This window comes from Eptesicus fuscus, chromosome 4 (assembly GCF_027574615.1).
Source record: "Eptesicus fuscus isolate TK198812 chromosome 4, DD_ASM_mEF_20220401, whole genome shotgun sequence".
NCBI classification, from domain to species: Eukaryota; Metazoa; Chordata; class Mammalia; order Chiroptera; family Vespertilionidae; genus Eptesicus; species Eptesicus fuscus.
Genome location: NC_072476.1, coordinates 86,768,899 through 86,913,077, shown reverse-complemented (window position 1 = coordinate 86,913,077; position 144,179 = coordinate 86,768,899). Strand labels below are relative to the sequence as shown.

General features: G+C 42.1%; 1 protein-coding gene across 2 annotated transcripts; it reads right to left on the bottom strand.

Moving 5' to 3' along the window:
• Positions 1 to 74,246: 74,246 nt before the first annotated feature.
• Positions 74,247 to 135,469, bottom strand: ICE1 (interactor of little elongation complex ELL subunit 1). Of its 2 annotated transcripts, XM_028139444.2 has the most exons (20): positions 135,166 to 135,469; positions 121,512 to 121,570; positions 120,913 to 120,947; positions 118,201 to 118,219; positions 117,106 to 117,217; positions 114,591 to 114,667; positions 113,601 to 113,638; positions 111,212 to 111,294; positions 110,963 to 111,002; positions 110,820 to 110,876; positions 100,299 to 100,385; positions 95,920 to 96,314; positions 88,867 to 93,588; positions 87,605 to 87,773; positions 84,884 to 85,044; positions 81,235 to 81,425; positions 78,800 to 78,906; positions 77,000 to 77,098; positions 75,072 to 75,297; positions 74,247 to 74,553 (listed from the first exon to the last, which is right to left on the bottom strand). In XM_028139444.2, the coding sequence occupies exons 1-19, from the start codon at positions 135,244 to 135,246 to the stop codon at positions 75,116 to 75,118; spliced, it is 6,714 nt and encodes a 2,237-aa protein (XP_027995245.2). In that variant the 5' UTR covers positions 135,247 to 135,469; the 3' UTR covers positions 74,247 to 74,553; positions 75,072 to 75,115. The 2 variants fall into 2 exon arrangements, with proteins under 2 accessions (XP_027995245.2, XP_008160268.2); XM_008162046.3 differs by having other exon boundaries at positions 74,247 to 75,297.
• Positions 135,470 to 144,179: the final 8,710 nt, after the last annotated feature.

Sequence of the window (144,179 nt, the reverse complement as noted above, 5' to 3'; positions counted from 1 at the left end):
AACAGTTGAATGTAGAAATGCATACAGAGTTTGGGTGTCTTAATTCAAACACACACTCTTCCATTGGTATCTATATTAATAATAGAGGAATATACAAATTGTCTAGGATGCCATCACGTAACAACCAATCAGGATGGGGGCGGGGCCATGGCAGAGAGCTCTCAGCACACTTGCACCGGGGGTCCAAAGGGCACGGAGAGGGAGGGAGAGCAGATGGGCAGTTAGGGGAATCAGACCAGGAGGGAAGAGAAGATAGGCAGTTAGGAGGATCAGGCCAGGAGGGGAGCACTGATAGGCAGTTAGAGGGATCAGGCCAGGAGGGGAGAACAGTTAGGAGGATCAGGCCTGCAGGGGAGAGCAATTAGGACCATCAGGCTGGCGGGGGAGCAGTTAGGGGCATCAGGCAGGTAGGCAGGTGAGCGGTTAGGAGCCAGTGGTTCTGGATTGCGAGAGGGATCACAAATTGGAGAGGGTGCAGGCCGGGCTGAAGGACCTCCTCCTCTCCCCCCGCTTGGTGCACGAATTTCATGTACTGGGTCTCTAGTAGTTACATAAAGCTCCCTCTCTTTTTTTGCTGGGGAAGGCTTTGGTGTAGCTTATGATCTTGTGCGTCTCTTCTGTATCTGTTAGTTCTTGCTTCACCTCTTGCTAACTCTTCTCCTTCATCACTAGATTGCCATTCCCAGTCACCCCACTCCTCTTCAGGAATGGTTTCCATCATTTCCCCACCTGATGGGCTTTCCTCTTCACTTTTCTGCACACTTCTACTTGGTTGCTTCAGCATGGGCTTAGGGGTTCATGTTCTAAACCTGGCTATTTATTTGAAGTTTATAGCATTTCTACCTCCTCATTATACTATAGGGGTGCATTATAAATAGCATTATTCACTTTTCTTGCGCAGTTGTGTGTTTTTTATTTGAATGTGTGTTAAGAGCTGTGGATTTTGCTCTTACTGGTTTGGCTCAGTGGATAGAGTGTCGGCCTGCAGACTGAAGGGTCCAGGGTTCGATTCCAGTCAAGGGCATGTACCTTGGTTGTGGGCACATCCCCAGTGGGGGGGGGGTGCAGGAGGCAGCTGATCGATGTTTCCCTCACATTGATGTTTCTGACTCTCTATCACTCTCCCTTCCTCTCTGTAAAAAATCAATAAAAATATACATTTTTTTTAAAAAAAGAGCTGTGGATTTCAATGGCACCAACATTCTATGGGCTCTCTTCTACCATATACTCAAGGTGACTATTGGGAGTTATCTCAAATAGAAGGATCCACACTTATTTCTGTGCAAATATTTTGTCCATAATGTATTGCCATTTTCATTGTTCTGATTAATATTATGTCTTTGATCACAAGAGAACATTTATTTTATTCCCTCAAGACTCTGTGGTCAAGGGCAAGTCAATGTCCACAACACCTCTTTCTTGTGTATCCTTTTCTCAGATGCAACTTTCTTTATATAATCCATGGCTCATGCTCTGATATGCATTCTAATCCCAATGTGCTGAACAGCTTGTGTAAATACTAAATTTTGGACTGTATCTCCAGAGATTCTGATTCAGGGCGGCTCTTGAAGGGTGAGAATGTCTAAATTTTGAATTGGTATCCCACATGATTCTGATGAAGGCAGCCCTGGGACCACTCATGCAAAAACACTGACATTGACCTACCTCATGGGCCCATCATCAGTAAATGAAGATGCCATCTCTATGAGATTTGTGCCAGCACTGTCTGGATAATCTTATGGCATCAGGAAGTAGGCAGGAAGGTTGAGAGCACCAAACAGGATCTAGTGTTTAGTAGCAGAACTTTGCGGACTCCCAAGTTCTTGAAGAACACAGACAGGTGCTTTATAAATACCATCTCTTTTTCAAAGATCAGAATCCATGGTTCAGAGTCACTCAACCAGAACTCAGGTATAATGATGATTACATAGGAGTCAAATTTCCAGATCAGAGACTGGGGATTAGAACAGAATCAGTACCTCATAAAACTCTCCTGATTAGAAGAATTGGTCCTGAAGTCAAGGACATCCTTTAACCCCTGGTCAGAAGAGACCCACTCTGTAGCTACAGACAAAGGGATGCAGCCAGAAGGGAACAATAAAAAGCACTGTTATCTTCAAAAGGAGCAACGGCAAAACTAAAATGAATGTTTTCTCTTCATTTTAACCCATTTTCTTTGCAAAATGCAGACCCCTTTCATAACCTCGAGATTGCTATTAAGTTCCAAAAAAAGTAATGTCTAAAATTGTTCACATGGATGTAGGAAGTTCCAGAAGAAAGAAAATAGACCTGTGGTCCTGAAAGGAACCCTTGTGAGTAAAAAACATTTTTCTTTGGAGAATGTGCCTTCCTTTCTTATTCCACAAAAATAAGATCTGTGTTGGTTAAGCAAGTATTTCAGCCTCCCAAGCTCCTTGTTCTTGAACATGAGCCCATGATTACCAAAGCTGTACACTCCCCACATTCCCACTAGTGAGCACATTAATTTAACTCATCCATTGGAGATTACAAAGCTTCGTATGAGATCAGGGTCTTTACAACCAGGCATGGGAAGGATTGGCTTAGTAATTCTGGGATGGTTAATAAAACCAGGAACCTTAAAAGGCAAAGCTAGAACAACATAGACTGACAAACAAGAACAGACCCAGAAACAAGGAGGAATGGATCAGACTGTCGGGCCTCAGAGGGAGGGTCGGGGAGGGTGGGGATATAGGGGAGAGATCAACCAAAGGACTTGTGTGCATGCATATGAGCCTAACCAGTGGTTAAGGACAACAGGGGGTTGGGGGCATGCATGGGGAGGGGTGTGGGATGGGAATGGGGGATGAGGACAAATATGTGATACCTTAATTAATAAAGAATTTTTTTTAAAAAAGGCAAAGCTATTATCAGGAAAAAAATTACAAACAGTATCTTCATTAGCAATTGATGAAAACCTCTCAAGCATTTTCCGTTAATGTTTAATGTAAAGTGTGCTTGTCAAGTATGCTTTTAGAAGGAGATCAAGGAACTATGTCCACATTATTTAAACAAGCTTGTGAAACAGCACATGAAACTCTGTTTATTCATTCATTTTACCAAGAAATTAAATTTTACATACCTCTTAGATTATAGGAACAGTTTTCTTATTAGAAATGAAGTTTCTTCAGATCCAGGGGCAATTCTGATTTAACTCAAATGAACTTTTATTACCTTACAATGTCACCTTTGGTCTTTCCTTTGCCTCTGCAAGAAATCATTATTTCTTTCAGGGATTTAATTCACTTTCTTTACAAAAGAATTTTTCTTGAGAAAAACAGGTCAGAAGCCTTGATCACTGGGAAAATCTAAACTTTACTTAATTGCACCACAGCTATTGTTGCAGCTTGATGATAGAATCAAGAGAAGCAGTTAGTTATTTATAATGTAAAAATCTCAACACACTCTGAATACTTTAATGACTTGCTCCTCCCAGCGGCATTCTAAAGCTGTATTTTCTTTTGGATCCTTCATATACAGATAAGGACAATGTAACCAGAGAGGATGAGAAACTTGACCTCCCATCCAATGACCTGCATTTATAGTCCTTGCTCTTTACATTAACCTCCTCACATCACTAGTTCTTGGAGGATATACTGTAGCAGCTCTGAACATTGTCACTGTTCAAGATCAATTGGGCCCAAATTAGTCCCAATTTCAACTCTAAAGATCTGACAGCAAGCACTATTTGTATGTGGTTAACTAGTAATTTTTGTGATGCAGCTTTTGTTACTATTCAGGGTGCTATAATTAATACCATTCTGGTATATCAGTTTTAACGCGTATTTCACTACAAGCAAAAGTTGGCAGCCGTGTTAGGGGTATAAAAATAAGCAAAGGGATACACTATTTTTAGACTTTCAAGAAATTTTGAATTAAAGGTGATTATGCAAAATGTATGGCAGCAGTCAGGACCACCAGATCATAATATGCTCAAGGAGATGCAATCCACATACTTGAACCCACTGGGAGGCCAAAACAAGGGGAAATAACCCAGAAAAACAGCCCCTAGAGTAGATTCATCTACCAAGGACACACTTTCAGAGACCCTCAGGATAAGCCTGGTGGAGGTCCCTGTGAGACCATTATTACCCAAAGATGTAGGGTACATAGTGGAAGCGAGCTTGTGCATTATTAATGAATAATTGTCCATGTTATTTGTGGGGGTTTTTTAGATTGGAACACAGAAGAGTTAAATGCATTATCAAGGTCACATAGGATGTGATAGGTTGTGGTGGAAAAACTTAAACAATACCTGACACAGGGTAGACGCTTGATGAATATTGATGGAATGACTGAACAGAAAAGTCTCAGGGGTCCTCAAACTTTTTAGACAGGGGGCCAGTTCACTGTCCCTCAGACCATTGGGGGGCTGGACTATAGTTTAAAAAAAAACTATGAACAAATTCCTATGCACACTGCACATATCTTATTTTGAAGTAAAAAAACAAAACAGCTAAAACACCCGCATGTGGCCCGCGGGCCATAGTTTGAGGATGCCTGCAAAAGTCTAGAAAGACTGACTGGGTCTTTGATATTCTCTGGAATGAGGAAAAGGTCAGCTTCTGATGGATTACTCTGAGATTAAGGTAAATTCTAAGGACAGTCAAGGTTAGTCCAGATACTCTTTTGGAGGGGACCCAAATGTAGGCACAACACAAAGTCAGTATCTGCCTCCTTGGATTTTATCCAGCATCTATTCCTATTCCTACAAATGAGACAAAACTAAATCCAAGTGAGGAGAGAGAGAGAGAGAGAGAGAGAGAGAGAGAGAGAGAGAGAGAGAGAGAGAGAGAATAGACATTCATCTTGTCCTTAGCATCACTCTGACCAGTAGCCTGCATGCAATATTGCTCATATGGCTGCCTGTCATTCTTAGCTGGCCTCTATGCCATAAAAACGCAGTAAAAATGAGAGACTAGGGCATTTTCATTTATTAAACCTAAGCATTATTAAGAAGAAAGCATTTCTTTGTATGAAAAAACAAACAAACAAAAATATGTCTAACCTAAAGAACAGCTAAGCTTCATGTTTCTCTTGGCCAGATGGATCATGTAGCATCTGTGGTTAATTCTGCCAGGAAACATCACCCTTCCATCTGGATAAAGCTTAATTATTACTAAATCTAGTTACACAATGACATAAAGACAAGGAAGGAAGAAAGGGAATAGATTATATCAAACATTTATTTTATTTTTTCAATAATGATATGGTGATGTGGGCAAATAAATCTAGATTAAACCCAGAAGGGTTAAGTGGAAAAGAGTCTTAAAATTAAATACAAAATTATTTCTTCTTTCAAAGAACAGCATGTTACCTTTGAAACAGGTGATACATTTGGTTGAAATTTAACATCTTCCATGCATCTTCAGATTTCATAAGGCTCTTTCCTAAAATGCATATTAAAATATATTTATTTAAAATACATGCAAAAGTGTTATCTTTTTGTCTTTCCCTTAATTCAAGAATAAGTTCCAAAACTTCTAAGACATGCCTATCCTTGGAATGAGTTTTCTTCACACACACACACACACACACACACACACACACACACACACACACACACACACCATTGACTACATCTAATAAGCCTTGGTAGTATTGCCATTTTGGGTTGGAAAATTCTCTGTTATGGAGGCCTTTCTAGGACATTTTTCAGCACTCATGTTCTCTACCCACTAGATGCCAGTAGCATCCTCCAGTTGTGTCCAGCAAAAATATCTCCAGACATTGCTAAATGTCTCCAGGTGGCAAGATCTACCTTGGTTGAGATCACTTGCTCTAAGTCAATGTCCATAATAACAAATTGTCATAAAACTCTCACTCTGCTCCTGAGAAAACTGAAGGCCCAGGGAGGCCTGGCTGTGTCCCATGTACCTAGCGGGTGGCAGAGGGAGGTCTCACTTAGCCCATTATTTAATCTTCTGGCCCATGGCATCTATATTATTATATTACCATATTATATTATATATGACATATTATATAATATTATCATACTACATTATATTATACTATATTGTTAGGAGAGTGATTTGGGTTAGGGTTCCTCACCTGTTTCTCTTCTTTCTAGTCTTAAAAATCAAGTTCCAAAAGTCAACATTTTAGGAGAATATTTTTTCTAGCATATTTGAATTAATATGATCTGCACCTACATTTACAAAGTGTCCAAAACTGTGACTCAGGCACCAGTATTAGGGCTGCATGTTTATTTATAACTAGTGGCCTGGTGCACGAATTCATGCACATTGAAAGGAAATTAATTAGAAGAAATAGTTTAATATCGCTATTTGTTCTTTCTCTATAATAGAAGTGTCAACCAAATTCATGATCAACAATGACAGATCGAAACACACGCGTGCGATTGGCACCAGTGAGAGCTTTATATGTATCATGCATGCGCAAGTCAACTTAGTCTTTTATAGATATAGAATAAATTTGCTTAATTAGACCTGCTTTCTGATTTAGCTAAACTTTTTCCAGCCCAGTGAAGCACCCCAACTTCTCTTTCAGGTAATTGTCAGCAACACATCAGTAAATATGAACACAGAGCAGATTACTATTGTAGATCATGCAGGGAGAACAAAGGGTAAAATATTTAACTGCAGCAGTGTTTGACTATATTCTGTGCAGTGAGGAAACCTGAAGTCATTTTCAAGGTCCACCACTTCTTACTTCTTTTCATTCGGGTCAAGTTTCTAAACTTTCTAAATCTCCATTTTCCAGCTAATGAAAAGAAAATAGGATTCCACTGAGTCTCCTATCTACCTACTCCAGGACTTCTGTGAGGATCAAATGAGATGAGGCATGGGAAAACACTTCACAGACATTTAGTTAAAGTGTGAAATGTTTCCACCTGGCTATAAAGCAAGTCATGTTCCTGAGCTGAAGAAACTGCAAGTAAGCTGGTTGCCAGGGAGAGGAAGCTGGGTGTTGCTATGTGACATCATTACCAGGACAGTCGGACACTTAGCATATTAGCCTTTTATATAAATAGATGTTGCGGTGTATCCCCACAACAATGTGTGCATGTTGTTATCCCAGATGGCAAACAAAATGAAGATCAGAAAGGGGGAAACTTACCCAAGTAGCACTAATCACAGCAGTCAGAGCAAGAATCTGAGGCCCTTCTCTGACTTCTGAACCAGCCTTTCCCTGAACATTATGACACTAAGTTCCATGAGCTCTTCCAGGCTCTTCACACATGATCACAGCTGGTGAATCTGAAACATGGGCACTTCAGCTTCAGAGTCCCATTGAGAGCTTAAATTTTCTGTGCATCAATCTCTATGCCTTGCTTTTAGCTCAAACTTCTATTGTCTCTGAAAAGGTGGATTTGATGTAGTCTGCCCTTTCCTCAATAATCACTCCTCATCAGAAGATTTTTAAATGGTCACTGAAGGAGGATTCCTCAAAGGCCTTGGACAGGAAAACCCAGTGGAAGCTGAAGCGCCCATGTTTCAGATTCACCAGTCAAAGCCAAGCTAGCAGAAGCACCACCCCATCCCTGTGGCTCTGCAGGGAGAGCAGGATAGAGGGGTCATGAACTCAGAGGCCCATATTTGCAGCTGAGACTCTAGGTCCCCAGGAAGACCCATGAAAGAAGGCCTTTTCCTTCTGCTTCTAGTCTACAGCCATCCCTCTCTCTAGGTTCATTTTGTCAGCAGCTTTAAACAATAAGAAAACAATGATGTTTTTCTACCTCTCTCACAAGAGGCACTGAGCAGGTTCCTCATGGTGGAAAATAAACTCCCACATAAAAGCATAACCTGTTTCCTAGGGTGGGTGCAGGACTCGTTTTAACGGTGTGTGCACACTGCAGAGAAAATTAAGAGCAAAGCAGCAGGGCTCCCAGAGCAAGGTCTCAAAGAGCTTGCCTCCCACCTCCCTGGAAGGTGGGAAGGCCCTGCTAATGCCAGTGGTGGTGGGAGGGGTATGTATATTCCTGACCATTGCAGGGCCTTTAAGCTCTACTTTAACTCTCTTAACTCTCTCTCTCTCTCTCTCTCTCTCTCTCTCTCTCTCTCTCTCTCTCACACACACACACACACACACACACACACACACACACACACACTTCTAGATACTATATTATATTACATTATACATGCCCTGCCCCTTGCCTTTCTATGCGGAACTTATGAGCAAAGAATAGAATATAGTTAGAGCTATCAGTACCAAGTCACAAGGGACTAATAATAATGAAGCCAAGGCCCAATGTAAGTGGCAGCCTTATGGATGTTCAGAAACAATAAGAAAGGCCCAGACCCACAACCTCTGCTGTGAGCGGGCTGAGAGGGGAGTGGTAACAAACCGATCATAAGCAGAGCTTCCCATGATGCCCACACTCCCTGAGGAATACCAGATACAAGCTGAAGCTCTGCGTCCCCAAAGACAGGGTGATCCAGGTGGCAGGAACTGCTGACAGGGACTTTATCTCCAGTGGATGCTTCTAATAGTCATTTCATTACCACTTTTAATTTCTGTGATGAGGAATAAAAGTTTCTCTTGTTAGATGTCTGCATAAACCAGAAGGGAGAGAGAAGTCAGGTCTAGAACCAAGTGCCCTGAATGTCCAAACAGGTGTCACTGTTCCAAAAATTCTGCACAGAACCTAAATCTAAGGTTCAAATGAGAAGGTTGGGGTGATTGCTTTATATTCTTTTAAGCCAGTCGCTGAAGTGTCAGGGTGTGCACCCTTCCTTCATTGATGGGTTTACTTGGGTATAATGACAAAGGCAGGTGGCAGAGATGGGCAGGAGGACCGCAGGATGGGAGTTTAAAAATGTAGCATGACAAAATCATGTCATAAAAAATATCTAGACTTAATTTAGGAAAAGAGTCCATTTATACACACATTTCCAAACTACCTTTATTTTTAGATTTTCTTCACTGTGAAGTGAAACAACTTGTGTCCCCTGAGCATTATTAAATACAGCCTGAGAAACTGAGGAAGTCATTGTGACCCAAACTTGGTGAGGAAAGAAACTCCCCTGGCAATGCCCCTCGAGGCATGCTCAGCACTCAATGGCACTTGCTGTGAGGACAGAGAAACTCAAAATGAGGATTACTTAGATAGCCATGAGAAAGCGCTGGGAGACCTTTGATGTGAGACAGGTTAAAGAAAAATATGTGTGACATTCCTGCTCTCCCTCTAAGTGGATTAGGGCTCTGTGTTATCCTTGTCATCTACACCTGGCACATCCTACTTTGAGCTCTAAAGCTTTTCTGTCACTCTTGTTTGTTCCATTGCACATCACAACCTCTGAAGTCCCAGCCCTCAGTGCTACTCAGCAACCTTTTATCTACCAGATCACAAGTTTCTAGAACATTTTCTCCATTGGCTGCTGTATACCTTACTTTCTTTATCAACCCAACCCCCATCCAATAGCCTCATTCTCAAACAGCCTTAATTTATCTTTCTCAGGAACGCGGGTAGGAATTCTCTTTATTGTCCTCACTTGTAAACTTATTTTTGTTCTCTCCTTCCTTCATATTCCCCCTTTTTTCTCTAAGTCGAGTTCATCTTTCTGGGACTTGATCCAACCAATTAGTCTCTCTCTCGGTATTTTCATCCTCTCTCTCCTAGTACAGAATTGGCTTCTTTACTTTGTAAAGATGCTCAAGTCTTCACATTTTTTAAATCAAAACATGTGCTCTCATCTTTGCCATAGATCTTGAGTTTTGTCAGAAGTAATATTATCACCAATTGAAAAACCTTCCCTCAACCAAATCCCCCAGTTGAGTCTCATCTTTATCTTTACATTTTTTACAAGAATGCTGGATCAGTCAGTCAGGGTCCAGTTGAGAAAACAGAAATGATGTCACCCATCATAACAGAGGTAACTAAACACAGAAAACTGATTAGGTTTTGGGGGGCTAAGAAGGCAAAAGGTGGACACAGAAGTGGGAACTGCAGGATCAGCCAACACCCCCAGCGCTGGATACGAAAGAAAGAGTTTGGCCTTGTTAGATCATACTCTTTCTGGCACTGTAGAACCTTGGGAGGGGACCCACAGAGCTCAGATAATGGAAAAACCTGGAGACTGGGACCAGCAGCATGTCAGAGTGTGGGTCATTGATGAGAAGATTAGATTAGGAAACAAGCAAAAAGGGAACAAGTCCCTTCTTCCCCTCCAGCCCTCTAATCTGCTTCTTGTCCTTTGAGCAGAGCCCAGGAGGGAGCATGTGACATAGGAGAAACATGGTTTGCAGATACTGGGGAGTTTGGAAGCTGAGGACAATGGCTTAATCACAATCCAATCATTGGCTACTACTCAGCATTTATACATACCCTTCTTCCTTTGTGTGAACTTGGGTACACAAATAACTTTATATCGTCACCTAACAAAATAGAATTGCCCATCATTCACACCACACATACATAACACACACACAGGTGCTTTGGTGGGGTGTCAGTCAATTTTAGTGGACGGAAGGCAGGGACTATGAATTCTCTCCCATGCACCCTGGGAACTCTGTGTGCACCTCTAGTGTGGACTTTGACACGGTATTTGTTTTGTCTCCCACAGACCTGCCTCCTGAGAAGTCCAAGGGTCCCTGGGGCAGGGTCTGCTGTTATCTCTGTACCCCAGCACCTTGTCCTGGCTGTGGCCAGCTGTTCCATGTGGCAGATCTCTTTCAGGTGGCATCACCAGCCATCCTGGGCACACCTTCCTTTCATAACAAAGCCAGTAAAAAGGATGCAGGGCCCAGCCAGTGTGGCTCAGTTGGTTGAGCGTTGTTCCATGCACCAGAAGGTCACTGGTTCCATTCCTGGTCAGGGCACATGCCTGGGTTATGGTCTCAATCCCCAGTGGTGGGCATGTAGGAGGCAGCTGATAGATGTTTCTCATCGATGTTTCTATCTCTCTCTCCCTCTCCCTTCCTCTCTCTGAAATCAATAAAAACATTTTTTTTTTAAATAAAGGAAGGGGTTTAGGCAGCACAGGACTCAGGGCTGCAATAACTAGACAAAACAAAGTTTCTAAGATTGTATGTTTAGGGCTCAGAGAGCTGATTTGGTGGAAGTGTCCAGAATCTTTGAGATCTGCGCATTAGTCTTTTTGACAGCTGGGAAAGTGCCCTTATCTACCACTGCTTCCTCTTTCCTTTTCTGCCTTACCATGGAGGTAGGGTAGATCTCCCTTAGCTAGTGCCCCTAGGCCACGGTGAAAACGTGAGGCAAGGCCACACTCCGGTACCGGGTTCCATATTCCAGAGCCCTACCTGCTGCTCCGGCAGCCTGGCTTTTTACTTCCTCTGGCCGCTCCCTGCCCTTGTGCCATGATCTATTCAGCTTCTCTAATCTCCCTGGGTGCTGAGGCTGAGAGATGCCTGATGGGGCCTCAGAGTTGAAATGACAATAAAATACATCATTGCCAACCCTGAAAAGACACAAACCGAAGGCCCAGCTTCACCCGTATCTGTAGCCGCATCAGACTGGATGATACAGGGGTTCACACCCCACACCCTCCTCCTCCACAGTGTGTGTGTGTGTGTGTGTGTGTGTGTGTGTGTGTGTGTGTGTGTGTGTGTTGGTGCATCTGGAACCTCAGGAAAGCCTGATAGGAGGTCTCTGATCTTTGTCATGGGTGCTCTAAGCAATGGTTCTTGGGGCACTGGCCTGTACTGCAGCACCGGGCCCATCAACAGTCCCTGTTTTGTCTCCCACAGACCTGCCTGCTTGTGTAGCCCATGGAATGTGTGGCTGAGCCCCATGCATTTCCTTTCAGAAAATGCTGACTTTCCACATTCTCCAGGGCCAGGAGTGTTTAATATTTCCAAACTCTCTGGCTACTTAGGAGAGGACAACAGAAGATGAGGAAATCCTACACAAAATGTATTCTCAGAGCCCAGGAGAGCTGGCATTTGTCTTGAAATAGAAAACACTGGAATGTCCGGTTTTCATTGTCATCACACAGATTTATATGTGCAAGATCCAGAATTAAATTTCCCCATAATCAGAAAACATAATTCAAAAGGACCACTTAGCCCCTAGGTGGCACTATGGAGCCATTTACATATCTGTTAAACACAGCAGCAAAAAGCAAAAAAGAATGAAAAAGTTCAATGAAAAATTATTTCTATTTTTCAAAAGTGTTGGATAAATATGTAACATGCACAAAATATCTGCCAGTATTGACCACCCACCATGCCCCTGAGGAACAAGGTGACATCACAGCTCCCAGAAAAATGAAAAATACAAGCCTGCTGGGGAAATAGCAACCATTTTGATGAGATTATGCCTGAAGGTGCCAGTTTAACACAAGCAGTTGCAGAAGGTGAAGTTACTTTTCACACTGAGTAGCTTGACTTTAAATCATATGGTTATTTTCTAAATTAATTTTGCCCATTTTCAATTTCTAGTGTTCTTATGTATAGACAAAAAGTGAAGTCTCCATTTATAGGTGGGCTTCCTAACAGAAAATCTTTGCAAACAGCTAAGTGATACAGGTTTATATCAATACTAGAGGCCTGGTACACAAAATTCGTGCATGGGGGGTTGTGTCCCCTGCACCCTCTTCAATCTGGGACCCCTCGAGGGATGTACGACTGCCCGTTTAGGCCCGATACTGCCTGATAGGGCCTAAACGGGCAGTCAGACATCCCTATCACAATCCAGGACTGCTGGTTCCCAACTGCTCGCCTGCCTGCCTTCCTGATTGCCCCTAACCGCTTCTGCCTGCCAGCCTGATCACCCCCTAACCACTCCCCTACCAGCCTGATTGATGCCTAACTGCTCCCCTGCCACACTGTTTGCCCTAACTACCCACCCCTGCAGGCCTGGTCACCCCTAACTGTCCTCCCCTGCAGGCTTGGTTCCCCCCAACTGCCCGTCCCTGCAGACTCGGTTGCCCCCAACTTCCCTCCTCTGCCGGCCTGGTCACCCCTAACTGCCCTCCCCTGCAGGCTTGATTGTCCCCAACTGCCCTCCCTTGCAGGCCTGGTCCCTCCCAACTACCCTCCCCTGCTGGCCATCTTGTGGTGGCCATCTTGTGTCCACATGGGGGCAGTCATCTTTGACCACATGGGGGCAGCCATCTTGTGTGTTGGAGTGATGGTCAATTTTCGTATTATTATTTTATTAGATAGCATTAGATAAGATAGAGGCCTGGTGCATGGGTGGGGCAGTCTGGTTTGCCCTGAAGGGTGTCCCGGATCAGTGTGGGGGTTCCCTTGGGGTGTGGGGCAGCCTTGGCGAAGGGCCTATGGTGGTTTGCAGGCTGGCCAGGCATCCCAGGCAAACCAAGAGGAGGCCCTGGTATCTGAGATTTATTTATCTTCTATAATCGAAACTTTGTAGCCTTGAGCGGAGCCAAGCCTCCTGCTTGCTCTGTGACCACAGCCATTTTTGTTGGGATTTATTTATCTTCTATAATTGAAACTTTGTAGCCATAAGTGGAGGCCAAGGCAGGCCAGGGTAGGCGGAAAGCTTGGCTTCCTCCATTGCTGGGGAAACCCAAGCATCCTGCTCTCTCTGTGGATGCAGCCATCTTGGTTGGGTTAATTTGCATACTCACTCCTGATTGGCTGGTGGGCATGAGCTTGTGGGTGTAGTGAAGGTACGGTCAATTTGCATATTACTCTTTTATTAGATAGGCTTGTCAAATGCTTAAAATGGAAAACAGATCATTATAATAATTGTTAAATATTTGACTGCAATTCATGAAGTCAACGAAAAGCTTTTGGAAGTTCATTTTGATGAAGGTGAAAATTATTGTTCATATTCTTGTATATACACTTAAAATTCAACACTGAACCTCAATTTATTTGTTTTGTGCAATGATTTAAACACAAATTTTGAGGGAGCAAAACATCATGGTGAAAGCAAACTTGAATTGAAATAATGATCTGTGAATCAGGAAGAGGGATCACACAAGACACAAAAATCTCCTGGCACCTTTATCTTAGACCCCCGCCTCCAGAACTGTGAGAAGTAAATGTCTACTGTTTATAAGCCCCCTAGTCTATGGTATTCTGTTTTAGCAGCCCAAATGAACTAAGACAAAGCATATTAATTTTCTATTATTCCTGCATTAAATTAGCACAAATTTAGTGACTTAACATGGATTTATTATCTTACAGTTCTGAGGGTCAGAAGTCTGAGATGGGTCTCCATGGGCTAATAATCAAATTGTCAGAACTTATGTCAGAGTTATGTTCCTTCCTGGAGGTTCTAGGGGAGATTGCATTTTTTTGCTTTAAGAAGCCACCTGCATTTCTTGGCTCCCAGGCCCCTTTTCTGTCTTCAAGCCAGTGATGCCCAGTAGAATCTTCCTCACATGACACCACTCCAATGCTGACCCTTCTTCCTGCATCACCAACATTTAAGGACCTTTGTGATAAACATTGGGCCCAGGGTAATCCAGAATAATCTCTCTTGTTAAGGTAAGCTAATTAGCAACCTTAATTCTAGCTGCACTTTAACTCCCCTTTGCCAAGTAACATAACATATTCACTAATTCCACAGATTAGGACATGAACATCTTTGGGGGCCATTCTTCTGCCCACCATATGGACATAGAAGTCAAATAAGGGCTAGCACTGTGAGAGTGTTGACTGGGAGGGGCATGGGCTGTGGGGGTGGTAGAAAAAATACTCTAAATCTTCATCTGTGGAAGTGTTTATACAGGCATGTTAATTTTTTAAAAATCATCAAGGTCAAACTGCACATATAAGATTTATGCACTTTATATATGACATATGTCTATAAACAGTTCTCAAAGAAAGAGATATGTGACTTTGAAGCACTGCAGTCATAAATCCCAGTGTCCTGGAGAAAGATGAATGTTTTGAATTCAACTGAACAAAATTGGAAAATTCTAAATCCAAGTATTCAGTAATATAAGGCAAGAAAACTTCAGCTTTTGAAGTTTTTTTTAAATGTAAAATTAAAAGTTAGGAAACAAAACTAGCAGAAAAAAAGACAATGAAATTTAGCCCCAAAGAGGCATTAAGCAATTAAACAAATTAAAACATGAGCATTTATATGGTGTTCAAAATATAATTTTGAAGTCTTATGTCTCAGCTTTTGTGAAGAATATTTGGTGAAAATTCAACTTTTAATTGCATAAAGATATATCTGGCACCAGAGTGGGATAAAATTGAGACATGATTTTTTGACATTAAAATTTGATGAAACATTTAAAAGATTCATAAATAGAGACAATTTATTTAATAAATTTTGTAAATGGGGTAGTTTGACAGAGGTTAGAGGGCTGGGGAGGGGGACTGTATAAAAGAAGGTGAAGAGAGTAGCCAAAGAATATAATACATAGCCCATGCATTCAGACAACAGAGTGGTGACGGCCAGGGGAAGGGTGGCGGGGGCTGGGTAGAGGAAGGCAAAGGGGGAGAAAATAGGGGACATCTGTAATAGTGTCGAGAAAAATATATATATATTGCCCGGCTGGTGTGGCTAAGTGGTTGAGCATCGACATATGAACCAGGAGATCACATTTCAATTCCCAGTCAGGGCATATGCTCAGGTTGCGGGCTCAATCTGCAGTGTGGAGTGTGCAGGAGGCAACCAATCAATAATTGTCTCTCATCATTGATGTTTCTCTCTCTCTCTTCCTCCTCCCTTCTTCTCTGAAATCAATGAAAATACATCTTAAAAAATAAAAAACTTATTTGCAGATAAAGTATATGATCTATTATAAGTTTAAGCACTTAAAATTTTGTGTTTATGAAAAAGTGGAAATAGAAGATTCATATCTTATTATGAATGTTTTAATTTCTTCTAAACTTATATTCAACTATAGTGAAGATAAGTTATTGCTGACATTCTGAATATAACTGCATCTATTCATCTTCTTGCCAGAATCCAAATCATTCATATTAAAAACTTTGAATTTATGTGATTTTAATCAGGAAATCCATTGGTAAGAGAGTGTTACACAAGGGACCATGTTGAAGGAGAGGTGAAAAGAGAAGTTTGCTTAGAGATCATTATAAATACTTCGCTTCATTTATTTCAATTTGAGTTTCAGCAAAATATTTGTTAAATCATTTTTCACACAAATATATATTTATGAATTTAATGAAAACTGACCTTTATTCTCTGAATTTTATTTGAAAATGTCTGAAGAAAAAAAACTGGCATTTGCATTGTGTTATATAATTTTTATCAAACTATAAACTGGCAATATAAACTATTTAGATTAAAAATGAGTAACCAGTTAGCTTTCTCAATTATGCTCCTATAAATATTCAAAATAAACATTGAAAGTGGTTTCAAAATATTTATCGAAGAATAGTGATGAAGCTATGAAGGTATTTGGCCTGAAACATTTATGTATTTCAAAATAAAAATTAGAATTGGGGATTCCCTTCTTTGTTGAGGAATTCGCTCTGAGTCTTCCAGGTATATGAGCATCTATAAGAAGAATGGTTTCTCAATTAAAAATGCTATAGTTGTAGAGAAGAGTCAATTAAAGACATCAATGACTCCAAATTTATTAACTATAAAATGCAACTATGTAGAATATACTATCCAATTCTTTAAAATTAAAAAAAAATCAACCATATTAAAATTACATTGCTAAGAAAAATATCAGTGACTTAATATTAGAGATAAAGATGCTAAATAACTGATAAAGTTCATGAATACGTGTCAAAAATAATTATTCTGCTAATATTATTTTATTGCTAAGATGATCAATATGAGGATTAAATGTTTCTTTAAGATATATTACTTTAATATTTGATAATGTTAAGTTTTTAATATAATTATTTTAGAGGCCCACCAATGTCGTAAAGTCAACTGTCATTCAGCAAATAAACATTTTAAAAATTACATAAATTAAAATATTCTTTGTTCTCTCTTGTACTCCCAAAACTATTCCAGTTTGGAAGGCAAATTTTATGCTCAAAGTACTTAAGGACCACATGAAGAAGGCTGTTGTGTGTCCCTAAGAACAAAGATAAACCAAGGAAAGATTCTAAGTAAGGGATGACATAATCAAACTAGCATTTTGAGAATATCATTAAGCTACATTTGGAAAAGAAATGAGGACCACATTTTCTGAGATGCAGACTCCAAGCTGGGAGCTGGGGAAATGTTTTGAGGCAAGTTCATCATTACAGGCTGGGTCCCAGGAAGCTGGCTCTGGGTAAAGATTAGCAAGCAAGTGGTTTATTAGCAAGCTGCCTTGCAATTACAGCCTACAGCAAGCATGTCAAACTCGTTTCCTGCGGGCCGAATGCGGCCAACAATGAATAATTTTGCGGCCCAGCCAGTATAACGGTATGTAATGGGTCAGTCAGAGAAAGATAAATATCACATGATTTCACTCATTTGTGAAATATAATGAACAACATAAACCGATGAACAAAAATAGATTCAGAGACAAAGAAGCATCGATCAGACCGTCAAAACTCAGAGGGAAGGTAGGGGAGGGTGGGGTAAGGGGGAGAGATCAACCAAAGGACTTGCATGCATGCATATAAGCATAACCAATGGATACAGACACCAGGGGTGTAAGGGCATGAGTAGGGGGTGGAGGGTAAAAGAGAGATAAGGACACATATGTAATACCTTAATCAATAAAGAAAATAAAAAATTGTAACTTAATTTTTACAATATCCTGTTATACATAACTATTAATAACAAACTACAATGTTCGCTAATGACCGATTACTATAATCGTGTTGCATTCATTTCCCTTACGCACCTTACGCGAAGGCACACCATTTCTCTCCACTAATACTAGCAGCGAATATTTTAGCAGCTGATTGCCACGTCATTAGTCTTGGACTGACTTGTTTGGTGTGCAAAACAGGAAATATTTTGCTTTCAGAGAAAAGAAAAATAGGTTTATTTGAGTTACGCTTATTAATGTGTGCGGTTATTCAGTGTCTGGTAAGTTAATGTTCAAGAAAAAAATATTAATTTTTATTAAAATGTTTTATTACTTTATGTTAACGATTACTCATTTATTTCAGCCCTTTGTATTCATCATGACTCTATCGAAATAAACCTACTTTTCTATGAAAATTGAAGCTTTTTTTTTTTCTTTTTTTTTGCGGCCCACATAAACTTAAACCTTGTTTATTTGGCCTGTGTTAGCCTTTGAGTTTGACATGCCTGACCTACAGGAAGGAATGGGCTGGGGAAGAAACTGAGATGTGATGCCATCTCTTGGTGAAAATCAAAAAATAACCATGAGTCCTGAGCTTGAGAACAACCTTCAGAGTTGCCCAAAGTTGAGACATCCCTTTGCTCTGGAATCCAGGTCACGACAGAATGGGTGTGACCTTGGGCAGGGCAGCTCTCCCTGGGGCCTGCCTTTTAGCAGCACATGCACCTTCCATTCCAGAAGGTGGCTCGGGCACTGTCACAGCATCCACCACGGTCATGCAGGGCTGCTGCCTACAGGTGCACCGGTTGTCTGCCCAGCACAGGACACAGTTCTGGTGCCAGAGAAGATTGTTTTTCTCATCCATATACAGGCATCTCAAAGTAACTAGTGGAAGCCCTATTTCCATTTACAAAGAAGCTAGCAGAAGCAACTGACTGCACTGTCCACCCAGGGGCAGTCAAGCTTCTTCCCTCCTTGAGCCTCCTAGAACCTCGGCTTTGTATGTGTCCTGATCGGCTGATAAAGAGCTTCAGGTAGCATGGTCCAGAATCTGGTTCCCCCCACAAAAAAAGATGGAAAGTCTTTAGCTTGTTTGTGTCTCTCTAAGCTCTACCTTCCTCAGCTCTGGGGACTTTACAGAGATGGTGAGTGAAATGCACAAACAATACATCCACCTCCCTGATGGACAGTGGCTAAGAGCCAGGGCAGGCCTGCAAATTAATGTGGGCCACAGTTCCTGGTCATAACAACTTCTGCATTTCCACCATTCACCTGCCTCTTGCACAATAACAGCATCCGGCCAGTTATAATACAGTTCCATCATGTTATAATCACATTTAAAGCCAGCAATTTACCAAAGTGCCATTTAACAAAATGCTGTGCACACAAAAATGAAGAAATGATGAATTATCGTCACAAAGGAAAACCACCAAATCCCCAGAATAGCCTGTGCTGTAAAAGCTGCTCTCTGCTGCATATGCTTCATCTGCTGATTCATTCTCCTTTCAAAACCTGTTCTTTCAGAACATTTTTGTGCAAAAGAAAAGAAAGTCCAATTTTCCAAAGCAAATATGGTAATTTGGTAAATATTGTTTTCCAAAACTCAGCACTATAAACCCCATTTATCGACCACAAGCAATCAAAACCTTTCCCTTTTTTGAGAGTTATGCTCCTGACGCTAAAACTCTGTCTAGCTTTTACTTACAGATCATTTCTTTTTAGGCCAAAGTTGCTAATCATCATGGATTATTTGGATCAGAATCTAAGGAAGAGTTTTACATCAGAGAGAGCAGCCAGGAAAGCATTTGGTAGGCTGCAAGCTACTTTAATATGAGGTATTGGTGTTACTCTCTTGTTAGCAGGAATAATGATGGTGAGACCACCACCAAAAAGGTGGAAGGGAAGATAAGAAAGTCTACAAGCATGGCACAGCATCTTTCACATCCACTGTACTGTATAAATGTTCAATTAAGTCCATTTAAGTTCATTGAAATAAACTGGATAGAAAAGGTTCAACACTCGGGTCCCCATATAAGATGCCCTGACCCAGTCAAGGGAGAGGATGGAACCCTGGGATGTCCTCCCTGCCCATGGGGCTCTCCAGCACCCAGGAACTAGAATTGTAGGGCTAAGGCTCCTGATTTAAAGTGAGAAGAGTCCCCCACTCCTGGACACAAAACAAGGCTGATGGCTGCCTTTCTATGCCCAGATGAAGACAGTGCTGTGGCCCTGGGGCGTGACCTCTGAAACAGGCAGAATGCATGGCATAAGGATCCAGAGTTGCAAGACCTCACCACACATGATGAATTTTTCTCTTCCACCATGGATAGCTCCTGCTTGACCCTGGACCCTGATCAAACTCTCCTGAACCTCAGATATAAAGCTTCTCCCACCTGCCTCCTTTGTCAAGGCTAAAAAACATACTTGATAAAAGGCACCCACCAACTCTTAGCAATAATAAATCTCAATAACTCTTTTTTAATTGAATTTATTGGCATGACATATATATACTAGAGGCCCATTGCATGAAGAGATTCATGTAATAGGCCCTCCTTCCCTTGGCTTCCAGCACCAGTTTTCCTCCGGCACCTGGGACCCAGGCCTTCGCTCCGGCCGGAGTCTTCCGCCTTTGCTGCAGACTCCGGCCAGAGTCTGCCTTCTTCATCATCGCTGCAGACTCCGGCTGAAATCTGCCATCTTCACTGCAGATTCAGGCCGGATCTTCCATCTTCATCTTTGTGGCAGACTCCAGCTGGAGTCTGCCATCTTCATCTTTGCTGCAGACTCCAGCTGGAGTCTGCCGTCTTCGTCTTTGCTGCAGACTCCGGAGTCTGCAGACTTTGTCTTCACTGTGGCCAGAGTGCCGCTCCTGTAGATCCCTTTGCCCCCAGCCCTCCCTTTCATAGCAAGCGTCCTGCCCCACCTAGCCACTCCGCGCCTGGAGCAGCTGGGCAGCCGCCATCTTTCTCCTTCTAATTGCATAATCTCTCCTGATTGGCTGGTGGGCATAGTGGAGTGGTGGTTAATTTGCATGTTTCTCTTTTATTAGTGTGTGTGTGTGTATATATATATAAAGCCTAATATGCAAAGTGTCCCCTCAGGAGTTCAACCGGGAGACTGGGAGTTCTATTGCTCTCTATGATGTGCACTGACCACCAGGGGGTGGCATGGAACAAAGGAAGGCCCTGGCCAGCAGCCAAAAGGCTCCAATTGGCCCTGATCGCTGGCCAGGCCTAGGGACCCTACCTGTGCATGAATTTCATGCACCGGGCCTCTAGTTGGTTAATAAAATTATATAGGTTTCAAGTGTGCAATTCTATAATAAATCATCTGTATATTATATTGTGTGTTCATCACCCAAATTCAAGTCTCTTTCTGTCACTATCCTCCCTTTACTCTTTCTAACTCCCCCTTCCCCCTTTCCCTCTGGTAATCACCATACTATTGTCTCTGTCTATAAGGTGTTTGTTTGTTTTTAATTCCTTTATCCTTTTCACCCAGCCCTCTAACAGCTGTCATTCTGTTCTCTGTATCAATGAGTCTGTTTCTATTTTATTTAGTTATTTATTTTGTTCATTAAATTCCATATATAAGTGAAACCATATGGTACTTGTCTTTCTCTGACTGGCTTATTTCACTTAGCACAATACTCTCCAAGTCCATCCATGCTATCTTGAAAAGTAAGACTTTGTTATTTTTTATGGCCCAGTATTTTTTCATTTTGTAAATGTACCACATCTTTTTTACCCACTCACCTACTGATGAACACATGGGCTGCTTCAAAATTTTGGCTAATGTAAGTGATGCTGTAAATGATTGTAAATTCAAATAAATAAGCAAACCAGAGGTGACTGCTCTCACAGAGGCCCTAAGCCATCATCCAGTCCACTGACTTTCCTTATCAAAGCTATTCCATGCCCCGAGTGGCAACTTTGGGACACTATGCATAAGCAGTGATTCACTCTCAGCCAGGAATTTAACTCGCTGTGCAGATTCTCTGAGGTGAATCTCTAAGAAATGTCCAAGAGGTGTGATGAGAAGAGATGTTGGTTCTTCATGACATCTGGGCCTTGGAAACCCCACATGGGTCCTGGAGTTCCTGAGGGAGCTGCCTGCCCAGGGAGCACAGAGAACCAGGTGCCCTTTCTGCACCCACCACAGCCCAGTCTGTGGCTACTTTCAGAGCCAGCCTGTGCACCCACGTCCACATGTGGAGGATGTTGAGGGAGACCATGCCTCAGGCCACCAGTCTTTGGATGTCTTACCAGTCAGGGCTGCGGCAGACGTGTCCACTGTGGTGCTCCAGCAGGAGAGGACTTGAGTCAAACATGAGGCCATGGGACCCAGAAATGAGCTCCCATTTGTTTTAAATGAGGACCACAGATAGGATGCCTTGCCTTCACCCTTCAGGCTAAAGGCAAATGTTTCCTTTATTTCTACAAAGCACTACATTTTGATCTTGTGATATATACATATATATAGGCTTGGCTAAACCACTAGTCTCATCACACCCTGAAATATCATACACCTGTGCGGCGGCACATCATACACGCCCAGGGAGACCTCTTCAAGCCTCCGGGACTGATGCCTTTTGGGAATGACTGCTGATCTGTTGATGCCTTCACAGGGCCGCGGAAAGTTCCTCTCTCCCTCAAAGGCAGACACCTGCTGTGAAGGTCTCAGGCTCACGGAACACCAGCACGTGGATGAGCTGGAATCTGAGCCCTCAGGAGCACAGCATCCACAAAACGCCAGCCCTCATTTTTTCTGCTTGTGTCTGAAGCAGCACAAGGACACTTAGGATTGTAAACTTCATAAGACGCCTGGCTTCCATGTGCCACACAGGATGCAAAGTCAAAAATATTCATGCAGCTGCAGCACTCTGTAGGTGGAAGTTGTGGGGAGGAAAGGACTGCCTCTGAAGAATAGAGGCTTCCAGAAGGTTGTGAGTGATTCCTACAGGATGGTTTCCCAAAATGTAACCAGACATATAACATCATGCCCATGAAACTGTGTGCATTCAGTATCACATATAAATACAACTCATTGTTTAAGGTTCCATTGTCATTATTTATCATTGGAGGCTGCTCAAACTAATACAAAGAAAGCCTGGAAGCTCCTTTCGCATACTGTGGGAATAGAAATGGTGATGTTAGGAAGTGTCTCTAACAGCGCAGTCCCATTGTGAAGAGTCAGGGACTCGTGGAGGTAGGTGATGAAACATGTCTTTGCTTTTTATTTAGTTCAGAGTTAGATCTCAACTATAAAGCTCCCAATAAGCTTCAGCTACACTCAGCTTTCAGACAACCTACAAGCACCTCTTTCTCAAGGAAAAAAAAAATGCACCTTAGAAAAGAATGCACATTTCAAGGACCACCAAACACATTGCCACGCCAGCTGCCACGGTGAGTCACACGGATGCCTGGGGCGCAGTCATTAACCTTCCTGTGTCTGAGAGATGAGCCAAGATGCTGACGGCAGCTGTAAAGAAGGAGTCTTATGATTTCAGTAATGGGCCCAGTTAAATGTCAAGGGAGACATTTGGCAACATCATGAAAAGATCTGTGAGGAGAATCACTGTGGTAGCTGAGAGCGTTGAGCGTAGCATGGATTAATAGCTGCTGGCGATGAATCCCACACATTCCTTTTGAAATCAATATCACTGATGCCCACAAGAGTTGCTGGCTGGAAGCAAAGGCAAAGAAAGATATTCCTGGTTCATTTCTTAACATGTCCTGCTCCCTTGTTTAAGGAGCTTGCTGTGTGGGCTCTGACTTTTAGTTCATAGTTCTCAAAAATAAATAAATAAATAAATAAACTACACAAAACAACAGTCTTTTAATTAGTGAATTCTTACAGAATGACATTTATGCATGACTGCAGGTATGAATGATCACAATTTTTTAATTGTAAGAAATTGAAGAAGAGACCAATTGTTAGTAACAGGAAGCTTCATTCCAAAAATAGAACTGGCTACAAATAATTTTTCTCCTTGTTTTTGATTTTAAACATAAATTTAGCTCTTATTACAAAATAGTATATGTGCGTGGTGTACATACAGATGATTAAATGGAAAACAATGAAGATGAGCTGTAGCTATAATGCAGGGATGCTCAGTGTTATAATATCATCTTTCTAAAGTTTGTTCCATTAACTTTTTTTGCAAACATTCAATTGTATTTTACCTACTGTTTGGTAAACTTTATTACTTAATATGAAACAAACATGTTTTTAATATTAAGTAGTCTAGTAAAAGAAAATAACTGAAATTATCCAATAAAACATATTCAGCATCTGATGGACAGATGCTGCAGCCTACAAAAGGGCTACAAAAATAGTATCTGGAACAATGTGTGTCTTTGCCTCACCAACTCTTAGCACAAAGCAAAATGCCTTGCACTTGGTAGCAGTCCAATAAATACAACATTACATATGTCAATGAATGAATCAATGAATAGTAACTATTTAAATAATAAAAACTTCTAATGGCTTGGGCTTTATTTGCCAGCTCACTTCACGAACAATATATGTGATAAGGTGGGGGACAGACCAGATGGCTCAGACAGCAGAAAATGTGTCCTGAAAACCAGTGTCATTTTTTCACTCTTCAGTAGATCATTTTCAAACAGCCAGTGAGAGTGTTTGGGGAGTTTGTTGGCTGGTGTGGTTTTTTCTTGTGGTGAGTTCCAGCGGTGGGCAGTGCCTGAAGGACAGATGCTGCAGTCAATCAAGGCTAGTGGTGTGCCATCTCCAGTGGGATTGGTGCCACTTAGAAAAAGTGTCCTAGGCAAATGATGTGAGGATTGATTTGGTCAAGCCGACCATGTTCTCAAATGCACCTTTGGTTTCCTAAAGGCCTGGAAGCTGAAACTTGGCGTGCACCCTGACCACAGAAGGTCTGGGTGCCCAGACTGAGGATGCCCTCTTCTGTCCCAGGGCATCGATCTGGTTGCTGCCTCCCTGACTTACTGGGACCTTCGGGAAGAGAAGTTACTGTTCTAATTCCTCAACAAGAGAAAGGTTCAACAAGTAGGAATTTTTTTTAATCAACAAGATTGCTTTATCTCATCTATATTATTCATCACAGTGTTAATGATCTAGAATGATAAAACAAAATGTAAGCCTTAAACTTAAAGTAAAATATAATTCTCCTCGTGGAGACATTCCTCAAAAGAGCAGTCATATTCCCAATGAATGTGTTATTAGCAAACACTCCTGGACCCTAATTATTTTCACAGTAACCTGTGGAACACAGGTGAAAATGTCACTGTTACTTCTTCCTGCAGAAATCCGACACTGAAGACAGTTTAATTGGCTATTACATTCTGAAATAAGATGTAAAGTATATAAATAATTATAATCCTCAAAGTATATGCAAGCACTTTAAACGAATTGCCACAATTAGAAGGTCCTGTTCCCAGTGAAGTCACACTGGAACCCCAGACATTCCCAGCTGCAGCCCATGGTGCCAGGGAGTGAGGCAGCCTGGCCAGCTATGTCCAGATGACTCAGCCCTAGTTACACTGTCCTGTGCACAATAGGAAAACAGAATTGTTCATTCCCAGACTCCAAGTCCAAATAATTCCCATTGTTTTCAAATCTCTTTTTTGTCAATAATGGGGCAGATTGTAAAACCCACTTGGAAAACAATGGATGAGATTGAGGGACCACTAGACATACATGTGGAGCCTTGGCCAGTGACCTTTGGCTTTCCCTTTAATAGTGACAGGAAACACAGAGGCTCTAACAAGTCTCAACATCGCTCCAGCCCATCCAGGGGAAGGGCCTTGGAGGATGAATGGGCATCTGGAACTTTTGTGCTTTCTCACCTTTAAATCCTCCCACCTTCTACTAACCTGTTACCAGGTGAGTGCTCAATTTTGTTCCAGGAGAATATATGAGTTAGAGAAATTAATTCCTAGGTAAAATTACTCTTAGTTACATAGGACAACGTGTGTGTGATCCACAAAAGGAAATGAGCCTCTTCATCACTGCCATGCTGCCTCCAACCCCACAGCTACTCCCCACCCCAGCTCATTAAGTGGTTCTTGCCTGTACCTTTGCTCCTTCAGCCCGTTATGTACACAGCTGAGGGATCTTGTAGCAAGCATCAGGCTGTGCATCCTCCTGCCTTCCACTGAGTTCCCACTCATTCAGGATCAAATTCACATCCATGTGCCCCTCAATAAGTGACATGGGTTCTGCTCAGTAACACATCCTGGCCTCACTGCTCCCCCTTCAACTACACTCCAAAACTGGCATCAGGTAAAGTTATCCCATCTTTTGCCTTACCAAATATAAAGCTATGAAATTAACCTAATCTCTCCCAGCTTCGAGAACTATAAAATAAGCTCACTGCATCTCTCCAGCAAGGTTACCAAGAAAAAAAGCAGGTAGCACAATAACTAGCCATGTGGCACATTCTCAAAGCAAAGCTTGTAATCAACTTCATTTGCTGTGCTTATCTTTCCATTCTAGTTCACATCCCATTCACATTCTGGAGCAGAGCATCTGGGCTCTACCACATGGGCCCTCAGCTGGACCTAGTCAGCTGCCAATCATATTGTGTTTCTTGAGAATTTTAATTAAGGAAACACAGCAACTGAGAGAGTTAGAATGTGGATTGTATTTGTAAAGACCCACCACAACATTCTTGATGGTAAAATCCAGGATTTTATTAATCCAATACAATTAAAATAATCTCCCTATTCTTTAGCTAATTTAAATGGGTTCCTGTTTGCTCCAGCTAACCATTTCCAGATTTAGCTAACACTTAAGGACATCAGTTTCCTCCCTGTCCCCATTTAATAAGAAAGCCACAGGAGAAGAGTGGTGGCTTTCATCTTGTCATGGTCTAACAGTGAGTCAGGAATGGATCTTGGCATGGGACAAAACTCTTCTGACCTATAAACCAGACCTTTTTGTGTAGCTGATAGTTATGTCTAGATAATGAGAAATTCCATTCAACAAACTGTTGATTATTTTATTCAGCATGAGTATTGAGTAATTGTTTCATCTTATAAAGATAAATGAATATAAAAAATTTCAGAACAGATTTTATAACTATTAATCATGCCTTTAAATATTCAACTATACATAGTGAAATTCATCCATATTTTAATCTCAAATTTTATTATTTTTTAATCTTCAATGAACCAAAAGATTGGTTCATACTCAGCATTTGGGGAAAAATTCATTAAATAGGTAATGAATAGCAATTATGCCAACAAAGCAAATCCTATCTAATAATAGACAAATATGCAAATTGACCATACATCCGACACACCCACAAGCCACGCCCACCATCCAATCAGAGCGAGTATGCAAATTAACCCAAACCAAGATGGCTACAGCCACAGAGAGCAAGGTTTCCTAGGTAACAGAGGAAGCCAAGCTTTCTGCCAGCCATTGCAGGCCTAAGCCTCCACTCAAGCTACAAAGTTTCAATTATAGAAGGTAAACAAATTCAAACAAATGTCGGCAGAATGGAGCTTGAGAGAACAGACCAGGGTTGCCGCCGGCAACAGGGGAAGCAAAGCTTTCCACACACCCTGGCCGGGCCCACCCGCTTAAGGCAACAAAGTTTCAATTATAACCCCAACACAAATGGCTGCGGGCCTCAGAGGGAGCCCCAGGCTTGGCTCTGCTCCAGGCTACAAAGTTTCAATTGTAGAAGGAAAATAAATTCCAGATACCAGGGCCTCCGCTTGCGTTGCCAGGGGGCGTGGCCCACCTGCAAACCACCACAGGCCTCTCACTCAGGCCGCCCCATGCCCCAAGGGAACCCCACCCTGATCAGGGACACCCTTCAGGGCAAACCAGCTGGCCCCCATCCCTGTACCAGGCCTCTATCCTATCTAATAAAAGAGTACTATGCAGATTGATCATCACTGCAACACACAATATAGCAGCCCCCATGTGGTCAAAGATCCTGCCCCCATGTGGACACAAGATGGCCACCACAAGATGGCCAGCAGGAGAGGGCAGTTGGGAGGCACCCGACCTGCAAGGGAGGGCAGTTGGAGGTGATCAACCCTGCAGGAGAGGGCAGTTAGAGGTAACCAGGCCGGCAGAGGAGGGAAGTTGGGGGCAAACAGGCTGGCAGCAGAGTGGTTAGAGTGTGATCAGGCTGGCAGGCAGAAGCAGTTAGGGGCAATCAGGAAGGCAGGCAGGCAAGCAGTTGGGAGCCAGCAGTCCTGGATTGTGAGAGGGATGTCCGACTGCCCGAGATCGGGCCTAAACGGGCAGTCGGACATCCCTTGAGGGGTCCCAGATTGGAGAGGGTACAGGCTGGGTTGAGGGACAACCCCCCTCCATGCACGAATTTCGTGCACCAGGCCTCTAGTAACAGTAATAAGAGCTAACATTGAGATCTTATTTGTGTGGCACTTTATAGATTGGGCACAGAGATTAATTTATACAACTCACACAGCAAGTAGTGATGAAGGTGAAATCTGAAGCCACACAATTCAAGTATACTAAGCACCATGGTGCCTCAGCCAGGTCCTCTTTGCCAGGTTGGCACCCACCTACCAACTGCCATGAATGTTGGCTGCTAAGAGCCTCTCACCTAGGAAGTTAAGTCCTCCTTATCCCTTGGTCGATAGCCAATGGCTTACTGATAAGAGATACAAAAGACTGTCCCTGCTTCAAAGGGCTAACAACTTGATGGTGTAATTTAGGTCCCACAGCTTCCCTGCCCCAATCTTCACATTCTCCTGAGACCACATCCTGCTCAGCTCTCTTTTCCTGTTCTAAATTTCTTTCTCTTTTTAGTTTTTTACTGAGGAACACTGCCTCTGTGATAATGTGCATCTAAATCACTGTCTCAGACTCTGCTTCTTGGGAGCCTGACCTAAGACAGTTAGTGTCATGTCCTCAAAGGTAGAATTATTGCTCCTGGAAAGCAAGGGAGAGAAGTTATGTGCCCCACCCACCATCACTCCCAATGACCCACTAGGGGGAACTGTATTGCCCATCTCAGCAATTTTTGGCTCAGTCTTAACTTGGAGTCTAGAGGTCATTTCACGGAGAGGTGGTGACACTAACAGGACACACGATGAGAACTTCTAAATGTGAAGGAAAGGCTATTGCCTGATCACCAGGGTTCCAAATAAGAAAGCATCTACCTCACCCTCAGGGGTAATTTAGCTTGGGCACCATGAGATCAATACATAAGATGTTTAGGAAATACACAAGGTGTTTCTTGGTGTCCCATACACAGTTTAAAAAGTAATAGGTTAATATTATAAATGGCCTAGTAAAGGTTTGGTCACCAGAGTCTCAGACCCATCAAAGGTAAGGGTTGGGTCACCTATCTTAAAAATCTCCAGGTAGTTCACCTAAATATCACAAAGCACTAGTTAACAAGGAATAAAATTCAGGGCTGGTGGTAGAGGAGGAAACATTTTCAGTGATGGCCTCAGGGACCTCTGTGAAAGTGGTGGATATAATTTCCCTTTTTATAAGTTTCCCCAGGCTTGTGACCACAGAATCATGAATGGAGTGAACTTAATGTGGGAAACAAGTGGATTTGAGCATTCCATGGGGTAGTTTGCCATAAGCAATGTGTGTCTCACCCAGATTCCCTTTACCAGGCTGGCACCCGACCCCCAGCTGTTGTGTGTGTGTCAACTGGTAGCTCACAACTACCCTCTTCCCTGGAGAATTGTCCTCTGCTGACTAGAACTGCTTCCTCTGGGAAGTTACACAAGCCCCTTCCAGGGGGATGGCCCATAATGAATGAGTGATTGATAGACTCAAAAAGTGCAACTCAGCAGTTAGTCTACACTCTACACTCTAGAGTGCCCCTCTGGGATCAGACCACAGCTTGACTTTGCCTGTGAGCATAACTTGATGTGGTCTCCCTCCTTTCCTATCCTGTTTCACTCCCTCCCTTCCAGATTTTCCTGCAGAGCTGTCCTCAATAAATCATGAACAAATCCCTGTTTTGAATTCTGCTTTTAAGGAACCCACCTAAGCCACTGGGTGTTAGATTAATCCATGCTTAGTTATCATCATTCCCACAAAAAAAAAAAAAGTAACTTTATATTTTGCAGTTGGTTTTTACAACTCATCTCAAGTTTTTCTGGGTCTAATTCAATTATGAAATATAGCCATGTATGGTACACAAGAGTAAAAGATGTAATGATGTTCTGGGCAACTGAGATGTCAAAATTAAAGTTACCCGCATGATATAATTGCTTTACCACAAAAAATCAATATCTGCCTACATCGAGCACTGAGTCATTATCAATAAATGGCTTCCTAATTACCCAAGAGTCCAAATGGATTGTTTTAATTCCTTCATGTTGTCACTTGCTAAAATTCTGTCCTATTTGAGGCACAAGATGATCTTCAGTACATCTTCTCAAAAGAAAAGTGACTCCTATCTTGAATGGACAAAATTATTTTCTTCATGGTCTTCAGAAACTTGCCATCAAAATTTGGAAAAAAAAATTATTCTATTTTTAAAACAATGTCTCTCTTGTCAACCATAATTATGACAACTTGTCAATTATATAGTTTTTCTCATGATTTAGACATATGGAAATCTTTGCAGAAAGTCTCCAGTTTTCAAATTATGCAAATCAAAGATCAGAGGGCTGCATTGGGGTATTCAGGAAATTATCAATGAAATGCAACAATAAATGACAACACAGAGATTTAATATAAGAGAGGAGCTCTTTAAAGGGACCTCTAAGCCCCACCCCTACACCTTCACAGTTTTGAATGTCCTTCAGGTGTTTCTTATTTTTGACTGTATTATAAAGTGGTAAAATGTCTTGATGTATAATTCAGTATTATTGACAATAGGTACAATGCTGTATAGCAGATCTCTAGAATTTACTCATCCTGCTTAGCTGAAACTTTATGACCATTGGTTAGTAACTTCTCAAAGGAATGGGGATGCTTCCCTGGTCTTTTAGTTTTCTAAAACCTGAACAGTTTGTACATGACAGGAATTATCTAATGCCTAAATGTTTGGTAAAATTGCCAGTAAAGTTATCTGTCCCTGGTACATGTTTATATGTAGTTATGAGAATTAATTCAGGGCTTATATAGATTATTATTTATTTCTTATATCAATTTTGATAAATTGTTTTTCAAAAATTATCACTGGCATTAAATTTTCTCTTGATATTACCTTATAATTTTTTTGTCTTGTTCTATCTTTAGTTATATTCCAAGTTTTATTCTCAATGTTTTTTATGTCTGTCTTGTCTTGATTGGTTTGGCCAAGATTAGAGTTCAAACATTCTTTGCAAAGCAGCAGCATTCTATGGGTCTCTCTGAAACTGAATTCGAAGTCAGCTGCCTGCTGCCACAGAAGCCAAACACTGGTGAAAAAGGAAAGAGGTTTATTCAAGTGTTGGTCACCTGAAGAGATGGGGGACTCTTGTTGCAAAGCCCATCTTAGCATTTCGTGCAGGCAGGGGTTTTTATAGGGAGGAAGAAGAAAGCAGAACAAACAGATCAGGAGGAAGGGTTGTGGATGTGCGGGAAGTGTCCTTGCTGGTCTCAATATGGATCTTTAATGCCAGCATCCTGGAACTGGTTAGTGCCAGCTAAATTCCTGTAGTTGGGCGATCTGCATGAACCGAAGTTGTGCCAAGGCCATTTCTTGTACAAGCAGGAACTGGAACTGCTGATGCCTGCAATATGCTTGTAAGGAAACTGTCAGTATGTGAGCTCCTTTTATCAGTTTGTTAGTACATTTTATTCTAATTCTATTTTATGGTTAGTCAGAATAGTATAAAGTTTTTAATCCCTGTTATATACTTTATCTAAGGATCAGCATTTATATGTTTCATTAATTTCTTGTCTGTCTTTCATTATTTCTTCCATTCAGTTTGTTTCATTGTTTTTATTCTCTACTCTGAATTTCAAACTTAGCTCATTCATTTTCTGTGTCTCTTCTTTTATGACATATGAATTTGGGACAATCGGGTTTCCTATAAGAGTTCCTTATGCTGCACCTGAAATGTTTTCATATGTAGCATTTCCATTACAGTTTGGTTCCAAATTCTTGAGTTTCATTAAGATTCCTCTTCTGACTAATGAGCTATGCAAAAAAATGATTTAAATAGTTATTTCTAATGCATAGTTATTTTTATATGAGTGGTATTTATTGATTTTGGATTTTTATGTTAATCAGAAAGTTATAGAATGTGTTTTCTATAATATCAAAAAGGCTTTTATATCCTGAAAATGACAGGGTTATTGATCATCACAGCATCAATCTTTAAAAATCTTGAAAAATGCAGAGCAATGTCAGAGTTTTCTAAAAGATCAATGGAACTTTGATAGAACAAGTCACATTAGATGGCACTTAGAGCCATAACAGGACAAAAACAGGGGACGTTAGTCATCATTGAGCACACTAGGAGGATGTCAAATTATATGCAAACCCTTTTAAAGAGTTATTATTAATGCAGTCCTTTTAGTTCAAGATCAGCTGAGATATTCTGGAATGAAATACTTCATTATAATGTGACTCCCACGAAGATAACATTTATCTCAAAATTTAAAAATTTTAGATTCTGTCCAGTGTATAAAATATTCACCAGTTAATTCAGGAAGTACCCTGTTGACCACAGAACCATGCAGTATGTGGTTTGGGCTGTGGATTTTCTGAGCTTCCTGAGCCCTTAGGTTATTATCATGTTTTGTCATACAGTGCACCACTGTGAACCTGTGGACAGACCAGCTGCTCCTGAGAGGAGGGCACATGCCCAGCTGGGACAGTCTATAATAAAGTGAGGAGGAATCTATACCATTGATCATTTCAGGCCAGTGTAGGGCTGTCTGAGAAAATAGGGCCTATCCTCCCAGAAACTTTGGGGTCCTCCTCTCCCATTTTTAGCACAAATAAGATGCCTGATGAAAGAGAAACACATTCCCAGAATCTTCCCCAAAACAAATACAAGAGACATAGTTGACGTTACCATAGGGAAGAAAATGAGACCTGAAAATGTGTGAGAGGCAGAACCATCTAATCCATGGAAGGAAAGAGTCAGGCTTAGGTTTACAATGAATGGTAAGGACATTCTTACTCCACTGGCCCAGGCATTCCTATTAGTCTCCTGGGCACAGCAGCATGCCTCCCTCACAGAGTCCCTCCTGTGTACTCAAGGCGCTCAGCCAGCTATCAGAACCCTTTCTCTATTGTTTATTAAATAGTGGTTCCAAAATGGGATGAGGTTAAAAATTGTAAAATTTGGTTGCACAAGGCAGGTTGTGTCTGGGAGGAAACACTCTCCTAGAAATATCTACATTTTAATTTTTAATTTTAAATTATAATTTAATATAAGGGGCTGCCTAAGAGTGCCCAGTGCACTTTCATCTCTGGGCGTCAGACCTGGACTTAGTGGGAGCTGGCCTGGTAGGAGGAGGATGGACACCAGGTCTGTGCATTTCACCAGCAGGATCCAATGAAGGAGGGAGGACCAGGACAAAAGTGATACTATCCCTTCTTGATAGCAGATAGCTGATGTCACTACAGCCACATTCATCTCTGAAAAGCTCCAGGGTCCAGGGGATGATCTGCCCCAACTACAAGCACACCAGGGGCTGCAATCCATCCTCCTTTCCAGGTCTTCCTGTGGAATTCTACTTTCCTTGGAAGTTTTTTTTTTCTTATTGTAAATGTGTTAGACTCTGTCTTATACGTACAAATCTCAAGACAACTAATGGGATCCATTGCAGTTGAATCAATACCTGACTCATTGTTTGCACATTGTTTAGAGGGAGGCAGGCAGCTGATATTTTCTATTGGATGATAGCCAGAGCAGTGAGAAAGGGTGTTTTAATTTCCCTTCACTCTGAGTTTCCTAGGAGACCGATCAGATAATGAAGGACTCATTCTATCAAGCATGTGCCCCTCCACCTGTCTGGCTCGGTTTACTATTAAATCACCACTCACACATTGCTCTCTGACTATGTTTGTTGCAAATGTGTCCTCCATGATGCAGCTTTGACTACCATGCTCTCTGGACACCTTGGGCTTCCAGCAGTGGCTTTGGCAGTAACTGCCACACTGTTCTCCAAAACAAAGAAATGGAGCCAAAAACAAAAGGGTGGGATGAGAGCTGTGATGGAGACTTTGAGTTCCAGGTAGTCACTATTTTTTTTTTCTATTCACTATCAAAGCAATGACAAACACCACTAATCATTATTAACTTTCCCATGTCAATCCCAACCACAGACTACAAAGCTTCTCATCTGAAATGTGTCAGCAAGGGTGGGTGTCAGCTTTGCTCAGCAGGAACTGGCAAACGGCTCTGGTGCCAGGTTGACACAACAGACAAATTACCTCCCAAAGGGAGTGGACACTTCGAGCAGCTGCCTTGGCCAAGAGATCAAGCTGCCTCTAAACTATCTCCACACCTGAACACCTGTTCTGAGTTTCAAACACTCAGGGCCCCTTTGGGACTGACCCACAGTCCCATTAAGCCCACTCTCTCCAATGCACATCACTATGCATGACCTCCATGTGCTTCTTAAAACTACCAGGGGCTGTTCAAACACAAACACCAGACTATGTCTCTGTTGTCATAACAAAGTTATTTGAATAAGTTAGCTTCCCCACACACACTACTCATGAGGATTATCAAACAACTATCCAAGCAAAGAGCTTCTTTTCTGATTTTTAGTTCAAATTATTCTAGCCATTGTTCAGCACTTTATTTAAAATAGTTTTTGATTACCAACAGTTCTTCCAGAATAGGATACATCACATTAAAGACATGATTGATCTTTTTAAAAAAATATATTGTTATTGGTTTTTTTAGAGAGAGAAGAAAAGAGAGGGAGAGAGAGAGAAAGAGAAACATGAATATTAGAGCAGAACATTTATTGGCTGCCTCCTGCACCTCCCCTCCTCCCCCTGGGGATCAAGCCTACAACCAGAGCATGTGCCCTGACTGGGAATTGTACCAGCAACCTTTTGGTACATGGGACAATGCCCTACCAACTGATCCACATTGACCAGGGCAAGATATAATTGATCTTTGAATGGGTACTAGATATCTTTATTCTGGTAGTCATAGATGCAGGCCAACCTGACATGAATATAGATTCTTGAATTGGGATTTAAAACCAAACAGATAATGGAATGTTTCTCCTTGTCCTTCTCTTTCCCCAAACTGTACATTATTTATGCCCTTTCCTTTCAACCACTTTTTTGTATTAAATCATCCCCTTTTCCATTTCTACTTAATAAGATCTTAATAAAAGGATCAAATTCTTAAAGAGGAAGGAAGGAAGTAATGAATGAAGGAAGGAAGGAAGGAAGAGAGGGAAGGAAGGAAAAGATAATGAGGATTAACCTTTCCACTTGAACGGTTGAATATTTAAGATCCCTGAAGGATGGCCAAGCCAGTGACCACTTATCTACATGTGGCCTCTCCCAACTGTCCCAACTCTGATCTCATCTTTTTTCCTCCAGTGTCTAATGACCCTTTGTGGTCCTCAACCCACCTTGGTCCTTGGACACTGGCCTTACAGTCCTTCCATGCTTCTTGTGAAAATCACTCTCCTGAGCTCTGTTGCTGTCCTTGGCCTGTCACCTGCCAGCTACTGGTATGATGGAGCCAACGTGCAGCTCTGCCCCTGCCAGAACCTGATCCTCTCTTTGCCTGGGAACTAGTAATGTTTTCAATCATTGGCATTATCAGAGTCCAGGCTGGAGACCCCTCAGGATATGTCAAAAGAAGTGACCTTGGTTGAAGACCTTCAAGCATCCGTGGTTCTCTGGGTCTCCTCCTGCCTCGCACCCCTATCCCAAGTCACAAGCCACAGGCCCTACTCTCCTGGTCAGCCTAAAGGAAGGCATCAGCCATTGATATGATGAAAACAGAGAACTTCTAGTTTTTTTAGTGTGTGTTGGTTCTGGGATATTGCAGCATGATAAAGAAGGTCACAGTAGGATTTTAGGTAGTGAGCTTTTGTTTCTTGCATCTTGAGGTAACTACTGCCAAGAATGATGAGAAATAATAAGGTTAAACAACCACATAGTAGATATTTTTAGTTTATATGTTTAAAAACTCCACTGGACAGTGACAATGGGACAGTGAGTGACAGGTGAAAGAGCAATAAGGATCACAACATACCTTTGATGTTAAATGATAGATGGACTTTTCTCTTTGGGTTATCTTATTTATCCCCACACCACAAACACGATAAAGGTGCTAGAATTATTCCAAAATGGCAGGTAAGGAAACAGAAACCTTGACAGTTTAAGTAATTTGCCCAGGCTGACATGGCTAGGAAGGGAAAGAACTGAGACTGCGCCTTCCAAAATCTGGGCTTTTGACAACTGTGATCTCCCATCTGCCTAGGAGCATGAGGAGACAGCTGGAAAGAAGTCTGTGTGTCCAAATTGTCACCCAGCTGGCATTGCTCAGCTCCACCTGCCAGCCAAGGCAGTTACCAGAAAGAAGTATGCAACAATGGAGACCATGAGACAAGTGAAGGGCAGAGTCCACAGGGAGAAAAATCAGCTAAGTTCACAAGACCTGTTTATCTCCCTACCATGTAAATATTTGCTTATTTACAGTTTTACCAACCAAAATATCTATTCTCCTTCACTTAGCAAAATGAGATCTTTGTGGTTAAAGACACCCTGATTACACTTAGCCGACCCTGTCTTGCAGGCTGCTGAAAGCAGACTTCACACAGATGGCTTGGCCTGTCTGCCTTCAGCATGGCTCTGTACTTAGCACCAAAAGTCTGAGTGTCAGCCAATGGTGATGACATACCACCTGGACAGCCCCTGGTTGGTCCTTAAATCCCAGCCATCTGCATGTTCCTCATACATCCAAAAGCACCCTGGAGTAAGCAAGGTGTTGGGACATGGTGGCCTGCATCATATCTTTCCCACATTGTGTCTTCAAAGACAAGGTGAAATATGTGATACTGGATAATGTCACTTCTTACAGAAGGTGTTGCTTCTTAGCATATGGCTGGTAAGTACAACACAAGGAATTTTAGAGGACACAGTAAGCTTCCCACAGATACTGTCTGGATCTTTGCACAGTAATTACATTAGAAGGATATAAGAAGTACACAATGAAAACATAATAAATGTAGGAACAGCGTGGTGACCTATTTATCACTTGTGATGGCAATGCAATAAATTGGGACATTTCTATCTGGCTAGTAGGAGTAAGCTCTGTCCTTGTTAGGAAACCTCAAGTTTTTGGATGTTTGAAACCGAGAATGCCTCTGGACATCCAATAGGAGATGAAGCAAAAGGTCAGCAGAGCCCGGAGTACAGTATTTCACTTGCTCACTGCTGGCCCTCTCCTCTATTTTTGCATAAATGGTTTTTTGTGATTTGACCATCATAACTTGTCATGGAGGATACCTTCAGTTCCTCCTCTCTCTTCTCTGGATAGCTTAGATCAAGTAAAGGACTGTTGCTAATCACCTCATCTGTGAACAAGACCCCACAAAGCCATATTTATTTGGGGTTTTGTTTTTTCGACAATCTATCCCCTAATTTCAGCAAGTCAGATGCACCCCTTCCTATGGAAGATCATGTGGGGAGCTCATGACTGTGGTACAGACAATGAGTTTTTTACACAAAACTTCACTGGGCCGACCACCTCCATGCTTTTACTCCCAGAGTTCCAGCTCTCCTAATTGCCCCCAAATCTACTTAACCTTTTGGGGTGTGAATATGTACCAATACTATGTAATCAACCATTAAAATGTACTTGGTCCCAGTTCTGTTTAAGGGAAGATAATCATGTATTTTGCTCTCCATTCTGGTATTTATGTAATTTTAGCTTTCTCATACATAGGAGTGCTATGAGAGTATTACTACAGTAAAGTATCAAGAGAAGACAAGCTATCAATGCATTGCAGCTTCCCCCACTGTCCATGTGCTTATGACTCTAGATTGTATCTGACCAGTTTTCACAGACACAAGGACTTTGTACTTTAGATAAACCACAGAGTCTGAGAAGCCTACAGAAACCTAAACTGCTGCAAAAGCCTTGGGAGGCTTCCCAGATTCGGGAAAGGAGAGTGCTGTCTCTGGAGACAGATATGCTCAACATTCAGAGAAGGAGAAAGATTAAGTCCGAATATAGCACACTGGTTAATTTTTAACTGAAACTAAATTCTTAAAAGTTGTTATTTGTTCTTGTGGGATTCCTGTGTTCTCGAAACACACACACACACACACACACACACACACACACACACACACACACAAGTCACATCTACACCTCACATCATTTTCAAAGTCCAGTTATAAAGCATTATCCAAGTAAAGCACAGGTGGGAAAAATAACTCTGAGAACTTCCTCAGAGCTCAATTTTTCCCAATGGGTAATGGAGTGCAACCAATCTTCTTACTTAGGAAATTAGCAGAATGTTAAGAATTTTCCTATCGGCACTTTTATAAAAGTTTATAACTTGGATATCTCATTCGGAGTCACAAAGCTCAACCTTAGGGAAGAAAGCCACCATAACCACAACAAAAGGCATTCTAGTACCCATAAACAGTCATCATTTGCAGACCAGAGAAGCACCAAGGACAGCTCCTTACCTCTATTCTCTCTCCTCAACAGGCACCATCTGACTGCCCATCTTCTGCACTGAGGTCTGTACAGCTCTCATTCTCTCCTTTGACCAACCCAGAAGTCTGTCCTCAGTATTCACTTCTCAACTTTAACATCACTTGGCAACACATTGCCCCTTGCAATTCTCTCCCTCTGGTTCTCCTCTACTATACTGCTGTCATGGAATTCTTCGCTTCTGCCCTCCTTTACTCTTCTATCTTATAGCTCTCATTCTTTCAGGTGGTTTCTGCCTTTGAGTCAAATTTTAGATCTGATTATCCTGCCTTGAAGTCTCTCCTAATCATTAGTCCCCAGGCCCAGCTTTCTACTATTCATCTGCAGTGATATTGTACAATCATGTCTAACTCAATAGGCTGAATGTTGAACTTAGCATTTCCCCAATTAATTTACCTCTTTCTATTTTCCACTCTTTTCAGACTCCTAATTGAAAGAGTTTTCTTAATAACTTCCTCTCATACTTTTACCAGTTGATTTTTGAAGCTCTTCTTTTAAAGTCTCTTCAGTCTTCATTTTGTTTCTATTTGCACTGCCATAGTCATTATTTATTCATGGATTTTTGCAATTATATCCTAACTGTCTCTATTCTTTTTCCTCTCCAGTTCACTTTTTTATACTATTGCAAAACTAATCACCATGAAACCCTGCTTTAAACAAGTCGTCCTCTGCTGACAACTATAAATGGCTGCTCATTGCCTAGTAACTAGGGCCGCCTTAGTTGATAATGTAAAACTCTTTAGCCTGATATCACATGATATCATCTATGACTTTTCAACCTGTTATATTATTTTTTATTTCCACATTTAATTTAGTGCCTACTGTGGGCCAGATATAGGTCTACATACTGGCCACTTACTATTTCATTGAGTTATTATGACAACCTGCCAAGTTTGATGCCAATGTTCTATTATGCAGATGAGGGGAATGAGACATAGCAAAGTAAGGACTTGGGGCAGTCTCATATCTCAGATTCCACAACTTGAGTCTTAACCACTATACATGTAATTATCCATGTCATCGATAGTTTTGTCCTCATGACTAAACATATAACTCATGTATGTGGTTGAATAAGAGTTCAGTAAATTGAATATATTCAGATTAGCTGAAAATTTCTACTCCAGTTCATATAATATTTGCAACAATGCTCAAAGCAATAGTGTCACTAATCTCATTAAATCACAATGTCAAAATTTACTCCTTTTAAATGCTAATTAAGTTCCATCAAGTCCCTCACTTCCTTTCATTAAAGGGACTATGTGGTAACAGAAAATAATGAAAACTTCAGTTTTATATTTTCTTTATTAAATTGGGTACCAGCCAAGAGACAACCCCAGTTTTGGTCTCAATCAACACTAAGCATTGTCAGATAATGTAAGAATCAGAGATGGAAACCAGCCTCAGAATTCCAACACAGGAGGCAAAGGTCATTGATGGAATGATGACTCTCAGAGAGAAAACACCAGTACCAATTATTTTCCAAGTTTTGTCTTATTTTAAATGCCAAGAGAGGCATGGTAGAAAGATATAAGTGGAATCCACATCTTAATCAAACATACTTTTTCAGAATAGAATACTTATCATTAAGCTGTTCATTGTACTTGTACATTTCTCTGTAACTCAGTGTCTGATCTTTGGAAGCTATAGATACTTAACTACCTAATGATCTAAGTACAATGTTGACCCAATCATTGCTCTCAATGCTATCCACCAAGGAAATCCTTGAGTGACATGATGCCTTGCTCCAATAATGCAAACATGTGTTAGTCACAGACTCTACTTTCGAGTAACTTAACATCTATGCAGACCAGAGAATCTCCCTGACTCCAAGGAGTTGTTGGCAGTAATATGAGAGATATCTTGACACTTCCAAGAATATGGCATGGAAGATAACATGAGACATGGTTGGGAAGATCAAAGAGTAGCTTCTGGAAATACCTTTTTAGGTATGTTAATTAAAAAGAAGGATTTAGACATGCAGGTGAAATGGAAGAAGATTGTAAGCAGAAAGAGTGAATCAGATGTCATAGATGGGAACTTATATGGAATGTACAGAATAGCAGGCTATTTAATTTGGCCTGAGCAGAAAGGTGAGTAGGAGAGGAGAGGCAAGGTAGCTAGCAACAGAGGCCAAGGTATCTGGAATTTAATAGTAAATATTGCAAAGTGGAGACTTTTAATCACAAACTAACATGATCAGAAATCTGATAAAAATAAGTCTCTCCTACTCAAATATGAAGCTCTATAATGTGTTTTCAAGCACAAACTTGAACAGCATATAACCCATATACTTAGTCCAATATATCGTAGTAGGCATCCATACGCATCATGGTATAATATAAATCATAGTAAGCATTCAAATGAGCATAATAATTACTACTGTAACCAGTAACACTCTGAAGGATCAAAGAACAATTACATTGACGTAAACAGGTAAGAAAAGAGAAAGAGTGGGGATGAGAGGAATGACAATAGTTTTTATTTTGGTTGATGATGTTGAAGATACTGTTGAGAACCAGGTGGAGGTATTCGCTAGATAAAATAAACACAGACCTAGAGTTGGGGAGGAAGACAGGGACCAGAAATCAAGAACTGAGACACATTCACACAAGTGAAAGCCAACTGCATAAAATATGTAATGCATATATATTATACATATTTATCCTATATAATAAAAGCCTAGTATGCAAATTGTCCCCTCAGGTGGTCATTTGACTGGGAGTTTGACCATTCACTATGATGTGCGCTGACCACCAGGGGGCGGCATAAAACATGGAGAGCATCAGAGAAACAGCACTGGCAGCGGGCAGCAGTGGAGGCGCTGCTGGCCCCTATGGACCCCTCCCTATGAGAGCAGGTCCGCGGCAGGATGGTAAAGCAGGTGAGCAGGCGCAGCAGGCCAAGACGGGTGTGAGCAGAGGCCCAATCACCCCGCCGATCACCCCACAGACAGTGACCAGCGGCAGCGGTGGGGGGCAGGGCTGCTGCCCAGCTCCCAGGTGCTGAGGGAGCCGGGCAGGTGGCCTGGCCCTGACCTATCGCCCCGTAGACAGTGACCAGTGGCTGGCAGGCCCTGATTGTCCAATCAGGACCAGGCCCCAGGATGGGACAGAGGAACTGGGGATGGGGGGTGGCAATCAACCTCCCACGGTGCCCAGGCAGGGGGCTACACCCTCTCACTGGCTACCTGGGGGCAGGAGTGACAGGGACGAAGGTGCAGTGAGAATGTGGGGTGTCCACCGAGCTTGCTCTCACGTGTCCTGTACCCTCCCCTGGGATGCCAGGGCTAGCGCGCCAGGGAAGCCCCCATGCTCAGGTGCCAGGCGCCTGCGAGGAGCCCGCCCTGCACCCACGCAGCCTCTTCCAGATGAGCCGGGCTGCAGCTGCAGGGATGCAGGGACTGGTCAGGCTCCCTGTGGGTTCGCGCAGGAGCTGGTCTGCGAGGCCAGCCAGTAGAGAGCCTATTGCCCACCCAGCTTCCATGCAGTGCCGCTGGGCAGCCCAGAGACCCACGCTGCACCCTGGTCTGTGGTATCTGGCTGCGCTCACCACATCTCTGTGTGGGGACTTGGGCACTGTTACTCAGGTGGAAGGGGGCATGAGGGGCCCGGGGCCCCAGGTCCTTCCCAGGGCCCAGAGGTCAGCTGGGACCTGCCTTTCCATGCCAGACACTCACACTTCGATCCACGGCCAGGCCTAGGGACTGCACCCGTGCATAAATTTCATGCACCAGGCCTCTAGTATATACATAAAGATAAAACAATAAAATGTTAGCAGTTCTCTTTATATACATAATACATATACATATAACACATATGTATAGATAAATCTATAATAATAAAAACATAATATGCTAATTAGACTGGATGTCCTTCCAGATGAAGCCAGGGCTATGAGGGAAGCCTGGGTCCCAGGTGCCAGAGGGAAGCTGGTGCTGGTAGCAGGGGGAAGGAAGACCTAGTCTTGCATGAATTTTGTGCATTGGGCCTCTAGGAAGTATATATAATTATATTTTATAGTATGTATATATGCACACACTTTTGTGGTGAAAATAGAATCATGTTTTATTACTAAATTACACATTCATTCCACTTAAACTGTGAGCATTTTTGCATTCAGCAGAGGATCAGCATCACCTTAGTAATTTAAGCTTTCATCACTGTGCCACCCTCCCTCTAACCAATAGCATCCACAGCAATAATAACAGCTAACAGTGGTGAAGGCTTCCAGTGGGGCAGTTATTGTTCTCAGCCCTTCACACACATCATTTCATTTAAAGCTCAAAGTAGCACTATGAAGTTGCTAATGGGGAAGCTAAAGCACAGAGTGGCAAGTTGTCCAATGTTACACAGATAATGTGTGTTAGGACCATTGTGATATTGTGGTATAATATTTGACCTTCATCTCCAGTTCCTGGCACCAAGCACCTAGAGCCCTTGTCATTTCAGGAACATCTTTTGTTCCATGAAGGTGACTCTTGGAGGACCCCTAGATAGCTTCAGGATGAGGACTGGTCACCAGAAGCACCAAACTTTGATTGGATACTTGGAACTTTCAGCCCCACTCAGGGAGAGGAGAGGGACTGCAGGTTGAGTTAATAATTGATCATGCCTACGTGATAAAACCTCCATTTAAAAAATCCCTACATGACTAGATTCAAGGAGCTTCTGTGTTGATGAATGCATCTCATGCTGGGAGAGTGGTGCACCCAACCCTACAGAGACAGAGCTCCTGTGCTCAGACCCTTGTGGAACTCGTCAATGCTCCTCCTCATCTGTCTGTTTATTTGTATCTTCAATTTTATTCTTTACTAGAGGCCTGGTGCATGAATTCGTGCATGGGTGGGGTTCAGCTGACGTGCCCTAATGGGGGCCCATCAGGCCAGGCTGGCAGTGGGGAGGGGCTGCAGGAGGTTGGCCAGCCAGCCCCACCCCTGATCAGGGTGTTGGGGGCCAATCAGGGGCTGGGCCAGCCGGGGGGAGGGGAGGTTTGCAATCAAGGCCCGGGTCAGGCTGGTTGGCTGCCATAGTGCACATCATAGCCACTGGTCTTTCCGGTTGTTCTGGTGGTTCCATTGTTCTGGTCGCTAGGATTTTATATATATACTAGTGTTCCCATTGCAGGAAGAATCCTGCAATAGGGTTTCCTGCTGCACTCTACCCTGCCCCACCTGCTCCCCTCCCTTCACCCCCGCCCCTCCTTCTCCGCCAGCCCGCCTGCTTTTCTCCCTTCTCCCCTGGCCCCGCCTGTGCTCCTCCCTTCTCCCCCGCCCCACCTTCTCCACCAGACCACCTGCTTTTCTCCCTTCTCCCCCACCCCACCTTCTCCACCAGCCTTCCCGCTCTCCTTCCTTCTCCACCAAGAGAGAGAGAGAGAAAAGAGAGAGAGAGAGAGAGAGAGAGAGAGAGAGAGAGAGAGAGAGGGAGAGAGAGAGAGAATAAGTTGATAAATGAAAGTAATGTTTCCCTGAGTTCTGTGAGATTTTATACAGACTCTCAAACTTGAGGACAGGATTGGGGAAACCCTGATTTATAGCAAGTCAGTCAGAATACAGGTGACAAACTGGGACCTATGATTGGTGCCTGAAATGGAGGCAGTCTTGTAGGACTGAGCCCTTTACCTGTGGGGTCTGTGCTAATTCTGAGGAGTTAGTGTTATAATTGAATTAAATTGAAGGCTGGTGTCCACAGAAAACTGGAATAATTGCTTGGTGTGGAAAACCTACTAAAAATAAAAAAAAAATCATAGCTGTCTCCATTTTTTTACTAAAAATTATATAATAACTATCTCTATGGCCAAATATTCATGCATATCTGTGATTGCTGCTCTAGGATAAAATTTGTATAAGGGCAACTGCTGAGCTTAAGTATATGTTTATGTTAAAGGCTTTTGGTGTTCACTATCCTCAATTATGCTCCATCCTGTTTTTTTAATTTTGTGGGCTGGTGGGGAGATACTGTTATTTCTGCATTTACTAATCCTATTATGCACCACAGTAAACTCAGCTTCAGATAAACGGGAGTTTCTCCCAGAGACATATGGTTACTTCTCTGCTGGCATTGCGTTTATTGGGGTGGCCCTAGCTGACTTCAACATTGTTGCTAATAAGCAAACAGCTCAGGGTGCTTTTATAAAGTTGGGGCACCGTGCCCTCTGAATTCTGAAGCTGGCCCTTCACAAAACCGTGTGCAAATGCACCAGTTTGGAAGCTCCATCGGCTTGTTGAAAGGACTCACCATCAAGGTCTATCAATGGCTTTATTTGTAAAGAGCCCCTTGCCCCAGCATGGCTGTAGATGACAGATATGAATCCACATCAATACATGAATGGACAGTAAGTCCCTTTTCATTCAAGCTCTGGCATGGAGGCACCTTTTCAATTTATAGTCCTACTCAGCAACTCTTTTCCTTCATTTCTAATTTACTAGAAGCTTCCAAGTATAATGTGCTCAGTGTTGAAGTAAATCAATATCTACATTAACATTCTTTCAAAGGCAACAGCCATCAGCCAATAGTCTCACTTCCTGTGACCTTGCCCTACATGCAGGCTTGGTGTGTGTTTAGCACCATCTTTGTGAACCCCCCACCAGCACTGGGCAAGTGTCATCTCCCAGATAATACGCAGGTTAATTAACCTTTAGGTGAAAATGCCGGGACACCTGTGACACTTACTTCCTTCTTGCTCATTACATTCAGCCCGGAAAGCAGCAAGGATCTGCAATAAATGCATTAATTAAGAAAATGATTAAATGTAGTTGCCTTTATTACCTGGGCAGTTAATCTTCTCTGCAAGATGCCTGAAAAGTCATCTCATCGGGGGGCAGTGGCAGCTGCTCAAAGCCCTGGGACCCTCACTCCCTTGTTAGAAGATAAACCCAAGCTTCCACAAAGTAATCACCACCAAATAAGGCAGACGCCCAAAGGGAGTATGGGCACCTCTCTTCTTCACGCCACCCTCCCCAGGGAGTCTTATAAAAAGGCATGGACACCTGGGCCTTTGCCACTTTCAGAAAGTACATACCCCACCACCCATAGGTGGGGATGCTGTATGACTGCTTAGTAGCTCATGATGTTTAGATTAAAAAGTTCTATGTGTGATTGAATGGAAATTAATAACAATATTCAAGAATTGCAAGAAGGAGCAACATTTCCTAAGAGAACTAAAAAAGTGATTCGTTGACATATCCCTTTATCAAGGAGATGTGATCTGTACCATGTTTCTCACCCTGGACAGGTGCGTGGGAAGCTGATCTATCTGTTCAACCAGGGACATTCACTGGGCTTGAATGGCTGGAACACTCATTTCCTCTTCTGTGCTAAGGACGATCCTAGTGAGACCTCAGGGTGCTCTTCCTCCTTTATTCCCCTTCACAATCCGACTCAGGGATCATCCAACCTCTGGACTTCCTTTCCACCTCCACGGGCATTATTCACCTCTTACCTAACTCCCAGTGACCTTCCTACAAATCACACCGTTATACTCTTCCCAATATCACATTCATGCCCAAGTCCTCAGTATCCCCAGAAAGTTGCTTACCACAAAGTGCTATAGAATCTGATTTAGAAATATATGGTAGCTTCTGTAAAGATTTAAGGAAAGAGAACCAGCTGTCCTACAAATTTAATGTGAAGGTAATATTAACAAAATGTGTAAGGCTCTCCGGCTGCGACCTGATGTAAGACAGAGAAGAGATAGGAGGCAGGAAGCCCCAGCTGTGCTCAGCGAAGGTGCAAGATGCTTCTCGGGAGAGCATGCGCTTCAGTTCAAGGCCAGCAAACATCCTTACAAACCAAACCTCCATCCCCTCTGTCTCCTCTGTCCCACTCCCCACAGGGCCCCTGACTTTCTGACTCCTCATTCTGTTTTCTGTATGCCTTACTGCAAAACATAACCAAATCTCATAAAAGGTGAAGTCCCAGCATCGGGGATTTTGACATTTTCCACTTTCTAAAGAAAAAAAAATCAAATTATTAGAATTATTACCAAAAGTGATTTGAAAACCTCTTTTCCCCAGGCATCTCTAAGCATTTGTCACAGGCAGAAGCCTCACAGGGTCTGGCTCCTGCCTGCTGCCTCCAATGTCTCCTCTACACCCAGGGCTTCTGTCCTGTGGCGCAGGGTCCAGGTTGAAAAATTACAGCTACATGTTTTACAAGGAAAACTTTAATAAAAGCCCAGCTTCTTAAGGCTGGTCTCTCCTTTAATTGATCTGAATAAAGAAGGTACTGACTCACTTAACTATTGTCAGAGGAACTTGCTACTCTACTTAGAGAACAACTTCAAGGTCCCAGAATCCCTCATGCAGCTCCTCAAAAACTGAAGTCCAGTTGCGGAGCTGCAGCTGGCCACCAGGCCAGACCACGAAGCCAGTCTTCTCTTTGTGGACAGCAGCCCTTTGAGGTTGGGACTCTCAGGACCATGTCCCTGTGTCCTCTATAAATTCTGTGCTGAGAAAGCCAGTTGGGGCTGACGCAGCATGAGACTGAGCTTGTGTGGAGCAGGGAGTGAGAGGAGGGGGAGAGATGGTCAGGAAAAAGAGCTGGCAGAGCACCTCTCAGCAGGGAGATGCCCTGGGCAGCCACTACCCCTTGAGCTGTCCTGCTACTACTCCCTGCTGGTTCCCTTGCAGCTGCCCAACCATGGCTCAGAGCCAGCAAGAGGACGTGCTTCTGCATTTGACCTTCACTTTCCTGGTCCTTAAATCAGACATCCTCTTAGGAAATTTCCACCAGAGTGGGAACATCCCAGGCACTACCTCACATGGCACTAGGTCAAGGAAAGTGTTTTTTTTTTTTAGTGTTGATTTTGAGTGCATAGAAATGTTCCAAGTGTAGCCTTTGAGTGATGGTGTTGATGCCAGAGGCGCTGGAATGGAGCCCCCACTGGGCCATTAGGCTGCAGTGCCCTAAGCTGGGAGGGACGGGGGGGCGGGGGGGGGGGAGCCGTTCGGCCCCACTCCGGTCAGCGTTGTCACCCCTCTCTGCCATCTGGACCCAGGCAGTGCTGCACCACCCCCTGATGTCTCGAGACCTTGGCTGGATGAGCGGCCTGGGCTGTGAAGCATGAAGATGAGCTCCTGTTATCACCCATCTGAGCCAATGTCACCGTGATGCTGTGTGACGCCCCCATATTGGTGCCGCACCATCTGTGCATGTCGCCCTCTCTGCGTCTTGCTCCTTCCACTTTAGGGGCATCAGTTTGCAGCAGACTCGCCCAAAGCAAGCACTCCTGCCTCCTGGTATTCGCACCTATGTATTTTGACATCCTAATGACTCTTAACTATGCATAACCATTTCCAGGAAAGACACCCCACACTTTATAATCACTGGCGGAAACCACCAATTTCGAGAGCTCGCCCCTGGAAAAGGGGCACAAATGAGCTGTAAATTTAATTTGCTGTCACATCTGCCGCAGTTACCGCGGGGCCTCCTGGGCTGGCGACTGCCCGGGACTCATATGTTCTAACGCGTCCTTTTTGTTGTGACTGCTTTGAATTATAATATGCGCTTCCGCAGAAACGAATCATCGTTCAAAATTCCGGCCACGGAAGCAATTTTTTCTAGTTAGCTGAACTGAACCACACCACATTCGCACAAAATGCAGAGGCTCAGAACAAATCCATTACAAGAGCAGTCACTGTTTGCAGCTGTCAGGTCACGTTCTCTCGTGGGGAGGGCTGGTGGAGCTCTGGGATTCTGACACACATGGCACTGCCGAAATGTTACAGAAAGGCTGTCACAGCCCAAGGTGCATGTCGGTTCCAGGGACCCAGGCAATGAACTACTGTTCCCTTCCCCCTTCCCAGGCCCCACATCTTTGCCAGAACTTGTTTGTTGATTTTTTTTTTTTTATGGTAGCCGTTCTGACCAGTGTGAGGTGATATTTCATTGTGATTTTAATTTGCATTTCTCTAATTATTAGGGACTTTGAGCATTTTTTCATATCTCTTGGCCATTTGTATGTCCCCTCTGGAGAAACGTCCAACCAACTGAGTCACACCAGCCTGGGCTCCCCTTCTTTTTAGAGTTTTAAATTTAATTGCAAATTAGAAAGTGTAGTTCTCCCTTTTCCTTTGTTGAGTGAGAGATTTAAAAGTCCAGCCTTCTTGAAAAAGCCTAAAACCCCTGTTCCTGATGTGATGGTCCAGCAAGAGGCTGTGAGTATCTTGTGTCTGTTGAGTCTACTGAGCACAACTGAAATGATGGTGACACCCTGTGTCCCAATCAAGCAATGTCATCTCTCAGTGATTGCCTTTACAATAGAGACAATGCATTAGTAGGTGATGGTTGAAGCTATCCAGCATAAATAGCTACTAGTCTCAACTGAATTATGCTGGTAAACAAAGCCCTCTCCAGGCCACTGGGCAGGAATGACACAACAGAGAGAAAGAATGCCTCATTTGATGCAGAAGATAGCCTTCCCTCTCTGGACCGCTGAGAAAAAACAATTCTGAAAATTCCTCCACTGTGGCTGATGCATCATCAAAGTCACATGGGCTGTGAAGTTTCACTGAGACAGAAACTGCTTCCTTTGCCAATGAACTCAGAGTAATGATTGCTGAACTGCACGAGGAGGAAAAGGAAAGCAGGGTTGGGGCAGCTGCAGAATGTGAAAGACAAAATCTCCGCACTCTAAATGTCTCTGAATCTGAGATGTATGGTGCAGCTCAGAGACTTCCAACAAATTCCTTACCAAGGTCCTTTCACTGAATAAAAACACTTTACAACTCTCCGCTTTTCTGCATTAAAGTACAGAAGAGTAAAGGGGCCAATAAGCAATGTATGAAGCTGAGTCATGAACAAATTCAAATAAGAAATTTCAAAGAAGAAAACTGAAGTCAGGCTGAGCAGGAAGACTAGACTTCTGGCAGACTGGCCACCACTCCCCAGCCCCAGGCATGCACAGACATCACCAATTGGTAAGTAGACACCTTGCTGAATCAGTTCTTCTCCACAGTGCTCTGAGAAGCCACTGCCACCATTCTGAAGGTACACATGAGACAAATCCAAGTGGCCATGTCTAGACTAGACACTGCCCTCTCCACATCGTATCCCTTTCCCAAAAGGAAACATATGAGAGTTAGAGAGAAGAGGATGAGGCAAGACTGGAGACCTCAGTCTATTTTCTTGGCATGATTTCCCCACTGGGAATGGAGGTGAGGATGGGCTCAGTAGGTATGTCTGAAGAAAAGTTTTCCATCCAGAAGGGGGACCATACATTCAAGTCAAGTGGTCACTTTTGCTTGAGAGGCATTGGTTCTAGCTCAGCTGTCAGGACCAGAGACATTTCAGAGGCAGAGGTTCTGGAATTTGCATTTACTTCCATGCCATTTAAAGAATATTACACAAAACAAACGAGAAATTGGAACTAAGTAGAAATGTAAAAGAAGCTAGGAGCAAATAGAATAAAGAAAATATGCTAGAATGGTTGAAAGAGCAGTCCATGATGAACTCAGGAAACGAGGTAAGTAGAAATAAATATAGACACAACCTCCCATTTATACTTTCACGTCACAAAACACTTTGAAAGTTATCAACTCATTATCTCCTAACTATACCTCAGGGGGGACAGAAAGTAGCAGCACTCCTTTTCAGGTGAAGCAATGAGGAAAGACCCATCCAGTGGTCTAAGCAAGGTCACAGAGCTCATTAGTGGCTGAAGAGCATACTTAACCAGGTCTCCCAACTCCTGTTGGCTCTTCAGCTGGTGACAAAAAGACAAAAGCATGAGGAAAATGCTACATTTGAAGCAGAACAGAAGGGGTTAGTAGAATGACTTGGAACAGAATCAAAGTTTAAACATCATAGAAGAAAACAAATTAGAAAGAATCTCTCTGAATGGAGGAAGCAAAAGCAATGTTGAGACAGAACAGGGCTTGATTCTGTAAGTTAATGACACATCTCTCTCAAGCTCTGTGAATGTTGGGGAAAATGACTCTGGTGAAGGGAAACAGTTTAGAATGAGTTGGTTGAAAGCACTGAAGCCAAAAGTGAAAAGGAAATCAGTGAATATGGCAGGTGGTGGATAAACTCCTAAATGGAACTCATGAAGTCAATATGGGAAACCACCAGGGGAAAAGCCAAGGCAGAGGTGACTTACATAGCAAAGACCGATTAACACTAATAGTATTCTGGGTTAGTATTCTGCTGGTATGCCTTATTTACCAGTTTGACATTTACCTTCCAAGAGTGTCTTGAGAGAAGGACATGAAAGTTAACCCAAAGATTTCCACATAGAACTATCTGAATGGTGATGACCTGCTACTTCTAGTATTTTTATTTTAGGGGTTTGCATTCAGAAAACAAGGGGATTTGTTTTTTTTGTCGTGTGTGTGTGTGTGTGTGTGTGTGTGTGTGTGTGTGTGTGTGTGTGTGTTGGCAAAATCTCAGAAGAGAGTAGCTGTTAGTAGCCATTAGTCCCTGTGACCTCACTCACTATTCTCTTCAAAGAGGGCAGAAACCAGAAACAGATTTCAAATGAAAGCTCTTCTAATGAGCAGTGACAGACGTGCAATTTGGGAGTAATGAGCCCTGAGTCTGTAATCAGCCGCTCCGTTAAAAAGTGTCCCCAGATAAGGCAGCCCTCTGAACCTAAATAAACATACTTCCCATCTGGCATGGCTTCCCCTCTCCAGATAACTCTCTTCCACCTGTAAATTCCTGGTGCTTTCATCTACCCCCTCCTACCCACCAAGAACCAGACTTAGACATCTTGAAAATAATGAGTCTACTGAATTTATTTTATCTGACCTGGTGGTTCTCAAGCAGAGAATATTCTGCCTCCCCAAGAACATTTGGCAACATCTGGATATATTTTTTTCTCTCATGACTGTGGAGGGGCTGAGTGGTGCTATTAGCATCTGATGGACAGAGGCCAGGGATGCTGCTCATGGTCCTACAGTGCACAGGATGGCCTCTAGGACAAGAGTCCAGACCAAAACATCAATAGAGCAAAAGTCAAGAAACCATGACTAATTGAAAGCCATGAATACATCAGAGCTGACCCTCTGTCCACCTGAACACAGGAATTAGTTCACATGCAAATCCTGGGTCTGTCTTCTTTCTCACAAGCATAGGATTCCAACATCCACGTTTCCAAACAGGGAGATGAGCGGGTGACACCCTGTCATTGCCTTCATCTCAGGCTGAAGCATCATCTTCATGTTTAAGATAAGTCCGGCCATAGTTACACAGCAATGTAGGGTTGAGTAGTTCCAGAATGCCTGAATACCTTGGAGAAAGACTTGCAAAGAGGTTAACTTTAGCTGAGTCTCACATGTCCAAAGCCTGCATACTTACCTGTGTCATTTGCTGCACAATTTGTAGAAGTCAGTTACCTTCTGGATGCCTTACCTTGCCCTGATCATCAAAAAGGGATACTAAGAAAATGAAGACCATTCTTTAATACTAGACAAAAGGCCACAAGAAGTGGAGTCTAATAGGAGCCTAGAAGACGATGTGTAATTTTTAAAATCTGTGACAAAAAGAAGAAAGAATAGGACTTTTAAAAACAGGCATATCACAATAGCCAAAAGGTGGAAACAACCCAAATGTTCATCAACTGATGGAAGAATAAACAAAATGCAGTGTATTCATATACTCTGTCCACAAAAAAATAATGAAGAACTGAAATATGCTCCAACATAGATGAACCTTGAAAATATTATACTCAGTGAAAGAAAGCAGACACAAGGCCATATATTGTATATTTTCTCTTATAAGAATTGTCCACAATATAAAAATCAATCGGGACAGAAATAGCTCAGTAATTGCCAGAACTGGATGGGAGGGGAATGTAGAGTGACAGCTAACATGTATAAGGTTTTCTTTTGGGACAATGAGATGTTCTGGAACTAGATAGAGGTAATGGTTTTACAACATTGTGAATGTACCAAAAGTCACTGAAATGTATACTTAAGCTGTTAAAGTGGTGAATTTTATTTTATATGAATCTTATATCAATTACAAATAAACATGTTTTGGGAAACTTTACTTGAGACAATCTCATTAAATGATTTCTATTGAATGGGAGGAAAGTTAAGTATGAAAAACCATTCAGGGTCTATTGACTTATGAAGAATAAAGCCAAATGAACAGCAAACATTATCAATATGCCAGGTGTTTGTGGATGGCAAATTAAATAGCTCATTCTCCTTGGCACTGGGTTGCACAGTTCTGGGACAAGATGAATGAATACATATCATTGAACATAAGTCATTCCCTGGCCATTAGCCAGGCATATTATTCTGTTGTTCTCATTCTTAATACCCCATGCAGCTTCGTTTCATTGTGACTTAGATTTGAGTGTAATCAGGGTCAACGCCAGCCTTTGGAACAAGTGGCTATCTAACCATCGAAACTTCAAGGCCTTCCACCCCAAGCATATCTCTACCATTAGCATCAATGGGTCCTGGAGTAAAAACCTGAATTAGCTGGGCCTGGGAATATGTCACTCGTTATGTCTGCAAGACACTTAGCAAGTGAACAACATATGGGACCAGTGACCAGCAGCTGAGTTACCTAAACCATGGTCTGCTTCCTACAAATGCTGAGCAAGCCAGGGAGCCCTGAGGTCTTGTACAAACAGAAGACAAGAAGGCAAAGACACAGCCATTCTAAAAAGGGGGTGGTTTTAACCAAAAGAAGGTAAAGATGGGCTAGGAGTGATTTCTAAATAGAAGTGGTAGAACTCTGAAGATCAAATTCTTCGGTACTACCTGTCTGCAAGCCCCACCTTGATCTCAGACTTCACCATCCTATGGAAGGACTTGACCTTTGCCTGCATGCTTCAGCATCTCTCCTTCTTTTCTGATGGTGCCAGAAAGGGCATATTTCAAGTTTCCAGAATGTTCCAGCTGCCTGTGAATTCATAGTGTCAGAGTCACTGCAGAGACATGGAACCTGTTCAGACCAAGACATACTTTGCAAAAGAGGACAGGCTTATCCAGGCAGTCAGATTTTGGACACTTTCTCCCATTTATTGCTATAACTCAAAACTCGAGGATGCAGTGATAAATGAGAAACAGCCCAGAGGCCTAAACCTCCACTTTCCTTCTGTCTCTCAGAGTCAGTAATTCTAAGCTGGCTGACAAAATAGGTATGCCGTGTTTCTAACAGTCCTGTCACATGGTAGACATGGCCAAAAGCATTCTCAATGTTTTGTTTTTACTACTTTATTTCTGATGTTATTCTTCAACAGTCTTTAAAGCCTACAGATAGTTTCTTCTATGCAGGAGCTGACACATACAGCTCCCCACCCCCAACCCCTCCAACTCCCACAAATCATGCAAAGAATTAGATCCGTAGAGTGGCAAAGAGGAAGCACAGAAAGGCCAAGTTTACCCAGTTTCCAGCCTACTTGAAACTTAACATGCACACCTTATGCTGGTTGTTCCCCATTCACTCCACAAACACAGGACCCTGTAACTGTTTCAACAGGCTCCCTTGTAGGCTGGCTTTCCTTTGGGTTCAGCCAATGAGGGGCACCAACAGGAGATTGGAGGGAAGGTAGAGGGAGAGGTCAGGCTGTCTCTTCTCCATTTCCTGAAATGACTGGGGTTCCTTCTTCACAGTCCCCAGTCCCTCTTAGCTCAGATAAAACTCTTTTCTTTCCTTTAATAATAAAATAATGATTCCTGACACTTGTTAAAGACAATAAGGCTGACTTTACCCAGGGACTACCTATAAGGACTACCACAATGGGGTTTTTAGTGGGAAAAAACTAGGCTTAATTCTGAATATGAGAAGGAAAAGTGGAAATCTATAGCCCAGGAGGAATTCTGGCTGATCTGACCTAACAGGATTCTTGCTGAAGACAGGCAGGGTGATCAGAAACCAGGTCGTATATCCAGAGGGAATAGGTATGAAGGATGGGGGATTCTGACTAAGTCAACTTAGTAGAATTTTTGCTAAAATTGGGTGATGTGAAGATGGACATGGAAGTCCAAATGTTAGAGTTCAGGGAAGAGAATTCCAACTAGAGTTTGGTCAAGGAGAGACACTCTGCTGCCTGGACCCTCCTGGTCTAAATAAGTCTTCTTCCTTTGTCATTTCCTTTAAACTTGCACTTCTGAAAGCATACCTTTCCTTAAGGTCTTCTGAACTATCTGAGTTTGATTTTAGTTTCTGCCTGGACCCAGACTGACACAATCCTGGAGTTCAGTTCTGTGCTGTGTGCATCACCAAAGCATTGTTAGCACCTAATATTATTTACTGTTTTATTTCTGATGCGACCATTCCACAGAAATCTCCAAAAGATCTTCTAACAACAATGAGGGGCACCTCAAAATGGAGGCATTTGAGAGGTGGATGTTCCCCCATGATTTACAATATGCTTTAAAGTCTCTCAAACGAGTGCCTTGTGAATAGGAAAGATTTATCACTGTCACTCCTGCTACTGGAAACAAGCCTGCACCTCACATCAGAGAATTCCAGCTATAGAGAGCAAAGTCAGACAAAATTGAACTCTACAGACAGCTGGAAAGGTCGTTCCTCCTCAGCATCAGCATCGGGCACACTCATTCTCTGATGAAAGCTGATTGCCTTGAAAGGCAATTTCTCTGTTCTGCACAGCAGTACACACACGTCCATTCTGAGCCCCCTTTTGTCACTGAGAACAATGGAAACACATGAGCTCAATGGATGAAGCGATCCATCTTGTCCTACTGAAAAGAACCCTCGGGAGACAAAGATTAGTTAGATCAGAGCTGGATAAACTAACATTAGAAGCTTGCTGTTTTTGTTAACACTCAAAGAGTAAAACAACATATTTCTTCTCTTAATCTCTTTCTTCATTGACTCCAAAGACCTACAATAGTTAAACTCAAGTAACTTTGTATTATGGTTGTTCAAAAACTACCTTTTTGGGGTTTGAAACATGTATTTCATAGTCCAATAGCCTGGCGGTGGCCCTGCTCCTCCTTCTCCACCCAACTTTGAAGTATACTTCTTTAAAACAGGAATGGACAAGGATCAAATGCTTTATCCTGGCTGCCTGGTCATCCCAGGGCCTCTTCCATCCCTGTTAGTTATGTCCCTTGGGTTGCCTGTCTCATTTTGCTGCAGTTTTTGTAACTCAAAGTCAGGCGTCTCCTGCTCCGTGATGACAGCTGCAGTGGTTGCCAGAATGAGGAGGCACTCAGCCTGCTACAATGCCCACTAAGAGAATTCAACCTGGAGAATTCCTGCTGAAAATAACATGATGATGCTTGGAACCCTTCTAAGGTCACTGCATGTTCTAGAAGTAGAATGCAAGGCTGAGGATACCTCCACTAAAGGAAATAAATCTTTTGTTCAATGGAAGACAAGTGAATAAAAGACTCATGCTCTAACCTGTAAGCACAGTGGTGGCTTGGCAAGAAATATGTCTTTATCCATATGCTGGAGTTTATTCAGTGTTCAAATATACATAATGAATGTTCATACAGTAATGAGATGAAAGCACACCAGCTAAGGCCCACCATCCTCATAGACAAGGTGATAGATCTGGGTCCACAAATGATGGCCCATGAACAAAATATATTCCATCTCCTGTTTTTGTAAATAAACTTTTATTGGAACACAGCACTCACATGTGTTTATATATTATCTGTGGCTGCTTTCCCACTGCTATGGTGGTGGTGAATCTTGTAAAAGAGACTGTATGGCCTGCAAAGTCTAAACTTATGGACTCTCTGGCCCTAAAGAGAATAAGTTGGACAAACCTGGTGATAGATGATAAAGGATGGCAGACCAGCCTTTTCCTACCATGCCTAAAATCCAGTGGAAGCTTTGTCTAGGTCAGGAAACAGTAAAATCATGATCAGCAATGATATTCCTATCTCAATCCACATTCACCAGTAACTCTGAAAGAGCCCATCTCATTCTGATGACATAAAGCAGTGTGATGCTCCTGGTGAAGGCTGGTGTATTAACCCCTTTTTATCTTCTCTCACCTTCCTCTAAACAGTTTTGTCTTCTGTTCCACCCTCTACACCTCATGGAGTCATATAACATTCATATGAAGTCATCCTGACTTCAACACAACACATGTGAGATGGCCCTTCCAAGAGCCCATATCATGGATTTTCCAAAAGAATTGTCCTAAACAGGATGAGTAAGATTCTATTACACAGAGTTTCTAGGTCAACCAACCTAATAATAGTAACTGCATCCTAGGGCGTGAGGCTTAAATTGATTAAATTAGAGGTAAGCACCTGAAACAGAGTAAGCTCTATAATTCATAGGCCCCACCATCAACATTGTCATTATCATCATCATCACTATCATCATTTTCTCATCACCATCGCCACCATCATTATCATCAACACCATCATAACTATGACCATTATCAGCACCACCATTATCATCACCATTATTGTCATTGTCATAATTACCATCAAGACCATCATCACCATCAACATTATCAGTTATCACCATCACTTATTCTCAACATTACCATCAACAACATCATCATCAACATCACCATCATCATCTTCTTCACCACCACTATCATCAACATAATTTTGGTAGATTGCTTCTGCCTTCTTTTTTTTTCCCCAATCTCCCAAATTCCTGAGTACTCCACCTGAAGCCTCTGGAATTAAATGTGCCTAACCATGCCCATCACAGAGGCAGTGGTAAACCATATGAAAATGGCAGGGATGCATGTCAACTGTCAACAATACACTGCATGAGCAAGATACATGGCAGACAAGCCTGGACACATGGCTTTGAGCTCAATGGACACAGAGCAGGAGGACCCCAGTCATAGGAGGCAATATGACCAGATGACTGAGATTAAAGATGTTAAGAAATTGACTGCCTGTGAACTTGAAAGTGCAACTGACTGGCGGTCTGCAGGAAGCCTTTTTGAGACTCTTTGCCTTGATGTTCTGAATGAAGCTCATTGTGAAGCAGGCCTGTTCCATTTATTTATAGTGATGAGATGAGATGCAGGTGAGTTATTTGGCAGCAGGGAATGCTGCTGTTTTTAATCAAAGCAAATAAAAAGGCAATCGCTTTATTGAAAAGATGTATTCTCAAGGCCTTTTACAGACTACAGATGTGTGCACCTTAAGCTTACAGTCCTTTGAAAAAAGAACACACTTGTAAAGCAATCTATATGTTCCCAATTTCATAATAGAATACTTAAATAGTTCTGTCTTTCGGAATCAGGAAAGAAAAGAAGGGGAAAGAAAAAGCCTGCTGTGACACACAAGCCCCTGGAGGCGATGATGCCAGGAGAATACTGAGTTCAAGGCCACCAAGCCTTAGGCTACTAAGGGGCAATTTTGATTTTACAGTATAAACATGAGACGTCAAGACAATGACTTAAACAGTAGGACACAAAAGGATGAATAGAAAAGCAGAACCCAATGTGTCTGAGGAGGTTAAACTAGATTCATTGACTGTCAGAAAAGACTTCACACCCACAAATAAAGGTGAGTTGGATGCCACCTGCTATCACCCACACAACAATGGATAGTACCATCTAGACAAGTGGATAATGATGCTTAAAAAACATTCAGCAACACATCAACCTCTATAATTGCTGTCAAGGAGAATACTGAAAAGATAAATTCCCAGAGAATAACCCCATTCCTGGCTGACGCATACTGAGCCAGGGAGAGAGATGATCTGTTGGATGTTGTTGCTAAGGAAAAAGATTTGAGTCCTTAAATATTCAGGTTTCATGATTTATGTATAGAAAACATATATTTCCATGGATTTCTGACATTATTTCTTCACCCAACTAGACTAGAAGAAACTATAGGGTGTCCCAAAAAATGTATACACACACTTTGAATAATTATTAAGTCAGTGTTTATTAAAATATTTTTCATTTTCAAAATTGAGCTACCAACTGTTAAAGTGTGTATACATTTTTGAGACACCCTGTATATAATATTTCCAAGTTACTCTTTATTTTTTTTAAACTGGTTTATGCTAGTGCAGATGTAACTTTATCTTCCCATTAGTTGTTTTACAGTTCTCAAGAGACTCTTACCACCAAATCCATTACTACTTTAAGGAGGTCTTAATTACAAAAAAAGAATAAGTTAGTCAAGCAAAATGAGCAGTGTAAGAGGCCGTGGACTTGGGTCTGAGCTGGAGAAGATAAGCACTTATAAAGTCTAAGTACTGGGTTGGAGAGTGACTCCCCAAAACTCAAGTCTCCCCTGAAACTCATGGCATGATTTTAGTTAAAAAAAAAAAAAAAAAAAAAAAGGTCTTTTCAGATGTAACTAGTTAAGATGACATCCTTCTGGATTAGGTGAGGTTCTAACCCAATGCCTGGTGTCCTAATAAAAAGAGAAAAGAGAAAACAATGACACACAGGGAAGGAGACTGGGTGAAGACAGAGGAAGAGAATGGAGCAATGTGTCTATAAGCCAGGGACACCAAGGATTGATGGCCACCACCGGAAGCTGGAAGAGACAGAAAGAACCCTTCCCTGGAGCTTTCTAAGGGAGCATGGCCCTGCAGACACCTTGACTTCAGACTTTCAGTCTCCAGAGCTGTGAGAGAATACATGTCTGTAGTTTTAAACCATCAAGTTTGTAGTACTTTGTTACAGCAGCTCTAATAAATGAGTACCAGGTCCCTTAGCCATCGGGAGAATGGAGGCCACAGGCCCGGCCCCCTTCCAGAAATTGGTGACCACTGAGCATTCACGTGCCCTTTGATATCTGTGAAGGGAAGAAATTATTGGAGTAGATGAAACCATGCTTCTCCTAAGTAACCCTGCTAACGCATGGAGTTCTGACAGACACTATTTCCTCCCACCACAGGCCACCTGAGTTCTGTCAGTCATCTGCGTGTGATGTCTGCCTTTATTCTTCATCAGACTCATGGACAACTACTTCAGCTTGATCATCTAACCTGCATTTTTTTAATGTCCTTACTGGGCCTCAGTTTCTTTGTATGTAAAATAAAGAGACAGAATCATGTTACATTTAGGGACTTCCTGGCTCTTTTAGTCTTTTGACTATAAAATTTTCATCAAGACTAAAGCCAGCTTTGTCTCAAATGGAGACAAATGTAAACCATGTGCAGAAGTCACAAGGCCAACTACAATGCCAGGCACAGTGGGGAAGAGGGACAGACATCGGGCCTTCATCCTCACCCCAGGATTGGTCTCTCCTGTGGAGGGCACCGATCCCACAGCACAGCACAGCACAGCACAGCACAGCACAGCAAGTGGCTTCCATCCAGGCCACTGGACACATCAGTCCTGGTTAGTGCCTGGGGCTGTGAGCACCCACAGCACAGCATTGGGAATCAGGGCCCATGCTCAACATTGCCAAGGAATGTTTCCTTTCTCAACCTGGAAACTTGACCATTAGAGTCTCAGCTCCAACCTGACTTGGTACTGTGCATTACATACATCTTTCAAGTAACCTCCTTAATTTAATAAAGCTTTTTTAATTTTTTGCTGCCTCCTTTTGTGTCACAACGGGCCTAAAGAGTTCTTTTTTTTTTTTTTTTATGAAACTAGGAAATCTCTCTCTGGCTTCATCGCATTATGTTCTTAGGAATTTCCCACCTTTCATTAAAGCATGCGAGATTGTGGCAGGATAAGGGGTTTTGAAATGTATAGCCTAACCTCAAACTTAATCATCTGTTTTCAGGGGGGGGAAGAAAACTTTAATGAAGAAAGAAAATGACAGGTCAGAGAAATATAATCAAGCAAGCCAGTCTAACAAAGTCTCACTAACCATTATCTCTGAAGACACAGCCTGGAGAAGGAGAGCCTGCGTTGAGTTTGAGTTGTAGCTTTGCTCATCATGTATCAGTGCCCATTCCTGACCCTTGGCCTGGCCACTCCTGGGACTCCCTCCAGCAGGCTTCATGCAAGTGCTGGGTGTGGAGGAGGATGAGGAGGTGAAGAACAGGAGCTCATTGTACAAAGCGAAGACCGGGGCAAGGGGCTGCCTCTATATGAATAAATAGACACGTGCTCCACAGGTGTGTGTGGCCTGGACAGGAAAGAAGGCTGCTACCTCTGTACTTATGAGTGTGATAGCTCACTTAGAGAACATAGTCTCTAAAATAAATTTATCTCATGTGACAAATTTAATCACATGACATTGTGTTGAGAAAGATTCTGAGGCTTAATCAAAGTCAACAACAGAGGGTACCATTCTAAAAAAGGGTACCGGCTATAGGTTTGAGGTGGGGAGAGTAACAGTTCAGGTGTTTTTTAGTTACCTACCACTGGTCTCATTAAACTGTGTCCAATGACAATTGTTCCATAATTGCGATGGTATGACAGGGCACATGGTTATTTATTCTCTTCTTCCTAAAACAACCGATAGGTAAGACAATTTTATGGTTTGTCTCTGCTCCTGTGTTTTTTTATTTTTCCTGGAAAAGTCAGACAGAGATAAACTAACCAGGTCTATAGTGTTTGCATGTCCATTTCCTAAAATCTTTCTAGGACTGTAAATAATGAGTACTCAATAATTAACTAATTCATCTCTGGACTCATGATGGGGATTTTAATATTTGCTTATAAATCTTCAAAGGTTAACAAAAAGTTTTCTACAAATGAATAATAGGAACCAAGAATGTGACTTAACTCCTTCAACCTTTAAATAGAAATGTTTTTACACCATCCAACATGAACTACTGTCCTTATTCTATAGCTCTCCCGTAAACTCCATGCGACCCTCTGTGCATTACACCTTTGGCATTAAAGCTTCTTTGTGTTGTGAGCTCTTCTCTTGAGGCTGAACACAGGTGCCCGGACGGAGGGGGAGAGACTACTTGCTTTATCAGCTTCTAAAGTTTCTGATCTGATCCACAGACACTCTGAACAGTGGCATTTCCTCGGTCCATTTATACCTTGTACACCTTGGTGCTTAATATCCTTGTAAAAAAAATAAATAAACAAATAAATGGTACCCCTTGTCCACTATGGTATTAAAAAAAAAAAGTATCACAATGTCTTTGCCACTCCTGCCTTCAAGGTATTGCATCAGTGTCACCTCTCTTTCAGTCAAGCAGGCTGTGACTGCATCAGCCAATCCATGTGGCATATATGACACTACGTGATTTCTGGAGTGAGATCTCAAGTCATGGGCTTCCATGTGGTCTCTTGGAGAGTCTGCTCCTAGAACCTCCTTCTCAGAACCCAGACCATGTGTGAGAAACCCAAGCCACATGACGAGGCCACGTGTGGGCTTTCTGCTCAATCGTCCCAGCAGACCCCAGCCTTCAAGCCATCCAACCCCATGTGCCAGATGTGAATGAGGGATCTTCCAGATGGTTCCAGTCTCCAGCCTCAGATCATGCCAGCCGATCCAGTGTTTCCAAGTAAGAACTCAGACCTCCCTTTTGCACCCCAGACAATTTCCTGACCCCTAGGATTTGTGACATAGCGAAATGGTTCCTGACTTACACAACTAGGCTTGGGGTGGTTTGCTGTGCAGCACTCAGTAACCAGAACACTGGTGTGACTTTTGGCTACTTACTCAAACTTGTCCAGAGTCCCACCTCTCAATCTCTTTTTACCCTGACAGCACATTCTCTGTCCTTAAGTATCTTTTCCATCTTACTGCTCATCCAATCTTATATTAGATATTTTTATCACTATACTATTTTGGTGTATTTATCTCTATTTTTAAAGGATGTCAGGTAAAGGACCAATACAAAGCTTAATCTGTGAATAGTAAAACCCTTTTACTATTATGGGACATTTTGACTCTTTTCCATTTGGGGTAATTATGGTTGATTATCCTAAATATCTTTGGGTGTGATTTTATGCTTGAGTTTGGGATTCATTTTATAGAATAGGTTTTCAGAAGCTTAATTACTAGGTTAAAGAGGATTAATGACAAGGCTCTGGAGGCATATTGTCAAATGTATTTTCAAAGAGTTATAACCATTTCCAGTGACACTGATAATATATGAGCATTCCTGTATCACTGTACCCTCTCCAACTAAATTGCATTTTATAATTAAGAGAAATATTAATTTGAAGCATAAAATTCATAGCTTTATTTATCTCACAGACATATGTAGATGTGGAATGACAACAAGGACAGCTAGAATAATAGGCACATTATAGCTCAGGATAAAAAACAGGTCAAGTCTGACTTAGAAGAGAAGGAAGCAAAAAGAATGATTGTCAAGTCAGAGGGAGAGAGATAAGTAGTGATGTGGAGTAATATACTGGAAGGGAAACTCATAGGCCATGGCAAAGTCAGGGTACATAAGGAGGGAGTGAACCAAAAACAGAGAAAAACTCCCAGCAGCTGTGTGGATGGCTGTGCTGAGCAGGACTCGGAGGCTTGGCCAAGCTCATTGAGGGCCAAGTATCAGGAGTTTTAGATGGGGTTTTCAGGAGAGCAGTAAATGAGAATTAGAATAATGTATAACAGAGACCCAGACAAGAGTCATTAAGAGAATAAGAAAAAAAAACATCTTGACCAGTGGTGTCACCAGTATCCAATTACCTCAGTAGTTATCATTCCATAGTTTCCTCATATATGGTAGCTAAAGGTTAGGACACATGCTTTAAAGAAATAGCAGTTAAGAAAAAAATATACAAAAACATATTTGAAATGAGAGTATATTTGGCCAAACAGATTCAAATACTCTTGCCCTTATTTTCCAAAACAACTAACAATTCATCTTCTTCCAGGTGAATGTAGCCCCTAGAACTAAGACATTTATGAAAATACTTAAAGCATCAATCCAAAGAGTGCTCCTTGAAATCCCACTGCTTAATGGCCCGCACGCTGTGCTGACCTGCTTTTGCCCCAGCTACTGAGGCCTTGCCATAAAAACATCTGGTCTCTGGGAGCTTGTTTGTAGCAGTAGCACATTATGTAAATAAATATCTGCTTAAAGATGCATCCCACGATTGCAACTGATATCATCAGCTGCCCAGTTTTCCAAGAACAATATGAGAAAACCCACCAATTAAGTCATCAAAACAAGAAGAGAACAACTGATGGAATCACCAGCGTGGTCAGCCGTCTGCTCTGGGCTGGCAGCGAGGACCCATGCAATTCTGCACACGTGACAGATGCTGCTGGACCTGAAGAAATTCTGTCTTCTCCCCGACCAAGTTCAAGTGCTTGGCACGTGCATCTCATATGCAGACAAATAAAAACTCTATGTTCTGTTTGAACAGGAAATGGGCAAATTAAATATTCTAGTTTGTAGGGTAAATGATATTTATATATCAGGTGTGGGTTGTTCATCACCAAAAATCACTTAAATTTATACACTTACCTACAACATGCATGGTGATTTCCTGTGTATTATCCCACTTCATTAGCACAATTCTGATAAGAAGCTATTATCTCCATTTTCCAAAAGCTCCGGTCTCAGGTCAGTGTAACTGCTTGCCGACAGGTGGGCAGCCAATGCTGAAGAGAGAAGTTATATAACTGCCACGTGATGCGAGGACAACTGCAAAGAGGGGTGGGCCTTCGGCCATGTGGAGAAGCTTAGAACTTGCCTAAGAGACTGAGGGGAAGGAACTCCCTGGATATGGAATATCATGAACAAATTCAGGGGATCAAGAGCAGAGCATACAGACAGGAAGCACACCCAGCAGGGCTTGCACAGGGCAGATGGGTGGGGGTGGATGTGGGAGGGGGAGGAGACAAGGCTGAGGAAGCAGGAAAAAATGATGATGGAGGTCTTCCCATGGGCCCTGCCAAAGGGTCAACCCACTGAGACAGGCAAAATTAAGGCCAGTGATCTGTAGAGACAGTGAAATTAACACGCTAATGATCAGCAGAGGAAACTGACCCAAGGCTAGGGTGATACTGAAGGCTCCAAGATGAGGGGTGAGGAAGTGGGATAGGCTTTCTAGTCCCACCTGAACTCTCCATCTATGTGTCTTTGAAAGGAAGAAAAGAGAAGAGGCAAAGGGGGTGGCAGGGGCAGGAGCACATGAAACTGTCTGGAGGACGGTAGGATGGGGTCCATCATGGTCTGCAGCACGATCATTTAAACTCCTTATGAGGAATCCAGGAGTCAAAGAGCAGCTCCTACTGCATTTTTCCTCCTCAAGGCTGCCTTTACCTTTCTTCTGCTCTGAAGCCTGTGGCCTCTCTTTTTTCAGATACAATAGTCTTTGTTTTTAATTAAAATTTACCTTCAATATTATTTTATATTATTTTCAGCATAGTGTACGGCATGGTGGTTAGATAATCATATACTTTACAAAGTGGTGCCCTGGGTATTTCAAATACCCACCTGGAACTGATACCATTATCATTAATCTAGTTATTAATAACAGGAAAGGAACAAAGGGGGAAGGCCAAATATTATAGGCTTATCACCAGAAAGCTAAAGCTTTACATTTCCCAGGGAGCCACCTGTCTCTCCCCTGCAGATTGTTGGAAGAAGGGCTTGGGCAGGGAGGAGAATGGATGTATCCCCAGTAAAGTTGGGGTGACATAGGGAAGGTGCTTGCTGTCAGTCACATCTGGGAACAGGTCATTGAACAGAATGGGCGTGGCCACTGCATGGGCGTGAAATTTGGGCTATTTAATCCCCTGAACAAAGGAGTTAGCTCTTTTGGCATGTTGTGCTTGACTCCTACCTTGCAGGGCTCTCTCAGTCCTGCTTTCTGGCATTCGTCCACATGGCCCACAACCATTTGGGCCCCCACATACAATGAACTAATGGACTGCAACTAGCCTGATGCTGAACTGGACCCCACTGCAACATGGAATGGAAACTCTGGACATTGGCTCTGCTTTTTGCTTTATTGAAACCCCAGCTACTGGCTCTGCTTTTTGCTTTATTGAAAACCCAGCTACACGTCTTCTATGACTGGAATGGGACTTTGGAAACCCAGGGATGTAATTTCATGCAAATAAAAATCGCTCATCCTCTGGTGCGAGTCTCAGAAAATTCGTTTTCTCGAGATATTGTAAGAACTCCACCCCCAGTACCCAGTGGAAAAGAATATACCCCAATTTTACCAATAACACAGCCATATGTAATTATTTCAACATTATTGACCATATTCCCCATGCTGTTGTATAGTGGATGTAATTGTCTTAACTATGTGCCAGTGACAGCCCCGCATCATCAGATACACTGAGGGTCGCAGGCTAAGGCTGGTGCAGTGCACCCATATGAGAGCAAGGATGGTGTGACTTTCAGAGGCAGAGGCACTGAAAGGAGCTTCTGAGCTGGGAACATGGAAGCAAAAGGCCTAATAACTCCTGAGGGGAGGGGAGGTGCTAGCAGCCATGAGGATGAGTGGGACCACCTGCGTGCATTGTATTGTTGTGCCAATTGATGGTCATTGACACCAATAGGAATCCCCAATTTAGGGCACTGCAAAGAAGGAAACTTTATTCAGTGCAAAACAGCCCAACTGTGAAACAGCATGGCTGAGGTAGCCCTGGGACCAGGCCCCTCTCTAACTAGACAGCTCTGCTCTGTCTTGCACTGGCCTGCTTCACTCTTGCTCCAGCAAGACATGGTGTTTTAGCTTCAACTGGAAAATGCAGTCTTCAATGGAAAGGGAAAGTGTGCTCTCAGAGCCAGAGGGGAGCTGACTTGTGTAGACAGAAGTCTCCGCCCCTGATCCCTGTTTGCTCCGTTCTCATTTAAGTAAGGGCTTCAAATTCTGAGGGAATCAGTCCAAAAGGCACTGTCCTGATTGGTCAGAATAGAGCAGGTCTGATTGGTCAGTGAAGAAGCTGATAGAGGTATAGCTGTGCAGCTTTGATTGAAAGGGGAAAGCCTCCATTCTACTGGTTGAAATAGGATTCCAAGAATGTTATAAGGGCTGGCTCAGATAGCAGAAACAGTGCAGGCAGGCAGTTCAGTGAAAAGACAGGTAACTCAGTGAAAGCTTCTCCCTGAAGAGCAGTTGACATGAGAGGCCCCTGTGCAGAAATGGCTGCTAGGCTCTGTTTTAAAATTTTGAACCCAGTTAACCACCAAGAGCCCTTCTTAGTAGGTATCTTCTTTCTCAGGGTCCACAGGTGTGACCATGGAGGTGTGGTCCAGATGGGGTGGACAAAATCTCCATACCCCTTCACTCTGGGGAGTTCCAATCATAATAGAGCTATTAATCTCATAATGACTGTGAGAATCTGACCTTCACCCACCTGCGGAGTTCACACTAGAATAATAAAAAAAGAAATTGCCTTCAACAGATATTGGTACGTTGTTATTAAAATGCCCACAGACCATGAGATGAAGAGATTACAGTTTAACAGTTTTTCAGCTGATTACCATTTTTCATCAAGGAAATAATGAACAGGTCTATCATGAAGAATTATATGATGAGCAATACAGCACCTGCTTTAGGGAATCTGGAATCAGAAATATGAATTCTCCTTTTCCAAAATATGCTAGCTGGAAGACTCCCTCATCAGTCACTTCAGGAGTGTTTTCTCCAAATAAATGACCTTTCACATGGGGCCACCTGCCTCCTCTGAATCAGGATGCTGTGCAGGTGCAGAGGGAAATACATTGATGTGTTAGTCTGGGCTCTCCAAATTGGGGATTCCTATTGGTGTCAGAGACACAGGCCAATAGGACATATATTAGCCAGGGATGTCTGCTTCTGTGTGTTTGTAGAACCCTAATATGATGGGTGGATGGATAGATAGATATAAATACTAATATAGATATCAATATAGGTATCTTGATATATAGTATGGGTATAGATATAGGTACAGCTTAGGTACTGGTATAGCGATAGAGATATAGGAAAGAGAGAATATGGGGTATTGTCTGTATTTTCTATAGAAAAAGGTTTTTGGCCCCACCAAAATTTCTCAGCTGACTCTTAGAAAAATGTTACTTGTAGTATAAGTGTCCTGCTTCATAAGACAAAAGACAAGTCCCAGAATGCCAAGTGCCACACGAAGTCATAAAAGAATACAGATATTCCCCACTTAACCTTCCTCTGAGAGACATGTATGTAGTCCTGTGTTTGCCACAATAATTCCAGGTAAGTTGCACTGTCATGTTAAAAGGGAAGGGAGAAATTTCTCAACTTTTCTCTGAAGTTGTTCTGTGCTAGAAATCTGTTCCCATGCTCTCTGGAAGCACTACCACCTCCAGCTGACATACCTTCTACTTCCGTGAAAGTTTGTTCTTTAAAACATACACCAGGAGCACACTTGGAAAAAAAGAGGGCATTGGGTTAACCTGAAAAAAATACACCTTGCTGTTTTTTACTGTTTCCTCTCCTAAAACTGTGTTTCTATGTATGGGTGTGGAATGATGGGTGGATGGTTTAGAGCTCATGACCAAGGCGCAGGCGCCCCCTACTGGGAAGGTAGGTAAAGTGACCTCAGGCCTCATCTTGCAGTGACAGAGCTAGGAAACTGACAGCATTTCTGGATGCATTAATTTCCCATTGAAAACACTTGCATGGGATTAAAAAACAAAAAACAAAAAACAGAACAAACAACAACAACACACTTGGATTCAAGCATAAGGGTTTCGTGAAATTTGAGTGAAAAGGATGCCAGGTAAAGGACTGATACAAAGCTCAATCTGTGAATAAAAACAAACTATTCACGAGATTTTTTTTTTTCTTGAGTTCATTATAAAATGGGGATAAATAGCTAAAGACAGCCATTTTTAAAAGCAAGGGGAACTGAGTTTCTTAGTCAAGCATTTCAAAATGGCATCCAAATCCAGAAAACTTAAATATTCATGCAAACAGTCTTTATAAACAGGAAGATGCATTAAAAACATTATTTTGGATTATGGCCAAGTTGATTGGAGTTGAATTCCATTCTCTTTTAAAAATACAAACTAGGAAAGGTCAAGAGTGAATGCCTTGCCAATTCTATTTTCTGCTCCACTGCCGATTGAACAAACAGATTTTCAATATGCAAAGGCCAGCCTTTGGTGGCAGGAAATCAGAGAGGGGTGGTGTGAGCATCCTGCATAGACTGCATGCGTCATGCTTCTCCGCCTTCTACGAAGGCGGCTCTCCAGTACAGCGTGTGCGACCTGCTTCCTAAACAAGTCACTGTGAAATTGGCATCCTGAAAGCTGACCTGCAAAAGGGGCTCATGACCTTTTTACAATGCACTTCATTATAAAGTGAGGACCAGGGTTGTGCTTGTTTTTCTCCACATCTCTCCCTCAGCTGATCCCACATCTCTGGAAGAGATCTGACCCTAGAGCTCCTGCCACAATGGATCCCAACTCTAGATGTTTCCACATTAACGAGACTCTGGAGGAAGTAAACACCTTACAAATGATTCTCCACCTCAAAACCTCTTTCCTCTTCTCAATGTCCCCAGGGTGAGGTAAAAGCAGAAGCTTGAGACAAACCTTGCCAGGAACAGAATTTTCTTTTCTTAGAAAGGGAGGCTGGGGGTGGGGGAGGGGGGAGAGAGAGAGGGAGAGGGAGAGGGAGAGGGTGAGAGGGAGAGAGAGGGAGAGAGGGAGGGAGGGAGGGAGGGAGGGAGGGAGAGAGAGAGAGAGAGAGAGAGAGAGAGAGAGAGAGAGAGAGAGAGAGGAAGGATGTGAGAGAGATATGTGCCCTAACTGGGAATTGAATGCTTGATCTTCTGGTGCAAGGATGATGTTCTAACCTACTGAGCCACTCTGGCCAGGGGCCAGCAGCTGAATTCTTAATGCGAGTTTCCCGAAATGACAGTAGGGCTTGGACCTACTTGGTAGGTACAGGGCTGTCCCAAACCTTCTCCTCATCTTCCCCTTGACCTTCCTTGTGACCAGGTCAGCTGCGGGCGCTGGAAAGGGGCTCCACTTAACAAAAGAAACTGCAGTAGGCTAAGTGTCTTTTTGTGAAAACTCCATCTTCTTTCTCCAGAAACATTTCTTCCCCCAAAAGGTGAAGCATTAAAAAATTTCTAGGGATACCGGTCAGGAGACCTCACTCCCCACAGAAACGCAGAGTATTTCCCAATAGTCTTCCTATGAAGAATATCTCTGGAGGTTAGATTTGGTTTGTCCAAATATTTGCAAACGTTGACTATTGTTTTTCATTAAAATAAAGTGAGTTCTTGATCATATCTCATTTCCTAGAGGTTGATGGGCAGACCAAGGTGGGGCTTCCCTACTGCATGGGAAAGGTGCCCTGGGGGAGGACCCCTGAGGTTGTGGTCTTATTTTGTCCCTTGCTTTGCTAACATTCAGCCCCCTTTCACTGGTCCACACAATCCAGGTCACCTTACCAGTAAGTGTAGTGCAAAACAAAGCAGTGCAGACGAATGGACAGTGACTCGGTCACCTCATAACACAAGGTTACCTCATCATAAACCACATGTTCTGCCTCTAAATTCCAACTGAAACACTACTAGGTGCATTTCTCTTAAAGAGCTGTCAAAAATTTTTAAATGTGATTATTCTTCAAAAGTCAGAATAGTTGCTTCATTTGAGGTTTTCCTGCATTTGTATTAGGGTTGGTTTGAAGAGTCTGATACTGGCTTGGACTTCAGGGAATCATAAAACAGGCCTGAGTTAGGAGTTCGGTATACGAGTCCCCATGGGATGAAAGTTGGGTAGAGAAAGTGGCCTCAGACCCCATTACATGCTACCTGCTGGCCAGCCCTTCACTCTAGACTGTGCGCCCCATCAGTGGGTGACAGAGCCTTGCTGGGCAGGCACACAGCACTCCTGACTCCAGGTCAGGCACCCCTCTCCTCCCTCCCTTCCTCCTTCCATCATACAGAATTCAGAATCCTGGGGCCAGAGCAAATGGACAGCCCTCCACAGCAGACTAGCACTCTAGGCTTTTGATGGGAACTCACTTTGAAAGGATAAATATGATTCACTTCATATAACCTTAAGTCCTCCCTTCACCATGGCTCCCACCCTAGGGGACTTCCAAGTGGAAATGTAGGCACATAGGACCTGATTGCACACTGGCAGGGGGAGCAGAGTAGGGAGATGAGCACAAGACACCTCCTATGCTATTAATCTTGGGGATTATCAGAAGAAATGGGTGGAGAAGAGCAGTGAGGTTCTGACATTCCGTTACATCGGGACAGTTGGGATGGCCATTCCCTCCGCCCCCAGGATGCCCCGGGCCTGAGGGTTTCTGGAAGGAAGCTGCTGCCAACAGCTGGAGACAGAGCTGCCCCCGGAGAGAGGGACGAGAGGGAGACGGACATTCCAGTGTGTGACCTGTTTTAATATTTAATTTACTACTTGCATACAACACATGAATAACATGAAAAGATTAAGTAATAAAATACATTGGATTATAATTTATACTATTCAAATGAAAATGTAATAATACAAATTTACATATAAAAACACGACAATCACAAGAGGCAGTTACTCTGGGTGCCAAGGTGTGCTGGGTTCAGGGTGGGCATTTCAACATCCTGCTGTTCTCATAAGTTTTGTCAGTTGTACACTCATGATTTAGGGTGAGATTACTTCACAGCAGCAATTAATAACTGTTAAGAAAAAATATCCTTAAAGACCACACACACAAAAATTTAAAACAAAAGGGACCAGGCTCAGTTCAAGATGGAGGACAGTTCAAGCTGTCCTCCACTTGCTCCCAAATTTCCACTGAAATGAACCAAGAAGGGGGACAATTGGGGAGCCGATGTAGGAAGTGGCTGGGAAGGCAGAGCCCAGAGCAGAGGGCAGGTGCCAGGCTGGACAGGATGGCAGCTGCTCTCAGATTCCCCAACTGCTGGGGGGCTCCATACACTACACCACCAGACTCCTACTTTGGCATTCGTGGGTCTGGGGTGAGGCCATGCCCTTTGAGAACCACTGTTCTGGGGGCCCACCAGCCAGGTCTCCTCGTCCTGTCCCCATGCACAGAGCCCCTCAGAGGATGCTGGACAGTACCACTCTCTCTGCAGGAGAATCAGAGGTCCATCTGGCCCCAAGGTAAACCCTGGCATGCAAGGGAAAGCCATTTGCAGGGGAGGCCCAAGCAGCACCTGCCAAGATCCTAACACTGCTCACAAAACCCCAAAGTCCGTAAAAGCAAGCAAATGCTTTCATTTTCATAAAACTGAATTGTAGCATTTCTCAATGGCGCTTCACCCACAATTGTCTTTGCTTACATAGAACCATGAAACTGAAACTGTGCTGAACAAACCGATTGTGATATAGTGACTAGTCTTCAATTCATAAAAACAAGCACGTCTTAAACATCTCTTCAGGGGCTGGAAAAAGAACTTCCCCTTTGTTTCACTATCAAAAGGGAGAACAGTGAATTTCCCTAAGCAAGTGTCAGGCAAGTGGAAGAGGAGTGTTTAAGTTAATGGCTGTCTTACCTTCAAAACTCCCCTCAATTTCTAGAACACTCCTCATTGAGCCCTTTCTTGCATCTGTAGTCTTAGGTAAACTGAAGCTCTATTCACTCTAGACTCTTTACAATGTGGTTCTACATGAGAATGTGTTGGAAATGTTATTTGAAAAAAAACTGAAGATATTCATTGTGGACAGGATTTCCTAATTGCTTTTATACCTGACTATCACGAGAGTGCTCATGGAACATTCCACCCATTATCACTCATCTACCTGCCACTGCTTCGTTTTGTTTTTTAGTCAAAACATTTTGCTTTAGGATCAAAAAATATCCAGTTAAGAATTAGACCAAATTGGGGGGGGGGGGAGGGGGGCGGAACTCTCTCTCAAATGACATTATCCTTTGTACAGTTTTTCTCATTTAGTTCTGTAGATAATGGCCCTAGGTGGTAGCAGTAATTCCATTCAACACCCACAGTGTGAATGGAAATGTCTCCCCGACAGCAAGGCTCTCAGGGTGCAAACTGCACCTAAGCCTGTCCCAGGAAGCACCCAGTGTTCTGGCCATCCTAGTTCACGGGCAAGTCTGCAGTGCCCTCTAATGGCCACAGTGCAGCTCTTACTATCCCCAACTACAGATCCTGTTCCATCCATGGTCTCTTAACAAAGTAAGCCACTTGACCAAGTTGTCTCAGGGTGGGAAATTACAGCCTGAAGTATCATCTACAGGCCGACTTTGTGCTTGGAATGATGTCGGGCCATCCCTAGGAATGTGCTTCGTGAAGTTGTCCATAAAGATCACTGGCCACTGGCCACTGGTCATCGCTCTCCCTCACAGCCACTACCTCACTGGGAACAGCTCCTCAGGCTCCTGGGCTGTTACCACTCCGCTGGCACGAGAGTCACTGCAGGGCAGCACGCCAGCCTGTTGTGCCCAGCACCTGTGCTAGCCTACAGCCCCACCCAACTCCAGGTTCCAATGTTTATTCACTTTTTAATTTTTTTCAAATGATAAAACCCTACAACAACGTTCTGTTTGAATATCAGAAATTAAATTTATTAACAGCTTAAACTGCTTCACCCTCTGAGGGTGAAACAGCACCACAGGCAAGTTCAGGCCCATTTATCATCAGGTCACAACACAGAGCAGATGCTGACAAACTCTTAGTTGGTAAAGAATGGCAACAGCAGAAAGTGTTAGGTGTTACTTATTCTCCACTAACTAAAAACACATAAAATTGCTGAGATTAAAAAAATGTTTTGAACATTTTTAACAAATTCATCCACTAGGCAAATTTTCAAATAAATAAAAAATGTGCCTGCAGACCTGCTCTTCTCTTTCTGACTTCCCTTTCACTTTGATCACTCTAAGCCAACTGATATGTGGTAAATGCTCACTGAGGTCACAGCAACCACAGGATGCAAAACCCAACCATCACCTGGTTGGCTCGCACCACCCGACCCTGCAGCTTCAAGCACAGATGGCCAATGCCTGCCTTCTTAGATCTGGCAAGGAAACAACCAAGGTACTACTACACCACCACCTCCTGCCCTCTGGGGTTTCCTCCTCTGCCTTTTGGGAAGTTTTCTCCCTTGGTGCGTGCAGCCTGCACGCACACACCACACACACACACACACACACACACACACACACACACACACGGTTTTAAATAGCCTCCACACACTTATCAACTTCCTAACTTATGCCTGATCTTGTCTGAACTCCATGCCTGCCTGTAAAGGCTCCTGCCCCTTCCACTTGGATGTCTTAAGAGCCCCATGTCCCAAACCAGCATCCAGGACTTGTGATTCCTACCACCAACCTGTGTACCTGTCCCCACCCCCAGGAGCCCAACTCAGTAACCTGGAATCTTGATTCTTACCTGTCCTTACCCCAGTTCAGGAACTTAGCATTGATTTGACCTCCAGAAGACATTTGGAATCCATCTACCATGGTAATCTCTGCCCTGCCTCCTGAAGGTCCCTCTGCTTCACCTCTTGCCCTTCTCACACCCTTTTACCACAGAACAGCCTGTGAACTGTAATCTCAGGTGACATCTATGCTTAATCTCTGCACAAGCCCAGGGCTGCCTAGGTCCCAGGGACTGGCAGTTACCTGTATAACCGGACAAATGGCACTTGTCCCTTAAACAGAGTGTCTGGCTCTATCAGCCTCCTTTCTGCACACAAGAGGCTCTTTCCCTCGCAGAGCGACACTCACCTGTCCAGGGGATACACTTGTCCCCTACTTTCAAGGCTGGCTGGCTCTCTTCTCTCAGGTCCTGACTCAAGTGTTATCTCCTCAGAGGGACCCCCCCCCCCCCTTGACCAGCACCTAGGAAGAGCACATTCTACCCTGCTATTCTATTGCAAACTTCCATGTGTTTTTTTTCCACCAAAATCAAGAAAATTTTCAACTGCTGACTTACTAGGGTGACTGCTTAGGGTTTTTCTCTACCACCAGATCACAGGCCTTTGAAAACTTGTTTCTCACTGCCTGTTCACCAGGACCTCCCAACAAGGAACCGGCAGAGAGCACATGCTCAATAAATACTGGCAGAAAAGTGAATGCACCAAACAACAGCTTCCAAAGGGCTACACAGAGTTGTTCATAAATCTGTTTTCTGTTATAATTACTTAAAAAACACAAAGGAGTAAAACACTTGTCAAATGTAATTTGTCAAGGGCAGCAACTGTAATTAAACAAACATATCTAGTCGGGAGGCCAATCAACACTTAGGCATCTGGTCTCTGCTAGCACTGAGCATCGTGGAGAAATCACAGCAAAATGCTGGTGCAGCAGCACGTGTCCATGCAGAAGCGGGATCTCCTTCCGAATGGCCATCGTCTTCACTGATCAGAACAATAATGTACATGGCTTACTTTTACTTTTTATTATAAAAAAACACATACAAGAGATTTAAGAAATGATGGATATAAGACAAATCAGAACCACGGTGAGTTATTAAACCCATTTTCTCTGTACAAATACTAAAATTCCGAAAGCGGAACATCATCGAATGTGACACACATTATCGCACTGTCCCTATGTACACGGCGAAGGGCTCTGGGTGCCTCTGAATCCGTATGTACACGTCCTGACACAGACCTGCAGTGGACTCAACTTCTCAGACTCCTTTCCTGGCAGATAGTTAAATAGCTGAAGGGACTTAAGTTACGGAACGCCTGTGAAGAAAACGCATAAAGGTGAGTTGCGGAGGCTCCCTGTGTTTTCCTCGGATCAGATGCACACTATACCATGAGAAAAACTTCTGTAGCCTGTTTCCATCTAAGACAGTGGAGAGTCTTCTAGTCCTTTTTTAGCCAATTTAGTTTCTCCTAGTCACTCATTTGAATGCAAAGGCCAGAATTAACTCAGGAACCAAATCAATGCTTTCATATTAAATTCATTATAAAATGCCAGTCAATTTTAAAAAGCGACTAAAAGGGCACTTTCTGCAGCAAAAAGGGCTAAGTTCAAGTTTTTGTTGTTTGACCAAGACACAATAATATAATCCATTTGTCATGTAGTCACGACAGACATTAAGTGATTTAAGTATGTGGTTTAGGGAAACACGGCTGTGCCACTGTGTATTTCTCCTGTCTCCTTGCCACAGCGAGGACAGCCTCTTCGCATTTTCTCTCTTGCGTCTTTTTTGTGAAACCTCGGTTTGTATTCTGAAAGCCGATTAACCTGTTCATACTCAAGATAGGTGAAGGCACTTCTCCAGGCGCAGTGCAGCGGAGCTTAGCCGAATTCCTCCGCACACAATGCACTGACTTCCTCCAGGGAGCTGACCACTGCAGACGGAACACTGTGAGAGGTCTCCTTGCGCCAGGCTTCCAGGATCTTGGATATTTCCGCTGGATTGCTGGGACTCAAGTCACAAAGGGCATAAACAGCTGCTAGCTGTATACCCCATGGTATATCTGAAAAGAATTTTCACATCCGTCATCACATAAAAACGTGTCCGTTATTCAAATTTTTAATGGTGTAACCTACTGAATACTATTCAGAACCCTTTCTACCACACTAAAAACTAAATATAAAACAAGATCCACAATAAAATAATTAAGACTTGTCTAAAGTGGGGAAAATGAAAAAACCCAGCACAGTTCTGCACAGGGTTCTGGTGCTGGCTGTGTGCCGACAGGGGCTAGCCTGTTCCCGGAGGCACAGGGCCGTAGAGCCTCGGCCCTCTCATGTCCAGCATTAGCTAAGCTTCCCAAAGCAGTTCTGGAAGCATCACACTCCCATGTTTACATTTGAACAAAATGTGGATCCCAGAGCATTCGTCAAACAAATGACTCCATTAACTATCCACTGAAGTGTTTATAAGGGGACTTTGGAAATGAAAATCAGAATGAAATGAGAACAAATGAAAAACTATCTCGTGTACCATACTTTCACATACTATATTACAGTATATGATTATAGATTATAGCATATAATTATAGATTATAGCTGGGTTACATATTATCCTATCTAATAAAAGAGTAATATGCAAATTGACCATCACTCCAACACAAGATGGCTGCCCCATGTGGTCAAAGATGGATGCCCCTATGTGGACACAAGATGGCCACCACAAGATGGCCAGCAGGGGAGGGCAGTTGGGAGGGACCAGGCCTGCAAGAGAGGGCAGTTGGGGGCGATCAAGCCTGCAGGGGAGGGCAGTTAGGGGTGACCAGGCCGGTAGAGGAGGAAAGTTGGGGGCGACCAGGCCTGCAGGGAAGGGCAGTTAGGGGCAAACAGGCTAGCAGGGGAGCAGTTAGGCATCAATCAGGCTGGCAGGGGAGTGGTTAGGGGGTGATCAGGCTGGCAGGCAGAAGCGGTTAGGGGCAATCAGGAAGGCAGGCAGGCAAGCAGTTGGGAGCCAGCAGTCCTGGATTGTGAGAGGGATGTCTGACTGCCCATTTACGGGCAGTCGAACATCCCTCGAGGGATCCCAGATTGGAGATGGTGCAGGCTGGGCTGAGAGACACACCCCCCCCGTGCACAAATTTCGTGCACTGGACCTCTAGTAGATTATAGTTCTCATTTAGCATAAGTTCATTTATGAATTATTTAATTAAAATATATTAAATTTTAGTTAAGGTCTACTTACTGATATACTTTATTTTAAAAATTTAGGAGTTATTTAATTAAAATTTATTATTAACTATATATTTCAGATTTCTTTTAGTGATGTGATGTCCAAAGGGGCAAAACAGCTATTATTTAAAATAAAAATATAACAAAACCCGCACATATAAATGTTAATGCTGAAAATATAAACGGTATTGCAGCTTTAAAATTACTTCCCCCCTAATCTACAAGGCAATTAGAACAGCAGAGTGGGGCTCAGAATAACCACTAAAATAAATAAATAAATAAAAAGGTCTAAGAATAAAACAAATACAGAGATTTAAAACACAATTTTAGTAAGCAAATACGTGTGGCACTGGGTAAAGAGCTGTGGCTCTGGCTCAAATGCTGAACTTGTAGATAGACTACAGCTTTATAAATTATCCTTATCTCCTCTCCTCATCTATCAGGCCCTGAGAGGAGCAGAGCAAGATGCCCCGACCCAGTGAGCACAAAGTGTGGGTTAGTACAAGAAATGCAAGCGCTTCATAAACAGAAGGGTACCTTCATCCTGGGCATGCTGTATGAACATACCGATGACAGAACTAATATTTTTCACAGCAGAAGGAAACCCTTCTTTCAAACCCAATTGGCCTAAACGACCTAGGGGTAAAAAAATAAAACAAAATATAACCTTTGGTTAAATGTTGATCAACTTTTCATAAGAATTTAAAATTTGTTTTCTTTCATAAAATATTATGTACATTAATTTTAGTGATCCTGAAGTTAAAATGGGTACTTATTCTTAAATGAAAATAGGTTAAACGGGCAAGGACCAGAAATCAATAAAGCACAATTTGTCTTTCAGGAGTGACCAAAATGCTTGGTCATTTTTTATTTACATATACAGATGATATACAATGCTTTGCTTTTCAGTTAAGTTATAATAAATAGGGGAATGTAGAAGAATGAGTGGTTTCAGTAGTTTCAGTGTGAAATGGGTAACTTCTGTTATGTTAAAAGACCAACTCTAAGACTGTGGTCTCATCAAACACACACTCTGGTATAACCCTTTGCTGCTATAATGTAGCTGTGTAACAGGACTGTCTTTGCAATGTGGAACACCAGCTCTCAAGTGTGGTTTTCAGACCCCCTGGAGTCCTCAAGGTCAAAACTATTTTCACAACAATGCTAAGAAGGTTATGTGCCTTCTTTTCAGAGCTGAGACACGGACTGACAATGGAAAAGCAATGGTTGGTTAAGGACCCTCAGCCCCAATCAAGGCAGTGGTGCTATGCTACACGGAGGTCATTCTTCATCACCAGAAGCTTGCAGTCAAAAAAAGCCAATTTACCTTAAGAATGTCCTTCAAGAAGCAGTCACAGTCATTCCTATTACATCTAGTCCCCTGGTACACAACTTGTGATGGCAGGAATGGCCCTGAAACACTCCCCCTGCACACCAGGCACACTGCTTATCTCCAGGAAAAGCACCTGTGCAGATGTTTCATTTGGGAGGGAAACTGGTCCTTTTTCTATGAAACACCAAAGTTTCACTGAAAAACTGACAAACTACAGCTATTCAGACTGAGGAAGACATTTTCTTAAAAATGAATAAAGTAAGCCTGTCACTGCAAGGAAATTTATTATTGTTCAAAATTTTAGAAAAGCTTCCACCAGCCATCCTGAGCTGTGGGGTCATTTCTGATAATTCTGCAGAGCCTAGAGAGGAGCTTGTCAGAGATGAGGCAAAGAGGAAAAAGAATAGGTAAATTTTAAAAATAAAAAGATCTGTGATTTTAGGGAGGAGTAAAACCAAATGTCCACTGAGGTCCTTCCTTAGATCTGATATTAAAGAGTCCATGTCTCATTTAAACAATGATTTTAATTTCTGTATATTCAGATTAGAGTAAAACAACACAAAACTAGTTCACAATTATGGAAATACATAAAATGATCCTTAATGGGCAAGTATGAAAAAAATAGGTGTGTAAAAAATAGGAGATAGTCTTATTTTAGGAACCAAAAGAGACTATAGTATAATTTATAGCAATTTATGTATCCTGATGTATATATATGCAAGTATGTACATGTATGTAGATTAATATTAGTATCTGAGAAGAATTCAATTATAAATAAGATGTACTCACATTAACAACCTTAATCTCTGACAAAGATGGATAAAAACACTAATTTATAAAGAAAGAGTATGAGTTAAAGAGATGGAATTAAGTGCAAAATTATCTACTCTAATAGCTACAAAATTAGTTATTATGGTAAAGTTTTAATGAACATATATTATTATACACTTATTACCTCACCATGACTATGGTCAAGAAAAAATTTAATCCGAGAGACAACTCACCGATCAGCCTTAGTATCGATGCTATAATAATGTCAGGAATATATGCAATGTTAGCATGTCCTTTTCTGTATTTTATCCACTTATCCATTACAGGCCACAGCTCCTTACTATAAAGTAACAACAATACACATATGTATGAGAGTATGCATTACCTTAAAAATGGTAAGAACCCAGCCAGTGATGTTATGTGGTTGAGCATCAACTCATGAACCAGGAGGTCACAGTTTGATTCCTGATCCCCAGTAGGGGGCATGCAGGAGGCAACCAATCAATGACCTTTCTCTCTCATGTTTCTATTTCTCTATCCCTTTCCCTTCCTCTCTGAAATTAATAATATATAATTAATAATATATATATATATATATATATTTTTAAATGATCTGTAAAAGGTAGATAAATAGTGAACAAGAGGAACTTCTGAAAATGTTACTTTTTAGGTTAAAATGAGGATACTAGAAGCTCACAAACTATCCCACTATCAGGATAAATGTGCCCACCCTGGCTTAAATGAGGTTATAAACACCCATTTTACATCTTTATTCTCTGTTTTAACCCTTCTTACAAGATTTTGCATAAAGAAGCTGAATAATATTCCCAAGTCACAGAACAGGAAGGGAGGAACTGGATTTTCACTTAAACCTTCCAGACATTAACACAGCTCCTGTGTTCTAAATGTCAACAGTTTCTATAGGAAGAGAAAGGTTAAATAGGCTGTTTTGTAAAAAAGAACTAAAATAATGAGAATAAAAAGAAAACAAACACTAGCTGAATTTAGGAAAATTTCTAATCTCAGAAAACAATGCCAATTCCTCTCTGCTTTCTCTTTTCAAAAAAATGTGTTTACATCTTACATAGCATTTATAGTACTAAAAAAGTTAAATGCAGACACCAAAAGAGAAATGTAAACCAAAAGCATCCCAAATAATACATTCTTAGATAATTATTACTCTTCTAATTTTGGGCTTTCTTTTCACTCACTTCTACATGTGCATGTAAGTTTAACCTTTTGCACTCGGATGTCGAGTGTGACTCGACACGGTTAGCATTAGAATAAAACAATCGAGAAAAAAGCGAGTACAAAGGGTTAAAACATGGGGAAGTGACTACAGTGCTTAGGAATCAGGGTCTGAAGTCACTCAGGCAGAGATCCTGATATTCAACACTGTGTCTTCACCACTTGCAGGAGGACCTTGAACAAATACCTCTGTTTGGTATCATCCCTGGTAGTGTCCTTTGTCAAGTCACTAGGGGACAGAGGAGCCACCTGCCTTCTAGGCTCCCATTCCCATGAAGTCAGGAAGATGAGGCCCAGGTAATAACAGACTAAGAAATACTTCCATGTCATTGCATAAAAATCCGTTTACAGCTATTTTAATATGGCTGTATCTCATTAAATAATTCAATTCCCAATTGCTGACATTTAAATATATAATCTTTCCCTTGGTTAAGGAGGAAAAGAAATGAGAGAACAAATTTCCAAAGAATAAATTCCTCCAGTATCTCAAGGATATGGACTATTAATCCTTTGGTGAATACGTTTCAATGTCATAAATTCCTTCAAACCAGCCTTTCTCAGTCAGGGTTCCAAGAAAATTAAGAATTATAGAACAAAAATTTGACTATCATCTCCATTCTTCCAAAGATGGTACATAGCTAGTGCCAGAATTCTAGATGCACAGAGAAAAGGTAATTCATTACTTATTTTTCCCCTGAAACCCCAGGTGAGAAGACCTGCTAACCTAGAATTTTGAGTATTTCTGTTGCATGTGGGGTTTTCCAGAGTATTTTTATATTAAAATAATGGTCATTATGTTCCATTCTACAAATATTAGTTGAGTACCTCCCTTACATGGGCACCATCCTACATGCTGGAGCATGCCAGTGAACCAAAGGGTCTCTGTCATGTGTCATTTCTCCTTGGGAGAGACAGGAATAACAGACTATAATGAAAAGTAGTGACAGGTACTTGCACAAAAAAAATAAAGCAAGGAGATATGATAGTGATTCAAGTACTTTAAGGGTAGTTTTATTAACTCTTACCCAAATCAAAATGTCACTTGTAAATGCTGCAGCCACCTTAAACAGCAAAAATTATTCAAACCGTAATTCAGCAATCATTCAATAGATTTAGCCTATAATTAAACTAGAGGCCTGGCTTACAAAATTCATGCACGGGTAGGATCCCTAGTCCTGGCCAGCGATCAGGGCTGATCGGGGCCTTCTGGCTGCCAGTGGGGCCTTCCTTCCCCAGCTGCCGGCTACTGGCTAGAGCCTTCCTTCATTCTATGCCGCCCCCTGGTGATCAGTGCACGTCATAGTGAGCGATTGAACTCCCGGTCTCCTGGTCTAACTCCCAAGTGGAGACTTTGCATATTAGCCTTTTATATATACAAGAATTACTCAATTTTATTGTAAGTTAGAAAAGAGCCCTGTACCTTATAATGTTATCATGTGTCCAAATCCATTTCTGATGGCAGCAGAGCAGATCAATGGCAAATATGTATTCCCAAGTGTTATCACTTAGGTCTTCACCAAATTTTTCACTGGACTGAAATTCTGTTTTTGGACATAACTGTATGGTCAAAAGCAGCTTAGAAACCATGAAGCCAACATCTGCAGGAGCATTCTAGCAAACAAAAAAATAAAATTTAGTGTTCAAGTATAACAACACATCTTATAAGTAGCCTCAAAGAGTAAAACAAGCATCAAATGACCATTTAGTTTTAAAAGACACCTTCTGAAAGTTGTATTTTGAATAAGGAACTAGGTTTATCTCAGATATGGCACATGTCCTAAAATAATGCTAGAATGGTGGTTGTTAGGCCAGATAAAAAGCTTGAAGCAGGATCTAGAATCCAGTCAGGTAGAAAACAGACTAGCTGCAATCCAGACTGTAATGTAAATTTTCATTAACTCTAATCAGAGATTTAAAGTTCTTATGTTATAATAAAAACATTTAAGCTATAAAGAATACTATAAATTCAGTCATTTTTCTGGCTGTAATTTCCTTTTTCTAGAAATTCACAAAATTGAATCAGATAGTACTAACCACTATTTCACACCTGTGCATGGTTTTTAATATTTATCCAAGTTTTTGCATGCATTGGTAGTCTGAATATTCCTTTTTGTTGCAGTAATCCATTATATAGGTATAGCACAATTTATCCATGCACCCTACAGCTTTAGACTACAGTTAGAGACCTGGTGCATGAAATTCATGCACTCGGGGGGAGGGGGGTGTCCTCAGCCTGGCCTGCACCCTCTCGCAGTCTGGGAGCCCTTGAGGGATGTCTGACTGCCGCGGAGGCGAGAGAGTCTCCTGCCACCGCCGCTGCGCTCGCCAGCCATGAGCCTGGCTTCTGGCTGAGCGGCGCTCCCCCTGGGGAGCGCACTGACCACCAGGGGACAGCTCCTGCATTGAGTGTCTGACCCCTGGTGGTCAGTGCATGTCATAGTGACTGGTCAATTGATCAACTGTCTGCCCCCTGGTGGTCACTGCACATCATAGCGACTGGTCAACCAGTCGACTATCTGCCCCCTGGTAGTCAGTGCACATCATAGCGAGCAGTTGAGTGGCCTTAGCATATCATTAGCATATTATGCTTTGATTGGTTGAACGAACGGCCAGACAACCAGACACTTAGCATATTAGGCTTTTATTACATAGGATGATGCTATGAGAATTCATACACAAGTGTTTGTGTAGACATAAATGTGACTTCTCTTGGGTAAACACCAAAGTGGATTTATAATTGTTTTCTTGTGTAATTTTTTTTTACTAGGGTTTATTATGAAAAATGAACAAAGCACTTTCAATCTTTTATTTCTGAAAAAGTCTGGGATTATCTGGTTCTATAAAGATGAGGCAAAATACAAGTGAAACCTATACATGATTTTTGTATAGTACATTCTTAATCATCTTCTCAGACTCTTCTATGATAATTGAAAACAACAGGTTTAATCAAGTGTTCGACCCCTAAAACCAATTTTGGTCAGTTTTATTTTGCTAAGAAATCATTCTAGGTTTCCAAATCTGTTGCTCTAGATTGTAGGTAGGTGGTAGTCTTCTTGGTCACTATCCTGTAAACATCCTTATCCTCAGCCAGATTCTTGGCTATTTTTGGCTTTTCTCTTTTTTTCATTAATCTGAACTAAGTTATCAATCTTATTAGTATTTTTAAAGACAATGCTTTCCTTTTATGTGTTTTTTGTTCTCTACTTACATGTATTACCTTTTAAACTATATTTTTTCTAGATTCTGTCACAGACTTAATTTTTAAGATGATTACCAGCAACTTTATTTATTTGCTTAATAATAAAGACATTTAAACTACTTTAATGAATACAGGTTTTCCAAAACCAGAGATCTTTGTTATGAAAATTTTCCTTCTCAATGACATTTGAAAGACTGTGAATTTATTGTTGAGTTTCTATTTGTTCCCAGATTGTTCAGGGCTGTGTATTTAAATTTCCAAGTCACTTTTATGGTATTTTTCTGAAATCTCTGAATTAATTATGTCCAATTTTATTGATTACCAGACAACTGTATATGTAGAATCTTGACTTTTTAAATATTAAAGTTTTTATGTGGCCCAAATCATGACTAGTTTTTATAAAAGTGCCACATTTACAAAATATGAAAAAATGCAGATTCTTCATTCAAGTTTACCTTTTATATTATTGAACTAGAGGCCCGGTGCACAAATTCATGCACGGGTGGGGTCCCTTGGCCAGCCGCAGGAGGTTGACTGTGGGAGCACACTGACCATCACGGGGCAGCTCCTGCGTTGAGCGTCTGCCCCCTGGTGGTCAGTGTGTGCCATAGCAACCGGTCATTTGGTCACTTAGTGTGTGCCATAGCAACCGGTCATTTGGTCATTTTATATATATAGACTAGAGGCCCGGTGCACGAAATTCGTGCGGAGGGGGGTGTCCCTCAGCCCAGCCTGTACCCTCTCCAATCTGGGATCCCTCTCACAATCCGGGACTGCTGGCTCCCAACCGTTCACCTGCCTGCCTGCCTGCTTGGTCGCCTCTAACTGCCCTCCCCTGCAGGCCTGGTCCCCCCCAACTACCCTCCCCTGCAGGCCTGGTCCCCCCCAACTACCCTCCCCTGCAGGCCTGGTCCCCCCCAACTTCCCTCCCCTGCCGGCCATCTTTGACCACATGGGGGTGGCCATCTTGTGTGTTGGAGTGATGGGTAATTTGCATATTACCTCTTTATTATATAGGATTCCACTATGTCTCTACTAATTTTTATCTATCAGATCTGTTGAAATCTGTAAGAGAATTTGGAAGTCTTGTACTTTAATAGTATTTTCCCCACAAGTATTCCTCATATTTTATAGCTTTGACTTTATATTTGTATTTAATCTGATACAGGGTAAATACATTTACTAAAATTCTATCTTCTTTATAAATAATGTCTCTTCTTATCAAATCATCACATCTGGCTTCATCCCGAACTGGCCAAAGGAGAAGGCTCCTTTACACAAGTGGAGGATGACACAGGAGCCAAGTGGCCCTATAGGCAGCCTGGGAGAGTGGCCTTTTTCTTGGCTCTTTTTAAGAAAATAGAAATCTAATAAATATTAATATCAAAAACTACTAAAACACCAACCTAGATACTATATTAGCACATCAGTTACTAAAGAAAATAATAAAGTAATAGAAATTCCATCAACTAGAAAGAAAAATACAGAATATAAGATTCAGAAAAATATTAACAGGAAAAAGCTAAGATATTTTTTCATCTTTCTTAGTACATACTGTAGAAATAAATTGTTTACAGCTCTCCCTGGAGCCCTTACACATATGTATAATCTCATCAGTCATAAATTAGTGCACAAAATAAACTGTTAAATTAACACAATACACAGGTCTACAATTCTTCCCAAAGGGTCACATACATACTTAATGAACAACATTAAAAAAAAAAAGCTTAAGCTAAAATGACATTTTAAAGGATGTAAGGCACAGAATATATTATCTCTAAAAGGACTATCACCTAATAGAACACCAAATAATAACATTTACGTGAGATCTACAAAGTATGGTATTACAAGAAGTAAAAATAAACCTCACCTTTTCCCAGTTGAGAAAAGCTCTTAAACAGTTCAGAACCTCTCCTTTAGCACGTTGCCTGGCAACTAGCTGCATTGCCTTATTAATCACTGATTGAGAGATAAATATATCATGCCACATGTTTGCAATGAACAAAGTCAATTTTTCTGACTCTGGAAAATCTATAAGAAAGAAAATAAGATAAACCTTATGACTGATCAAGTGAATAAATAAGAGTAAATGTTAGTAATTTCACTTGAACCTTGCAAGGCCTCCTACCCACTGAGACCCAGCCTCAGTTATTTAAAAATCTGCTTCTCTCTTCTTTTCCCCCCATCCCCTTGGCAAACTTTCTTTAAATTTGAAATATAATACATGAATATATACCACTGTTGAAAAGCGCAATACACTCTAAAACATGAAGACAAGGCAACCACCTTTTCTCCAGCCTGCCCCAGTCCCAGAGCCCTTCTAATTGGCTAGTGTCATTTCAGGCTATTTTTTGTATCATGTACAAAAGAACACCCTTGTAGAACACAAAGAGCAATTGGTTTGAAAACATTTTTTTTATAAATTATGGATGATAATCCTTTGTTGTAAATAACTTTTCCCACACTGTGGCTTGTCCTTTGTTTGTTCAATTAACTTAATTGAGGTACAGCTAAAATACAATAAAATACACTCTTTTAAAGCAGACAGTTGGATAAATTTTGATAAATGAATACATCCATGTAACCTCCACCAGTCAATATATAGAACATTGCCATCATGCCAAATTCCCAGGATTTGAGCCTTTCCAATAATGAATCACTTCACCTCAAATCCAGACAACACAGATCTGCTTGCTGTTACTTTAAATTAGTTTGCCTAATTTACATGGAGCACATGTACTCTTTCTGTCTGACTTCCTCTCAGTATAATGTTTCTGGGATTCATCCACACTGTTGCATGCATCAGTAGTCCACGCTTTTGTTCAGGGGAGTAGTATTCCACTGCTCATAATCATGCTTGCTTTTCATCACCTACTGATGGACATCTGTTTCCAGTTATGGGATATTATAAATGAGGGCACTGTGAATATCTGTGTACTGGTCCACGTGAAGATATGTCTCTATTTCTGTTGGGTAAGTACCGAAGAGTGAAATTTCTAGTCATATGATAAACTAATGATTTACTAATGATAAATCATTAAGTCATATGATAAACTAATGATTTAACTTTATAAGAAACTATCAAAAGTGTTTTGCAATTTGGTTGTAGCCAGTCAACATGAAGATTTTTATTCTGTTTGATGTGAAACCACATCTTTTTTATTCTCTGTTCTACTGTACCTAACACTACACTGTTTTGATCTGTTACTTCTAAAATCTTGTGTTCCTCTAGTTACACTTCCTTCTGTCCCAGGAATTCTTTGAGTGTTGTTCCCTCTACCTGGAATTCTCTCCCTCACTTTTCTCTTATGTATTCTTTTGCATCTTTACATCTCATATTCAAAAGCCACTTTGGTAAGGAAAGCTTCCCTGACCACTCACATGCTCTCAAATCTGCTGACCACAGGACAATCCATTCATTCAACAGATAATGATTGTGCACAATACATTTTTCTGGGGTAGGAATATAGTAGAAACAAGAATAACAAAATTGCGTCCTTACAGAGTATGCAATCTAAAGGAAGAGTAATACAGCAAACAATGTAAGCAGGGTAAGTGCCATGAAGGAAAAGGAGGAGAAGAAGGGATAAAGAATGACTAAGAGAGTTATGTTAAGTCACGAGGTTAGCCATACAAAGTTGTGGAAAAAGCTCCCCAAGAGAGAAACCTGTAATTCTAGAACCTGAGGTGAGAATGGGCTCGTTGTGCTTGAGGAAGAACCAGAAATCCAGCTGTGCTCAGCAGAGTCCATGCCCCTCTCCTTTCTGCTTTCCACCACAATAAAACCCGATGTGTGCTTGTGCGCTGTTACCATGTACTGGCCCCACTGAATGATCATATCTGGTTTTAGTCTCCATTGAAGCCTTAACACTTAGCATGCGCCAGTAACTATTTGTTGAATAAAAGAGTAAACAAAGAAATGATGTGGGCAACAAACACAGCAGCCTCATAATTCTAGAAGTGATGGATACATTATGGTAATAAAAGATTATAAGTCTTTGCAATTTAGGTAAGACATTCTAATATAATATTACGTTGCATTTGTATATCATTTTACTATTTAAAAATGTCTCCACTGACATGATATAATGAAGAATGACTCCTAATCTGATCATCAGTAGAGACTGAAGAAATAGTAGTAAAGGGAAAAGAGAATCAAAGGACAGCCCTCCTTCCACTTCTCTGATACTCTTCACGAGCTTATGAATCCATCTCATATTTCTGTCCTTTCCAGCTGATGACACAGTAATGTGGTTTACCACTGACTTTAAATCATTCCCTTATCTTGTGTCAACTAGATCTGATTCTAAAGTAGCTGCACAAGGAATGAAACAAATAAACAGTAATGAGAGATCCTGTATTCTATACAAGCTGATTTAAGTAAGTTCAAGTCACAGGAATTCTCCTACTGGAAACCAGGAATGGACAGGTAAACCTAAGGCTCTACATGCCCTCTAGTAAACGTATAGATCATTACACAATTAAAAAAAATACACAGCAATTGCTCAGCTAAAAATATAGAACCAAATATAATGAGGTAAAAACACAATAACATATTTTCAATACAAAAAACGCCGCCATGTAAACATACCTTCCTTAAGTAGGCTGTAGCAGAACAAGCGAGCTCTTTCCAAGTCTCCAAGTTGCCGACAAATACCCACATACACTCTGCAGAGTGCATGAATGTAATTGTGCTCCAGAGATATCTTCTGAATTTTTAGTTCTGAGAGAATAGAGTGAAGCAAGCACTCCGCTAAATGCTGGAGTGGGGGAAAAAAAATCAAAAGGCAATGTACGATATTTATCTTTAGCCTATGAAAGAAAAGCTAAGTTGCAAAATTTGGCATCTACTGGAAAAATAACACACGCACTTTCAGAAGGTAGAAGAGGGTATTAACCAGTAACGACCTGCTTAGCAGGTAAGCCAAGGGCTCTGGGGGAAGGTAAGTCCATATCTGTCAGCTGCCTGTGGTCAGCAATGCTACAGGTGCTAGAGGCAAATCTGAGCACACCTGTCTGCCTGTTGTCACTCCCACCAATTATAGTGTCTTGGTGTTGTGTATGTATTAAGCCCAAACTATCCTATTCCCTTCTTGTTTTCTCAACTCCAGTGTATTCTACACATTTATCCTGTTCAGAGCTTTAAATATGAGGTAACATTTTCTTGCTCAGTAAGAGAAGCATTAAGTAATTTGACATTATCTATTTGAAAATAAACATCTTTTCAAAATTACTTAGTGTTCTGTATGCCTTCTGGAAGTAAACAAATCTAAGAAAAATATTTATACCATTATGAATTGGAGACTGCAGATAATCAATACAGTATGGTACTGGAAGTCATCCACACAAGGTGTCAATATGGGCATTTAGAAAATGTAAGCCTGTGACAGTCCTAATAAACTGTAGTAGAACTGAAACTGAATACCTGCTGTTTGACTGCAATATACATTGAGAAGAGGAAACCAAACCCACAGGCTGTCTTTCTGAAAGACTAAACTCTCAAATGTGTACATAATACTATTTACAGAAAAAAGGCTCTATTATGTGATAAGCATTTGATGCTTTCAAGCAAATAATTTTGAGCTTCTAAACATGTCAGATTCTATGGGACACATGCAATTTTAGTTCTGACAGAATATTTACTTTAAATTATTTGATGAACACAAATGACCAAATCTCTAGTGTCTTATCTCAAATGCATAAAATGCTGGCTAGAAATAACAGCATAGGCCTCACTGTTTGTATGGATAACTGTCCATTTCTGAACTAAAACTTCTGTTGGGGTCATCTGCCACTTTGACAGCCTGTCCCTGATGAGCAACTCCTAAACTCTCAGATACAGCTGCCACCTACCTTCTTCGTTGTGCTGAAATCATAGACAACTTCTTTCTCTTGATCTCTCATTACAGGCTTTTTGGAGATATTCCCCACATATACATGACTCCGAATGACAGGCAACAGGTCAAAGGAGGACTCTGCAATCTTCTTCAGAGCATCAGCTATGGCTTTATCATGGGACTCCACAGTTTCTTTGGGGTTCAGAGGCAACTGTGAAACTGTACTGGCAGCTGGAACAGAACTTGATTCTTCATCTGTCACTGTGATTTCAACTTGAGGGAGATTCCTGCGGGGGTGTTTGACTCCTTCTGGAGTGGGACTCGAGGTTTCTGGTTCTGGGGACCCGCTGTCCAGGCGCAATCTCTTAGCACTCCTCGGTGTACACGATGACAATGTCCTTTTCCCACTTGAATTTTGTTGGGTGCCCAAATCTCTTGATTTATCCTGGTTACAGTCACCACCAGAGCTGCCCCCTGTTTTGACAAAGGCGGTTGACATGGAAGCGATTGCTTTGAAGCCTGTTATAGCACTGACCGGCCCTGGTAAATTCTGACGGTCACCAGGTGGCCCTCGTGTGAGCTGAATATTCCCTTTGAGGATGTTGAGAGTGCGGGCTCTGGCAGATAACTCTGGGTACATGGTGTCAAGAATTTTAACAGAATTTTCCTGCGGCCCAGTCACAGCAGTGTGGGCAGACGCACAGGGGGGCAGTCTGCCAGGCACGGGAAGAGCATGCTTTGGGGTGGTAGCACAAAACTGCAAAGGAGATGATAATATCCTCTCCCCAGCAGGTACAGCAGATGGAGACATAGATGTGCATGAAGGGGAGGCACGCCCTGGATCTTCCAGCAAAGGAGACATCATGGGTGGCATTGGGATCTCACAGGCTGGAGAAAGCTGGCCAACAGGAGAGGTGGGTGAGGAGGGACTGGAACTTGATATCAGAGGAGAAACTGGGTGTGAAGTCCTTGGAGGTGTGGCAATCAGAGGAGCAAGCAGGGGTGGCAAAGGGGGCCCCACCTCCTGCCTTATTTTACTTAGAGTGTCAGCAGAACAATCTGTAGGGGTAGAGGTGTCAGCATTGGCCAGAATGGTTTGAGTTTGAGGTCTCTGGGTTTTTGTGCTACCTCTGTCCCCTGAAGATGACTGAGAAACTTCACCTGCATTAGTTTCAACTCTGCCTGGTGCTGAAGTCTTTACCAGTTTATTTGACTGATCTTTGTTTGAAATCTTTGACCGGTTCTTGTTTTTGTCAAATGGCTCCAGTTTCGAGTTATAATATGTGTGATCCGATGCAACAATCTGAGACTCAAAATCATAAATTTCAGAACTAATCCTTACACTAGGTTTCACAGGTCTGTTCCGCAAACGACTTTTATCAAAGTTAGAACTCTGACCACTGCTAGAAATATCCTCTTGGGTGCATGGAAGATTACTATCACAGGGGGGCTCCTGAAATGGAGAGCCAGGGTGGCTGGTCTCAGGGGACTTCTCCGCAGAAATAACAGAAATGAAACTAGCTCCGGGCTCTTCTCCATTTGGGGAAGCAGGGATGTCTCCAGGGGTGTCACAGAGGATAACCTGGTCCACATTTGGCATGAGTGGTACCCCACTTATGATGGTCCAGTTGTCCCCCTTTTCAATGACTAGATTTTGGTCATTTATAAGCTTATTTATAACTTTGGAAGTTACTGTAGATATCTGACACTGAAATGTCCTTTCTGCCTCCTCACAACCAGCACTGTGCTCAGCTGTCTGCCCATCTCCTGAGTAAGAACTCTGGGTTGGGGGCTCTGCTAGTTGTGGCAGAACTTCATCCCCACTGTCCATCAGTCTGGTCACATCTGAGTTATCCTCAGATCTGTCTTGAGTGTTTTCAATAGATTCCCTATTAGTGGGAGAACTGCCCTTAGCATCCAAACCATCTGTTGATGGGGATGGATCTGAAGGCTGCAACAAGGAGCCACTTGTTTGCTGAGGTGAGACTTGTTCTTTTAAGGGTTCGGTTGTGAGGCTGTCATGTATACTGAAGAGCAGCAAATTATTAGCATCTTTTCCATCTGAGTCCTCACAGTTGGACTGAAGTTCCTGCCCTATCTTGGTGAGCACTTCAGACAGCGTTTCCAAAGAACACTGAGTGAGCTGACTCGCGTCTTTTAAAGGACAATCATCTTCCTCTGATTCAATCCACTCTTCACAGGTTTTGAGTGTTTCTTCTTCACAGACTTGCTTTCTGTACTTTTCTCCTGATATTTCATTTTGCTTTAATTCTTTGTTCATTTCTTCATTTAGGGTTTCTTTGCTAGAATATTCAGGAACAGAGTCCCCTGAACTATAATCTTTCAACTGACAACTTTCAAGAAACATAACAACTTCTGACGTAGAAAGTCTATCTATCTCAGAGAGAGTACTGATGTTGAAGTCCTGTAGCGCTGAGGTCAGACAGCCCACCTCTGTGGAAGGCCTTGTCTCGGCAGCAGCAGCATCTGCAGTTCCTTCATCTCCTCTGGAGGCCTCGGCAGCCTCCTGTTGCTGTTTATCCATCATGGCTTCAGGCTCATTTTCACCTTCACTGCAGCTAGGGGCTTCACTCTCCTCCATCTCAGTATCACCACCCGCAACCTCCCGAATGCCTGTGTAACAGTACAGAGGACCAGAAAGGCTACTTTGGGGGACACCATGTGTTTCTTCATCTTTTCTGCCAAGCGCTGGCAAAAAGGCAGTATCTGTAGTGCCTGGACCTTCAGAAGCACAGCCAGGCGTTGGTGATGGCCGCTCCAGAGGCTCCTCCAGGCTTTGCTCTACACTAGGAGAGTCCTTTGAAATGACTAGCGCTTCACCACCAGATGTGACTGTGTCTCCAGAGGGTATTTCTTTAATAGGAAAATCTCCTGACGCTGCCATTTCTGTAGCTGGATGAAGTTTGTCTGCACCCGACCCAGATGAGCCCAGATCTGTGGCATTTTGACATGGACACTGCTCCTGCAGCTCTGCCTGCACGGAGGGTTCCATCATGTTTTGGTTTGAGACTGGGATGTTTTCAGAAAAGAAAGATAACTTACTATTTTTGGAACAATGAGAATTTTCTACTGGTAAAGAACCACTTGAAGAATCAAAATCTAGTTTTCTAAAAGAGGTGGAACCTTCTAGTGAAGTCTCTTTTGTAGCAGCCACCTCCTTGATGTTCTGGGTTGTCTCCTCTCTTTCTGCACATCTTGCTGTTGATGACACATTATCAACATTTTCTGTTGCTGAGGCAGGCTCATTCTTATGTAGTCTCAAAGGTTCCAATCTAGCACCCTGCATCATTTCAGGCCTGGCTTGCTTGGTGATAACTGACACTTGGTTAGACAACAATGATGTTGACTCTCTATTTTCTATGGATGGCACTGCCTTTTGTAACTGATTGTTGGTCTCTTGTTGATGTTCTGATTTACCTATCAGCATTTCTTCACCACTTCTCCTTAACAGATTACTATGGTGCCAAGAAGTGCTTTTAACAAAACCACTCTTGCTCAAGCCAGACTGAGACTCTACCAATGCTGTGAGATCTGACTGACTTGTGAGCTCAGCTCCTGGACCTTGGCTTTCACACTGTCCACCTTTCACGGCTTTCATGAATACTGACTGAGGAAGGGCACACACTTTGGTCATATCTTTCACAACTTTTGTACATTCTACCCCACTGCTACTCTGATCATGAAAATCAGATGCTCCCAATTCAGGGTTCAGAGCATGCAAGCTATCCTCTGGGTCGTTTGCTCCTGAAGAACATTCTGATGGCTCAGACTGCAGACCTGGCATGTTTGAAGTTCTAGCTAACTTCTGTTCTGAATGACGTGCTTCAGTAGGAATTACTTCAGTAGGAACATGAGTATCATGACCACACTTCAACCCAGAGGAAAACTGAGGATTACTATGGACAGATAATGCTCCCGAGGTAGAAGAGGAAGAAAATTTGGCTTCAACATCAAGCTCTGTTGTGTCCATTACATCATCTACATCTTCTTCAGGTTCAGATGATTCTCCTAAAGCAAACCCTGGCATGTCTTCTCTTTCCTTTTCCAATTCTCTAGATAGTCCCTGAAGATGATCAGAAACTGATATACAATCTGATTCACAAGTGGTTTCATTAGTTGGTGTCCACTTAGTAAAGTTTGATTTGGATGATCCAATCATTCTGGATAATGGGGTTTTTCCTTCAGATCTCATGAGTTCACTTAATGGTCTCTTGGCAATGGGAGAATAACACATGTCTGACTTCCCGAGGGCTGTTTCCTTCCCTTGTGCTATGCCACCAGACAACTTCTCAACACTCACATTTCCGGTGGGTTTACAAAGTGTTCCCTCAGCTTGCATCGACATATCTATTTCCCTAACCTCTCCTGGTCTTTTTGCCTCACCTAAAATGTCTCTTTTTCTACTACTCATGAATTGAGATGACACTGCCCAGTGTTTTTCATGAGCTAAGGAGAATGTGGTTGAAGGTTCTCTCAGTGATGCTGTAAATGCCTCAAACCCAACAGTTGTCACTTCATTTACTTCCAATGTGTTTGGAGCTTGGGTGGCTTCATGTGATTTGAGTTTTTCCTCACATGTACCACTTCCTTTATTTTTTCTGGATAAGCCAAAACAATCCTGTGCCTCAGGTGTATCATCTTCTGAAATATACTCAGAACTTTCACGTTGGGCCGAGTCACTATCACTGGAATCTGTATACTCTCCAAAGTAGGTTTCCTTAAAATAAATGAGTTATACTAGTTAGTTAATTAAATACCAATTCAACCAACTAAAACATCAATTAACTGCATTAAAAAACAAAGTAAATCCTTCCTGAAGAACCTTTTGGAACACATAGGAGGACAGGTAATTTACTCTCTAGAATCGCTACAATAGCTATAAGGTGGGAAAATCTTCATCACAAGTATGGCACTGCTCTGCCCTTTTCTAAAAGAAGCCCACCTCTCCCCAGAGCTACCCTCACTCACACCTCTTCTCCCATAATAGTTTCTTCCCAGTTCAAGTCCACACGTGGCCTAGTATACAGTTTGTTCTCCTAACCTCCAAACACTCCTACTTCTCAACTCCTTCCCCATTTTTCTGGCCAAAAAGCTTTCTGAGTCTGGCTGCAAAACCCTCTCATTTCTTCCACTTCCCAGTCACTCCTCCAGAAACGTCTGACTCCAGCGCAGAGCATCAAATGGGCCATCACTCTGGGTAACAACTCATGGACAACTCTCGCCACACATTTCCTTACAAGTGCTATACCTTGGATGTTGTTATTATCCAGACCTGCTCCACCTCTTCCCCTTCAGCAGTGTATGCAGTGACAACTCTCCCTTCCACCCAGCCTATCTCTACCCCTGCTCCGGAAAACCTGCTTGACCCTCAACTAGGCCCCCCCCCCCCCCGCCCTTTGCTAACTGCCTTCATCACACGTGATCCACCAAGTAAGCAAATTTATTGAACACCTGGCCTTCCTGTTCTGTAAGGAAAAGGGCAGTCTGGGGAAGACTAGACACTGCTAACAGAAACACTCCTACTAAAACAATCCTTTCTTCCCCCAGGGTGGATACCATCATCTGGTTTTCTTCCACTGTCTGGGCACTTGTTTTCAATCTTTCTTTCCTCTTCCCCTTTTCTGCTTTGTCACATATGTATTGAGTTTCCCAGAGTCTCTTTGGGACTCCATCTTTATGCATCCTGAATGCCTGTCTCACCCCAGCCTCCCTTCGAGTAACATGCCCAGGGATCTAAAATGCACATTGCATGTGTCCACTTGGAAATTTCACACGCACCTAATATCTAACATTTTATACATTACCTTGCCCAAGTAGGGCTTCTTCTTACATTTGTTATTTTCCAACATCCTTGACTCCTCCATCTCTCCTAACAACCACAATGAAAATCTCACCAAAGGCTGCTTATTCATCCTCAACATTTTCCAAACTGGTCCCACCTCTTTAACCACAATGCCACTACTGGGTTAAGGTATCAAGAATTAAGGAAGCTGCTGATTTACTGATTTCCCTATTTATGTTCTTGCCCCTTTCCTGGCTATCCCCATCCTCTACCCATTCATACAGTGACTAAACCAAACCTTTCAAATGAAAATTTATCATCAGGTTCACTTCTTTGGATCCATCAAGAATCTCCCACTGCTTTCAGGATAAAATGGAAAGTCCTTAGGACACACACAGCCCTTATGGACCTGGTCTGTGTGAATGTTCCTGTGTCAAGTTCATCCTAGTCCTATATCTCTACCAAATGCCTCACTCCCTCTTCAACACTGAGCTCTGGTTCAACTTTCCTGAAGCAATTCCCACCCTTCCCCCTCCACTCGGCTTCCATTCAGGACCACACCCTGTCTAGGTCCTCTCCAGCAAGGTGCAATTCCCAGCAGTGAAGTGCTCTACTGAGGCTGTGTAATTACCTATTCCTTAAGGTCCGACTGCCACACAAGATCCAACCAAGTGGTAACCATCCCATACCCTATGTCACCTCAGCACAATGTCTGGAACACAACAGACATGCATGTTTCCTGAATGAAGGAAGTGACTCAAAGTTATTTAACTGCTCCTTAAGCCAAAAAGTACATAAATCTGTTTCATCAAAACTAACTTCCTAAGAAATTAGGATAAACCATTCTGTAAACACACAAAGAGGTGATGAGTTCACAAAATGAAAGTGGGAAATTTAGCAACCTAGGTTAATGTATGCTATAAAAATGAATTTGCCCATCTCTGAAAAAGTCCATGGCTACAAACATGTATTTAATTCATTCACTCCATATCTGCTAAGTGATAGGCATGAGAGATAAGAACAAACAATAGGAGACCTACAATTTAATTGTGGATAAAGACAAACATTCAATCATAATAGAAAGTGAAAAAAGTCACACTTTTTTCAGTTAACTACATGTTGATCCTAAGGGCACTGGCAGGCCTTTTTAAATTCTCTTATTATTCCCTAATAAAATCTGGTCTGATTACCACAAATGTTCTTTGAGTATGGCTAACATAATAGAATGTGCCCACTTGGTGACTCAAATTCAAAGTGCAAACTCACAGGTGCAAGCGAAGAAGGTAAGGTGCCATGGTGTGGTATAGACCCCAGAGGGGGTGATGGTACTGGAGACAAAAGAGGAGGGGGAAGTTTGAAGAAGTCAACTGCAGCTTGAAGATCTTCATCAAAAGAGCGATCATGATCAGAAAAGTCAGCACTGTCCTCCTCATTCCTCTGTAGTAAAACCTCAGGATGCTGGTCATCATTACGGTGGGCTGCTGCACTGGGTGTCTCTTTTCCCACATTTTTACATGCAGAGACATCAACCTCTATCTCCATGGATTGCTCTGCCTGACATGTCTGCACAGCAGAGGTTCTTGGAGGACTGTCTACTACCCGGGTAGGCACAACATCTTCCCTGGCCTCTTCAGATATGGGCTTTTCTTGGACAGGTTTTGCTGTAGAAAAAAAGTAAGTATCAAATATTTACAATATCAGAAAAACTTAAAATCCCAACTTATTCTAACAGTTCAAAACGTTTGCAATGTCCACATAAAACGTATTTAAAAAACAACCCATCCCTTCCTGAAAACTATCCTATAAAACCTGAACACATTTCATGTAAGTATGCTTCGTTCACAACAAACAGGATGAGAAGACAGGTAGATGGATTAATGGGATTCCCGTGACTCATCCGCAACAGAGCACAGCAGGGTAACAGGCCCTGGGCCCTGATGACGTGCCCATTCTCTTGGTGAACCTTACAACCAGCAGAACCTGGGAGAAACAGTTTTGTGCATGCAAGTTGGCAGGGAACACAATTTTCTATGACAAGTGATCTATAATCCAGTGACATCAAGCCTACAACATCACCATATTTGTACAATGTTCAAATGAAGGAATCAGGTCACATGAATACTTTTTATTCTAAACAACAGAAAAATTACTACAAAAAGCCAATGATTTTTGGGTCTCGATTTTGGTTAAGTGAAGTGGTACTAATTACTAGTCAAGACCTATGTGTCCTGGAAATCATTAGAAACATCTATTTGTCATACTTTAAAAGCTGTAAACATGTTTTACAGAGGACTCAGGGCTCCTGGGAAAAGTGGTTGATAACAGAGCTGGGAAGTGGAAATACAAGCTGGGCTTGAAACATCTTGCAGTGTCAGAAAGTAAAGAGGTACTCAGAATAGGATGGGTTATGCGGAAAGAGCCCAGGAGCCAACCAGAAGATGATCCCAATAACCAAAGCTGGGGCAATCTGAACAATACATAATGATTGTACTGAAGTATAATGCATAAAATAAAATTAATACCCATGAGATTACAGTGACAGAAATAAGTAAATTAATAAAGGGAAAGCTTTTTCTTACAGAAAAATTCCATTTAATAAATGCAAAAGAAATGAGGGAAATACAATAAAATCTATAGACAAAGTAGCCACTATAGCAAATAAGATCCACTGATGGCTGCTAAAATCAGTGGGCTATAGTTAGAGAGAAACAGAATATTTGCAGAGTGTCAAAGTTATCTCCCCAAAGATAATTAACTAATAACAGCTTTACAATGAAGAAACCTGAAAGACACCATTTTAAAAAATGATAAAGGTTCTAACATCCCCAGTGACAATGCATCTCCACAACCCTTCTCCCTGGGTACAGCACCCTAAGCAGAGTGCCGTATCACATTGTGAAGTTCTTGCCATAAATACACGCCTCAATCTAATATGAGCAAACATCAGATAAGCCAAAACTGATAGGCTTTCTACAAAATCATCTGTACTCTCCAAAAGTAGAAAAATATGAGAGACAAGGAGAGATGTTTGAACTGTCCGACTGGGGGAGATGAGAAGAATGACAACTAAATACAACATGAGATCTTGGAAAAGAAAAATGACATTGGTGGAAAAGCAGGTAAAACTCACATGAGGTTCATTTTATTAACAGCATTATTCTAAGTGTTCTGGCTTTGATTATAGGTTATGGAAAATTAAACTGCAGGGAATATAAATGAGGAAGTGGAATAAAGAAAATTTTTTTACTATTTTTGTAACTTTTCTCATATGCAAACAAAACAACAAAAAATAATATATTTTATACTATAATATTGCAAAGACACTATGTTTTCCCTTCTACTTGAAAAAGCTAACATTAAGGAACAGACCTAACCCTTGAAATATTTTCTTTTTAAAGAAACATATAATATTACTAAACAAAGAAATGTCCCTTTTAATAACATATTTATCAACATGAAATCAAAGTGTTTACAATAAAAATAAAATATGACTATTGACTAATACAGAAAACTGAAATGTTGCCTATGACCTTAGGGAACGTGAGTGACCTTCAGAGCCTGAGAAGAAAATCTAGGTGCATGTTTCTACAGACTTACATCTTCACTATCTGTGAATTCATAGCAGCTAATCTAAGAAACTGGCACAACAACCAAAAAGCTAAGCACTTTATTAAAAAAAAAAAAAATCCTACCTAATAGACAAATATGCAAATTGACCGTACCTTCGCTATGCCCACAATTGGCCAGGAGGCGCGGGGGCGGGGGGGCGGGACTCGGGGTGGCCGGGATAGCTGATTGGGCCGGCGGGACGCTGAGCTGCGTCGCCAGCAGCAGCACGAGCTCAGCGTCTGCGCCATGTCTGTGCTGTGGCACAGAAGGGGTCTCTGGGGCAGCGAGCTGACGTCCCGCTGCGCGGACCATCAAAAGCGGGGGAGCTGAGTGCCTGTCCGCTCAGGCAGCAGGCACTCAGCTCCCCCACAATCGAAAGCAGAAGTGTGGGAGCTGGGTGCCTGTCCACTCAGGCAGCAGGCACTCAGCTCCCCCACAATCGAAAGCAAAAGTGTGGGAGCTGGGTGCCTGTCCGCTCAGGAAGCAGGCACTCAGCTCCCCCACAATCGAAAGCAAAAGCATGGGAGCTGGGTGCCTGTCCGCTCAGGCAGCAGGCCTTTCAGAAGTCACCGCCACGCCGGAGGCTTCTGAAAGGCCTGGTGCACCAGCGATCGAAAGCGAAAGCGTGGGAGCTGGGTGCCTGTCCACTAGTGCACCAGGCCTTTCAGAAGCCTCCGTGGCGCGGGAGGCTTCTGAAAGGCCTGGTGCACCAGCGGACAGGGACCCAGCTCCCCGTGATCAAAAGCAAAAGCGTGGGAGCTGGGTACCTGTCCACTCAGGCAGCAGGCCTTTCGAAGCCTCCGCCACGCCAGAGGCTTCTGAAAGGCCTGGTGCACCAGCGATCGAAAGGAAAGCGTGGGAGCTGGGTGCCTGTCCACTCAGGCACCAGCGATCGAAAGCGAAAGCGTGGGAGCTGGGTGCCTGTCCACTCAGGCACCAGGCCTTTCAGAAGCCTCCGCCGCGCCGGAGGCTTCTTAAAGGCCTGGTGCACCAGCGGACAAGCACCCAGCCCCCCGCGGTCAAAAACAAAAGCGTGGGAGCTGGATGCCTTTCTGCTCAGGCACCAGGCCTTTCAGAAGCCTCCGGCGCCTGGTGCACCAGCGGACAAGCACCCAGATCCCCTGTGATCGAAAGCGAAAGCGTGTAGGGCACCCTACACATGCATGATTCAATCATGCACTGGGCCTCTAGTATGTGTATATGTATATATATTTATTGATTTCAGAGAGGAAGGGAGAGGGAAAGAGAAATAGAAACATCAATGATGAGAGAGAATAATTGATTGGCTGCCTCCTGCACTCCCCCACAAGATACTGAGCATGGGCCGTGATCCGGAATCGAATGATGACCTCTGGTTCACAGGTCGATGCTCAACCACTGTGCCACACCAGCCAGGCAAGTAGCACTTTAATCTTATGCAAGACATCAATCTTCTCCCCATCCACTCCAAGTGACTAACATCTACTTCCAAATCTTAAATCCTGAATACAGTGCCAATGAATGTGGTAGAAAGAAGACATAACACAGATTAAGTCAAATCTCTGAAAACATATTAGCTTATTGTGCTGTACAATAATAATCTGACATGAGAGTTTACCTAACCATATCAGTATCCTAAAGGAGACTACGAATTTAGGGTACATTGTAACTAAAATTTCAATCAAAGTGACAGGCATAAGTTACATAATATCAAATTAAGCTAAACTGCTGGTAGGTGGATAGAACTCATGAAATGATTGGAAAAGCTGTGCGTCCTCAGTCTTCTGCACACACCTGCCAAATACACCTCCACTGTGGGTCCAACCAGCTTCTCTGAATGTTCTCTGATGAAAGCTACTATTAAAAATTAAAACCCAAATGCATTTACTGAGATTGGTAAAATGTAGGAAAAGGAATCTGGTATAATTAGGAGTACCCATTCTAGCTTAGTTCATTATTTATTACACTGAGACATTAAAAACTAAAGACACACAATAGCCATGATAAACATTTCTACTTGCATGTACAATATGTACTTCTGGAAGCTTCTCTCTCACCTGGGACACATCTGCTGCTTTCACCAGGTGCTCTCTGTGCTGTGTTTATACAGAGCCAGAGTTCCTTCAGAAGTAGTTTTACTTTTCCTGAGAAAGAGAATACAGTTTTAAAGACATGTTACGTGGCTCAATGTATGCACAGACAAAAGATAGTCCTGTGAAATCAGGACTTATTAGGAATATAAAAAGAAAATAACTTAAACATCTTCCCCAAATTCAACTACTGAACATAATTTAGTTAGCTACTGACAGAAAGGTCTGCAATGCTCTAGACCAAGCATGTCAAACTCAAAGGCTAACACAGGCCAAATAAACAAGGTTTAAGTTTATGTGGGCCACAAAAAAACAAAAACTTCAATTTTCATAGAAACGTAGGTTTATTTTGATAGAGACATACTGAATACAAAGGGCTAAAATAAATGAGTAATCGTTATCATTAAATAATAGAACACTTTAATAAAAATTAATATTTTTCTTGAGTATTAACTTACCAGACACTGAGTAACTGCACAAATTAATAAGCGTAATACAAATAAACCTATTTTTCTTGTTCTCCGAAAGTGAAATATTTCCTGTTGCGTACACCAAACAAGTCAGTCCAAGACTAATGACGTGGCAATTGGCTGCTAAAATATTCGCTACTAGTACTAGTGGTGAGAAATGATGCGGCTGCACATAAGGTGCTTAAAGGAAATGAATGCTACACGATTATAGTAATCAGTCATTAGCAAACATTGTAGTTCGTTATTAATAATTAGGTATAACAGGATATTGTAAAAATTAAGTTACAAAATGTTTATTAAAATGTTTCTTGCATACCTTTATATTGACAGGACCGCAAAAAATATTTGTTGTGGGCCGCATGCAGACCGGGGACCGCGAGTTTGACATGCTTGCTCTAGACAAATATTGATGGCTGAATACAGGATTTTGTTTGAGGGAAATGGGAGTATGTGAGTCAACAGACCAAATCTACCTGTTGTTAATGGCTTTTATCATCTTTATGTATGTAAGAAACAAAAAAATCTTTGGCCTGTTTTCTACAGAGATTGATATGGGATTGGGAAGGAAGCAGATATAAGGACCAATATAAGAAATTTGGGCTCCAAGTATTCTACAAAGAACAGGAGAGCAGTATCTCTTCAGTTAATGAAGTTATCAGAAAACCCTCAGAGTCGACCATACTGTAATTAACCTGGGGGCTTCATGGATCATAGAAAAGCCATTAGTAGTCTTAATGGAAAATGAGAAAGACAAAAAGATGTGTGTGTAAACAGATAAACAGGGAGAGATAATCACACAGAGAAGCATATGCTTTTATGAGCAAAGCAAAAATTTTGTAATTTTTGTAAGTTTTTAAAAGAGTCTGTCTGGATTCCTAAAATGGTTAAGAACCACTGATTCAAGTTGAAATGCCAATAGTAACTGTAACTAAGACAGGCCCAATAAAATTCATATAACATTAAGAATATTAACTATGCTTTTAAAGTGAGGTTAACATTAATAAATAGACAAATTCCAAAAAAAATTTGATAAGAAAAAATATTCATAAAAGTATCGATAATTTGTAATTAAGTCTGCATAAAAAGACAGCTCACACAAATTAAAATTCAACTAAAAATAAGCTGTATTTCATTTCAGGCTACCTCAAAGTTCTATTATAGTTTCCTTGAACTTAAGTTCTTAAATTAACCTGAAGCACTTATTAAAAATTCGGAAATCTTTAATCCAGTCTAGACCAACCTTTCAAATCTAAATATCTCCAAGAAATCACAAATTTTGAATAGGTCAGCCCTACGGAAGCCGGCAAACTGCATCACACCAAATAATGAGGTTCAGACAGAGGGGCTGGGACAGAGTTGGACATTTTCAACCTCACCTGAGCCAGTCAACTCTGACAGTAACCATGTGTGAGGCACATCCATTTTTGAGTTCCAAATTCTATGATCAAGCAGCTTATCTATATTGTGATTTAACCTACCCCAAAGCCTGCTTCCAAACAATGTAATCCCCTTTGCTTAAATGACCTGACCAGGATCCCTGCTTATTAGGTATACCCAAAGCAGCAAACAGGGAACCTTAAAAAAAAAGAAAAAAAGTTACTTTTCTATTCTTATGGAGTCTATTAACCAGAGCTATAGCTATTCTAATCGAGCACTTTTTCATTACTTCTAATCTACAAATAAAAGAGCTATCTATTCCAGGCAAGATAAAACAAAACAATCTTCATTGTGGCTTTATTACTTGTTTGGGAAAAGAAAACCTCATTAAATTGAACTGCACACCTTTACCCAATCTTTTAAAGCACTTCCTTTATCAAAATCTAAGGCATCTGTCAGTATTTCCGGACTTTTCTATTCCACTGACATGTCAGTTTCCACATGAATACCACACTTCTTTAATCATAATCCTACATAATAAAAAGGTAATATGTAAATTATCATCACTCCGCTATGCCCACGTTTGGGCCAGCAGGAGACACAGGGGGCGGGACTCGGGGTGGTGATTGGGCCGGCAGGACGCTGAGCTCGCGTTGCCAGCGGCGACGCGAGCTCAGTGTCTGCGCCATGGCTGTTCTGCAGCACAGATGGGCCTCTGGGGCAGCGAGCCAGCGTTTTAGAGGTTTGGAGGCGGCACGGGTGGGCGGGCGGCACGGCTCCAGGGGGAGGAGTCTGGCGGCAGTTGGGCCGCAGGAGCACGCGGTGGTGTCCCGGTATCCGCAGAGGACGCGGGTTTCCACGAAGGCAGAGGAGGCGGCGGCAGCCCCAGCATTCCTGGGTGGGAGGCGAAGGCAAGACCCCGGCCTGGGCTCTGGCCACAGGAGGACCATGCCCCCGCCCTGCCTCGCCCTAGGGGCCCAGGGACTTCGGAGCTGCCGGCCACACCGGGTCCCGACCAGCGGACAGACAGCCTACACGTGCATGATTAAATCATGCACTGGGCCTCTAGTAGTTTTATAATTGTCTTAGTATCTGATTAGAGTTTCCTTTTCAAAAACTTTATTATTCTGAACATCATTTCCAGATAAAGCTTCACCATCTGCTTTTTCCCAGATAAAACTTCAATGGTATTCTAAGTGAGACCATCCTATATAATAAAGAGCTAATATGCTAATTAGACCAGAAGGCAGACCAACCTTCTGAATGACCAGTGGGTGGGGGCAGGGCCACGAGGCAGCCAAGACCACAAGGCAGTGGGGGCTGCGAAGGCCTACTCTTGCAAGAATTCCGTGCATCGGGCCTCTAGCATGTTTATAAATGCATCTGAGGAAAATTCACATCCTTATCCTTTAAGTCTTTCAATCCAGGAACATGATGTTTATTTATGCATTTGGGTCTTCTTTAATGCTGCTGTTCAGGAGTGTTTCATAGTTTTCCTCATGGAGTCATAGCACACTGCTTTTATGTCTTTTACTAAACATCTGAAGGTTCTGTTGCCATCTGAAAATGGGTTGTTCTTGTTCCATTCCTGTTCTAAGAGATTCATAATGATATGTCGCAAGTTCAATGTTCATATCACCACTTTTCCAAGCTCCTACACTTGTATTTTCCAGCTGAGACTTTTTGATTTTTTCAGTCTTATCTTTGAAATTATGACAATTTTGACTTCTTTATTAGTATTTACAGCTCCTAGTCTTTTGTGTTTTCTCTTCAGCACTAACTGAAGCCTCCCATATTCACAAATCAGAGGTAACAAAAAACAGCCTTGCTTTATTCCTGACAGTAATGGCTCTTATGCTTCACCTTTCTCAAGTACAAATTTTTTTCCCTATTATTACCTACCAATTTTTTTTAATGAGGAATGCATGCTAAATTGAGATAATATCATTTTTCTCTTAACCAATTGTTGCAGTATTTCTCAAAGAAATCCTTAAGTCATAATTTGTCTATATTCTCAGTTACTAGTAGATTTGAGTTCTTAAAATTTTACTTATACTCCTAAGTGACAGCTATGTCTTGAGGATGCATGTACATGTTATTCTTAACTGGCTCTGGTACAAGGTTATGCTAATGTAAGAGAATGAGACAGAAAGCACTGACTATTTTTCTAAGATCTAAAACAAATAAAATGATGAAGACATTAGTTTTCACCGAAGGCTTTACCTGTAAAGCCATCTGGTCTTCTATGGTGTTAGAGCTTTAATTTTTTTTTTTTTTTTAACTTCTTCTGGGTTATTTTTCCATTCAGGTTTGCAACTACTCTGATAACTTCAGCATGTTTTCCTAGAAAACAGTCCATTTCATTAACATGATCAAATTTGAATATAAACTTGAGAATTAGGATTCTCCAATTATAGTTTTATAGCTTTCTCAGTCCTGGTATTATTGGATGTTTGTTCCTTGCTTTCTTGATCAGACTTGCAAAGCTCTGTCCATTTTACCGGCATTACAAAGATCCACCAATTGATTTGAATGGTTTCAAAGTGTTTAGTTCCTATTTCATTAACTTATGTTTTCTTCTTCATCAACTGCTTCCTTCTATTTTCCTGAGACGTCTGCTGTATTTTACTATCTTCTTGGTCACTCATTTTCTGTTATTCTTGCTTTCTAAAATAATCACTGAAGACCACAAATAATTCCTTTGAATATCCTTTGGCAAAATCTCAAAAATGTAATAAATACCACCCTATTATTATTTCCAAAAGTTCAGTATTTTCATTTTCAACTTCTGTTATCCAAGATTTATGTGTTTTCAGTTACCAGATAGATTTTGAAAGGTTTTTTTGTGGCATGTAAAAGATAGTTTTACTAGTATCTTATTAGACATCAATATTTTAATATCTCATATCAGATAAGAGATTATTAAATAGTGAGTTTTCAATTATTTAAAAATACTTTAAATTCTAGAATTTTAAAAGTCATATCATATGTAAATTATCAATCTAGCAATTATGATTCAAATTTTATCTCCTATTTTGTCTGCTTTTCTATTTCTGAGAAACATATTAAAGTCTCCCATGAAAGCAGGCTTGGCTATTGCCCTTAAAATTTCCAAGCATTGTATTTGACACTGGAGGCCTGATGCACGAAATTCGTGCAAGAGTAGGCCTTCCTTCCCCTGGCTGCCAGCACTGGCTTCCCTCTGGCACCCGGGACCCAGGCTTCCCTCCCTCCGGCTGCCATAGGCATCCGGGACCCAGGCTTCCCTCCAGCCGCTGGCAGACACCCGGGATCTGGGATTCCCTGCAGCCACTGGCAGGCACCTGGGACCCGGGCTTCCCTCACAGCCCCAGCTTCGTCCAGAAGGTCGTCCGGTCTAAGTAGCTTTTATTATTATAGATAATTTCATGCTCTTTGATCCATGACAACAGTCTCTTCTTGATAAGTTGTACCTTTAATAAATCTAGATAATTCCTTTTATCCATGTAAATTCATATCTAGGCTTGAATTATTTTTTGCCTTACATTATAGCTTTCAATTTAGCATGCTTGGAATTTCTCTATCCAACTCTATAGATTAATCTTTCTACTTCATTTGATTTTAAATGTATTCCCTATAAAAGTATCAGAAATGAAGATCATACGCAAAAGTCATGTTCAACACTTAGGAGGCCTTTCTAATATAAATATCCAATCTGTGCTCAGCTCTGGGAAGTTTCCTCCTATATTTTTTAATCACCTTTTCTCCCTTGGCTCTGTTCTCCCAGGAGAAGTCCATAATAGATGACTATTATGCTATCCAGCTTTATCCTCCAGATTCTTGTATTTTCCCTAATACTTTTTATTTCCTTGTTCTTTTGTACCATGTTCTCAGAGACACCTATCCTGTATTTGTCCATTCAACAACACAGCCTTTCTAGTGGGTATATTCCTACAATCACATTATTAATGTTCCAGAACCCCAACTCCAATTTTATAGCAGCAGCCTATGTGCATGTTCTTGGACTTTCTCTAAGAATACAATTCAATTTTTAACATTTTATGTGGCTTATAATTTCATACTGTTTCCTCAGGAACTAGCTCTTCTTGAGTTTTGGTGCCTTTCTTTCCTGCCACTGCTTTTTCTGTTTTGGATGAAGGTTTTGGCATAATATCTTTGATAACCATAGTATGTTTCCTCAGCCTACATTTTTAGTCCTATACTCACAATAAATGGAGATTTATTTCATAAGCCTATAGGATCCCTTTGGGGAGGGAGAGTGAACGCAGTTGTGTGGAATTACATGAAATATAGAAATCTCATTTTCTGGGACTAGGAGCAGCCATAATTACCCAAACTTCGCACCCATGGCATAACTAACACTTTAGACAACTAAACTTTGGGCCATAGCCTCTGTACAAACATTAGAAACTATTTCTGAACCCAGAAGGTTGCACATTTTTCATCCCTTAATCAATGATCTGGCAAAATGCTATTGCTTCTCCCTTCCACATTTGCTATGAGGAAACTCAGCTTCTGCCATAAAAGCTTGCTTTTTGAGGGCTGCTATTTTCTCTGTAATTTGGGGCTTTATCGCCAATTGATATCAACTGCTTTACATTTCCTCATTAATTTCTATCACTGATGCTAAAGATTTTAACTACAAAGAAGGGCTATACTTTATTTTCTGCCATTTTTACTGGAATTTGAAAGGGAAGAAAGGCAAATGTGGCACTCAGGCAGCCTTTATTAAAAGTGAAATCAACACCCTTTCTGCCTAACTTGTAAATCTCTTTCAGAGAAGTCAAGAATCTATCCTATCTAACAAAAGTATTATGCAAATTGACCGTACCTCCACTATACCTACAATCCACGCCCACCAGCCAATCAGGAGAGAATATGCAAATAAACCCAACCAAAATGGCTGCAGCCACGGAGAGAGCAGGAGGGAGGCTTGGGTTTCCCTGGCAATGGAGGAAGCAAAGCTTTCTGCCTGCCCTTGCCAACCCAGGCGTACACTCAATGCTAAAAAGTTTAAATGATAGAAGACAAATAAATCGCAACAAAAAAGCCGGCAGCCACGGAGCTGGAGAGAGCAGGAGGCTAGGGTTGCCCACAGAGATGGAGGAAGCCAAGTTTCCACACCCTGGCCTGCCTTGGCCTCTGCTTAAGGCTACAAAGTTTCAATTATAGAAGATAAATAAATCCCAGATACCAGGGCCTCCGCTTGGGTTGCCTGGGGGCGTGGCCGGCCTGCAAACCACAACAGGCCCCTTGCCCAGGCCGACCCACGCCCCCATGGGAACCCCCACCCTGATCAGGGACACCCTTCAGGGCAAACCAGCTGGCCCCCACCCATGCACCAGGCCTCTACCCTATCTAATAAAGTAGTAATATGCAGATTGACCATCACTCCAACACACAAGATGGCTGCCCCCATGTGGTCAAAGATCCTGCCCCCATGTGGACACAAGATGGCCAACAGGGGAGGGCAGTTGGGAGGGCCCGGGCCTGCAAGGGAGGGCAGTTAGGGGCAATCAAGCCTGCAGGGGAGGGCAGTTAGGGGTGACCAGGCCAGCAGAGGAAGGAAGTTGGGGGTGACCTGGCCTGCAGGGAAGGGCAGTTGGGGAGGACCCAGGCCTGCAGGGGAGAGCAGTTCGGGGTGACCAGGCCTGCAGGGGAGGGCAGTTAAGGGTGACCAGGACCACAGGGGAGGGCAGTTAGGGGCAAACAGGTTGGCAGGGGAGCAGTTAGGCATCAATCAGGCTGGCAGGGGAGTAGTTAGGGGGTGATCAGGCTGGCAGGCAATAGCGGATAGGGGCAATCAGGAAGGCAGGCAGGCGAGCAGTTGGGAGCCAGCAGTCCTGGATTGTGAGAGGGATGTCCGACTGCCCGAGATCGGGCCTAAACGGGCAGTTGGACATCCCTCGAGGGGTCCCAGATTGGAGAGGGTGCAGGATGGGCTGACGGATACCCCCGCCCAGCACAAATTTCATGCACCGGGCCTCTAGTATATATATATATAAAAGCCTTAGCGACCATTACGACCAATCGGTTGCTATGACCATGCACTGACCACCAGGGGGCAGATGCTCAACGCTGCAGCTGCTCCGTGGTTGTCAGTGTGCTCCCACAGTCCCTCCCCCCGGCCGGCCGATCCTGATCAGCCCTGGGCCGGGCCGAGGGACCCCAGCCATGTACAAATTCATGCATCAGGCCTCTAGTTAATAAAGAAAAGCATTAAAGATCATTTAAGAATTAGAAATTAAACCCATCAAAGTCCACAGCTTAATAATCAGCAGATTCCTAAAGACTTAATATACAAAAAAACAATATCCCTATCCTCATAGTAAGGGAAACTAAAAACAAAACAAAACAACTTTACTTGAAATAGTAGCAATTTTTTTAAGGAAAATAAAGAGAATATAGGGACACAGAGTAACTATAGAAAGAGTGGGAGAGTTTGGTTCAAATAGTAAGGCCTGAGAATAGCCAAATTCTAGAGCAAATCTACCAGTCAAAAAGAGATCAGTAATTTTACAGTCCACTGTTACTTGGGAAAGCCAAGTATTATCCAATCTTCTATTTCTTTCAGCAACAGCTATTACTAAAAGTTTCCCTTTCCATAGATAAGAGCAGGAAGAATAGTGAAAAGCACACAAATTATCTATCAGTGACATGAAAAATCAATGAGCAGGCAACTAAAAGGTGTGAATTACTAAAGCTTTAAACCACACACACACACACACACACACACACACACACACACACACGATCTCATGCTCTGAATATTAAAAAAAAAATTTAAGAGAAAAACGGTAAAGGAGACTTCTAAAGAGAGACACTATATTGTACAAAACATCATAAATGCTTTTAATAATATCCATTTGGAAAAAAAATAACACATCAGTGACATGAAAACAGCATTATTTACATTTTAAACTTTTCCCTACCAAAAACATGAGAAATGGCAGAGCAGAAACTCATAACCTCAATTTAGAAATAGAGAATGAAAACACAAAGAAAGAAAGTAAATATTCCCACAATGAATAAATAGAAATATTAGTGAAAACCCAAATTTCTCCACTTCCAGGGTCATGCCTCCACATCTACAAGATTATTCAGGGATAAAAGGTATACATGCATGTCTGTCATTTCCCTGTGACTTTTGTGACTGCCACTTTACTTTTCCTGGTAACTTTTGGCCTTCCATAAATTCTTATCTTCCAAAATCACTTACAGGACTTTGACTCAAGTTCCTGCCTGACATTAACAATCCTAATATATAAAAAGCCAGGGGCTGTCATGACCGAAACAACCGCACAGATGACCGAACAGCAGGCTGCATGGGGTGACCAGGCCGGCGGGGGCGGGTGGGGGGGAGCAGTTGGTGGCGACCAGGCCAGCGGGGAGGGGCGGGGGGAGAGGCAGTTGGGGGTGACCACCAGGCTGGCGTGGGGGCAGTGAGGGGTGACCAGGCGGGCGGGGAGGAGAGGCAGTTGGGGGCAACCAAGCCGGCAGAGGGGGCAGTAAGGGGTGACCAGGCCGCCAGAGGGTCAGTTAGGGGCAACCAGGCCAGTGGGGGGGGGGGCAGTTGGGGACAACCAGGCCAGCAGGGGCGGGTCAGTTGGGGCCCACCAGGCTGGCAGGGAGGGGCAGTTAGGGGTGATCAGGCAGGCAGGCAGGTGAGCAGTTAGGAGCCAGCGGTCCTGGATTGTGAAAGGGATGTCCAACTGCCAGTTTCAGCCCAACCCCTGGGATCAGGCCTAAACCGGCAGTCGGACATCCCCCGAGGGGTCCCGAATTGGAGAAGGTGCAGGCTAGGCTGAGCCCCCCCGCCCCGATGCACGAATTTCATGCACTGGGCCTCCAGTTTATATAATAAAAGCCTAAGCAACCTTTACAGCGGAACAACCAGAACGACTGGTGGCTATGATATGCATTGACTACCAGGGAGCAGACACTCAACCCAGGAGCTGTCTCCTGGTGGTCATTGCGCTCCCACAGAGGGAGCACCGCTCAGCCAGAAGCCGCACTCACATTTGGAAAGTAGAGAGGTAGTGGCGGGAGCCTCTCCTGCCTCCACAGCAGGGCTAAGGAGCAGTAAGCCGAGCGGTAAGGAGCCTGCTGTTAAGGAGCAGCAAGCCGAGCAATAAGGAGCAAGGACCCGGGCGGTAAGGAGGGATCCTAGATTGCGAAAGGGATGTCTGGGGGGATAGGGCCTAAGCCAGCAGTCGGACATCCCCCGAGTGATCCCAGACCGTGAGAAGGCGCAGGCTGGGCTGAGGGGACACCCCCTCCAGTACATGTATTTTGTGCACCAGGCCTCTAGTTTTTATATATTTGGCACCTAAGAAATTAACTCAATAAACTGTAAACTAATGAGAAAACTATACCTATTCATTGAAAAGTTGGAAATTACATTTCTAACTAGTTTTCACTTCCTAAACAACACTTCTTTTTTATACTTCCTTTCAGTGTGTTATTTTATCACATAGTATAGTGATAATACACAGGGATCTAATGAAGACAAGAAATAGGATATGGCTTCTTCTTCCATGAAAGATCTACTAAGCCTACTACCCAATTATAGGTAAGAGCAACCTTCCAAAACACTAAAAGTAATGCACAGAAATAAAAACAGAACTTGGAATATACTCACTTCTATCTATGGTTCCATAAGTATCACTTGTAATTTGTGTTCCAACGTTTCTCAACTCTAAAAATATGGAGAGAAAAACAGTTAAAAGAAGAATTTTGTGTACCAAACATAATTTTTATATGAGCCATTAACTGAATACTCACCCTTTTCAGCTTTCTGTTTAGAAAATTCATCAAGCTTTTCCTGTGGAAACAAAACACTAACAGTGTTTGAATGTACAGGAGTGCAGCCACTCTAGACCCAATGTCCAGGGGCAGCCTGACAGTACTGCTGGCTGTTTCCACCAGGGGCCTCATTCCTGACTCCTGCATGAGCAGTTCATTGCATTTTTACAAGGACACTAAGGAGCCCTGAAACCAGAAAGTTAACATGTGTGTGCTGTTATCTTTTACCTGTGTCTTCTTAAATTCCTTTTCAAGTATTTTCTTTTCATTCCTTAGTTGCTTGAAGTCCTGAGTTTGCTTGACAGCAGCCTCTTTATTTAAAGAGTGCAAGGAAATAAGAAACATAATTTACCAACTTTACAAGTACCAGTAATAAAATATTCAAAATCTAATTTACTGAGTTTTTTTCATTTCTTAAAACTTCGAAAAAAATTTTGTAAAAGATTACTATGCCTTCAGCATTTTATCAATCAGGGATAAATGCAGAAAAACTTTTAGCTTAAAAAATTATTTCTATCACCTACAAAACCATAAAATTGGCACAGGCCCTTTACAATCCCAGCACAAGCCAACCCAAACCCTCTAGATAGGAAAGATTCCAACACATGTAACCTTTAAAGAGAAGGAGGCCATGGTCCCCCTCCTTGTTTTTCAACAATCAGCAACATTTAAGGTTTATAGATTGTAGAACTGTGATTTTATCTCAGAATACAGGTAATATCATTCTCTTTATTTGGGGGAAGGGACAATCTTCTCTATGCTTACTATATTGTTACTCCTTTCTGGAATTCCCTTCAATAAGTTAATAATCATGACTGCTAATACCTTTATTATGATCTACAGTTGACCCTTGAACAACCTTGGCGTTAGGGGCGCTGACCACCAAGTAGTTGAAAATTCACATATAACTTTTGAATTCCCAAAAAAGTAATTACTAATAGGCTACTGTTGATCAGGGGCATTACCAATATCATGAACAGTCACTTAACACACATTTTGTATGTTATGTATATTATACACTGTATTCTTACAATAAAGCTAGAGAAAAAAAATGTTAAGAAAATCATATGAAAAATACAATTTATAATATTTATTGAAAAAATTCCATGTGTAAATAGACCCATGCAGTTAAAACTTGAGTTGTTCAAGGATCAACTGTACTGTTAAACCCTTTGCACTCGCTTGCTTTTTTCTCGATTCCTTTATTCTAATGCTAACCGTATCGAGTCACACTCGACATCCGAGTGCAAAAGGTTAAGGCATTTTCATAGCTGTTCTCTGAATCTTCAGCCAATTATTAATTTCTGTTTTTGGTTCTGAAGCACTGTATAATCCAAGTATACTTTAGGAATCTGAGTAGTACTAAATATGTTCATTCACAATCAGTATGAAAAGTAAAATTCCATAAAATACCAGGATAATAATCCTGTCCCGATTCCTTTTAATAAGCCTAAGTATTTATTTAACCTAAGTATTTCTTTACTGGATTATTATGCTCTATCATTTAACGGGGGGAAAAATTTGTCACAGGGAAAACAAAGGCTACATTTTTGCTCCAAAGGAATTGTTCTAAAAGCTGCATTATAGTTTTATAGGCATTTCAGGACCCTTTAAAAGCATTTCCTTGAATAGATATACAGTGCTGTTGTACTTATCGCCATATTATTGATGTCTGTGCAACAACCAAATCAAGGAAAAAATTACTAAAATATTTAAGAGTTATGGTCTAAAAAACACAAGCTCTATCTAGGTAAACTGATAACTAGAAACATTTTCCTTTATCTGTATGTCCTGATCCAACTTAATTTAAATCCTTGCTTCACACTCTAAATAAAAAAAATACGCCATTCTCTGAAGCAGAGCACTGCAAGTATGATGAAATATCAAACAGCAGGGTCAGTAAGCACAGCAAGAATGAGAAAAACATGTACCAGGGATGGTTCTGGCAGAGCCCCGCTAGTCTCTACTGGATGTTATTTCCACATCCCAAACACTCAATGAAGGGAAAAGAAAACAGAAGGAAAGATCTTGCATTCAATTCCTGAAAGGTTTAATAGCTGTTCCATAAGGACTGACCAGATCCTTCTAGTGGCCCCTCTGTACTCTGCCTACTCAGTGTGGACTAGAAGCCCCTAATCAGACAATGGGGTGTGGGGAGGACCATGGACAAAGTGACAATCCCCAAAGTAGAGAATTTCACAGAAATCCCTCCATGGGTATAGTCATAACTATCTAAATGTAGCAAGTTTCTTGGTACTAAAAGTAGTAACTTACTCTGCTAACCATTGATTTCATTAGGAAAAAAAAAAAAAGAAATGAGAAAGCTCTGAGATTCAACCTTCAAAATTAAATCCTTTTATTGTTTTTTTTTTTACAGAAAAAAGTATAGGCTGCTATTACTTTCAGTGGAACAACATTTCAAGGATTTGCCACATTCATTTTCATGCTACTATCTCGTAACTGAAAGGAATATAGCATCCAGACTTCTTCCTAATGGTATCCTTAAAGTAATCACCCAGGGATATGCCATCAAAACCATGACTACTCAACTACTTGATCCAGTACTACAACCTGTTACAGTTACCAGTAAGTAGCTAGATAACAACAGTGCCAATACCTTCCAGCTTCTTCACCTTGGCTTCCAGTTTCTTCTTCCTAAAAATAAAAATTTTATATGTTAAAATTATAAAGGAAAAAAAAATATATATATATGTTACAAAAAATATACATTAGCTTGTGGCACATTTATTTTTAATTACTGATGTTCATATAACAAAGTAAATGTCAGTCACAATGAGCATCACACATCAACCATTAAAATTACCAGCAATTGTTCTAACGGTAGAACAAGAAAATATTATGCCGTTTAGTATGTAATAGTTGTAAAATGGACTAAAGAAATGTGTACTTCTCTCTCTGAACTGCAATGGCTTCAACTATGAATCAAGCTGGTATGTCTGGATGGTCTCCTAGATTCAGTGCAGCCTCTAACTAGGCAATGCTCCTTTCAGGAGCATGGATGGCGGGAGTGCTCACTACACCACGATTATGAGAGACCATGGCTGGAGATGTGCACTTGTTTTTGGATGGATTTGAGTCAAAGAAGAGAGGTACTCCCTAAGCGAGTCTCTGAGTTACTGCTACATCAATTAAACTACTATTTGTGTAGTTTACAAGTTTGTTGAATAATATGAATATAGGATTAAAACTTCAAAATAATCAACTGGATGCTTCTGAACAGCCCTTTTTATGAATGGCAACAAAGACATCCATTCTGAATGGTAGCTGTTAAAGTACTTGTACCAAGAAAGGAGTAAATAATATTTTCACACAGAATACACAAGCATGCATGATATATAAATATTAACATGTTTACAGAGTCTTCTCTTTGCATAGTCCTTTGACATGTGATAGCTTATTTAACCCTCCTTATAACCCTTCAAGGTAGTTATAATTTCCACTTTACAGATGTGGACACCAAGGTTGAAAAACATTCAAGATTGCAGTTAATTACGGCCAACAAACTCAGAGAAAAGAGAAACACTGTTGATTTAAGAATTTTTTAAGATGAAAACCCTATTTCCAAAGTAATTTTAAAATTACTTACTGAGCATCAGTTTTCAAGCATTCTTCTTTTATACGAGCATATTCCTGATGAGTTTCCTGATATAACTTCAGAGAACTCTTAAAAAATAGATAGATACTATCAATCTGAAAGTCATGACCATCAGTAATAACTTACTTTGACCTACCAAAGCTAAATTATTATCATTTAACTGTATGAAATTAACTGAATAGATATGTTAGGCAGGAAACCATCCTTATTAAACACTAGTGGCCCGGTGCACAGATTCGTGCACACGGAAATTAATTAGAAGAAAGATTTGTGCGGTAACTACAATACTGCAAAAAATTACATCAAAATAGTATATACAATATACTATTTTAAAATTAAAACATGAGTGCAATTGGCGCAAGCGAGAGTTTTATATGTATCATGCAAGCGCGAGTCAACATTTACTTTTAAATTGCCAGTGGGCATCATATATACTGGCTGGTCGAACAGTCGATGAATAAATTGCAATGTGGTTTACAATGAATGTCAACAAAAACTATCAAATTCACAATCGACAATGACAGATTGAAACACACGCATACAATTGGTACCAGCAAGAGCTTTATATGTATCGCGCATGCCAGTGTGCATCATATATGCCAACCGGTTGGTCAGTCAGTCGGACACGTGGTTGGTCACATAGCCTTTTATAATATGATAATTTGATTAATAGTCCAATAAAAACTACAAAGTGAAAATGTATTAATTTTAAGGCAAGTACAAATCTTCATAATAGTAAATCGCTAATATTTTTGTCTCAACCAATTAAAATTCAACAAAACCTAAAGCTTAATATAAGCTATTGTTACTAGTACACAAAAATATAAAACAAGTCGTTATACTTAACAATAATGGAGAAAATATGTTAACACCAATCAATACATATACGCTAAAGGGTACTATATGCCAGGCGACAGGGGGGAGGACCCATGGGAGGCTGGCCTGCCACAGGAGGTTGGCTGTAGGAGCACACTGATCACCAGGGGGCAGCTCCTGCTGAGCATCTTCCCCCTGGTGGTCAGTGTGCATCAAAGCGAACGATAGACCAGTTGTTTGGTTGACTGGTCATACGGTCCCTTACGTTTTTATATATATATATACTAGGGGCCTAGTGCAAGAAATTCGTGCACAGTGGGAGGGTGTCCCTCAACCTGACCTGCACCATTTCCAACCCAGGACCCCTCGGGGGATGGCAGACTGCCCATTTAGGCCCGATCCGGATCGAGCCTAAACCGGCAGTCGGACATCCCTCTTGCAATCCGGGACAGCTGGCTCCTAACCGCTCACCTGCATGCCTGCCTGCCTGATTGCCCCTAACCCTCTGCCTGCCTGCCTGATACCCCTACCTGCTCCCCTGCCTGCCTGATCGCCCCTAACTGCTCTGTCTGGCTGATCGGCACTAACCTCTATTCCTGCCTGCCTGATCACCCCTAACCTCCTCTGCCTGCCTACCTGATTGACCCTAACCACTCTGCCTGCCTGATCACCCCTAACTGCTTGCTGGGGGACCATCTGCCTACCTGATCGGCCCTAACCACTGGGATGCCTACCTGATTGCCCCTAACCACTTGCCTGACTACCTGATCATCCCTAACCGCTTGCTTGGGGGCGGGGCCAGCCCGGCAAGGGGCCGTGATGGTTCTGGTCTAACAGTCATTATGGTCATGACGCCGTTACAGTCTCTGGCCTTTTATTATATAGGAGAAATCAGAGGTAGACAAAATTCAATGTCTTAGTTGTTTTTCTTTAACTTTTATTGTATAGTAAAATAGAATTTCTACAGAAATAGGAAACTCAATCACTGGTAAAGTATGTACGACCTCAGATAGGTGCATGGCATTATTAAGATGCCACAATTTGAAGACTGAGAGGCACAATGATACTGAGAAGAGCTTAAAGAACAGGTAAAGAAGCCAAGAATCATCCCAGCTTGTCTATAACTTGTCTTATGCAAATCACCTCTCTTTATTGGCTTCAGATATTTCTTATCTGAAAAGCCAGGAATTCTCTTCTATTTACTCCTATAAAGAGTAAACCAAAATTTATATAGAAAAACAAGCTTATACTATTTTAAATAAACTGTTTTATTACAACTTGATCTTGAAATAGAGAATATGATTTTGATACTTTTAAGTTTAAATTTTTGCATGTTATTTTACACTTAAAGCAAAAAAAACCTAACAAACAACAAAAACAATGTGAAAAGGTAATCAATACAGGACACATGGGAGCCATAAAAAATCACAACTAGAAGAATCCTCTACTACTGAACATTTCATAAAGCATAAGAAACAAACACAGATTTACAGATCAAATGATCACTGTAAGGATCAAGCCATAAATCAACTAGTTCAATGTTCACTAAGTATACTAACACACTTAAAAGTTTTGATGAGTATTAATTTCCTTTGTTAATATATAAAATGTATCGTTATCCCAATTACAGTGAATTAGCAGCTCTTAATTAATTGAAGATATAGTTTTGGAGGAAAATTATTTTAGGTACCTTTTTCTCTTCTAGCTCAGCTTTTAAAGATCCCAGTTCTTCCTGACATTTCTGCAGAGGAGAAATTTTTTGAAGCATCTGTTCCACTTGATGATGCAGAGTACTATTCTCCCTGAAAATGGACAATGCATTAACATTATACAGTGAATTATTAAATATATCTATTGGTGACTTTTGATTATTTTCTAAAGGAAAACAAAAGGAATGAAAGAATTTCTCTTTTTAAATACATTCTCTATTTATACCAACATGACCTTCACATTGCTTTTTATTTCTTTGGCATTATAGTCTATTTCTAATAAAAGTATATCAAAAAGCCACTTGAGCCCTAACTGGTTTGGCTCAGTAGATAGAGCGTCAGCCTGCGGACTGAAGGGTTCCAGGTTCGATTCTGTTCAAGGGCATGTACCTTGGTTAAGGGCATATCCCCAGTAGGGGGTGTGCAGGAGGCAGCTGATCAATGTTTCTCTCTCATTGATGCTTCTAACTCTCTATCCCTTTCCCTTCCTCTCTATAAAAAATCAATAAAATATATTTTTTAAAAAGCCACTTGAGAAGCAGATACAGCAGATTCTCAATCTGCTGGAGAAAACATTAAAGGGCAATCTGCCAAGTAAATTGGCTCTTCCAATCTTGAACTCATCACCATTTATTCAAATTAAATGATAGACAATTTTGTGATTCAGTTTACAACCATGTTTTTTTTTTGCCTTCTTCTAAGTGATAAATGTAATCAGAGTTTAGAATATTGCTAAATTTTTACATAAGTTTATCTAAAATTGTTTCAAACATACAAAATAAATAACCCCATTAAACAGTCCAATTCACATAGAAAACAACCATTATATGGCAATAAACTTCATCTCAATGGCAACACAGTCAGTGAAAGTTATTGAAAAGTCAAACTAGACCATAATTTAATACCTTAATAAGAAATTCATTTGGGAAACATGAATCTTCTTTTATTATGAGTATCAAAGCAATATTCTAAATAATGGGTCAAACATAAATGGCTCTTTTTTTCAAATCCATCCATTTAAAAATCTAGGCTGAGAAATGTCTTTCTCAAATCAAATATGAGAACAGATAGCTTACCTTCTGGCAAACTGCAGCTGTAAACCTTGTTAAAGAAAACTCTGAGAATTTTATCTACTGATACTTGTCTGAAGACAAAACTCACTTAAAAATAACATTGCAGTGTATATATAGGTAAGATCATAATTCCTAGAAAACAATATTCAAAGTTCCATAAATAGCATACATGTAACATATGAGAAGATTTTTACTGAGTTATTCCTATTTATAACATGTACTAAAAGTAAAAATATCCACTTCTCTAAATTAAAAAGGCATCTGATTAAATAAATGATCAATATTAAATTCCAACAATAAAGACAATATGAAACTAAAGGATAATACCTCAAATCCTATATATATCAGAACACCCAAATAACTTGCCCACCACTTCTCAAATGATCCAGAGAATAATTCCATCAAACAAGAATATTTTCTTACTAAAACTATGCATAACTATATTTAATGAGTAATGAATATTTTCTTACTAAAACTATGCATAACTATATTTAATGAGTTCCTATATATATCAGAACACCCAAATAACTTGCCCACTACTTCTCAAATGATCCAGAGAATAATTTCAATAATTCCACCAAACAACAATATTTTCTTACTAAAACTATGCATAACTATATTTAATGAGGAAAGACAGGGAGAACATAAAATCTAGATATTCCTTCATTTTTACAATTTATACAATTTGATAACTTCATTCACCATCTCAAGCTGCCAGTAATGTTATAAAGACAGCAAATAATAATTCCTTTAAATTTCATCTCCTATAAATTCCTAATCATACCACAATATAGCAAATGTTTATTTGTAACAAGTCTGTATCCTCCTCTACTAGAATATAAACTTCTCAAGATTAAATAATATATTTTATTCAACCTAAATTATTGCAGTCTTTGCAAGAAAAGAAAAGTTCAAAAAACATCTGCTGAAATAAAGTTGCTCTTCCCTTTAGAAAGAGGAACTAATAAACAACAAAATGGTCAGAATTACAAAAAAAAAGTAAGAAAGCAAGTCATATAAGAAAGCCATACAAACCCTATAACATTGGTAACTCAAGTTATAGAGCAAATTACTACATACTTGAGGTACAGCAAATACATATTTGGGGCAAATGGCAAATGTGTTTTTTTTTTAATCTATATTTAGCCCTGCCCAGTGTGGCTCAGTTGGTTGGATCATCATCCTAGTACACCAAAAGATTGGGGGTTCAATTCCTGGTCAGGGCACATATGTAGGTTGTGGGTTCGAGACAGAAGCAGATTACTATATCACGAATGGAAATTCAATAATAATAGAAAGTTTTATCAATTTTTAATGATTTATCCTAACAAATTTCTAAATTCTGCAAATTTTAGAAAAGTAATTTTCCTGCTTACTTGTGTAATTATCTCAAAAAGGTTACACCATTTCTTCCAAAAAGGATGAACACATACTCTCCTAATACTGGAATTGATTGCCTACCTATTTTTCTGTATAGTTAATTAGAAGTATTGCAATAACTGTTTCTGTAGTTTTTATAAGCAAAGAAATTACTCTTGCAATAATACACATTTATAGTTAAGTAGACTGTTAGTTTCGACAAATAAGGCACAAGAAATTTCAATGACTTATATTTTTTAATGTAAAAAAAACAGATATGAAAAGTAAATTTCAATGTTATACCCCGATTTTATCACTCTAATAACAAATTAGATATGATGGTACCAACACGAACAAGTAAGTCCAAATGGATGTCAGACATAATACTGAATGAATCATGCTTCGAGTAACTGCCAAAGGTGACCAGCAGAATCTGTCCCAATATTTAAGCTGAAGCTGTACTTCAGTGACTCCCTGAAAATACACATGTATTTTTATGAGAGAAATTTTATTTTATGGGAGAGAAATAATTCAGGGTAAGTGTCATCATCACAAGATGAGAAAGGATCAATTATACACACTATTTTCACTCTGCCAAGAAATTATTTAACCAGAGGCCAAATATAACACAAGTGCCCTTCATGGTTGTTAAATAAATGGTGACTATAAGCTCAAGGTATACATTAATCTCTACAAGTCATAACACTGATTAACACAAGTCAGTTTTCTAACATTCTGAATATTCCTACAGGGCCCTTCTTGCAGAAATGCCCAAATATTCTGATATTCAGCTTCACATAATTTCTGAGCCTAAAGAACATATAGCACGTCCTTGGTACAAATGGAAAAGACCTACTTTGTCCAGTTCAGTGATTGAGCATCAACCTATGAACCAGATTATGGTTCAATTTCCAGTCAAAGCACATGTTCAGGTTGTAGGCTCAATCCCCATTAGGGGGGCATACAGGAAGTAGCCAATCAATGATTCTCTCTCATCACTGATGTCTCTCTCTCTGTCTCTCCCTCTGCCTTTCTCTATGAAATACACATACATATATACATATATGTATGTATATATAAAGAAAAAGACCTACTCACTAAAAAGCTTATGAAACCTAAGAATATCAAAATCAATGACAAAAAAAATTCTAAAATAAAGAGATCTGCAGTCTTTATCAGGAAACATGTATTAACAGTAAAAGACCAACTGTTTACTGTGCTTGTTAGAAATACTCCCTACTTTAAGTCTGTAAATAGTGCCCTCCAAAAGATAACTATGAAAATCTCACATTTCTTTAAAAAATTATATGTAAGTAAATTTAAAAATTCTAAGGAAAAAAGCCAATAAAAGGATATCATCACATTTCTTCTGGTACTCTGTTAACAAATTACTGCAACAAAGAAAAGAATTGTTATACTATGTTAAAACTATGTTTCAAAATATGCAAGGCACCTTTCTTCCCCCACAATAAATTAGTTTAATTATATATATGCAAACATGTACATATTATCTTAAATTCCTTAAAACACTGTATTGATATATGAGATTTCATTTAAAAAGCCCTTTGATCTAATTAATATCTTAGCCTATAAATTATGTGACTTCATTAGAATTAAAAAAAAAACAATTATATCTCACACCACAGCTATGAAATACTGTGAGGAAATTTGAGACCCTCTCCTAAAACTAAGAAGGCTTTGAAGATATAAGACAGCTTTAAAAAAAATTGCCAGTTTAGCAAAAATCACTTCCTAAGCCATGCGCCTTGTTGTAAAGGCCAATAACAGAAGGTTAATGATGAGGACAGGAGTTTCATCATAATCAGCACAACACCATGTAGGCCTCAGAAGAGAAACTCCAGTTTGCCTTTTAGGCTCAGGGGTCTAACATCATCTCCACTTCAGCTTGTCTGTCCAGGTCCATGAAGTTCAGACAAACACATGAATATACTCACTCTGTATTAATAATTTTTTGCTTCAAGGTGATTAATGCTTCAACATATTCATTTAAATTCTGAAAAAAACAAAAACAAAACTAGTCAGGTACTTGTTTTTATATAAATTACTTTAAATATAAGTTTACAGTAGCATGTCATATATATATATATATATATATATATATATATATATAAAATCTTAATATGCAAATAGACCGAACGGTGGAACAACCGAACAACTGGTCGCAATGACATGCGCTGACCACCAGGGAGCATGCACGGAACATGGCGGGCATCGGCCATGGTGGGATGGTGGAGCAGGTGAGCAGGTGTATCAGACCAAGGCGGGGTGCTGGTCACTGTCATCGGGGCGAGCCTCTGGTGGTTACTGAAAATTCTTTGCTCCCATATGCCACGGTCCCCCCCAGTGTTTGCAACTGCTGTTGGTGCCGGTCCCGCTCGCACCCGCTGCGGTTGCCCGGCGCCGGCCCAGATTGCTTGGCACTGTCAGTGGGTGAGAGCAGCGGCTGCTGGCCCTGATCACCCTTCAGGGCTTCTCCACTTCCACCTGCTCCTGAGGCGCAATTGGGGCTGGCAGCCACCACTCGCACCAACCGACGGCGCTAAGCGATCGGGACCAGTGCTGGGCATCGGCAGCAAGTGCAAGCGGGGCCGTCACTGGCAGCGGGTGCAAGAGGCAGCGGGTGCAAGAGGCAGCTGCCAGCCCCAATTGCCCGAGGGCTTCTCCACCTCCCCCTGCTCCTGAGGGTCGATCAGAGCAGCAGCTGCTGCTCGCACCCACTGACGGCGCCAGCCCCAATTGCTTCATGCCATCAGCAGGTGCGAGCGGGGCCGGCGCCATCAGTGTGTGAGAGTAGCAGTGGCGGGAGCAGGACTGCCGGCAGAGAGGGGACCAGGGGTCGTGGTGGGAGGGGCCGGGTGGGAGCGCAGATGGGCCGAGACCAGCCCCTGTGCCCACCGAAGCCTCACAGCCCACAGTTCCTTTCAAGGTGGATGAATTCGTGCACTGGGCCCCTAGTTTATTATAAAACATAAACATATTATTTACTGTGTTACATAAACACAGGAATATGTAAATTTATTATTTTTATTGTGCATAACATACAAAAATATGCAGTGTGATCCTGAGCCCACACTGCCTCCCTCTGAATCTTTAACCTGAATGATGGAACTCTAAGAGCAAGGTAGTTAGTTGTACAGATGCTGACTGTGTGTACTTGATTTCAGTGTGGTGTACTCAGTTTATACTGCAAAACATCAACAAGCTTGGGAATCAGTGACACCAGATTCCTCTTAGCCAGCTGGTCCTCCCTCATCTAGCAGGAGCTTTGTTTTTGAAAAAAGTCTCCTCCTGGGGCACTGAGAATACCTGGAACAGGTGGACTAGACCAAGAACAGAGGAACCAGCTACACCTACGCACACTTGCCACCTGCTTCTTCTCTCCATTAAGCTCCCAGATAGTAACAGCCAATCCTTTTGCTCTCCAGGCAGAGACTTGAAACAATTTATCTGAGCACCTGAGGAACTCTAACCAGCCTGGAAATAAGATAAAGGTACTGACATCAGATATTATTTAGTCAATAAATGGCCTATCCAGACCTATTGCAATGAAACTCAGAAACTTGTAACATGAGAGACCAAAACAAGCCAAAGAAACTTAGAATAAGCAAAAATTAAGAAGAAAACTTCAAAAAAAATTAATATGATTTGAGACAAATTATAAATTCATGAAGCAAGAAATAATCAGAGATCTTAGAAATTAAAATAAAAAGCTCTTAAAAAGTAAGACTATAAACACCCACTAGCATGGCTAAAGTCAAAATGACAGGCAGTAACAAGTGTTGGAGAGTATATAGAGAAATTGGAACCCTCATACATTGCTGGTAGAATATGAAATGGTGCAGCTGCTGTGGAAAATAGTTTGGCAATTCCTCAAAACGTTAAACAGAGTTAAGCATATGATCCAGCAATTACACTCCTAGGTATATACCCATGAGAATTGAAAACACATGTTCAGGCCAAACTAGTACATTCTTATTTATAGCAGTATTATTCACACTAGTCAGAAAGTAAAAATAAACTCAATGTCCATCAACTGATGAATGGATAAACAAAATGTCATACAGTCATACAACGTGGTCATTTGGCAATGAAAAGGAATGAATGACACAGGCTACAACATGGTTGAGACTTGAAAACATTATGCCAAGTAAAAGAAGCCAGTCACAAAAGGCTAGTTGCTGTATGATTCCATTCATATAAATTGTTCATAATAGGCAAATCCAGAGGCAGTAAGTAGATTAGTGGCCGGGGTGGAGGAGGTTAGGGGAGGACAGGGAATGACTGCTAATACAGGGTAGGCCAAGAGTAGGTTTACAGTTTTTCATATAAAAAATAAACAATAATTAATAATACAAGAATAAACCCTGTTTCATGTACTCACAACTGTAAACCTACTTTTGCCCCACCCTGTATTGAAGAGGTTTCTGGGGAGATACAGGGGTGTGTGGATAAACCTATTTCATATCTCATAGTGGTGACAAGATTAGATGACTGTGAACATACTAAAAACCATTGAATTGTACACATTGAAAGGATTAATTTTATGGTATATAAATTACATCTCAAAAAACTGTTATAATTAATTAAAAACAGGGAAGCAAAATTATAGACTTAATAATAAAGTTGAAAAACTGTCCCCCAAAATAAAGCAAATCACAGACATGGAAAAGAATAAAGAAAAACAATGAGACTGTCAGTGTAAGAAGTCCACATGCCCAACAATAAGAGTTCTACAAGGAGAATAACAGAAAAGATGGAGAGGTAATCAAAGAAATACTCATGTTCAAGAAAAAGATCCCAGAAATGAAGCCAGAAGTTCCCAAATTGAAAGGGCCCAACACACTGATACAAATAGGATCCAAACCATGACACATCAATATAAAATTTTAGAATATTAGAGATAAAGCAAAGAGCCTATAGGAATCCTGAGAGAGAAAAACAAAAACAAGTTATACACAAAGAATGTGGACTCAGGATGGTTTCAGACTTCAACAGCAGTCAAAAAAATCTGGAGACCTAGAAAACAAACCTTCAAAATTTTCTGAAAACAAATGAATCCTATCTAATAAAAGAGTAATATGCAAATTAACCATCATTCCACCACACCCACAAGCCACGCCCACAAGCCAATCAGGACCAAGTATGCAAATTAACCCAACCAAGATGGCTGCGGCCACGGAGAGAGCAGGAGGGAGGCTTGGGTTTCCCCGGTGATGGAGGAAGCCAAGCTTTCCACACACCCTGGCTGGCCCAGGCCTCCGCTTAAGGCTACAAAGTTTCAATGATAGAAGATAAATAAATCCCAACAAAAATGGTGGCAGCTACGTAGCTGGAAAGAGCAGGAGGCTACGGTTGCCCCCGGCGATGGAGGAAGCCAAGCTTCTGCAGCCCTGGCCTGCTTTGGCCTCCACTTAAGGCTACAGAGTTTCAAATGTAGAAGATAAATAAATCCCAGATACCAGGGCCTCCGCTTGGGTTGCCTGGGGGCGTGGCCGGCCTGCAAACCACCACAAACCCCTGGCCCAGGGTGCCCTACACACCAAGGGAACCCCAACCCTGATCCGGGACACCCTGCAGGGCAAACCAGCTGGCCCCCCCCCATGCACCAGGCCTCTATCCTATCTAATAAAAGAGTAATATGCAGATTGACCATTACTCCAACACACAAGATGGCTGCCTCCATGTGGTCAAAGATCCTGCCCCATGTGGACACAAGATGGCCACCACAAGATGGCCAGCAGGGGAGGACAGTTAGGAGGGACCAGGCCTGCAAGGGAGGGCAGTTGGGGGCGATCAAGCCTGCAGGGAAGGGCAGTTAGAAGTGACCAGGCCGGCAGAGGAGGGAAGTTGGGGGCAAACAGGCTGGCAGGGGAGCAGTTAGACATCAATCAGGCTGGCAGGGGAATGGTTAGGGGGCGATCAGGAAGGCAGGCAGGTGAGCAGTTGGGAGCCAGCAGTCCTGGATTGTGAGAGGGATGTCCAACTGCCCACTGGAATCGGGCCTAAACGGGCAGTCAAACATCCCTCGAGGGGTCCCAGATTGGAGAGGGTGCAGGCTGGGCTGAGGGACACCCCCCCCATGCACGAATTTCGTGCACTGGGCCTCTAGTTCTAAATAAAAGTCTATACAAATTAGCAATCAATAGTGATAATAAAATAGACATTTTCAAATCTGCAGTCTTCATAAACTTACTTCCCAGACATCCTTGCTCAGGGTGGTACTACAAGATGTGAACAGGCTTCACCAAAATCATGGACAAACCCATAGAGAACAATGTGGAGCACAAAGCAGAAGTAAAGAGACTAGGAAGGCAGCTGAGTACCAGATTAGAGCTGAAGGTTCAAGAGGGAATTTTTCCCCTAATAAGAAAATGATACAATTATCTGCTTGAATGAAAGCTTTAAAAGGCAGAGAAGTGCAAGTGAATGTATATAGTTGCTTTTCCTCATGCAGTTAAGTTACAATTTTTTGATAAAAGTGATTCTTTCTCTTTTTCCATTCTGTTTCAAGTTCTTTGCTAGTTGATCTCACTTTCCCCACCTTGCTTCCAGATGCCATCTGTAATGTAAAGTGCTATGCAAGAGACATTCCAGAGACCTCAGTCCTAGTGTCACACATAGCTGGATTCAAATTCCTGTTCCTCCACTTTCTGGCGCAGTGACCTTTGGCAACTTTACTTGACTTTTCCCTGCTTCAGAACCATTTCTAACTGCACAGATAGGAGACAAACACTAGGAGGTTACAAAACTGGCCTGCTATCAGGATTAAATAAGATGAGCCAAAGTGTTTAACCCAGCCCCCAGTATAAGTAAGCACTCCTTAACAATTTTAAGATGAAGAAGTTGAATTAAGGATATAATCATTAACCAGAGGAAACAAGAAAACACAGAAAAGGAAAAGTAATTGTAATTTACTCCAGAGTTTAGCTCTGAATAACATGTAGTTAGGTCAACTCCCATAGTGACCTAACTGAAATCATAACTACACTGAAGATGGGGTAAGGGGGAGCGGAGAAGGGGTGCTTCAGGTGTGGTGGGGTACAGGGCAGAAAGAGAGCTCAATATTCACTTTCCAAAGTCAGAAATCAAATGACATGCCTAAACATGAAAAACAATAAGTAGCCAACAGAAGTCTATTATTTTAACAATATGAAAGTTCATTATGAAATACACACTAAGCAAATAATTAAAAGTGCTGTCTCGGAGAACCAAGATGGCGGCATAGGTAATCACCTATACTTTCTGCCTCTCACAACCACATCAAAATTACAACTAAAAGGCAAAACAACTACCACTCAGAACCGCAGGAAAGCTGGCTAAGTGGAAGTTCCACAACTAGAGAGGTGAAGAAAGCACAGTGAGACTGGTAAGAGGTGCGGAGGCGCAGAAAGTGCTGGCACCTGGATGTGCTGCTCTTTTAATTGGGAGGGAGATATAAGCTCCTGCTTGCTCTGAACTCCAGTTCCGGGTGAGACTCTGGGGGACCCAGACACATATGGGAATAAACTGGACTGTCTGGCATCGGGACAGGAACGCGAGGGAGGCTTTCTCTCAGAGGTGCTCACAGAGATCATTGTTCCTGCACAGGGGCGCGGGACTCAAAGACCTAGGGACCTCTCCAGTGCAGGGCTGACTGGCAGCCATTGCTGTTTGCTTTGCCCTGGTGATTGATTCCCAGAGACCACGCCCCTAAATTTCTCAGAGGTTTCTAGAAGATTCTTAAGTAACCTTATAACCGTGGTTTTGAACTCTATATCCAGTATTTTGCTTTCATCCACTTCTTTCATTTGTGAGACCCTCAAGGATATGAAAAATGACCAATCAGAAATTAAGCACACACTGACTGAAATAAAGAATAATATACAGAGATCCAACAGCAGACTAGAGGATCCCAAGAATCAAGTCAAAGATTTGAAATACAAAGAAGCAAAAAACACCCAACAGGAAAAGAAAAAAGAAAAAATAATCCAAAAATATGAAGATAGTGTAAGGAGCCTCTGGGACAATGTCAAGTGTACTAACATCCAAATGATGGGGGTGCCAGAAGAAGAGAGAGAGCAAGATACTGAAAACCTATTTGAAGAAATAATGACAGAAAACTTCCCCTACTGGTGAAAGAAATAGACTTACAAATCCAGGAAGCGCAGAGAACCTCAAACAAGAGGAATCCAAAGAGGACCACACCAAGACACATCATAATTAAAATGCCAAGGGCAAAAGACAAAGAGAGAATATTAAGAGCAGCAAGAGAAAAAGTTAAGTTACCTTCAAGGGAGTTCCCATACGACTGACAGCTGATTTCTCAACAGAAACTGCAGGCCAGGAGGGAGTGGCAAGAAATATACAGTGATGAATAGCAAGAACCTACGACCAAGATTACTCTACCCAGCAAAGCTATCATTTAGAATAGAAGGTCAGATAAAGAGCTTCACAGACAAGAAAAAGCTAAAGGAGTTCATCACCACCAAACCAGTATTACATGGAATGCTGAAGGGTATTCTCTAAGAAGAGGAAGAAGAAAAAGGTAAAGGTAAAAAAATTATGGACAACAAATATATATCTATCAACAAGTGAACCTAAAAATCAAATGAATAAAAAACCTGATGAATAGAACAGACTGTAAATGTAATAGAATCAGGGGCATGGAAAGGGAGCAGGCAGACAATTCTCGGGGGGAAGGGGTTGTGGGGAGTGAGGGAAGAGATTGGACAAAGAGCTTATACCTATGGATGAGGTCAGTTGCAGTGGAGGGGGGGAAAGGACTGGAGTGGGGTGAGAAACGGGAGGAGGGGAGCTATGGGAGGAAAAAAGAGAAACATCTGTAATAATCAGAACAATAAATATTTTTTAAAAATAAAAGTGCTGTCTCTTAGTGGGAATTAGGGGAGCTAGGGGGTGGCGGCTGCTTACCAAATCTTATATATCTAGCTGTATCTCTAAACTGTGTTCATGTATAACTAATAAAAACAAAAACCTAAATTCACAAAACATAGCATTATATAAGAAAAAATGTGACATACTAAATGAACATGACTTCTTGGTTTCCTACAGCATCCTTGTCCCTGACTTTTTTTCCTAAGGCCTGGTTGAGTGGCAGTTCAAAGTTGGTCAGATACAGCAGTGTCCTAATAAAACATTCTATTTTCTTCAATCTGATTCAAATGTCACTGATGTTGGGTGCAGCCAAGGTCTCCAACTAATGAAACTTGGAGTTGTGAACGCTGAGCAGTCTGAATCTAGGTGGAAGGCCCTTGGAGCCCCCCTCCTGACCCACTTTCATTCTCAGGTGTATGCGCACATCCCTATCACCCTGCCTCCAAGGAAGGAAGCAAGGTTCAGGGTACTATTCCTCTCCAGGAAAAGTGAAGGTGGTTGGTTTCTTTGATTACTGTTTTTCTCCCAACAGCCCTGCTCTCTTCTGAATTTCTATTCCGATGTCTATTGGAAGGCTCAGATTTAGTCTCAATTCTCTCTCCTCTCCTTCCACAATTGCCATCTTTTGTTTTTCTTTGCTCTCTGGGTGAGTTTCTCAAGCAATGCTTTATATTTACTCACTGGGCCATTAACAAATCCAAAAGGAACCCATTACTCAGACTTTCTGTTTCCCATTCATTCCTTTTCTATAGTGTACTGTTTTAATTTTATCTATACAATCTCCTCCTGAATGTCACAGAATATGCAAGATTGGAGAAAAAGAAATCCCCTCTGTGCTTCCTACCCTCCCTTCCCTTCTTGGGGAAGTGGAATCAACACAGTGACTGAGCACGGAAGCTGAGGGGAGCAGGCAGCAGGACAGCCCTGGCACGGAGCAAGCCAGCTGGCCTGGCTGAGGTAGTTTACAAAATAATAATACTAAATAAGTAAAACCTATGGATACACAGCAAATCAGGAAATAGAGTAAATTGTCTGCGTCAGTACTACTCTAACACTATCATTTGGGGCGGGAAAATTCTTAGTTGTGGGAGCAGTCCAGTGCACTCTGGATGTTTGGCAGCATTCCTGGCCTCTCCTCACTAGCTGGCCAGAGCACCCCCAAGATGTGTGTACAAGAAAGAGTCACCACATCAGGCCTAAGACTGCTATCCTTACAAAAACCTGCTTGCAAGGCTGGCCCTTGGCTGGAGTCTGGGAACTTGGAATTCTGGAGTGTTCCCACACCATCCTTTCTGCCTGGTCTTCCATTGCCCTTACCTTTGACTTTCTGTGCAAACTACTTTCTCCCATCCAAGCCTCTGCACATGAAATGTTCCTATCCAGAATATTTTCCTTACAGCTCTTCCCTCTTAATTAACTACAAATCATTTTTCAGACCTATTTAGGTTCACTTCCTTACAAAGCCTTCAGTTCTCTCCTAGATGCTCAACATACCCTGTACATCACCCAACACAGCACTTACTGCATTAAGTTTATAGTCTGGTTGCTTTCTCACTCATCTGTAACCTCACCTAGAACACAAGCTCCATGCCTCTTCTGTTCTTGACTGTATTCCCAATATAATATTTGCTAAATGAATAAATTATAATTCTGTGAGCACCCCTGTAATATAACCATTTACAAATCAATGTCTATGGGGGCATATGTGTAAAGCTCCAAATTATGAAGTTCAACCATTGACAATTATCAATGGGAGTCCAGCACAAGTTTATATAAATTACAGGCTCAAATCTATTCTGAAGCTACCAGTATTCTAATTACATTAGCTAAACCGTATAACCATGTGCTTCAAATTCTCTTCTGGAACTCCAAGAGTTAAAATGTTTGGCTCTGCAATGAATGAAACTGGTAAGAAAAAATAGGGGGGACGGGTGCTTCTCCTTCATAAGAATAGAGACTTATGGCAGCTTGACTTAAAACCACTCAATTTAAGACTGCTTTACTTGTGCATATTTTCAGGGTAAGGTCCACATTGGTTTGTAACTAACAAAGTTTGACAACCCATATGGACATTAAACTACAGATCCCTCATGAACCATTACAATCAGTTAGGGTGAAAAAAAAAGATAAGGTAATATGTGAGACTACAATCAAATAAGATGCATAAAATGTGGTCATCTATAAATTTCTGAACTATCTATTCAACCACTAAGAAAAAGAGGACAGGAAGGAAATGAAAGGAGATTCCCAGTGTAACAAACAACTGTTCGACTCAGGACAGGAACAGTTTGAGTTCCCATTACAGCTCAGAATGAAGTCACAGCACTGGGGCAAATGCCTCCTGCAGGGAAGGTGCTTATAATATACTGTACATTTTCTAAAAGATCCAGCTTTAGTGAGTTAAAACTACACAGTGGGGTTATCTTCTCTCTGTATGGAACCTCTTAAGTTTCTCTCTTGCATGACTTTGACTGAAACACAGAACTTGCTGTAGTAAAGATGCAGAAACATCTTTCCTAAGGTGGTTACTGACCTCTCACTGACAAATGCAACTGACTGTTCTCAATTCTCATGTTTTCCAAAACTGATTTCCTATGCACTTCCTATTGAGCTATCTTTATCTGTTTCTTCTTTTCTCACCATTCCATGCTCAACTTTGTCATTACCCAGTTACTTTTTCTTCACAGAATGCTCATGATAGCATCTAGTCCCATGAATGGCCACCAAGGTTTTCAAAGTTTTTATTTTTTATTTATTTTTTAAGTGACAGAACATACTCTTCCATTCCCATCTCTCCCCAAATAAAATTCTTACAAAGAACCCAGCGCCCATCTAACCTAGATTCTTCTCTACTTTCTTGGATATATGTTTGGGTGCCCTGCAGGCACTGTGCTTCACAAACAACAAATGTGAAAACAGTTGAAACTCTCCAGTTCTGACATCACTCCAAAAAAATGTCAGTCCCACATTCCCCATTCCTGTGGTGCCTCAGTTTCACTTTCTCCTGTCTCTCAGATTTTAAATCTCAGCACCATCTACTCCCTAATTTGAGATCTGTCCATTCTGCAGTTGCTCATAATCAGAACCTTTCTCTCCTCCAGGCCCAGGCTCAGAAAAGTTCAATTAATTTGGGCTTTTGTTATCACTAGTATGCATTAGTAAAACAATTTACCAGAATTAGTTGCACCTCCTCCATCCATCCACCCGAATACCACCACCTGTTATTTTTACTATAAGCACTGCTCTTGTGTGGTAACTATGCAAAACCCTTCACCACTCCATAACGCTGACAGAAATAAGAAAATATTAAGGTGGTAACCATTCAAGGTCTCCTATAATCCGCCATGAATCTATTTTTCCATTCGTACTTTGCAATATTAAAGACTTGTTCCAGACACTCTAATCACCCTCTTCCCCTAAAAAGGCATTTCAAGCAACAGAAAACCCAAATGCAAAGATGTATCCAGATCTAGGAAAAAGGCCTGCAAACTAAGGCCCTTTGCCTGTTTTTGTAAATATTTTGATGGAACACACCAGCACATTCCTTTAGTACTGCCTGTGGCTACTTTTACACTATAATGGCAGAGTTGATAGTTATGAACAAGCCCACCACCCACACCCCCAAATATTTATGATCCTGCTCCTTACAGAAAAAGTCTGCAGACACCTGGGTTTAGAGGTTTAACAGAATTACTCCTATTCCTGTTTTGAGATCTAACAGTGGGAATGTGGCAAGGGTGGAAGGAGGAAGACTCCTTAGGAGACTACTGCAAAATCATTCAGGCCATAGTTTATAGTGGTTCACACAAGTGTGGAGGCAGTGGGGATTGAGAGAAGTGAACGGATAACAAAGGCAGAGCCAATAGAACCAACTGATAGATTGGATGCAAGTTTTTTTTTTTTTTTAATATATTTTATTGATTTCTTACAGAGAGGAAGGGAGAGGGATATAGAGCTAGAAACATCGATGAGAGAGAAACATCGACCAGCTGCCTCCTGCACACCCCCTACCGGGGATGTGCTCGCAACCAATGTACATGCCCTTGACCGGAATCGAACCTGGGACCCTTCAGTCCGCAGGCTGACGCTCTATCCACTGAGCCAAACCGGTTTCGGCGATTGGATGCAAGTTTGAGAGAAAGAATGACATCTAGTTTCTGGCCTAAGCAACCAGGAGGATACAGTTGCTACATTTAAGCAAGATGGGGACTACAGCACAGCCATGTGGTGCAGTGGTTGAGCGTCCACCCATGAACCAGGAGATCAAAGTTCAGTTCCATCAAGGCACATGCCTGGGTTTCGGACTCCATCCCCAGTAGGGGGTGTGCAGAAGGCAGCTGATTGATGATTCTCATAATTGATGTTTCTATCTCTCCCCTTCTCCCTTCCTCTCTGAAATCAATAAAAACATAAAAAAAAAAAAAAAAAAAGATGGGACTATGGGTAGATCAGATTTCTGAAGGAAGATCAGAACCACAACTGCAAAGAATAGTTCACAGCAGTTGCTTTCCTATACAAAAGACTTCAATGAAACTATTCTTTCAAAGTATAAGTAAAAATACTTGCAATAGCTACAAGGCATAATCAGGCCCTCCTTTTCCTGGCTTCATCAAATTCCCTGACTGCTACAGATTGGGTCCCACAAAAAATTAATATGTTGAAATTAAATCCCCAATGTGATGGGATTTGGACTTGGGGGACTTTGTGAGGTGATTAAGTCATGAGTGCAGAGCCCTCATGAATGGAATAATGTCCTTATAAAAGAGACCCCAGAGTACTCTCTTCTCCCTTCAGACATGCGAGGACACAGGCAGAAAACAGTCATAAACCAGGAATCAGACCTTACCAGCACCAAATCTGCCTGTGCCTTGGTCTTAGACTTCCCAGTCACCAGAATTGTGAGAAATAAATTTCTGTTACTTATAGGCCAACCAGTTTATGGTACTGTTATAGCAACCCCAAACTGATGAAGACACCAACATTTACTCCACCCCAGATACCTGGTCTCCTTGCTATTCTCAAGCACACTGAGCAAGCTCCTGTGTCAGGCCTCCACACCAGATTTTACCACTATCTGGGATGCTTTTCTCCCAAGGTATCTACAGAGCTTATTCTCTCACCCTTGCTCCAACCCCACTCAAGTATAATCTTTCCTGTGAGGCCTTCAGAACACTCCTTAATTATCTCAGCCATTGGTCCCTTCCTCCCCCACTTGTCATCCCTCTTCTCTGCTTAATTTGTCTCCAATGCATTTATTACCTTCTCATGTAACTTGATTAATGTCTCCTATCCCCACCTCCTAGAATGGAAGCTCCAAGAGAGCAAGGGTATTTGTCTCCTGTTGCCCACTCCCCACACTGCGGTAATCACTCTGCCTGAAACACAGCACATGATCAATAAATATTTGAATGAACTGACGCAAAGAATAAATATAATTTATTAATGATTCAAGATAATTTCACCCATGTTCCAAGGATGTGACAGACAAAAAATTAAACCATGTTGCAAAAGCCTTATATACAACTCAATTCAGTGATTTTATTATTAGTTCTCCTATTCCAGAGTGGCAGTGCAGAACTCCCTTTTCTCCCTCCCCTGCTCTCAACAATTAAAACGTCTGAGATCAGGTCATCGTAACACACACACACACACACACACACACCTTTCCTTAGTGGCCTGTTAGTCCTACGGTCCTTTTTGGTCTCATTTCATCAGTACTGTATTCTCCCCTCTGCACCATGCCCACATCACGTTCTGCTCCTCAAAACCACTGTGCTCCTTCTCACTTCAGTAACCTTTCCACTTGCTAATCCCTCTATTTAGAAAGCTCCCCCCACACCTATTCTATATAGTCTGCTGCTTCTCATCAAAATCTCCCAATGTCACCTCCTGAAAAACACCCTGCCTGCCACCTCAGCCAAGAGACAAGACCACCATTTCAACTCCTCCTTTATTTCCTTTCTAAGACTTAGAACCTTATCAAGTCTTACTTGCACACGTATATCTTACTCGTGAGAGCAGATCTTACCCATCTGCGTCCCTCGTACCTAGAACACTACAGAAAGTAGGGGGTGACTTAATTACCGTACATTTCGTAGGTGAAGGTGGACAGCTCCTCTCTACTATTAAAGACACCGGTAGTAAGAAGTTAAAAAAGCCACCCGACATCGGACAACTAGGAGGGTCTAGCTGGAAAGGAGTACTTGGGACTATTTCCACTACTTCACTGGACCTGGAGCCAGACACTAGCAACTCCTGTCACTGTACAGGGCAGTCCACGCAGCCGTTAGACTCCCAGTACCTGCATGCCATTCGTCGCCTAAGATCCTGCCTCCAGGCAAGAAACATTTAAAGACGGGCCAGAACAAGCAAAAATCTTAACCTTGATCCTATCACTCACCGACCTAAATGTAAGCCCTGGGGAGCCCCGAGGCTGGGTAAGTGGTGGAGGGGGCCCTCCAGAACTCGCTTACGCTCCCGCCCCGCCACCGCATCCCCGTATATGAATCCAGAGTTCCAATCCTGCATAAAGCAAAGGAAGCCGTTCCCAAAACAGCTGCAGCAAAAGAGAAGGGAGAACCGGGGGCCAGGGAGAACCGACGGGCGGAGGCGGGGTGGGTGGGGGAGGGGGCAGGGAAGCTTCCGCCCAGCCCCGCGCCTCCGGGCGCGCCCACCGAGCCCCTCCGCGTCCTCGGCTCCGGGAAGGCGCCGCACCTGCTGCAGGGAAGCGCAGCCCTGACACCGCGAGAGATCCGCCGCCCCAGGCGCCGCCGAGTGGGTCTCGCCCGGCATCATGGTGCCGCCTCCGGGCCCGGTGGGCCCGCACGCCTCAGGGACCCGCGGCCTTGGCCCTGTACTGCTTCTGCTGACGTCGCCGGGGCCGCCGCCTGCCAGGCCGCTTCCCGCCGTGTTCGGGCGGGTCCATCCGTGCACAGAGGTCCCCGTGGAGCGGGCCAAAGGCTCTCCCAGCTAGAGCTGCCTCGGGCACTAGAGAGAAACGCTCCCCGGTGCGGCCCCCGACGCGACGCAGCACAGCCAGGACCCGCCCCGCCCTAGCTCGCCCCGCCCCTCGGCACGGCGTGTAGCTGCCTCGGGTTGCGCCTGAGCAAAATAAGGGGGCCCAGCCATGCTGATGCGGCGGGGACCACGCCCACAAAGGAAAAGTCAGGGATAGCAGAGGCATCGGAGGTGCCCTCCCTGTACTGTTTGCTGGTTCATATTGTATTGCCGGCCTGCTGCGTGACAGACTTTCCATGGGCACCTAAAACATTGAACGACAGGGAGGCGGACCTTCGATGACGTCATTTAAGGCGCCGCCCACACTGGAAGGACCTCACCCTGCCAGGGTCTGTGTGCGATTTATAACTAGAAGGAGCCGCGCAGTCCGAGTCCGGCCAGGTCCGGGGGCAGCGGGGTGACTACAGTTCCCGAAGGTCCGCGCGGCGGGCAGGGCCCTCTCGGTTCCTCTGGCCACGCCGGGTGTGCTGGATCGCCTGGTCACGGCCTTCGATGCCCTGGCCTAGGCCCTCTCTTCCCCCAGGAATGTTTTTTCTCCGGGCAGCTCCCCCTGCCTGCTGTCCTGCTGTGGTCCACTTGCTGTCCAACACCCCGCTCCCCTCCTGGGTCTGCTTTCCAGACCCATCTCTGCGACCCCGCCACCGCTCAAGGTCCATAGTCAACCCCTCTACCAAGTCCCATTGAATACCTCTTGGGAGGGGGCACACACACAAAATCCTCCCCGCTGGCCGCAATTACTGGATAAGTCCAGGCTGGAATCCTTTTGTTTGAACTGCAGTTTTCAGTGTCTCCAATCCCTTAGCCACCGTTACCAGAATCGCAGCTTGTTTCCATCCCTACCATCAGAAACCAACCTGGCTTCCCGTGTCTAGTTAGAGTCTAAATTCTCAGCATTCAATACAAGCATTGCATGTGTTAAGTAAGACTTGCAGACTTTACCAGCTTCTTCTCCTAAGTCTTTAGTATGGAGATTGCAACTGGAAACTCCCCTTCCCAAGAAAGCAGCCCGGATTTCTTCCCTTGCTTACACATTCTGGCTGACAGCTAGATTTCCTGTCTTTGACACCGAAGGTAGACCAGTACCTGACTGAGAAAGTCTACTGACTGATCCACTTATCCGAAAGCAGAAAACAAGAGTAGGGTTAAAAGGGAAAGGAGAGCCGGGCTGTGGTGGCTCAGTGGTTGAGCGTGGACCTACCAGGAGCCCTTCTTAGTAGGCATCTTTTCTCAGGGTTCACATGACCCTTTGGAGAAAGGGGAGAGGAGGCCTGTGTGGGTCCGGATGACTTTACATTTCTGGCTCTGGTCCCAGGAAGTTTCACAGTAACTCTTTTTATTTAAGGTTTCTTAAATTAGTACTTTTTCTGGAATACCTTAGTGAGGGAAGCACCAGCTTGCTGTACAGCTTCATCTCCCTCTACTCTGTCCACCTACACCCACTACACACCTACCGCTGCCAGAACTCAGGACTACCGCTTCCTTCCTGCCTTTGCACACCTGCCGTTGTCTTCCCTTTGCCTGGAACACCTTCCTCCCAGTTCTACATGTGGTGATCCATATATCCTAGATCCCACATGTTACCTCCACATCCCCAAGTAATGCCTGCCTCCTTTCCAATCCTTAGCCCTAATTTTTATAACACTATGTTTTGACTTAGAGTATAGCGATTTTTTATGTCTGAGAGGTGAGATTTCCTTTTAAATCTTGCAAAGTGCTGTACATACTAGGTGCTCAATGAATGAATCAAATTTGTTTCAATGAATTGAAAAATTAAAAAAAGAATAAACACTGTTAAAAAATGAAAGTGCATTTGTTTCTGCTACCTTTCTCAAAATCAGTTCTTAAGACATTTAAAGAAAGTAACAAAAGTCTTGTTTGTGTAATGCAGGGTGGGCCCACTGTATGTAAAGGGATTCACAGTAAGTATTTCAGGCTTTGGGGGCCATCCAGGTCTTCGTTGCATGTTTCTCTTTGTCATTTTTCGTTTTTTAAAGAACCCTTTTAAATGTAAATATCATTCTTACCTTGCAGGCTATACAAAAACAGGTATGGTTATAGGAAATAGATGAAACTGATGTAGGTCACTAGTTGAGAAGTGCTGTATGTTACACTGTTTCTCATTCCCACATGGGCCACTGTTTTGTCATTGTGATGGAAACAAACAAACGCCTCCACTGCAGAAAGTAGTGAAAGATGGCTTTGGAACCACACTTATGGCTTTAAATTAATTCTTAAGTTAGTGATTTTTTTATCTTTTATTTTCATATGAAGGATTAGCTGTAATTTGGGTGAAAGGTGACAAATACAGGGCTGAATCCTTAAGATCTACTATACAGAGAGTAGTTGTTAATTTATTTATGGCATCTTCTATTTTGGAAAACTGAAGAACTTCGTGCTTCTTGTCAAAGTGTCCTAAGACCTGGAGGGAAGTGTAGATTTTGGACTCTGATTTTGGGGCTTCCCTGCGCCTCTAGAGTCCATAAAAGTCTCAGTTCTTGCCCCACACCCACATCATCACCTTCCAGATGGTTGGTAACTTCTTGAAACAAATTCTTTAGGCCATAACATAATAGAGAGGTGACTGAATATTTAATTTATTAATATATGCACCCACTGAAATGGCTCATAGATATGTAGAAGCCAAGGAGGTTTTTAATCATAATTCAAAATGGATAGCTATCCATCTATTCTTAGCTTTATGAAGAGCTACTCTTCAATTTGATGAATTCACCAAAAAGAAAAATAAGCTACATGTTCTTCTTTCTTGTAACCCCTCTCCCCCCTCCCCAACACCTCTAGAGATGGTTTTATAGAGTGGTTTGCAATGCTAGCAGTCTACCAATTCAGGGATATTATCTGATGATGTTAGATTAATTTCCAGACCTGTGAGGCAATGCTACCATGTGCCCACAAGATGTCTATCTTTCCCTGTCTGTAGTTTAGACACAAATTTAATTTCCTGCCGTATTCATGCCGTATCAACCCCCTTATGTATGGATGGAAAGGCCACCTTTGGGGTGTCTCAGGGTGGGAGACATTTTGTGGGAACCATCTGCCTCTCACGGTCCACCGAATTGGTGCTGAGCTACTTTGCCCCAGTGTTTCTCACTGCCCTGGGCGATGCTGGTGTTTTGCTTTGTCTCCCAGAACCAGCAATAGGTCCTGTGACTTTGCTTACAGCCCTTGCTTTACCCTCAAAGGGATGCAAAGTCTGGGGAGGAGGGCAAGCATTGCTTCTCCCTGGAAGACTGAGTTTATTTGGGAATCAGAAAAATCTTGATTTTTGTTTAAAACAAGCATAGTTGGAATAGAATGCAAAGCTGACAAGATCGTTAAAGATGAAGCATGGTTGTAAAGGCCTCTCATGGGTGCAGTACCTTCTTCCGGGGAGTGCAGGCTCACGCTGCCTTGCATGTGTTTGGTATTTTGTGAATATCGGGAAGTTGGAACAGCTTGTCATGTGAGAGCTTCTAGGGGTCTCCAGGACTTGGAGAAGGGAGATGGGGCTCAGAGAGGGTGGCAGGAGAGAGGATTCTTTCAGGGGGAGTTGGTGTGCCCGGGCATGTCGCTCCTACCCCAGAGAAGAGTAGGGGAGGGAGGAGAAGTGTGTCTCTTCACCTTAGGCCAGTGAGGAGTCATGGGGTGAATCAGAAGTCCATATATACCTGGAGTGATTGGAGGGAACCTTGGGAAGGCCAAATGGGATGAGAGATTCTTGGGGCTATGGGAAGAGGGCCGCTGGGAGCAAGCCACAGTTTCACAAACGTTGGACAAAGGTAGGGGTTTTCTGTGCAGTAGATACATAGGCTTCTCAATGGGCACTGTCCAGGGACGCGAGAGGACAGCCAGGAGGGAGGACAGAGATTGGGCAGGTTTTCTAGATGCCCCGGGCTGAGGCTGAGTGAAAGCAGGCAGCCTGGAGTAACCTGTTGCTACTATATCCACCATCAAAACAGCTGCAGGCAATGCCACAGCTGGAAAGGGCCTGCCTTGGCCCTCTCCTGTAATCCTGCACAAGCGGCAGATCCTGTCCTCTGCTCACCAAAATCTGTGTCACTTTTTCCCAAGAATTCCCCGGGCTCCCTTGCTACTGATATGAGACTAAGTTCCACAGGTTGAATGTGCATCAAGGAATCCCATTGGTGAGGTCTCTACTCACATCCATCCACCTCCCCTCCACAGCAGTCATGCCATCCCAGACTGCTGGCTCCTCCCGAGGTGCTGTAAGGAGCCCCCCACTGCAGGGAGCTGCTGCTTCAGCTTAGCATCTGCTCCTGCTCAGCCCCTGCCCTTGGCCACCCAGCTGTGAGTGGCATCTGGCTGTGCACCGAGGTGACACAGTGGAGAAGAGAGGTATTCAGGATCATCGTGCCAGGTGCATGTTTTGCAGCGGGAGACAGAGAGGCTGTCTCCGTTCCAAATACAACAAGGAAACGTGAGAGTTTATAGCCGAGGAGCAGGATGGGACATTTCTAAGAGGAAACATCAAGGGTAAGGGGGATTCTGGTTAAACCGAACTAACTGGATTTAGAGAAGAGGTGGTTACTCTCAGGGGAATCTCGTCTCCCATCCCCACTTCAACCCAGAAGATCTGCTATTGTGGATCCTCCAAGGTATCATCTAAAGCAAGGATTTCACTCCCCAAAAAAGTTTGAGGACATCTTTCTCAGAGCCATGGCTCAGCCATAGTTGAAGGGAAGGCCTGCCCCAGAGGGGCTCAGCCCTGGGAAATCCACCAGGGCATTTCCGAAGCAGAGGCTTATATGTGATCATCCACTGTTACCACTACAGGCTGAGAGAGCGGGTTTCCGCACAGGGTGACAGCAACAGGGCAGACCTCCAAGAAGGACCCATGGTGAGAGACACAGCACAGGTGCCTCCAAGCCCAGTCCTGCCTGGAGGTTGACTCTTCAGATGTAATCCTTTCAGGCAAGTCTGAAGAAAGAGGTCCCTGATGGACATTGTGCGAGGAAGGCAGGGCTCCTTTTGAGATGGGCTTTCTTGTTCCGCTCTGTAGAAGGAAGGGCACTGTGGGAAGCAGCATCCCCAGCACCCAGGTGGCTGTCCTGCCTGCTGGGACTCCCCTGCCTCCAGCCTGAAGCCAACCTCCCAGCTAGACATGGAGGAAACTTAAATGCATATCACTAAGTGAAAGATGCCAATCTGAAAAGGCTACATACTGTATGATTACAGCTGTATGACATTCTGCAGAAGGCAAAACTACGGAGACAGTAAAAAGATAGTGGATGTCAGGGATTAGGGGAGAGGGGCGATAAATAGAGGAAGCACAGAGGAGTTTTTAGGACAATGAAACAACTCTGTCTGAAACTTTTATGGTGGACACATGTTATTATATGTCAGTCCAAACCTATACAATGTTTAGCGCCAAGATTGAAACACAGTGTGAACTACAGGCTAGGAGTACTTATGATGTATCAATGCAGGCTCGTCATCAGTTGTAACAAATATACAACCTGGTGAGGAATGTTGATAGTAGGGAGGCTATGCCCTGTGGAAGCAGAAAGTATATGGGAAACCTCTGTACTTTCCACTCTATTTTTTCTGTGAACCTAAAAATGTGCTAAAAAAACAAAACCTATTAACAACAAAACACCAAGAACATAAAGTTGCAGGCAGTGGGAATAACAGCAGCAAGTCTTCACTTGAGGAGCAAATGTGGGAGGTTAAAGCATCAGAAACCAGCTCAACGTCTGGCGTGCACTGGGTATCGATTAATTGAGGTGAGGGGGTGGGCACAGACCAGATCCTACAGGAGCTTGTAAGCCAGGAAAGAAATGTTTTAGATTGTATGTGCCAGGGACAGTCATTAAACACTTTTAAGAACGGAGTGGCACTCTCTGACTTACACTAAAACTTTTCATTACTGCTGTCTTGGAAGTAAGCTGGGAGACTGGGTGTCATTTTCTGAGTTGGGAAAGAATCACCTTGAGGTAGGAAATCAAGGATGTGTTGCTTCAAAGGCATGTATAACTTAAAGAGGTTGTTTACTTCCTTTCTGGATTTCCCAAGGAAGAATCATACAATTACCCGGAAAAGTAATGTTTTTGAGTTTCTTACTGACCTTAAGAAGCCATGGTTCTCAAAACTTCCCTATTTCTGAAATTTGAGGGTTCAGATTGTGAGTTGAGATGGTTTTATTCTAAGATCATGAGAATATAGCACATTTGGTCATTTATCCAGGCAGAAAATTGTTTCCAAGGAGGAAAAAAAAAACAAAACCACACTTTTTAAAATTAAAATACATTTCTAGCAATTGTTTGTAATTTAGATAAAATGATAGCAAACATCTTTGGCCAGAAATTTTCCTTTGGCCTCTTCCTCAAGCCCTGACATAAATAAAAATGATGCTAAGCCCTAACAGTGCATTCCAGATACATGGTGGAAGCTCTAAGACTTGTGGACAATGATTCAACATATACTTGAATGAAAAAAAAGCTTATTTTAATGTTTTTTATTTTTAAAAATATAGAAAAGTATGACCCCAAACATCTCTTGGATGTGTCCTGTTAAATTTTTGTTATTTTCTGAATTTCTATTCAAAGAAGAGCCGATTTATACAGATGTTGAGAAAAAAATGCAAGTATTTGTTTAAACGTGGGTTGAAATCTCTTTGAAAATTCAGAAGCAAGATCTGAGAAAGACTTTTGTAGAGATATATCACATCCCCATCAAGCTCTGAAGGTATGAATTTCAGTTTTCAAGTCTATCCTTGTTTTCAAGAACTAAGAAATTCAAAGCGTATGTAGAAGGGAAGAGATATGTGCAAAAATTTAAACAATTGCACTTTAGAGCAGACAAAATTATTCAGGGTTCTACTGAGGCCGGGTAGTTACATCACTTAGAAATAACTCAGTTGTGCCCTAACTGGTTTGGCTGGGTGGATAGAGCATTGGCTTGCGGACTGAAGGGTCCCAGGTTCGATTCCGGTCTAGGGCATGTACCTTGGTTGCGGGCACATCCCCAATAGGGTGTGTGCAGGAGGCAGCTGATCGATGTTTCTAACTTTCTATCCCTCTCCCTTCCTCTCTGTAAAAAATCAATAAAATAAATTTAAAAAAAAAGAAATGACTCAGTTTTAATCAACAGAGAATCCAACCTTATTTTATTTTAAAAAATTAAATGTATTTATTGACGAGAGAGGGATAGAGAGAAAGAGAGAGAGAGAGAGAAGAGAGAGAGAGAGAGAGATTGAGCTGCTGCTCCACCCATTATGCATTCATTGGTTGACTCCTCCATGTGCCCTAACCTGGGACTGAACCCACAATCTTGGTGAATCAGGACAACTGTCCAACCAACTAAGCTACCCAACCTCATTTGGTTTTAAAGGAACATGTTGGGAATTCAGGGAATCCTGTGGGATTCAGGGACTGTGGATCTGACCTTGTAACTCTGCTGCAGCGATCGGACAGGCCCCCTCTGTGCAGTCACATGATGGGTGACAGCCACTCCTTGTTATGCATTTCTATGGGTCCTCATCCACTAGCGAAGAGCATTATCTGGTCCTGGTCCTAGCAAACAAAACCCTACCTCTCTAAGTCAGGTGCTCCTACCTGAACCAGCCTCTGAGGTTGGGAGAAGCTTAGATTTGGGTCACGGGTCCTCCCCAACAGCCAGGAGCACGGGAAGCACCCATGGGCTATAAGGGTGAGGGACATAACTATGTGGAATCTGATGCCTCTACTCAAGGTGGCAGACTGGACGCTGGGCACCCCTCTCACAGAAGTGGCGATTCCTGGACTCTGTGACTATACTGCCTATTTGTGGCTCCCGCTTTACGGAAAGTTCAGAGGAGGAACACTGCGAGTGGCTAATGGCTCCCTTTATGGCGAAGGTTACTGATTATATTAGAGACTTCAACAGTAAAATGAAACCAGATTTGGGAGGGTGGTTTTAAAGGAAGATTTTTCTTTAATTTGTTCATTCATTAGACATATTTTATGGGCCCCTATTCTCCATGCCAGTCCCTGGGCTCTGCACTAAGACATGGAGATCGAAGGTCACCAGGTCACCAGGAGCTCCCTTTTGAGTCAAGTAACTCAGAGTTAGGAGCTAAGAGTATCTGTTGTTGAAGTCATAAAAGAGGAAGAAGGAAGTCCTTTAAATGCCTAGTGGTCAAATATTACTAGGAAATTGACTGAGTTATATACCTGAATACTTATTTTAAGAGCCTTATGTGGATAACATATAAAGACAATGGGTTTGGCCCTATGCAAGCAATCATTTTAAAGGAATGAGCAAGAATCCTTGCTTAGCACTCATCTAGTTCCCTGCCAAGCTGATGATGAATCGTTCATATTAGGTAGCTATAACTAGGACATGAAAACTTAAGTCATGGCAATTAAACCAAAGTGTAGACAAAACATCAGAGACAAAAACAACAGACTTCTCCAGTGGTAATGACTTTGCAAAGCTTTATCTATATTTGGGGGGAAGATGACACCACACATATGATAAATTCAAATCACATCTAAAGGATCAGATTGCATAAAATTAAAGCAGATAATTTTCCATTGTTTAAACATGGCTTCATGTGGTGGGTAGAGGGATTGGCAACAGTAGCCTCCTTTCATCTTCTCTCATGCATCTTTTACAAATTAGAGAGTTCAGAAAGCTAACACCACTTTGCTGATGTGTCTGCATCGTTAAAATGATGGACATGGATAAGCTTCTGCCAAGTAGGTGCACTCACA

What these genes read in the sequence shown, in the direction of transcription:
- ICE1 (XM_008162046.3), bottom strand. Translation starts at nt 135,246, where the DNA reads ATGATGCCGGGCGAGACCCACTCGGCGGCGCCTGGGGCGGCGGATCTC. An exon ending in CAAGGTGAAGAAGCTGGAAG is followed by an intron (nt 111,295 to 113,600) that starts GTATTGGCACTG and finishes CTTTAAATAAAG; the next exon opens with AGGCTGCTGTCAAGCAAACT. An exon ending in ACACATGATAACATTATAAG is followed by an intron (nt 78,907 to 81,234) that starts GTACAGGGCTCT and finishes GTTACTTTATAG; the next exon opens with TAAGGAGCTGTGGCCTGTAA.